The sequence below is a fragment of the Diadema antillarum genome, unplaced genomic scaffold (genome assembly GCF_040938485.1).
Source record: "Diadema antillarum isolate AM-2024a unplaced genomic scaffold, OU_Dant_1.0 seq00000491_RagTag, whole genome shotgun sequence".
Lineage (NCBI taxonomy): Eukaryota > Metazoa > Echinodermata > Echinoidea > Diadematoida > Diadematidae > Diadema > Diadema antillarum.
In genome coordinates this window covers 836,980-962,401 of record NW_027271452.1, presented here as the reverse complement: position 1 = coordinate 962,401, position 125,422 = coordinate 836,980, and the positions used below count along the sequence as shown (strand labels likewise).

The window sequence follows — 125,422 nt, the reverse complement described above, 5'->3', positions numbered from 1 at the left end:
GGATTTCATCTAAAACTATTTTCTTAGTTCATCTCAGTTTCAGTCGGAGAAGAAAAAGGTTTTCAGTAGATGGAAACATCGCATAATTACGGTCGGAAGTCTCTACAAACTTGTCGTTTCGCAGCAGAGCACGTCGCTACAAAGCGCTACACGCCATGATTGTGCCTGCTGGATAGTTTGATGAGGTGCGTAGCATATCGTAGCCAAGGTATAGTCTTCTTCTTCTAGACGCTGAATAATACGGAACCGCTACCACTGATTTATGTGTCGAAATAAAGTGGCCGTTGGGGGCGGTCTTCAATATCCCGTCGCTCGTTGCAAATGGAAAATGGAAAAACGAATATCGAACCGATATCCTGTTTTTCATTTCCTATTTTTTGAAATGTTCAGAAAATAGGATTTTGAGTCATTTTTTGACATTTCATTATAATGAAACGCGAAAAACAGAATTTGAGAGCAAATCCATTATCCTGTGTTCCATTTTCAGTTGAAAATAGGATATTGATATTTTATTCATTTTTCCGTTGGAATAGGCGACGGGCGACAGGATTTTCACGCAATATTCTATTTTTCGACACCAGTTTTCGACCGGTCACTGAATGGTACTTTAATACCCTGATTCGTTTGGTCTCTGCTGCCAGTGCACAACGAAACACCATTTGTATAATCTCACTCTTGAGGGCAATGTTATAGTTTTGTCGCCAAGAAACAAATGATTCTGTATGCAACCAAGAAGTTGATAAAGAAGCTGAAATCTTAAGTACGATTGTTGTCCCGCGGCGAGCACATATCATGCGAAATATGCTGACGTAAGAACGATTTCCCTTATACAAGGCAGATAAAGAGATTACATATCAGAAAAGATCAAGGAAGTTGTCTGCAGGAATATTATATTCCCCCTTTACAACGAACAAAATGAACACAACATTTGAAGAGAAACTCGGTAACGTACCCCAAACACAAACAAACATAAAAAACAAACAAACAAGCGTATGAGATGGGACTTTAGCGGGATAAACAGCAAAACTATATGCTTGGAGATTTATCCTCATAAAGCAGCATTAAGATAGTATAATTGCAGCACCGTTTTGTTATCAACCAAGCGTGCAAACCTTTTACCGCGACTCGTCCTCCCAGCGTGGGCCCAAAGTCTATTAATCCTAGCATTGAGATTGTCATGTCTTCAGAAATGAATCATCAACCAGAATTTTGAGAGGTGTGCTTCAAGAGGCAAAGATTTTTATGAGGATATAATCATACCTTTATTATGTCTAACAAAATAAGTATAGCTCCCCCAATCAAGATGACATTTTTTTTTTCTAACGAAAAATTTAATCAGTATAAAAAATAAAATTTGGCGTGGGTGTTTTTTACTTTTATTGACTACCTTCAATGTGAAAATGAGAATGATTTGTTGTGTCATGCATGAGTGAGCACACATTGAACACAAGATGATCATTTTTCAAATGTCACAAAAGCCATTTGGAGTCTGTGAAGCGAGTTACACGTTTAGTGCTAAAATGAACAAGTCGACAGTATATAAGGCAAATGATTTCATGCAATCTTGACAAAAGGCATACGGTTGGCATCTCTTGCTTCATATTTCAAAGAAACCAAAACTCAATTATAAATATTGGCATAGTGAAAGCAGCAACATTAGTAGAACAAATTAATTGAAAGATTTAGGAAAATTTTTTTTCGGTACCGTCATCGCTGGAAAAGAAGACTACTACAGTTCATTACGTCTATATATTGGACAACAATATAAAGAAAACATAATGAGTATTCCACAAAATTTTATTTTCATGAGAAGTACACATTCCATTGACTTGTTACTGACGTATGCTCAGGGTAATATTATTCCATCCTGCTTTCTGAAAGAGAGAAGTCAAGTGCTCTTTCGTGATGGTGGAAAAGTGAAAAAAAAATGTTCTTTATTTTCTTTACATTTTCTATAAATATTGTTGTCCACCCCCTTTTGACTTTTGAAAATGATCGTTTTGTCTGTAATGTTCATTCACTCATACATGGCTGAACATGTCAACCTCATTTCCACGAAGAAATTTGTCAATAGCTACTGACAAAACACCGCGAAGTTTTATTTCGAGAACTCTTCAATAAGTTTCTAAGAGTTTCAGTGCTCCTTTAGTTCTCAAAGATTGGGTCACTTGTGCGCATGAGCAACAGAGAAGAAAGCCACACCTCGCAGTCCTACAGCTAAGGATTGTGACGTAACAATGCGCACTCGTACATACCAATGAGCGCGCGCTTCGGAGGCGCCGCCCTGAAACAGGTGGTGGACTGGTCACGTGTCAAACTTCGTGAAGTTTCAGCTGCGAGCGTTCAGACAGCCCAAACTTCGAGAAGATCGACTGGCGGGGCGGGGGGTTCGGGAAATTTCCCTTGTTTGAGTGGGAAGTTTCGAGAGATGTTTCACGAGAAGTTCTCGGGAAATTTGAGGCCACACTGTCAAAACTCCCAGATCTTGAAAATTGTGAACTTAAACGTTGCAATGCTTTGTCATTGTGACCGCTGCTAATAAGTGTGTACACCTCTCTCGAATCATTTTGCTCAAAACCCTTTCGTGTTGAAAAGTTTGGCCTTTTCAGTGAGGGTGGGGGTACTGTTTGGATATACACTGTATATATATATATGTATATATATATATATATATATATATATATATATATATATATATATATATATGTATATATATATATATATATATATATATATATATATATGTAACGAAGAATAAACCGGTAATGCAATATTTCGCCAATATATAAGAAAGAATTAGTTTATTGAGCAACTCAAATTTTCGGTGGCTTCCTTCCCCCTTCTTCAGGAGTCTCGAGTTTATTCTTCCTTACATTGGAGCCAATTGGTGAATTCGCAACATGTTTATATATATATATATATATACATATATATTTGTTATATATATATATATATATATATTTGTTTCACGATTTGTTGTTCTTCTGAGTATGAATCAATTTGAAGGACTCATATTTCACGCGAAAAGGCTCCTAAAATCGTATCTTTAATAGAAGTGTTACGTTTGCATTTCGTATGAAACATAGAATAAAACATGAGTCTGTGTAAATATACGTGTGCATGTTTTGTATATATATATCCACGTTTACATGGTAGAAACCCCATTTTCTGTGGGTTACAGTTCGTTATCTAAAAGGTTATTCCGAAATTTCGTTATTCCAAAATAGACGGGTTCGTTATTCCGAAGATTCGTTATCTAATCCGAAAATGAAAAAAAAAAAATCGGAAGTTTTCTTAGCAAGCACTTTTTTTTTTCGGATAACATCTAGGTGTAGGGAATTAGTGTGTTTTGGAATAACGAACCTTCGGAATATCGAACCTTTGCCGTAATTAATTTTATTTTCGGATCAACAAGTCTTCGATATAACGAACATCACCCATTGTCCGCGTGGCAAGGACTAATGAATCTTATTTTATTTTCGGATTAACGAACCTTCGGAAAAACAAACCATATTGCATTTTCGGATTAAGGAACACCTAGGTATATAGGGAATTCGTGTGTTTCGGAATATTGAACCCTTGCCGATATCAATTTTGTTTTCGTAACAACGAGCCTTTGGAATAACAAATATCACCTATTGTTGACGTGCAAAGGAGGAGTAGCTTCAGAAGGGCCTATAGGTCTGAGCCTAAACACTATTTTGCCTTCACTCACCCTCGCCTCACCTTCACCCTACCCCCTCCAAAAAGCTAAAAAAAACACAAACAAACAAAAAAAAAAACCCCACACACAAACAAACATCAGGATCGACGCTCCTGATTTGCATAAAATGTCTGTTAATTGCATCACAATTACTATTGCATTTTTTGTTTATGTCATGTCCAATTAAAATGAAACATTAAAGTTTCGCTTGCTAAATTTTGTTCTATAATGTTTACTTGAAAGTAAAGTGTTGAAGAATTGCGGTTACATTTAAAAAAATGGAAATAGGGTGTGGAGAAAAATTCATAGAAAGAAAGACAGGGAGAGAGAGTGTGTGTGTGGGTGTGGGTGGGAGGGGGTGGGTGGGTGGAGTTTGTGTGTGTGTGTGTGTGTGTTGAGACTTGTGACCACGAACTAAAGATATAAAATCGCTAGATTATCAGAATTAATGTTTTCAAGATATCACTTAATTAATGCAAATAAATCATATGCCAGTGTGTGATCCTGATTTCTGATCTCTGACCCTTGATCTCAATATCAAGAATTCACGCGTTATATTTGAAAGGCTCATCTGTACTGCGACATATTCTGATATCTAATTGGGATAGTTCGCGCCATTAAAGGGAAATGTTTACGCATGAAATTGATGAATGGGTATTTCGACGAAGGGAACAACAAACCTACTTATGACATCACTGCATGTGGCAGAGTAATTAAAAGCAGATGTCAGTGATTCCATATAAGATTTAACTTGAGCTGGAGATGCGTGGCGCCAGTATTGAGGCGCCAAGTGTTACAACGCTATCCCAACTGTTATGCAAACATGGCTGCCTACTTTCTCGCTGTTACCTGGTGAGTATTTACTATATTGTCTTCAACAGTGAAGTCAGTCACGCAACGAGGGTGATAATATTAGCAACACGAGAGACCCAGTCGAGCGCTGGTCCGTTGCTCTGTATAGTGCTGGAGAATATGACGTCAGTCAAAACAGATTTTTTTTTCTTGCTTGTTTTTTTTTTCTGATGTAAGGATGCAATGTTTGCTTTTGAAATGCCGAACTTAACATTTTCATGCGCAATCTCTGAGAATGTGCGTTAATTATTCATTGACAAGATGTGAACGTCGTCTATCATCAACTTAAAATGATAAGATTTGTTCTGAAAGTCTGATGAGTACATGTTTGCTCCTCTGGTATTGATGCCATGTTATTATCTATTTCGTCTATTTAAATCAATACCATTGTAACGGATAGAAGGGGCAAGACTCTTGGGATCGCCAAGGTTATAAACTTTGCGAAATATACGTATCTATTCCAAGCGTTTATATACACGAATGTAAGTTGCTTCTAATATTTATGTCGTGTCTGCTTGAGAATGAAAAAAAAAAGCCTACAAAGAGCAAAATTTATTGGTATGTGTAGATCGTCAGAAAATCTATTGTTCAACATGTGAACATAATCTTATGTGCATTTTAGGGGGAAAAAGACATGAAAAAGGGCTATATACAATGTAACAACGTCAGATAATTTGAAATAAAGAAAAGTTCCTAATTTTCTGATTTCATATCCGGGAACTGATGAAACTGTTATTATTCTGTCTGTTTGATTTTACTATTGTAAGTAAAGCCAACGTGGGCATGAAATAGGATTGTCCTTTGACACTGTCATGTAAATAGACCACACATTATTCAAAATAAATGTTTGATTTCCACAGATGACATACATAAAGTAGCCGAAGTAACACTTAGGAGAAAAGTAATAGGACGATATGATATTGTAAAATAAAATTAAGTAGAGTAAAATAACGAAAAGATTCAGAGGAGGCAAATAAATCTACATTGTATATAACTTCAGAAAAATAAACACTTAATATGACCAGTACTGACTATTGTATACAATGACTTCCTCGTCGCTGCTTAAACCTAACTTAGGCCTACTCAAATACTTGCCCAAAGTTTTCTTACAGCTTTCCTGACTAATACCGACTTTCCTGATCAATCTACTTACATCTGATATTATCAAAACAGAATTAAAATGTAGAAGTCAAAGAAGTGAAACAAGTTCACAATGCAGTATGCAAGATGCTATATATATATAAAGTGAATAAGCTCATCATCAAAGCCATTCTTGAGTCTTGCTGTCAATCTTATTAGTTTCCATCTCTAACCCTGGCCTTTACCCGGACTCTACTGGTTCACCCTGATATTCACTTTGGTTCAAGGTTAATCGCCCTCGAGGCAAAAAGAATACGCTACCAATCGGCGTTCAGCTCCCAAAGCATTCGGATTTGGAGGGCGGCACGAGAAATCACGGCTGGCTGGTTGCGGGTGGATGAATAATTCAACAAGGTTTCGACATGGGCAGGGCATTCCATGGAACAAAACCAGTAACAAAACCAATTGACGAGTCTACACGATTGAGCCTGTCATTGACATTATAATGATCCTGTTTATGATATTATCACAGCCCTATAGTATAAGCTTCCGAAGAGAAGAAGTTCCCTGTCCGGGAGTCTGTGAATATTATGCCTAATAAACGCATGATCTTCTCACTGAATCCTACCGGATTTAGGGAGGGATCATCAAGAAGCGAATATGGGGCATCTGTCCCCCTTTCAAGGTGGGTTTGTGATACCCCACTTAACAATGGTCTAATTATGGATGACTGATAATCAGTGACGTAACTCGCTCACGTTCTCTTCCCCTCAACATCGTGTCTGTAGGATCAGAGATGAAAATAGAAAATAAAGAAGATGGAGGCTATAAATGTTGAAGGCACGATGCCAGAGATGTCCTCATCAGTTCTTCTGAGATCAGTGCAACTATGTTGACCTTTCTGAACTCTTTTTCTCTCATCCTCTCATTATACTTCTCTCTAATTTCCCTTTCTTATCCCTTCGCTGCTGATCTTCGCGTTACTAATTGTCCAGTAAAATGTGATTTTACTACTCGGTCCATTGACACTTGAATTCTAATTATCTGTAGTCTTTGTACAGCCTTTTCAAAACACAATCGTGGGTTATTACTGTTGTTGAAGTATCAGGCTGAAACTCAGTGCTAGATTTGATAATGACCGACATTATTTTAGTATACATGTATTTCCAGCACTGTGGTGGTGCAGTGGATAAGGCTGTATACTTTCAAACAGCAAGTCATGAGTTAGAATCCCGTCTTTTGCTTACATCCTTTGACCCGGTGTTTGACACGGGCGTTGTGATACTCCTCTCCAACCAGGTATATACCAAGGGGTAGCTATAGCGACGCGGTTACAGGTCGTTATTCCAAAGGTCTGTTAATCCGAAAATGAAACACTGTTCTTTATTGCGAAGGTTCGTTGATCCGAAATGAAAAAAAGGCTTGTTTTTCCGGCGGTCTGTTCATCCGGAAAAACAAAATAAGGTTTGTAATTCCGTATTCTTTTTTTTTTCAGATGAACGAACAATATTTTCTTTTCAGGATACCGCTTTACTTCATTTGGTAATAAAGCGTTGTCATTCATGAGAATATAACCACTGTATACCGTAGTGTATTTCTGGTCCGACAGTACACTTTCCGAGGTAAGCACTGCGCATGCGCATACTTATTATCTCCTATTATACGAGGAGAAGACAGGAAAAGTGTCAGGTCATGTGCAAAATGCACAGCAGCGCGGTGGATGTATTTTCGTGACACGATTCACACTCAAAAGCTCACATGCTTATTTCGCGCGAAGTTTGAAATACCACCGAAAATACCACGGCATTTCACTAGGTATCTTGCTGTGTTTTTGAGTTCACACTAAGAAATACCACGTGAAATACCACGGTATTTATTCGTTAGTGTACTTCTTGGGCTTTGTATATGATGGCAAAGTCAGGGCCATCAGTGCCTAAGCGCCTATACGGTGGACAGAAGACATTACGAACTTATACACCGATACTTTTCACTGAGAATTCAATTCAATATTTACTTCCAATAATGAAAATTTCGAAGGTAGGCCATATATTGGTGAGGGGGAGGGGGCGGGGCAGGGGAAGCGGGTTTACTTCTTTCAAGCCCCTCAAAATAACATCATGTATAAAAATAATGTAGAAATTGAACTTGGCCCCGAACTTGATCGCTGTGACTGGTACGTGACCCTGCGGAGTACTGCTGGTGACTCATTGTACCGCCATGTAGTGAAAGATTATAAGAGAGAGAGAGGGGGGGGGGGGGAGATTAAGCGTTTTATACCTATAGCCAATGCAGCAAGTCTTGTTTGTAATATCAACGCTGGCTCAGCAATGAACCAATCAAAGGCGAAATGTAAAGAATCACTCTTACATGATATCTTCATATCCATCTACCTATATCTAGGCCTATCTATCTATCTATCCATCTATCTATCTATCTATCTATCTATATATCTATCTATCTATCTATCTATCTATCTATCTATCTATTATTTATCTATTATATATTTGACATTCATCAAACCAGTTATACATTAATACTTATAACATACACACAAATACGTGTATATCCCTACATTATCATCTAATATAAAATTATATACATACGTTTATATCAACATTTATGTATCATATACGCACTTCTGATAATAACTACAATAAGTTCTTTAAGTATTCTCTCTTTTTTTCTCTCTCTCTCTCTTTCCCTGTCTCTCATATAATCTTCTGTCGATGATGTGCCCATTGTCATCATTCTAACCTTTTATAGGACCATGTTAAACTTGTGTTTCCTCTGACATCCGGGTCTTCTTGTGTCTCTGTGTCTCTGTCGGATTCTCCCCTCCCCGCCCCCTCCCTCCCGACTCTCTCCCCCTCTCTTTCTCTACACTTCGTTCAAAGTTTCGCGTGCTTGCGGTTTTCGATCCGTCAGAGACCAGTCAGAGTTTATCATCTCTGTCATTCGACATTATCTCAGAGTCCAAATACTTATTTCGTCATCTGGATCTGTCATCGCCGTGTCATGTCAGAGCTGAAACAAGCTCCGTAGATTGGACTATATACCGTGCCTGTCACCCCTTTCCTTTTGTTTTTCTTTATAATGTTTCCTCCTTTTTCTCACCTCCAGGCTCAATTCCTTTCCAGTCGCAGAGCTGCTGCCGCTGCTGATGGCATTAATGATTTATCTTTGTTTTGTCCTTGCCCTGGTCTTCGTTCCTATCCTTCTTTTTACAACGTTACTACTGCTTCTCATTTTCGTTCTCCTCCATAACCCACATTCTTATTTCTTAATCATTTCTGTTTATGTTCTCTTAATTGTAACTTCTTCGTCTTTCTTCACTCTTCGTCAAACCCAGTTATTTTTCTTACCCCATCTTTCTCTTCTTCTTGGCTCTTCACGCTCATCGCGCTCTACTTCAGTATTTTTCATTCCTGACCCTCTTCTGTCTATTGTTTATCATTATGCAACAATATGCGATAGCTTGGGACTTGATTGGCACTTGCATGCATGTTGTACACGTTTCTTCCCCCTTTCTTTCTGTTAAACTCACACACGCTCGCACACACACACACACACACAGACACACACACACAGACACACACACACATTCACACACACACACATTCACACACACACACACACACACTCTCTCTCTCTTCTCTGCATCAGGAGGTCGAACAGCAACAGTGACATCGCTTCATCTGCTTTGACATGTTGTTATTTCTGTTGACTTTTCTTTCTTGTAATAATCAGTTGTTGTTGTTTTTTTCAGGGCGTTGGCGTTGGCGTTCGAGTCACGTCTTCACTGTATGGTACGTCACACTCATTGCAATCGTGTTTGTGACATTACCAATGCGGTGAGAAGCGACTAGAAGCACGCTCGCGTGTGGGTTGCGGATATGAATTTAAAAGAGTTCCATTTAAAGGTAGCTGCTATTAATATTCCAACGGCGTTCCAGGCGGGAAGGGGATACCGTAAACAGCCTGGTTATGCATTAGATGTAATCTTAAACAGTTAAGTTAGAACATTTATCATTATACAATTCATGCTCATCTTGTATATCTATAAACTGCGGTTGACTTGGGAGGTTTTTTCCTTTAGCTTTATTATACTGTTGCATATTCATGCCAAATATTGCCTGTCGATGAAATAAAAAAACAAAAATGACTTACTATGAATGTTGATGAGTATATAGCTGCCTTGTTACCTAATTAGAGTGAGATGTCACTCAAACTAACAAGGATGGTCACCATATTATCACATATACAAAGCCAGTGGCGGCACTACTGCTTGCTCGTCCTATAGTATACGATTTTAAGAGGCGTGGAATTTGGCTTTAATTACCGGACATTCCGGGACTTCCTGAATGAGTGTTCTGATTCATACCACCTGTGCCGAGTGTGTGCTACCTTGCGGGGAAAGACGGGGCAGGTGCGATAATACAAGCATGGCCCTACGCCGAGAAAATTTCCGAATGGCCTCCCCGGTTTTATGCATTAAAGGAGAATTTGCCCTCCACAAAAAAAAAAAAAGACTTTGAAAGGAAGCTGGGAAGCAGAAATGATAAAAAATAAAACGGCATTAGGATGGATAACTTTAATATTAATGTGAGTAAACTGATCCGGTACCCCAAGAGCATCTCCTTAAACCACCATGGCGCCGCTTACCTGTTTTCCCAATGAAATGACTCTTATAGCGACATTTCATTTCATTTTTGTTTTGTTTTGGTAAAACGAAAAAAAAAATCTTCAAGAACTTACTGAAAAATATTGATATCAATGCTAACAGAAATTATGACATAAACATTATCAGAATCACGCTGAATGATAAGAACACCAATTATGATAAAAGTAATTTCATCGCTAACATAATGGTCTTATAATATAAAAGATTGTCATCATTGTAGTCTTCACACCGCTCTATGAGAGGGTCACTACTGTCGACCACGCATCGCTCTTATAAAAGCTTGCCATGTAGAACAAGTCTCTACCCTTCACTGGGATTGCAGAGAATTAGTCAAATTTCTCAATTTTGTAAATAAATGAAATGAATATGACGAAATATACGTCATTTATACTGTGATGTTTGATGATGTAAGAACACTCAAACTGCCACCTCTATACGATAAGCTGCTTCCAAGCGACGAAAAGTTGACTGTGTGCTTAAGCAATAGGAATTGCATGGCTTATTATATTCCATTTGGTCTGTACAAATTTGTGGGAATACCAAACGTTGAGCATAATTCAATATCATGTTTTGGTGAATACATAATGTGGACATTAATTAGATTACACACACTCACACACACACACACACACACACAAACACACACACACACACACACACACACATATATATATATATATATATATATATATATATATATATGTATATATGTATATGATTATACATATAATATACATTTACATATACGTATATTCTACTATAACAAAAAACCAAAATAATTATATCATGTGTAAACATGCCATACAAATGATAATTGCGCAATTGACCGTATCATTTTATTTCAAGTTGGTTTTTTTTACGTATTATATCGCACACTGTTACCAACATTTCTCAACTTATTAGATGAGTGGCATTTGCATGCATTTTTGCACCTATTTGGAATATTAATCTCGAAAATTTGCCCCATATAAAAATAAGTACAATGTGTGATTTATCTGAAAATCATGTGGAAATGTGGTGTTGTTTTACACATGTGCTATGGGTAAATATTCAGGTGTAAAAGGAACTTTTGACATAAACATGAAAATCAATTGGTGGATACAACAATAAATAGATAAATAAGTATATATATATATATATATATATATATATATATTAAAATTGAAATTCATAGAACGAATGGAAAAATTGTGATTAATCAACAAAGCAGCTTTGATTAATCAGCCTAGCTTGTACGCAGGATGAATAAGTAAAAATTTGAATTTTGATAAGTATCACGCGATTCAACAAATAATATAATCGTTAAGCCAGTAGTCTATATAGCTAATCTTTTCATTACTGCGAATTATTCTTTTTGATCAGCTGTCGTCAGCCTTTCCCAGGAATAAAGAAAAGCTAGCCTATATTTAGCGACGGAATCTAATTCATTCTCAATAACTTATTTCTATATTGCTAAAACTTTAAAAGAATGTGGTTTTCAGTGTTATATCGCTAATAAAATGTTTCCTAATGTACGCTTTCTAGACATTCTGAAAGCGCGGGTATTTTCCCTCGATGTTGTTGTTGTTGTTGTTTGCAGCTTTTGTTAGGGGTTAGAATATGGCCATAATAATATGTCAGGATTGTTGAGCATATCGCATGACAGACAGAGTAAATTTTATGCACTTTTTTCATTCTCTCCCTTTCCAGGTAGAGAAATACCTCATGCAGAATCAAGAACATTTCAATTACAGATAAGATTTTTATTTAAAAAATCCAGAAAATTAATGCAACCATGTGAAAACAAAATTAGAATTCTTGTGCAAACAACATTCGCTTGAGTTATGGAATAATGCGGAAAGGGAAAAACGTTTACGGTATAGTACAGTTAAAACAGTTTAATAAAGTAAATCACAGCACCGCCGCTTTGATTATGATTGTGAGGCCCTATAAGGAATGGGCAAAGAATCAGAAGAAAACGGGAAAAGGACACAACTGAAGCAAGGTTATAGAAAAGTTATACAAAGAAAAAAAAAAACAGAGCACGATTCACTGTGATCTCAGCGGTGACTCACTATACAATTCGTTGTCTTCAGGTTGGCTCCGAACTCCACAAACCTGGTAGCCAGTTTCAGTCAGACGTTTGGGTAGTTATAATGGTCTTCAAACCTTATAGCATGCTTTTTTTTTCTTTTCTTTTTTTAGCCTTTTGCTGTATAAAGAACCAAAACAGAAACTGTCCTCTTGTAAATAAGAGAATACGACAGCCATGTGTTGAGAATGTGTACAAAAGAAAAAAAAAAGACAGAGTGTTCTCGTGAGGCTATACTGATGGGTATTGGCGTCTACGATTCCTCTGGAGTGAACGTTTTTCTCTAAAACCACAACAACAACAACAACACGACGACGACGACGACGACAACAACAACAACACACACACAAACGAAGATAAACTCTATATAACCCCTCATGTGGATGGAATGAGTCTTGCTGCAATACAAGATGAGGAAAAATTTGAATATTCAGTTATAAGTTTTGCAAAGATAACAAAAAAAAAAGCTGGCAATGAACGATAGAATATGAGATGACACTAAAATTGATGCACAATGGAAAAAAAATTCTCTACATCTGCCTTTTGAACTTTGATACGAGCTTGTGGGCGATGTTCGTCCTTCCTATGATTCTTTAATCCGATAATGAAGTAGAGTTCCTTAGTAAATGTTCCAAGGTGCGTTATTGCGAAACACATAAAATCCAAAGAGGTGTTGGTTATTCTGATATTACAATAGGGTTCATTAAATTAATCCGAACATTTGTGGCGTTATTCAGAAGTATCGTCATTCCGAAAGGATAAGGTTCGTTATTATGACTAGGGATGTTGCTTAAGCTTTATTTCTAAATTGTTTTACAATCAAAGTGATCAATTGTAATTTAGTATTTTAAACGGTATAAAGAGGCCAATGTCTTCTTTCTCATATGACAATCAATGTTATCGACGCAATTATGGCAATATCATGGCATGGTCACTTGCAGAGATATTGGTGCTTGTTATTGTTTGTTTTTGTTTTTGTTTTTTGGTTTGGTTTGTTTTGTTTTTTTTTTGTTTTTATTTGTCAGTGGCGTTGTGACCACGGGAAGACGGTTATTTTCAAATCACTCATTGAAGATTATATTTAAGCGCTTCTTGCAACCATTACATTGTGCCATGACACCCCCTTTTGATTTTATCACACTGTTTGATAATATGCACCAATCGTTGTCTCTTTCATGTTGGTGGGAAATGAATTCAGTGAAACTTTAAGCAAGAATGCATTTTGAATGATCATAGAAAAAAATCTTTTTCATTCGTATAAGAAGTTGCCTATACGAAAAAATGTGAATGAGATCATACCAACAATAACAAACATGAGCAGAAAACAAAAAACAAATGGGATAATCGTCCGATGATATACATGTATTTCATTGACAAGATGAAATGAAACAATTAGTGAAAAGGGAAATGAAGAATAATATAACGGAATGCATGTACAAGCGGTAATGATCTGTAAATTGTAACATACATACTTGGAAATTTTTGATGAAATTCCAGGTTCCTGTTACTGTCTTGTGGTCAATCGTTAGATGACACTCATCAGACTGAAGAGGGTCTTATCTTCTCGTGGTGAAAGCAAAGCGCTTTGTCCAGTTTACAGTCTTGAAACAAAAGTTATTGATACAATAAATCGTGACAATGGCGCCGAGTATGCAATATCCATGGTCTTCCGTCAGATCGCGTGTGAAACAAGAGAGACCCTTTCTTGGTACCTGCCCTGTTACACTCAAAATACCTTCACTGATATTATTTTCGTTGTGTTTCGTGGTATGTGTACGCGGCTACCCCTTAACCTGGAGTACAATCGCCGCATTTCACTATGTCTAACATTTTCTGGACTTCATATCATAATTAACGTAAACCGGAAGCACGATTTGGCAGGTGTGAATACAAGGTCACGGTGCGTTTTTAGTGCTCGTGGATGACTTTTAAAGGATCTACGTACTAATATGATTAACCAAAAGACATTGATTGAATGCACCTTCCCCTATACTGAACATAACTTGTTTCCATTTTACTAATTTCATTAACAAAAGTGCATGGAAACATGTAGATAGGCCTATATAAAAACTCAGTCCAGGAGAAGGTGCATTCAAGTGTCCATTGTTAACCATATTAGCACTTTCGCAGTGATTGACAGATGATGTCATCGACAGAATCGTGGTTTGAAAGTTTGATCTTTTTTTTTTTAATGGACGAATCGAAGTAATCTGAAGGAAAAGAAAAGTAGAAAAATTATCGAGAAATATATATGGCACTATTCAGATATTTTTGTGACGACATAAATAGCGATCGGGGTATCATAATCCGGCATAAGTCAACACTTATTTGCATTGCACAGGTCCTTTAAGGGACTATATTGTCACGCTGCTGCTTTACGGCGTCACGACTCCCAAAGCAATCAACTCTGTTCCTCTCGTTCTCTTTTTGTTCCTCTCTTTCTCTTTTGTTTATCTTTGCAAAGAAAATTTCATTGAATTTTGGGGTGGGGGATGGCTAGATGTATGAGATGGCAGATGTAGGGCTGGAAGGGGTAGGAAGTTTATCTATTCTAAACTAGCATGAGGACACATTAGGGTTCACGGCAGGTGTGCTTCAGGACAAGTACAGGCGGGGGAAATGGTCAAACAACAGGTCTTGGTTATCTCTGCATCACATGGTCAAATACTGCAAAAATAAAACAATCGACTGTCTCGAAGATATTGATATAAGCATCAAATAATATAGAACATCCGCACTTTAGCACATCATCGCGCTGCCTGGGAATACACTATTATAGGCTCCCAATATAACGAAGTCCTCGGGACCGGTAGTTTTCTTTCGTTATATCGAAATTTCGTTATAACCGAACAAGTGAACAATATAAATACATAGAGTGGATAAAGTTGGGGCCTGAATTTTTACTTCGTTGTAACCGGAATTTCGTTATAACCGTGTTCGTTATAGCAGGAGTGCAAAGGACTGTATATCAACGGGAACAAGAGAGTTCATCAAACGTAACATATACCCTCATTTGACTTTCGTTTCTTTTTTTAAATTTGGTTCTTTTTTAATACTTTGAAATAAAAAGCTTTTTTACAAAATCAAATAAATTGGGACATAAAAAAACAACAACCCAAACAAGCCAGCCAACCAGCCAACCAACCAACCAACAAACAAACAAAACAAAATAATCAAATGTGTGTGTAAATTATTTGTTTCTGTATATTGTTTTGTTTTGTTGTTTTTTCCGTCTATTTTTCATTTATTTATTATGTATTTTCATCTAGGGAAGGGGAGAGTGATTTGTGGGTTGGTGCTTGATAACTGCATGCATTTCAGGTAAGCTGCTTCCCAGGGTAATTGCCAGGGTCGTCGCTTGTCTCCCCGGCCGAACTCGGTCACACACTCACATTAAAAAAAAAAAAAGATCTTAAAAAAAAAAGTTACTGTGGAGCCTGGATATAAATGAAACGTAAAATGACAATAAGACAACTTTAGACTGGTTTTCTATTCCCTTTATTCTACCCTAGTTCACTCTGTTGGGCTGTATCAATATCCTACAGTGTTGTAACCATTTTCTTTCAACATAAACTCCCCCGAAAGCCTGCTGCGTGACAACCCCTGGCAATGTCAGCAAAGAGGCCATGTCGGCCATACACCGCGGGCAATGTTACCCCGAATATGGGTGGAGTTGGCCTCACCATGTTAGGTTTATTTCAGGTGCAATGTGTCATAATGTACCGAATGATGTACAGGTCTACACAGCGTGAACGAAAACATAGGAACACCCCAACACTGTCTTGTCAGTTCCTGTAACATAAAAGTGAGACAACAGACTAAGCGTTCTGGAAACTTGTGGCTCTCCATTGATATAATAATGTAATTTATTACGTGTATTTCTTTTGGATTCTTCCATCACTTGTTTATTTTCAACATACACATCCTCCTAATACACGGATTATGAAAAGACAGTTTTGTAGCATCAGATACCAATGTCATATTGCACATGACCCAGTTTGGATAGAGATAGGCCTAACCGCAAAAAAAAAAAAAAAAAAAAAAAAAAAAAACACACACACAAAAATAAATCAACTCTTTATTGGTATTTGCATATTCTGTATATTACATGTCAGGTGATGCTGGTATAAACTTTTTTTTTTGTCCAAATATCTTTTTTTTTTCTTGCACTTGAGGAGAAACCTTTTTTTCACGCCTGAACGAATTGATATTCATAATTGTTATCTTTCTGACTTAAACTGTAAAATGTGATTTAGGCTCTTCATGTGCGTGACGGGGCAACGTATAATAATATTACCGCGGTATATAATCGTCAGAGTGCGAAGTCCATAAGGGAAAGAACAGTAATCCTGCATTTCGAATATTATACACCTTTTCATAGATTAATATGTTATACAAAATCTTCTAAAATATAATAGTCTTCGTGAGATAATGCATTGTTCATAATTATTACAACATTTTGAAAACCTGCCATTCATTAGCTAATTATTCATACACGATGGAATGATAGCTATTTGATATCAGTTTTTCACGAGAACACGGAAATTTACTGCACAATGCAGTGAAAGCCGGACATATCATAAACATTCACTCACTTCAGCCATTTCATAAATCCAAAATCATGACTGTTCGAGGTTGTTTAGATCCATACAGATAAAAAAGCTGCTACATACGACATAATTTGTATAACCATCAGCAGTACTCTAGCAACGTAAGGTTCCATAAAACTGCGTCACTTGAATCACCTGCCGCGAAGCAAATGATTTCGCGATTTCAAAGGAAACTGGTGAAAATTTGTGTGTACGTCAATGGAAAACTGTGATGATATTTCATCCTCACCTACTCAGGGGCGGATCCAGGAATTCCGTAAAGAGGGGGCGCGTTTACAAAATTAAATGGGGGGGCGCACGCACCCCCCGCCCCCATTTTTTTTCTTCTTTTGTTTCAACAAAAAATAAGGGGGGGGGGGGGGCGTGCGCCGGTTGCGGTCCTCCCTGGATCCGCCCCTGCCTACTTGTCCTATCAATATGTGGTGAGGGACAATATCATCAATATTTTGTGAAAACATGGAAAGCTCAGATTCAAAATGTTCTTTTATACTCGACTTTAAAGACCGCCATACATAAAAAATGCCAGACTCTACAGTCGATTTCAACATGGACGGGCCTATGGCAATAAATATTTGTGTCGTTGTATAAGTGCAAAAACGACAAAGAGTAAATACTGGTACTTTGATGTAAAATGTATGTGTTCATTTGCAAGGAAAAAAAATATGCGAGTGTCAGTTGATGGCAACCACTATAAAGCCGAATTTCACCAAAGGACTTACAGCAAGAAACTGTCAAATTCAAAATAGAAATCCGTAGCAGTGGCGGATCCAGACGGGGGGGCGCAATCGGCGCACGCCCCCCCTTATTTTTTCGTTTAAAAACAAAAGAAATAAAGAGAAAATAAATGAATGAAATCCGGAAGTGGCACCAGAAATATTAGTTGCGCCCCCCCCCCCCTTTAAAGAATTCCTGGATCCGCCCCTACTTAGGGTACCTATGTGAATTACAAAATAAAGATAAGTAAAGAAATACGGGTCACTTGCTCGCGGACCGATGTCCCGCATAATGTTGTTCGAAGTAGGAAGCTATCAATAGGACCTACTAGAAAAAAAAAAGAAAAAAAAGAAATGGTTCTTTCGCAGACCCATGCATCCATAGCGGTTTTTCATGGAAATGGGGCTCATTTTTTTAGATCATAATTATAGGTTTCCCCAGTCAATATACTTTTCTCATCCAAGTTCCTATTACGAGCATTCAGTTTCACTCATTCCACGCTCGCAGCACTAAATCAGCAATGAAATTCAAAAATCCGGTCATTCGAATTCACTATCGGAGCATTCACATTTAAAGGCCGTGTCACACCTTTCCGGGCAAGCCTTGCGTGCGACTTGCGAAGAACAATTTTTACTCCCCGGAGGTCCCCGCAGATGACCCGCACATGACAGTACCTATATAGCACGGGATTTGGGCGAGTTTTGTATGTGTCTTACTTGCTGGACGCATTCTACTTAAATTCTACTTGCGGGTAATCTGTGTGACCTGCGTGCCAGGCGCATGGGGGCTGACAACTTCAGAGAAGGAATTCCTCTAAAGGAATGGCAGAAGTCCCACAGAATATCACTATCTTGGCCGCATACGTGGACTGCGAAGTACCTGCGTGAGAGTTGCCTGCGAGATGCTGCTGCTAAGGGCCTCCTACTGACGTTCTGCGTGGACCTCTGCGGGCAATCCCAGCGACTCACTCACAAAAAGTTTTGGTCATGCTCAAAATTTGGCTGCGGGTAAATCGGACTTGCGTGCGCACCTCCGGCGGGCAACTACGGGCAAGATACGCGCTAGGTATTGTCAGGTGCAGACCAACTGCGGAGAGCTCCGTGAAAGCAAATGTATTTCCTCACAAGTCAAAACGCAAAACTTCCGCAGATACGGTATGACAAGGCCTTGAGCATGCTCAAAACTTGTTCCGAGCGAGTCGTGGGGGTTCGCCCGTAGAGAACACCAGTAGGAGACTCTTAGCGGCAACATCTCGCAGGCAACTCCCACGCATGTACTTCGCAGTCCCCGTATGCGGCCAAGATAATGATATTCGTTGGGACTTCTTCTCGTAACAGAAAACGGATCGGTTTCAAAGCTCTCACGCAGGTCACACGGAATACACGCAAGTAGAAGGTAAGTAGCACGCGTCTAGCAGGTAAGACACAAGTGCGAAACTCGCGAACATTCTTGTCCGCCCGCAGAAAATTCTCCTGCGTGCTGGAAAATCCCTACTCGCAGCAAGCCCGCGTAGCTTGCCAGCTGCCCGGAAAATTTTCATCTCAAGCTGGCGAAGGAATCTCGTCGGTCATTCAAATTCGTGAATAGGAAACCATGTCACAAATAACTGCATTCAATTCAAAAGTCCTGAATTTACTTAGTTTGGGGCCGCGTATGTGTGTCTTTTCCATTTACCTTTGAACATATTGGGATTTATGATGAAGATTATTTCTTTTGCAGTATAGGTCAACCTGTTCATTCTAAAATTTGAACTCGGGTTTCACGAGAAGGAATATACAGGAACATTAGGCACTGTATAGGCCTACAGACGAGCATAAGCAGAGAAGGTTGAATGACATCTTCGGGAAAAAAAAAATCGACTACTAGTACATTGAAACTGATAACATGAACATTGTATACGTCTCGTTTGTTGTTTATTGCTATCTTATTGGTTTACTTTCATGGGACTATGTGAAATCACTGTGTGCCCGTTTGTCTTTAAATTGATGCATTGTCACTGTGTGGTTAGTGTTGAGGCGTTGTCAGCGTGCAGTATCATCAAGGAATATGATTAGTTTGTCGTTGTGTTGTTTGGATGCACTGCTGATTGGACCTTACAATTCAAAATGTATTGAAATGAAAAACAAAGAATACATGACCATAAAACATAGTCCAAGAGCATTAGTTTTAACCTGGATATTTTTGGTAACAAGCTGATTTTTTTTCAGGATAGGTCCAGAAAAATGTCTAGAATAACATACTAAAAGTCCTCATAAATCCTCGTAGTTATAAGAATTTCATAAAATGGCGGCCATTTTGGACGCCATCTTGGATTACCGTACTTGCGTGCATCAACATCTCTTAATATGTGTTTTATTGAGTTCTTCATGCTTAAAAACATATATTTAGACATCTAAATTTTGTATTTTGGTTCTCTGGTTGAAAAGTTATAAGAATGTCTGGATATGGCGGCCATTTTGGACGCCATCTTGGATTGCGGAAAACTCTCAAAGAGGATTTATGAGGACTTTTAGTATGTTATTCTAGACATTTTTCTGGACCTATCCTGAAAAAATCAGCTGGATACCAAAAATGTCCAGGTTTAAGCCTTTTTTGACCTAATGCTCTTGGACTAACAATGAAGAACCTTTAAACAATCATAATTACACCCATATGGAAACCTTCATGGGTTGTGTATGCCCTTTCTCCTTTCTTGAAAAGACTACTGAGTACTCCATTTCCCTCGTTAGATTGATTGCACGAAGTAGGAACTTGATCGCCTGAAAATGAAATTGAACGAGCCAAACAATTTCATCGGGACTATCACATGACTATATCGCGTTAATTTAAATGCACGAGTAGTGAATTTGATTTAACGAAAATGACATAGAACTCCCATAAATGAAATTGATCGCTCGGATTCTGAATTTAAATGCCCGAATATTTTCGTGTGCGAGCGCTGTGTGAATTTGAATGCACATTCATGAAGTGAAATGAAAAAAAAGTATGAAATTGACCGGGAAAACCTATATTTTCGGCAAACTGTATGCAGAGGGGTCATTAAGTCGCATATTCGAAATCAATTATCCAGGGTACGCGATGCTCGTGTGTGTGTGTGTGTGTGTGTGTGTGTCTACATTACAATTATCATTACTCGATGTCAAATCAGCATTTTACACAATACTACACCCTCATCTACCCCACAATCTACAGCAGCCGACAAAACTATCCCGATGAGGTCTATTCTGCGAGAGAAATGTCCACATTTTCCTCTGTCCTTGAAGTCTTTCCCGTATTTTCTGCACATTTGAATGAGAGCAGCAGAAGTCTCTATTGTGAACAGATGAAAAACCGTTCCCTGGGCCTCAATATACTCCCCGCGACATAAAGTACATTCAGACAAAACCTCTGCGCCACACGAAATGTATAAAAACTGCGTACGAACATATCAAGGACCCTCGCGAAACATTAGCACATAGCGTCCTGACTAGCGGTGTTCCAACTTTCTGGCCCGTTTGGAAGCGCCGCATACGGACAGTTAAGTACGTTCCGTTTTTCTTGCTATTGCCGGCAAGATTGCCACTACTGTCATTTTAATTACCTTCATTATCATCATCATCGTCATCATCATCATCTCGGCATGATCTGGGTAAGACGAGTTAGCACATTTTGAATGCATATTTGGTTGCGATTACAAAGACTTCCTTATTCATTCTTCGCATATCTGCAGATATCCAGTACAATCCGATCTTGGTTTGACGATTTTGGCTCAAGTCGTATCGTGCTTTCTTTTAAAACCATCAGAAAGAAGTAGCACAATATTTGTTGGCTGTATTGACATGTGGGGGCACTGTGACTTTGTTTATAAGACTCCGGACTTTGAGGAGGTCCCGAGTTCGAACCACATGAGGCGCCTACGTCCTTCGACAAGCCCTGTGTTTTTACCCCTCATGTCCCTCTCAACCCAACACGATAATGACAGGGTCTTCTAGTGAAACAATGGCAACACTGAAGAGGCTACCCTGGATAAGAAGACCACATTGTCGTCATTATTATTGTTATTGTTATTAGTATTACTATTATTATTATTATTATTATCATTATTATTAATATTATTAATTGTCATCATCATCATCATCAAGTGAAACGGTTGCTCTGGAATTGTTGATTGTATAGACCTACACCGATACAAAGGAACTTTTTGCAGCCATCACTTGATTATGATGTCATTTCAAGGCCGATGTCTTGGAGGGAAAACATAGATTTCTACGTTCCCATAGGACCTAAAAGTGTAATTGAGGCATGCTTCCCGCTATGCCACTCGGTCTGCGTTCGTGAACATTATTCTAAACCTCGCGCAAATTTATCAATGCATGCTCTAGAAGAGCTTTCAGTTGTCAGCACCCGTGCGTGATATTCAAGTCGTTGGTTGATGTCGCCACTGCTTTTGTCCTTTTTCATTGTTTCGTGTTTAATACGCATACGTAGTTGGTCATGTGACTGATTTGATATTGACCTTTGACCCATGCTCTCTACACAAAGGAAATTACATGTATTTCCAATTCGATTTCCGGCCAGTATCACAGAAACACATTTTACTCTTGGACTTTTCTCTTGTGTATGGAAACTATAGCGGGAGTATAGTAGCATTTGTAGCTAAATTTAAATGATGACCTCTGGCTTCATCTTTGACCTTTCACCCTCACCATTCAGTCATACATTTCACATTTAATTCTATCCATTGAACCAGTCAATACATGTATCACAACAATATTTTGAACATTCCCCAGCTGAAGCAATGGCTGGAAAATGAAATTTTTAATAGAAATGCATTAACCTTTGACCTTACAATATAACTTCTCACCTCTGTCATGTTTATGCTCATATTTGTCAACAAACTGAGATTACCACTGGATAGTCCAATAGCTGAAGTTATATGCAACCTTTGACCTTTACTGTCAGCACTATTTTCCAGGTAAATAATTGTTCATTCATATTTACTTTCCCATAGATGTCAAGTTCAAAAAATGTTTATGAGTGAGATTTTCATGTCTAGGCGTCTTGGCGCGCACGCATATGTCCGTGAGCGAGGGAGCAAAGCGAATCAGGGAAGGGAATGTGTTGGAGGGAGGTGTTTGCCCTCCCACCCTCCCACGGTAGGGAGCTTTTTCAATTTTTAGCTCTTAATGGTGCAAGCTGGTGCATACTTAAGTGACTATTTTTTACTTATTTTGAAAGACAAAAGGGAAATATGCCTTCAATTGCAACTCTCACTTTAATCCTTTAAGCTATGCTCCCGATGCTTGAGAAAAATGGGTGCCATGCGTGAGATCGTGAGACGGACCCTAAATGCTTAAGTCTCACGCAGAATGCGTGAGACTTGCAGAGCTACCAAGTCTCATGCATTCTGCGTGAGACTCAAGCATTTAGGGCCTGTCTCATGATCTCACGCGAGGCACCCATTTTTCTCACGCATCGGGTGAAGTCTGCAATTTGCGCCAAAAATAAGGAGCATAGCTCAAAGGATTCAAGTGATAGTTGCATTTGAAGGTATATTGCCCTTTTGTCTTTCAAAATGAGTAAAAAATAGTCACTTAAGTATGCACCAGATCGCATCATTAAGAGCTAATAATTCAAAAAAGCTCCCTACCATGGGAGGGGCGACACCCTCCTCGTTCGCGTGTGCATGCGCGCGAGCGCCGAAACGCCGAGTCATGAAAATCTCACTCATAAAAGTTTTTTGAACTTGGCATCTCTGGACTTGGTAGCTCTGCTTTCCCTACAATTTCTAGCTTTTTTTTTTTTTTTTTTAAGCCAAAATTCAGTGACCACACTAATCATTGCACTTACATCTCACACAGCACATCAAGGCCAGGTACAAACATAAGCACGAACAATCTCCTGTATAAACTTCACACGTTGTGATAACCACATCATTCTGCGAGGGACAATGGAAAGGCATAATAATGCTTCTGGCCATCTCCATGGAGGTGCAATAACGGTTCTAGGGCAATTACCCCCCGACCCTAACCCAAATCAGAATCCTGAACCAAATTCTAACCCTAACTCAAATACTCTAACCCTAAACCTAACCCTAATCTTTACTCTGACCTTATCACTGACCAGTATTTACGGGGGGAGGGGTGTAATTGCCCTGATACGGACAAAAAATGGGCTGTGGATCCACTTGCTGTGCATTATTTTTGTATGATGCCTACCACATGGCCAGCTGCTACCATTATGCAGGGCTGCACAATAACCCATTTTCGCTACTGGTCCGACCTGTCTGTCGGACCAGTAGGTATCCAGTTTTTCCATTTTTTAATGGTCCATTCCTAAATAAAGTTACTGGTCCACCAATGATTTTTACTGGTCTTGGACCGTCGGACCAGTGCCAGTGTGCAGCGTTGCATTATGGACAGTCAATTTTCACTGCCTCACTGCATTGTTTTCCCTTCATATATGCCCAAGTGTTGATGGGACTACAAGTCTGGCCCTCTCTTTCACTATCCACACACTGTCACCTGCATGACATTAAATAAGAACATCAACTGCACTTCTTCATGGAGTTTCTATAAAATCTATAATATATGATTCCTCTTCTTTGGCAAAAAAAAGAAGAAACCATCATCCACAGGTCTATGGGGCACTGTACATGCATGATACAAAAAGAAGGGCTATGAAATAAATAAATTAAAGTTCAAACAACATGATAGATTTACCCATGCTTTATAAATTGACGTAATTCTAGCTTACACAGAATTCTATATCGAGATCCTTCCTATCATTCAAGGTTATACATGTCACATTTACTTGTCAAATTATGACAAAGATGAAAAACATAAATGAACCATTACAAAATTGAGTATAAAATCTCTCTACACATGCATAACTGTAAAATTGATGGAGAAAGTAGTTCCAGAGAAACATTTCAAAACAAATGTAATAATATCACAAATATATATTCTAGAATCATTGTTCTGTTCCCAGCACTATTTGCTAATTTGGCGTTAGGAGATAGTCCACGGAACCTTCCTTATGAACCAGCTACAATACAAGAAGCTACTGTATTTTTGTGTACAAATTCAATATATCTGCAGGACTAAGTCACGAGAGATTGCTATTGCAAAGCAGCAAAATTTTACAAGAAATATAAGATTATGAACATTGACGTGAAGCTGCTCATTTTCTGCTATGTTTGTCCTTTATAATATTCCACAGTGAGGACAGAGTTGAAATGTTAAAACAATTTGGGCCACACTAGGATACTGCAGCTTCCAAGTTCTTCATGCATGTATCTCCTCCTTACACATCAAAAACATTCAACTTTAAGTTACTATGAATAGTGGCTTAATCTTCTAATTTAATGTGATTGCATAAAGTTGTTGAATCTATTTGTGACCTGATGGAGAACGAAGTGTCTGTACAGTAAAAACAATTTCAGTGAAGTTCCAACACAATGCTAATTTCATATTACTCTCTACATGTAACATGTTCATTAGTCTCTGCAGGGATAATTTTAGGGTTATGGCGTTCAAACAAGTTTCGTTGAAGTACAGCAAATTACGAGTGTTCAAAACAAAATATGCAGCTTAGGAGAAAACTATCCAGGTAGAATACATATTTTTGTCAACCAGTGTGACAGAGAATTCTAGAGGGGGTTGGTTTTTATCTAAAGCTTGCAAGTGTAGATACTATACCCACGAATTTACCACAGCTCACAGTTCCTTCTCTTCATCTGGTATATGATACTTTCTAATCTTGAACCATAGGGAGGTCGGGAGAAAGGAGATTAAACGGAATCCCTGGTTGCCATTACATTACATGAAACCATGGGATTCTCAACAATGAATGTCAACACACACATGAAGAACATAACAACTTACTATTTTTCTGTCCCTGCCCTTAACCAAGCATCCTTGCCATAAGCCATAACCCACGCAAACCATTTCAACATGTGGATGACTAGAAACTTAATCATTTTCAGGTCATTCTAACAGTACTTCAGTACACTAAAAAATCCCACTGTAACTGGAAGCACTTACATGTATGTGTACATGTTTTAAAGTGAGCTTGACAAGACTGCACTGTGTATGCAAGGTCAACCTGATATGCCAAACTGTCCTGTTGCAAACATGAAAAGCGGTTTGCACATAATTATGTGACAGTTTTGTGGGCATTCATTCAAAAAGCTTCATTGAACGAGGGAGGTGTTAGAAAAGGAGAGACAACTCTTCGTAATTCATGCAAACACATGTTTTGGTTCAAAGCGTTACAATGGGATGTCTAGCATTCCACTATACGCTTTGAAGTCATGCGCTGCACCGCTTTAGTCGCAAGGCGAAGTTCGGAGACGAAGAACGCATTTCACCTTTTGTTGAATTACAACTTTATTTCCCCGTAAAATTTGAAATGAAATACTCGAATTGATTAAGAGAAGTTTAGGAAAGAATTCTATATCATAAACATGTATTTCTAGTTTCTTCGTAATGCGCAAATTGAAATGAAATGAAAATTGGGCCATCTTAAAAACCTAATATTTTTCTATAATGCGCACATTTCAGCATGTTAGTTTTCTATCCTTTAATCTGGGATATTTTGATCTTTCAAATAAAGTACTCCGCTAAAGCGTGCACCAGCGTGCTTTTAAACTATTTGCTGTTAAAATTGTCAGTTTTACACTGCATTTTGATTTGCTGCTCAATTCAGGTACACAAATTCATTGTTGCCATCACATTGAAAGAGAGAGAGCGAAATGCAGTAGGGGCAAGCATTTCTATATGTGAGAACGCTAGTCCCGATTATTAATGCTCTCTTTTGTCAAAGCACCTGATTTCCACTTGTAGTTAAGCGCATAACTTCTCGGCGGTGCCGCGCATGACTTCAAAGGAGAGCAGGAGTTGTCTCTCCTTTTCTAACACCTCCCTGATTGAACATAGATGGCACACGTATATGAACATGTGTAACCACTCCCCTCAATCTTTGATATTGCCATTAAAAAAAAGTATACCTGTTGAGTAATTATTCTTCTCCTTATCCGATATCATTAAAAAAAAATAATCGGTTAACTGAGGGAAAAGTGGCATACTAAGCATCCCAACATTAACAGAAGACAGCAAACAAATAAAAAAAAAGTCAAACAATGCAAAATGATTAATCAATACTAAACTCTTACCCCATCCAGATCCATTCTGTGGAATGAGGACAGAAACTGCATTTTTCCTACAATTTTGAACTCATATGTGTGAACACATTGTCTCATTCTCTCATTGTGTATCCTACAGCATTGTATATAGCTCCTCGTTTTTCTAAAAATGCTTTTACTCAACATCGTATCAGCACTTGGTGTAATATTGTTACTCTAAATCTTCCTTTTTTTAAAACCGATGTTAACATAGGAAAGTTTATTTCATATACATCAATCTCTTGTTTGTATTTCTTTGTTTCAATCATGCATACTTCAACAAAACCTCAAAACGATTATCTAGGTTTTAGTGATCTTTCCAGCACACTTGCTGTTAATCAATTAATTCTGCATACCATTAAATAAAGCATATTAACAGAAGGCTGGTTCTTTGACAATTTCATGTCAAGTTAAATACATTTCAGAGTCAACTAGAAAGTTTCTTGACATGTGATGTTGCCACGGCTCTCTAGCAGTGAAAACAAACCAAACAAAAATAAAATTACAAAACAAAGTATGAAATAAACTTAACTAATGATCTGAGACATTAAACCATTGAGAAGTCAACTGTAGCACCATACTGAAAACGACAAATAAGAGGATGTTAATGTATGAAAACACATAGTCTATAGTAGAACCTATTTACTGTCTACCATTTGATAGATCTACCACCTTAATTCAAGTAGACAACATAGAATATGCTTTCATGCAATCAATCAATTTCAAAGCTAGCTAGGTAGTGACTTCCTATAATTATTGACTAAAAAAATAATGTGGGGAAACCAAGTCATATACAACATTTAATATACATATACTCAGTCATATCTGGGACCTCACGGATAAGTGCTTGTGTTTGCAGTGGAGAAATGGAGCACCTGTTCAGGCTGAAAGTTGAAAGTTAGAGATAGTGCTGGGTATTTGCCCAAATTTCATGACAACAAAATAAACAATGATATCTGCGATACCTCTTGATGAACAGACATCAATATACCTGGTACAGACAGTCTAGTCGTGCGACTTCCATTTTGCAATTCTTGATGTTTGCCTGCTGTCGCTTTTGTGAGATCACTATTCTGGGACCAGGACCTCAGTGAGGAATAAAGCAAAACACATCAAATCTTATCATTGGTATATAAATAGCTTTGTACTTGAATTCAAAGGAAGCACAAGTTTATTGAAGCTGGCAGCTGTGTCATGGTTACACATAACTACACAAAATGCATACAATATTTCTCCACTCCAAACACACGAATTAATCAAAGTTTTGCTACATTTCAATCATGATGTATATTTTTCAGTTATTGTGTTAAAAAAAAGAATAATCCTCATGAAAATAAGTTAACCAGAAAATAAATATACCAAAATACAGAAGGACAAAGTAGAGACTGGGAAAGAGAGAAGGTGGAAGAGGAGGTAAAATACATCCATCAGGAAGTACAATGAGTGCAAAGATTGCGAAGCACTATAGTAACCTGCTTTGGGTTCAGTAACTGATTGGCAAATGTTGATTTGTAGAAAGAGACAAGTAATGGCAAGAATAAATCAATACTCCTCATCTCAGATGGGTTAGCCCCCCAGAGCAGGAATCTGGAAGCAGAGCCTCATCTTGCAGGATACATCATGGAAAGTCATCTCTCTTTCACAGACTGAAAAGTTCAGTGCAATTATGAGATAAATCCTCTATAAACCCCAATGGCACACAGTGCCATGGATTCTATAATGCTTCCGTGAACAAACAAGGTAATGGTGCCCACAGAAGCAGCTTGCTCTGTTCATAGGGCAAATAAATCCATTAAACTAATATGAATTGATGTATAGAATCAAAGAATAGAATAAAATCAACAGAATTTCAAACATAAGAGTAAATACATCACACAGAAATTGAGTATAAACTTAATAGCATTGCAGCCAGTTGGATGTTTCGCCTTCTTCCTTCAAATCCTGTACCTTCTTGGGTCAAGACCTTTAAAGTACCTGCACTCCGGCAACACAACAAATGATTTCTCATGTAATAACTGAGTTTCAAAGGTAGTTCAGATCGAAGCAATGATTTCAAACATGACACTTCTTTAAGCTTAATCTCTGTTGGGAATTTGGGCCATGGTCTAGGATCTGAAGTGATGACCAACATTTCAGGACATGCATCATTTCTTGAGTGCGAACAACGCGCAAATTTTGTGGATTTACAAATTATTGCATGCCAACAACAGCAGACCGGAAATGGTGACATTTGCTACCTTGTGTTGGCATGTTTTGATGGTAATTGAGCCATCTGACCAGTCCCCACTCAGTGGTGATGATATTTTCTAGCCTGGCAGAATGAGATACGACATGCAGCTTGAAATAGAAGGCATTGCAGAAAGACAAGGGCAAGTTTTGTTGTTTTCTCGTCAAGAAGAACCTATGAAATAAGGTGTCTAGAATGTGTCATCAACCTCCAGCTCAAAACATATTGGGGGCTCTGTTAACCTTTCCTATTATTGTGGAATAACTCACAAAATCAAGTGATCTGGAAACTTCAGTATACACGCTGGCATTCTGGAAACTTTGTTTTCAATAGACAAAAAAATTGGTAATGTTACATAATGAATTGCATTTACAGACCAATTTTTTTTTTGTTATACCACGAAAAATGAGGTGTATCTCTGGTGAGGATGAGTGCATGACTTCTTACGACGATGAGAAGACAGCAATGTCGCTGACTTCCACAGGTTTTAGGTGCTGGGCTTTCCACGAATTTCATGGCCAATTATTCCTTCGGGCTTGTCACCGAGATAAAAAGTGTCCAAAGTCACAAATGGCAGGCCACTGATGTCATTGATGACTCTATGTCACATTCTTGTACTTGGTGAAGATGTTGTACAATACTCGCAGTGTTGATTTCAGATCCAAATTGACCACATCTGAAAGGGGGAGGACACACAAACACACCAAAATATAAAGTCAATATTTGTAATCATGATAGGCTACTAATATCTCTAGCAATCTATATTACGATGTCTTGCTTATGGAAGCAAAAAGAGCATCAAATTCTTTCATTTACATCCAGAAAAATCTACGATTTGTTTTTGTTTTTCACTGCATGCCTTATATCAAGAACTTTTGAATTTCTTCAAATATTTTCATCTCTGTAAAATGTCTTGCAATCATTTGGGAACTTGGAAATCATGCATATACAAAAAAAAAAAAAAAAAAAAAAAAACTTGCTTAATAATTATGTGCAATGTTTTGAAGTGCGATACAGTTTTTTTAAAACCACGACATTACGAAATTTATTTTTGCAATATCTGTGCAACATGCGCAGAAACATAGACATTAGGCAAGTCAAAACAACACAAGCTCCAAAAACGTCTGAAAATGTAAATCTCACTGCAGTCTCAATAATCAATCATTCATCTAAAACTAATGTTTTCACATAAATGTGAACTGTGGATGCAAGCATTCCATTTGATGTTGGTAGCAGATTGGATCGTCAATCACAAAGTAGCTTGGAAACATGAACAATTGGTCTGACAAACATCACTTCTGTTGAAGTCGTTGAACAATGGCAGCTGAAGGTTCTTAAGAGGTAGAACCATGTGAGATAAATGCAGAGGAATAATTAGTGATCATTCTTTCTAGCTATCTTGTCCGCAACTGTCCTTCTGGACTAGCAATCGTACACTCGACAAAGTGCATTGCATGTGGGTGAGTAGGCAATATTACAGTAATTGTGGGAAGTTCATGGAGAAGGGTACATTAATCATAGTTGTTAAAGAGATGATGTCACATTGGGTAACTAGATCACCATATCACTATCAGGGCCAAGGTTGGACATTAACTGGAAAAGCAAATGGTTTTCACTTGTTCCAAAATGAAATCATGGGCACGGGAGACAATTGGGGCAATTTGAAGTGTATGCCTCTGAGGAAGAAATGAACAAAAGTACCTCTTGCTATAATGACATGCTAATATAATATCATATGGATGTGAAGAAATAATGTTCAAGAGGGGTTTGCATGGACACCATGTGTATGTAGTCCTTGAAGGGACTGTTGGTCGACCCCCCCCCCCCCCCAAAAAAAAAAGACCCTAGAAAGAGCAAGCAACACATATAGAAATAATGTTATGTTGCTAAAGACTTCACAGAAGAAAAATAAGAAATTTCAGAAACCCTGAAATACGATATTTTTGTAATTCCTCCTTTTACTTTACAAATCATCTTGAAGATATAATTTTTAGACAGTATGAAAACTTTGATTCAAGACCACCATTTACTGCTTTAGTACTTACATTTTGAACTATATTATGAAGTGTACTGAAACTATCTTGTCTTGTCACTGAGATCACAGCAAATGGCAACAACTAGTAGTTTTGTGTTAGCAGTTTGCTCATTTTTAGTTGGCCCAGCATTTCTTCCAAAAGTGTGATTTCACTCAGACAATCAGAATGGTAGAAGTTTTGTCAAAATCAACCACAAAATAAGAACTTAATGGAAATTCAAATTTTCAAATGCATTCATGAAACAGTGAAGCTAGCAGCAATGCCCATATGAAATACAGACAAAGTGATGACGACCTTGCCTTCGAAAGTCATACTAATCTTCAAATTCTTTCCATTATTGAACTAGTATCAAAAAAGAAAAAATAGTTGTATCTGTTAGATTAGATTACAATTTACATCATGATAACAATGGAATTACTTTCAGGGGTAAGATATCTTAGTTGGTAGACAACTAACCAAGGACATGATATATTGTTGTGTACAAACAAGCATGGGAGTTGTGAGGTGACATCTTTAGCTCATCTAATTTGCATATTATGTGCCCACGAACAGTATCACGGTTTGGTAGAAACAGGATTTTTGCTTTTTAACTTCAATGCTTATCATTTACGGCCACTTTGATAAAATATCCACCTCTGTGACAGTTTGATTTGATTTTGTGCAAGCCAACTTGACCACGAGGTGGAATTGCACTTGAACACGCAGGGGTTTTCACTACCTGTATATTCATTCATTCATCTAAGAGGAGACTAGACATATTTTCTAAGATTATGATTGCTGTAAAATAAAAATAGTTCATTGGTGCCTCAACAACACAACATGCATGGTGCAAATAAGTTCCGATATCTACAACTTGTCAGGAGCTTTATATCAGTCAATAACACATACACACACAACACACATGCACACACACATGAATACGTCTCCAACACTTCTCCTTGGCTGCCATATTGCTCCACAAGAAGCCTTGCACTGCTAACACATCATGCATGTGGGGGGAGGTAAAAAGAGTTATAGACTTTCTTGGACACAACAATTGAGGCTCTGTCTGCAAACGACGACACACAAATGACATCAGACTCAAGACGATGGACGGGACTACAGTACATGCTTCATCTCCTTGGCAGAATCCTACGGTGCTGATGAACTTAGCAATCACAATACAGCACATATCAAGGGCTCGACAATAGCACTGGCCCAGGGGCCCAGGGCCACTAAAAACTGGTGTCGGGCCATCGACTTTATTTTTTGGTGGCCAGCTTGATGGGGCAACTAAAATTCCAAATGGATTGTTACCTTAGCTTTTATTTCTCTTTCAGGCTAACAAAATTTCAAATTTAAAGATTTTAGTGCCCCGAACAGGCCACCAGACGAAAAAGTTAGTGTCGAGCCCTGACATATCATTATGATGATGACACAAAAATTTCAAGGGAAAGTTTACAGTATCACAAGGTCATTCTGTATCATGTTAGTACAGACCTACATTTAACCCGTTGAGGACGAGTCCTGAGTATACTCGGGCAAGTGTCTACGGGAAATGCGTGTTGTAGCAAAATCAAACCGTCCTCAACGGGTTAACGGCACTGACATATATTGCTTGCAATGCCCTTCCAATATTCATCATGTAGAAGTACAGGAGTTATGCTATCGTCACTCATTGGCACTTATCTGTTTTAAGGACGAACAAAAGTCTTGTTTTAGGTAGCACAGAGCTACTGGTAATGAATTCCTATCAAATGAGATAACATATCATCCGGGAAGGGACAAACAATGATACTGGCAAAAAATTCATCCCTTGATGAAAGAAACATAAGCTCTCTGGCTAGAGGATCAGGGAGGACAGGCAATATGAGTGGGCCGTGCAGATCTTCAATATTGACAAGATCCTCTTGGTTTTGTCCTTATTGTAGGAAGGAACAGTGAGCATAACATATTCCTGTTTGCTCCCAAAGATGACAGTGTACGCAATGTTAGTAGATGATTATGAAAGTAGTTTACTATGGTCGGTATGGAGAGCAAATCGCCAACGTCCATCAATTACAAACATGCTTCATTATTAGCTAAACCCAGTACTACACAAGGCTGTGCACTTTCTTCATTCCACGTGGGACATTCTCTAACAACTGACACTTTAAACAGATAGCGGGAATTCTGCAATATATTGACTTCTGCCACATCACAATCTGCCCCCAGTAATTGCCATCAGATGAGCTGAACACTTGGCTCATCCTGGTAACAGTGGGATTTTTAGACCAGACATCTGGCCTCCTGTGCCTGTACAGCCTGAGGGCATTCTGATGCAGCCCACATGATCTGCAAATATGCCTATAGATATTATTGTCAGAATATCCCTCACGTAAGCTGTAGATGCAGAGACGTCATAGTATTTGAAGGTGGAAAAGACCGGACTAGGTTGGTATGCTTCACAGAATGAAGTGAAAGCCCAGACCAATTTCTGAAGTCAAGTTTTAGAAATGGTTATGTTGAGACGTCTTCTGGCTTACTCCACAAAGAGGTAATCGGCATGCGTGACTGAACACCTGTGGTGGCAAATGTCAAAGAACGCACTCTTTTGAAAACACATTGCAAATTAGGGTTAGTTACAGGACAGAAATTTCTGAAATGTATCAGTAGGTTAGAGATGCTGGGTCTGGTATAGTGTTATGAGGCTTAAAAGTCTGAGGCACTCAGGGCAGATAAGTTTTACTAGTGGTGTTAGAATAGTCAACAGATGAAGACAACACATCAAGATGATTGAAAGCTTTGTGAGCCAGTACCCAATGAAGACGACAGAAACAAAGAGATAGTTGTGGGAGTGAGCGACGAGGTAATTATATGTGGAGATCATTCTGCTTATATTTCAGAAAGAGATTGTAGATGAGGCGCAGGACAGACTTAAGATGAAGCTGTGCCACGTCTGTGAAGAAAAATCAGAAAGATTTAGTGATGGACTGATAAAAGGTTGGACAAACCATACCAGCAAAACTCACTTTCCACTTGAATACAAGTAAATACAGTACAAAAAAAGCTTAATAAAATCCCTATATTCCATGAAAAGGAAAATATTGTCTGTAATATGTTTGAGATGCATGCATCAAAATTTTTTTCTAAAGTCTAAAATTCTGCATGAAATAAAAAAAATTGCATTTTCTGAAGATAAAATGAGAGTGGTAAGTGGAGAATTGGGGGAAAACAATGCGGTCCTTCCTGGTGGAGGCATTCAGAAATTCCAAAACTACTACTCCTACCTGTAAATGCTTTCTCTTCAAGCTTATATGCTACACATAAAATGAAATATCGTGGCTATCACGCACCACCTGATGAGATCGAGAAAGTGATTTTCACTGCAGAACCCTTCACATTTGCTAGTCATTCTGCTTTTGTTTTAAAGGGTGGGCAGTTCTGCAGCTACCGCACCATGGAGTGTAACATCGTTTTCCCATGAGGGCACAGGGCCAAACCAAACACTGAAATTTTCACACTGCATGTGAAGGCTGTTGCAATAACTCTAAGCCTTGTAAACTGGCAGATGCAAACATGATTCACGGGAATGTATAACAAATGTTGGGACTTGATCATCATTCATACAGTGTTTTCTAATCCCCAACCCCCCTCCCCATCCTCTTGTTTTTTAGAAAGTCCTGTACAGAGACCTGCAAAAAGTGCAAGTTGGCAGAACAGTAGCGAAGATTCATCGGAACATTTTTCAATTCATACTACTAGAACATTTTTCAATTCATACTACTAGAACATTTCTTTTTAGTGTCTTTGGGACTTGTGGATCATTATCAAATGTGGTAGACATACATATTTTTTTTGTATGTCTATCCCATCTGTAATGCAGTGTAGTTCCAAGCAACCTCACATCTGTGACTACTTATCTATGTGATAAAAAAAAAAGCGGATGTGAATTATGAAAATATATCACATATTAACATGATGTTGGAAAGGAAATTCATTTTATTGTGTACCTCTAAAGTTCCCTTTTTAAGTGAGGAAAAGTATTCAAAAACTTGTCTTAATGATATCCAATGTGAGTGAGTCTGCATGATACTCTAGACACTTCCGACACATCTCCACATGATCATACATTCCTTAAGATGATCTCAGATTTCAATATCCAGTTGGTCTACTTGTGCTCATTTTTAACCTGTGCTATAATTGTGCAAATGTGTTTATTGTCTTTAAATGCAAGAAGTATGCTCACATTGTAGTTTAATCCTTTTCACATTTCATATGAATTTCTCCATGGTGCATTTAACAAGTCGGTGAGCCTCACGAAGAAAACAAAACAGTTAGTCATTCAGAAATGCTCATCCGCTTAGTCCTCTTATCTTTCTTACTCCTGGAGATGGACAGTTTTTTTTTCTCCTCGCCTTGTTGTGCTCCTGCAGATGTGTGTATATATCAAATGGTTATAATTCACAAACATTCTGATCAATAACTTGAATCATGATGGGTAGTTGGAAAGCTAGAGATCATCACATCACCATTGTGTGAGAAGTGATTATCACCATTTCAAAAAGAAAATGTTATTCTTCGAAAATATTAATCGCTCTGAAAAAAAAAAAATGGGCTCGTATTCTGATTTGTTGACAATTGAAAAGAAAGTTCATGTCTCACTTTCATTAATATCTTTCAGCAGTCAAAGGTGCAGGGCTTGGTTTCTGCTATTGCTGTCACTCATTTACCTGTCTACTGTGTCTTATTTTGTGCTAAATCATCTCATGTAGACCAGCACAAGGTCAAATGTCATCTTCTTGTTACCCGATTTATAACGAGATTATAAAAAAAAAACCCACAAGTTTTGCTCTGCTGTTTTTGCTGAATTTTGACCCACTGTTCTATGCCCTTTAAACTGCATTTAAAGCAATGAGTTATCATCTTCAGATGCCCTATTTTACAGGAAGAAACTTCATCATCGAAACACAAGGTGAGTCTTCAGTGTTCCCTTTAAAAAAGGTCTCAGTGTTCCCTTTAAAAAAGGTCTCAGTGGGAGATGTAATCGACGGACGTGCGTGTAAGCGGTGTCTGTAAGCTTCTACCCTGGGAGCTGCCAAACAGATGCCTGCAACAAGTGTATATTTATGTCGTTGGCTCCTGCAAAGTGTGAAACAGCGATAAATTCAGGGTAAAAGAATGAGCACACTCACCCTCAGCCCTGGCCTTGGCCTTGGGCAGCCCCGCATCATCCATCAGATCCAGGGCTAAGTTGACATTGTGGACCTGGTACCAAACAAAGACAAACAGACCATTGGCCAAGTGCAAAACCACTCGCATCACGCTATCTATTCTTGTAGATGATATTATCCTACACAAGACCGCAACCTTCAACCTATTTTTACTTTTTCTTTCTCAACCAACTTCTTTCATAACTGTGATTTGTAAAGATAGAAGCGCCATCCTAAAATTCCTCCAACTTATTTATTAAATTTCATCGGAAAAAGACATTAGCACTCTATTAACATGACCTAACTTTCATGTTAAATTCTCTCATGGCTTCAAAAAAAAAGAAATGACTGTTCCTTGAACTACTATTTATATTTGCTGTATAAACACAGCATCTCCCGGTGCAGCTACAACATTCTCTGTAATGCAAATATGTGGCACATTGCCATATTTCTGTGCGAAACTTCATACATATTTTGCTAGTGTGTGCTTTGTAACTAAATATGTTCATAGGAACCTCACGATCAGCCGCACATGAACCACAAACCACGGCTTCTCATCACTCTGGTGTCTTCTCACTTATTTTGCTATGCTTCCTCACAATCTTAACAATTCATGAGGGCATCATACCCTATATACTGTAAAACACTACAAAATTATGTCGCTAACAAAGAAAAACATCACATCATTAACCATTACGACAACACTAGAAACGGGTATTACTGATTCATAACTATTATTTGTTGCAAATTTCAGATTTCCCACCTACTCTCAAAATGCTACCCTCGGCTGTACAGTCTCATGATTAATAATCTACCGAGTACTCCATATTAAACGCAAAGTTACTATGCAGTTCCACAGCTAACTTCTCAGACCATATGCCACCTGCTTATCATCCTCTATCTTTAATACTCAAATCATTTCCTTTGCAAGTTGGCATTTGTTTGCTTAACCTATCAACTATGGACTCTCTTAATGAATGCATGATCCTCTTAATCATGTTATTTGCAATTTTTTTATCTATCATATTACGTTTCGTGTGATGTGATACTTCATAAGCTTCATTGGTCTGTCCCCTGATGAATTAGCTTCCTTTTTAACTCTTTATGTGCCACTGTGTAAACCCCCCCCCCCCCCACCCCCTGTGTGCCACATTATTCTGAGAGGGCAACTTAGGCATGCTTTGGGAAAGCATTCTGTTTTCAAAATCTTGTGCAACCTTTTATAGGTTTTTGTTATGCTGGACATGTAATGAGCAAAGCTGTAGTGGAAATGCCTGGCTTTGCTTTGATGTAAACCTTATAACAAAGCTATGATTATATTTCTTTTAAATGACCAGTAGCTACATTATTGTCTAGGCATGACTTTTGCACACAACCAGTGACAGAAACTTAGAATTCACTCGCAGGCAACACCACTTGATATTCAATCACGACATAATGCGAGCTACATGCGACAGGAATGGAATCGTGAACAGCCAATTTATTGCACAGTGGCATTTGCCGATTTATCAGTCAGTTTGGTCAGGTTTGTGCATTTGAGAAAAATATACAAACTTGGCGCGACGTTGACAGAGTCTGGCATACGAATGTGGCACATAAAGAGTTAACAATGGAAATATTGACCACTTGACCTACAAATATGCTTCCCACCAAATTACATACACAAAAGCAGATATCTATTATTTCAGCGATTTCTTGGGACTTATAGCTCATTATTTTCTCCTGTTTGTTTCCAACACACGAAACGATTTTCAGTTTGGGTGTCCTATCAATGTTTCCCTTCACAGTTGTCAATACTATGGCACATAAGTTCTTGCTCATAATTCTGCTTGAAAATGCCTACACCTAAAACGAAGGAAACAACATTGCACGTACATTGCAGGATAGAATCAGCATTTTATCTAGGCAGTGTGCCAACAGCCAGACAAGAAATCCGCACATCCCCATAGATGCCAAGCTCAAAAAATTTTTATGAGTGAGATTTTCATGACTTGGCATCTTGGCGCGCCCGCATGTGCATGAGCGAGGGAGCGAAGCGACTGTGCGAGGGGAGGATGTGGGAGGGGGGTGTTCGCCCTCCCACGGTAGGGAGCTTTTTCAATTTTCAGCTCTTAATGGTGCAAGCTGGTGCATACTTAAGTGACTATTTTTTACTTATTTTGAAAGACAAAAGGGAAATATGCCTTCAATTGCAACTCTCACTTTAATCCTTTAAGCTATGCTCCCAATGCGTGAGAAAAATGGGTGTCAAGCGTGATATCGTGAGACAGACCATAAATGCTTGAGTCTCACTCACAATGCGTGAGACTTGGTAGCTCTGCATCCCGACCTCTTGACTGTGTTTTTCTGGCGCTCCTCAACTCACCTTTTCGTCGAAGGTGGTCGGTGTCATGTGATAACAATGGAGCGGCACGTAGTACCCTTCAAGAAGGCCCATCAGGAGAATAAAGAAGACACCATCATGGAACTGGGAATGATGGGGCAGAAATAGAAGAAAAGATGCAAATCGAAAAACATCAGTGTCAAACATAACACCTTTTAACAAAGCACATTGGACTAGATGTAGGCCAACTGGGGGGTGTTTCATCAACGTTTGTCAGCGCTGACAATTTCAGCAAAATCCTTGGTTTTGATTGGATGAGATGCTCTGGTCACTGACTATTACTATGGTGACTGTCAGCGCTGACAACTTGGCAGCGCTGACAAATGTTGATGAAACACCCCCCTGGACTGATTTCCTCAAAAGAATGTGGTATCATTACAGGAGAATTTGCTTTAACAAAATACTGGCTGAATACAAACACAAGTCAGATAATCATGTCAGGAAAAAAAGGTGAAACAGATCTCTTAATTGATAGAGAAATGCTAAATATATTTTCATGCATGTCAGTTGGTCATCTCACGTGGAACGCTACTGGTAATTCACTCTTGTGTTTCAGATGCATCTTTAATTGAATGCTGTGCTGTTTCCCCAGATTTGTCAAATATCTATCTGATCCTAACTGCTCCGTTTCTTTGATTTAGCCAGTTCTGTTCAAAGAGCACCATTGTTTGTGGTTAAATCTTACCTGAGGGCTCAAGCACAATCTTCTAAGCAATTCATATATATTGTGTTCAAATTAATACCTAGACCCTTTTCAAAATCAGTACTAATGCATTACACTTGGGCTTCAACATAGTAGGGGATCCATTTGACCAGTTACAAGTATGAGAAAGACAAAAATGAATACAAATTACCAAAAATTATGATCATAAAAGCTTTAGACATGTTTACAAGTATGAGGTCGATATGTTGTGAAAGAGGTTTACACGATAACTATACTTTGTTATCTTGAATAAGGGTCATAGCATACACACCGCTATGACACAACTGGGAAATGATGTACCTCCTGGCACTATTTTCTTGGTGACTACCCAAAACCACACTAGAGCTTTCAGCTACAGCACTCTTTCGATAGCAGTTGCACCTTCCCATCTTGAAAGTGATGGACCGCAAGAGGTTGAGGTCACGGATACCACATTCCTTGTGACAAGCAGGTCACAGAGCTACCTTGTGAGCAACGCTTGACATTTGACATCTTCACTGCCTCAAAGTGATATCCAAGAACAAACATTACCTTGAGAAATGACAGACCTAAAGGCCTGGTTGTAAAGAGATTTTGGAGCTGAAGAAACCGGTTTTAACAGGATGAGCAAGAAATCACAGGAAACCAAAAAAACTTTGGCATCGCACATAAATGATGGATGCGTCCGCCTGTCTTTCTCTATTTCAAGCTATTCGTGACTTTGACATGTGTCGTTGCTTGCCAGCTATCAAGAGCACATCGATTTCCTGCTACTTTTAAAGCTGCTAAACGGATGTTTAATCCACCAGCAAGTACACACTCTTGGCACCAAAGTCATATACCTACAAAAATAAACAAAATGCAGATCAGACTATCTTTCAGATGACTGCACCACAGATAAATAGATTTCTTTTCAATTTTTGTTTATTTGTCCAGAATACATCTCATGATTTCAAGGAATGAAATGTGACAAAAAAAGGGACTGCACAGCATTTTTTCAGTTGGCCTTTGATAATGATGCTGAATCATACAAAAGAAATCTGTTTTTGCAATATTCAGCATAGTTCCATGCATGTATTTAGTGAAAAGAGGAAAAGGTCACGTTTGAGGCATGTTGTGACATTTTTGACACAAAAATAATAAATATTAATGAAAATAAGCTAATATGGATTGACATAAAGTCATTGCAGAGCACTACAAACTGGGGCCTATGCCTACATTTACATCATACGATTGTATTCTGGTAGCCACTGCATTCACAATTCAGGCCACTGTGGACGAAAAGGGATGGACACGAGACAACCCGAGGGACGGAATGAGCAAACATGGCAGGCTTGATTGCCATGGATGCCATTTCAGATTTTTAAAAACTGTCAACAATTTGCCATGGCAGTCATGGTACCGATGAGAAACCTAATCCAGTTCGACCTCGATTATCCCGCCTCTTTTTATCCGGAAATCTCTGTTATCCGGACGCGTTCATGCAGTGAAGGACTTTTTTTCTTTTAATCCAAATATTGAGAAAAAACAGTGATTTTAAAATCTTTTCATGGATCTATTTCACTAATTTCATAAGATGTGCATGATACGTTTCTCAATATCTAACGAGGTAAAACACGTATGATTTTCACATAAAGATATACTTTATTTTTGTGAAGAAGGGACTACAATTTTGCACAGGCTAGCATAGTACATCACAGTTGCGGGGTACGCTACCTGCCTAGCTGCCAGTGCACTGGGACGGAAGCTTGGAGGGCAGCTATATACTTTAACATTGTGTCTCCCATATCAGGCCAATTCGCTTATCCGGATGAGCGCCGGTCCTGACATGGCCGGATAATTGAGGTCGAACTGTAGGCCACAGTAAACCGGGATGATCAGAACAAAACCTGAAAGCATGTAACAGGAATCTACTCATTTCGCATGTGCCCTGATGGCAAATTACTTGATGCACTTTCTTTTGGCTCACATTAAATGCATACCTGAGTGTCCAAATCCATGACTTCAAGGTTCAGTTTGTTGAGATGTTTGTTGGCAAAGGATATCAGTGACTGAAAGAGGAAAATGACAACCAGAAATGAAAAAAAAAAGAAGCATGTACATTTGTTATTGCTGTATTTGAACTTCCATCCAGCAGTGATGGAAATACACGTTCGGGCAACTTCCAATATAATGAAGTCCTCACAACTGGCAATTTTCTTTCATTATATCAAAATTTTGTCATCACTGAACAAATATTTTATATAAAGGTATATGGAAAATAACATTGGGAGACGAATGTTTAATTTGTTGGAACAAATTTACATCATAAATGCATTTATTAAAACAGGAGTGCACTGTAGCATGCTTGTTCAAGTAAAATGTCAAGTGAATGAACATGTAACAACACCCCCCCCCCCCATCTGCTTATTCCCAAGACCCAGGATGTATTGATATTTTAAGCCTTACTGGATCAAAAATGTGACATATTCTTGTCACAACAATTCCAATGTTAAAAGCATATGTCTGAATCACCTAGAGTAGATACACTTGGAATGTGGAAAGGGCAAGATTCTATGAAACCTGCAAATATACATTGCATAACCTTTTGTCCACAGACAATGCTGTTCACTGGACAAGTATTTACAAAGTTTATCACAAAAAAAATCAACAAACAAACAAAATTGATGCACAATATTTGTTAACTTTCTATGATATTATATATTCCTTCTTCTCCACACTCTTCTCCCTAAATAGAAAACAAGCTCTTGTTTTCTTTTGCTCTGAATATACACACTGAGTTTAAGAACTTTCATGAGTCTTTTAATCTGTCAAAATATTAGGATTCTTTTATCAATTTGTAATATGGATATGCTTTAACACACTTAAAGGGTGTGTACAGTTTTGTTCGAGGTGTAGATTTAGCTTTTAACATTTTGCGAGATATTCAGAAACCACTCTGAGATGTCAAAGAGCATGCAGTTCTAAGGGGTATCAAAAGTTTATTAGATGAAAATCGGTTTTGAAATGGCTGAGATATCCAATAACAAGGTAAAACAAAGAGATCCTAATAAAGTTGTGGCATGTCGCCTTTTATTATTAGCACTTTTTTGGACATCTCGGCCATTTGAAAACCAATTTTCATCAAATAAATGTTAAATCCTTCTTAAAATTACATGCTCTTTCATATTTCATAAGAGGCTTTTCATTATCTCACTTAGGAATGTTCAAAACATGAATCCCTACCTCAAGCAGTACTGTACAGTCCCTTTAACTTTCTTTGGCAAGAAAATGAGGAATCAGGACAAGCAAACGAGAGAGTGAAAAGGTTGAAAGAAATCTATGATTTATTGGTTCTGGAATTACTGTTTAACCAGAAACATTCTCGGCATGAAACTTTCACAAATTGGAGCCGACGACCGTTTTTGCAGCATGGAACTTTTGCAAATTGCCACTGGCATTCAATGCATTGTGACCCCAAAACTTTAGTGTGCATTCTACTTTTGCGAATCTTGGCTCTTCAGGAAATTCACAAAAGTTTCACGGACATGAAAATTTCTGGTTTAAGAGTAATAAATCTGAAATCAATGTCCTTTCCTAGTTTTGATACCCACTATCAAACTGGCTACTGATTTGTGCAGAAGCTCTTTGGAGCTTTCACTTACCTTCTTGACCACATTAAGCTTGTCAGGGGCGTGGTCAAACAGGGTGTCAAAGGCGTCCCTCTCTGCGTGGAAAAGAGACTACTGTTATCAATCTTGTCTTTCTTTGACAGAAATCTTTGAGTGTGTCTACCATGCATATTAGACAAAAACATCACAGATTTACACTTACACGAAAAGCCATTTCATGTTTATGTGAACTGTAATAAATGGAATAAAATAAAATGTAATAAGACCATAGTTTCACTTCTTTCAGATGTGAAACTGAAAGTGATGAAATGTTCAAGTTTCACGTGTACTCACAAAGCAGTAATATCGGTCACTATCCATATGCAAACTAACTACATGAAGTTATGATGTCAGAATAGACAAAAAATACACGTCATATAAGTTTTTCTGCAATTCTCAAATGTATGACGGCGTAATTTTGAATAGTTTATCAAATTAAGTGTTGGCCATGTGCACATCGGTGAAGCTTTCATTGGACTAGAAAAAAAGAACATGAATATAAAATTCTACTTGATATCAAGAAAATTTAATAAGGAACAATATTTTCAAGAACTTACCGAAACGTCCACCAATGGCCCTGGATGTGAAAGGTATGGATAGATATAAATGCGAGGGTAGGGAGGAGAGATAGGGGTGGGGAACATGGGGAAAAAGGAAAACAATAAATATTTAAAACGATTCCTTGATAACAGGAGTCTCCTTTAATACATGTATGGATGCTAATGCTATCTCTTATTCAAAAATACCCTAATTTTCTTTGGATGGTAATTTTTAAATCTGATACTATCTTCATGAATGTTGTATGTGAACTTAGCAGCAGTCTAAGGAAAGTTTGTGGGCACTGTCTTGTTTTGATTTGGAAACAAAACAGTTGTTTGACCTTAAAATAAGAAGACCAAAACCGACAAATCAATTCCATGCTGTTAACCATTCCAAAGAGGATGTCAAAATTTGACCAAGTTTAACTTTCACATCTTCTGCATCAACTTTTTCCAATTATTTCCTATTTTTTGTTTTTGTATTGTTTCATCAGAAATCATCGAAAACTTATTCAAGCAGCATACTCCGTTAACCAACTCTATACAAATCATATGCTCATCAGAGGCTTGATTACAAGAACAGAACATGGGAGTAACTACTAGTGATGCTGCTTACCACTGGCATCACACAAATATTCCTGAAAATAAACAACTAAACACATATTTCACTGACATTAACATTCACTATCATTATTTAAACTTCAGCCAAGTTCTTACTATTTTGGAAGTAAATATATATCAGTAGTAAATGACTCCCCTTCTCATCCCCCCCCCCCTCCCCCCAAAAAAGGAAGAAAACTAGGAAGATTATGACATGAACAGATATTACCCATACTGTTGTGGACGAACATATATGCAGCTGAATGTACGCAAAAGGCTCAAAGTTATATCAGTTCACTTGTTAGGCAGCATGCATACGTGGGAATGATGGCTATATATACAATTGTGGCATTGTGTTTACAAATCAATGTGTTTGCTAGCATCAGATGGTGCAAAACTCATATAAATCCCACAAGAGCAAAGTATAGGTACGCGGGCATCCGTATTAACAGTCATGAATTGCTCGACAATAGATTTCCCACCTTTGAATGCAACCTAGAAAATGAAATCATAGGGCTTGTAGTGTTAAACTCAGTGTGGCTTTTCTTGTGGAATAAGCACAGGCAATCATGACCACCTGCTACATGTACTAATATTGCATGAAATATTACCCCTTGAAGAAACAGCATCCCCCCCCCCCCTCCACACACACACACACAAATGAAGTGTACTCCCCTTATAACAAACATGGTCATAATGAAATTCTCATCACCATGATTTAAAAATTCAGGTCTCAAAATTATCATACATCTTTATAACCTTTATTATATCCCTCACAAAATGCATCTCGTCCTCTGATTGGCCGAGAGCACTGTAAACAACAAAACATAATTCTACCATACAAGTGCGCGAAAAAGACTATACTCCCTAGGGAAATGGTAAAAACTATACCACGCTGGTGATTTTCGCGCCTTTTTTGCTTCGCGTCGCGACGCGAAATATTTCACGTGTAAATGAATGGGTATCGCAGCACCTTCGCTTCGCGAGAGATTTCATGTACAAATGAATGGGTATCGCGGCGCCTTAGATCACTGCACTTCGCGAGAACCACAAGGCACGCATACACTCAATGCGACACGGGTTACGTTAGAGAGACTCAGACTCAGCTCATTCTACGTTACAACAGAGTAGGCGATATCGTAGATCTATAAATTAGACAACAATAAGCAAGCTAGGGTTCTTCGACGTACCGTAGGCCTTTGGGGAGTTCATGCTTCGCCGTTCGAAAGTTGGTCTCGCAGTTCACTATTAAACTTGAGCGACCCACCCAAAAGATGTTGACAAACGAAACTGCAGTAGATAGTAGGCCTGCTCTAACGTTAGCGCTAGTTGAGCCTAACGTTAGTTCTACCTGTCTAACAGCAGGCCCTATTTCCCGTAATCTCATTCCTAATAATCATTTTTTAGAGTGTCTAACGAGTAAGTTAAAGTCTAACTTGCTCACTGTTTACGTTAGAACACCGTACGAATCACACGAATTTACAGTGGCACTCGATGCTTTAACTGCTAGAATTTTTCCAGTGCCTAATCTAACCTTATACGCTGTTACTGAATGCTACCCAAATTTACAATGTATACTTCCATTTTAACAGGAAATGATAGTCCATATTCATGTACAGACATGACAGCTAGGTAGAAAGACGACAGAAAACACAATCAACTGCAGCTCACAGTCACATCGTTGATCAGCTCGAGCACGCACATCACCGCACTGGCAACCGAACGTACTTGTTGACAGATCGGATAGGCGCATTGCATGTATGAAGCGCGTAGTGAGTTTGCAGTTTGCGAATGTTTACCAGTACGTTGTACAGCAATGCACCGAGTACACTTCAGCGGCTGAGCGCGCAGTTGTCTCTTCATAGTACGCGTACGCGCTGCCCTCCTGCTTTCCCGAGCGTGAATGACTAGTCAATCTTCTTGAAAAGTAAAGCAAGATGCCCTTAAAAAAAGAGGTAAATTACAGAATACCAGCAGTCGAATACTCTTAAATTCATTGGGAGGGATATAAAACAAATATACCAGGCCAATTTTTCGAGGCACCGGTTGAAACTATGTGCCTTCGGTGACTTCAGTAGCACTATTTTCTTCGGGGCGCACTTCAGTAGCACTATTTTCTGAGGGGCGCAGCCCCGAAGAAAATAGTGCTAAGTCACCTCATGTGCATAGTTTCAACCAGTCATGTGCATAGTTTCAACCAGAGCCTCTCAGGCCTGGTATATTTGTATACTATCTGGTTATCACCTAAGAAACCTGCCAGTCCCAAGGACTTTGTTATAATGGGAGTCCACTGTACAATTGTGCACAACAGCTCTACCTGGTGCTAGCAATGTCCTTAAGTGTTTCCTATAAAGATTGTTCTACTTGATGAAACAGAAATGCACTATGATTTTTTTTTTCTTTATGAGGTGCTCTGTCTACGGTTTGGACAAACTGTTTGTGCATAACGCGCATGTGTAATGTGTTGTTGTTTGCAATTGAATCCAACTTCAACATAAGTAATGCCAATTTTTCCCTACTCTCATATGCTTGACTGCTTAAGATTTTACGTTTTCTCAAAATTCACCAATGTGTTCTTCCAAACTGCATTCACTTTATTCACATACATTTACCCATTATGGTTTCATTCCCTTACAAGTTCGCATTTATTTGAATGTAACCTTGTTGATGGAAAAAAATCCTAAAACAACATAAAAATATTACAAATAAACATATGACAGTGGGGTAAATCTTGGATTTTGCACGACCAGACCAATAATCTTTGATATGTATAATTGAAAAAGGAAGAGAGAAAAAAAAAAAAAAGAATGTCTTTTGACTTATTTCCAACAACAACATTAAAAAAATGATACAAGTGTAATACAGTGACTGTTATAGTACTAAATAACCTAAAATCTACTGAATTGGCATTTACAACATCCAAATACTGTAACTTAGCGTTAACTAAGAAAACATAATGGAGATGTTGTGAAGATGTCTCAAAGACTAGCTGGAGACCAGAAAAGTCTCCCCCCCCCCCAAAAAAAAAAGAAAAAAGAAAAAAAAAATATATTTGATTCTCTCACAACACCCTGAAGACCATGCTAGTCTCCAGGAGACGGCACGGAGACATCGCAGAGACGTCTCCACAACCAATGAGACTCAAGTCACCACCAGGTTGCCAACTAGTTTACAAACCAATGAGGTACCCACTTTAATATTATCAACTTTGTTTAACACCCATATGGATCAATTGTTGCATTCCAACACCAATCACAGAGACTCCAACTCTCCCGTTTTTGACGGGAGATCTCCCGCCGAAAGCCCATTTTTGCACAATCTCCCGTTCTCCCGTTTGAGATTTGATTTCTCCCGCCCTGGCTATGTGTCTCCCGGTGGAAAGGATTTCTTACTTATTTCTATCATATGCTGAAAAAATAAGCCTTAGATAGCACCAGAGAACATCTAGATATAGGAACTTCGCGCATCGCACACATCAACTTGGAGTCTCCCGTTTGCTAGGAGTTTCGGGCGGGAGAACCTCCAGATCAGAAGGTGCTTGGGGTTGGAGTCTCTGCAATCACGAACTCTCTGAGACCATGATTTCACCAGTACAAGTTGCCCCATCACAATATCATGTGTTTTGAATATTATGCAGATAAAAATAATAAGCGTAAACATGCTAATCAGTTAATATTTGAAAAGAAACATTGCGAAAAATGTGTGCATTTACCCAAAAAAAAAAAAAAAGTATGACATATTTTTATATGGACAAATGCCAGATTCCACCCACTGTAAACCTTTGTTCACATGATAAATTTGAATCTTATGGATATTTTTTCTGTTTGTTCTTCAAAACTAAAGAAAAGAATAAAGTGTACAACATAATGGCAAATGGAAAAACAAAGAAAGAAACAAACGAACAGAAAAACTTATTTCCAGAAAACAAAACAAAAACAATGCATTGCCTCGTTGTGTTTTACATGTGCCCCATAAGAAATCATATGTGATGGCTTATTAGTTGTACAATTGATGCAAGCTGGATGTTAATCTGGCTATATATGTGGCAAGAGACAGAAGCGAATCGTTGCTGTCATTCAGCAAAGCTTTTCGTCGGTACCTGGCCTGCTCAACATGAAACCATTCCATGGACCTGTGCACAAACAATGCAGTCTCTATTGGTTATTTAAAGAGCTTCCTCCAAGAGGCATGCCAAAAACACAAAGAGACAAGAAAAAACAGAAAGAATACATACATTCACAGTCTACATGTACATGGACTAAAATAGGTTTTTCTATCAATGCTCTATGTCAGCACTAAATGCTATTCTGCTATGATATAATTGATAACATTTCAGTGAGAAAAAACAAAGAAATGAATGACATGAAGACGATGTCTGGAACCTGAAAGAGAAATGACCAAAGTTGCTCGACCCTTTTCCACGGATATCAAAAGAATGATGTGAAGCTACTTTCACTTCTGTTATCAAGAGTCATAATTACCAAATGCCCTATGCAGTCCAGTTTAAAAGGGATATTTCTATCAGGCTATAGAACATTATCTACAAAAATGCCACATATGTACAAAAGTATAGCTGTACCACTGTGATTCATTCCCGTAGTAACTTTCATTAATCTGATGATGGAAAGTTCTTTATATCACCATTTCCTCTAAAAAGTTGCCAAAAGTAGTCTGCTACTGAGAGAAATCCATGCAGCAAATTTTCCTTTATATTTACGTGCAGAAAATTATCATCATACTACACTGGGTATGCCACAGCTATATGACCATTTTGGACAGTCCATGGAATATCAAGTCACATGAAATATGGGCATTACAATTGGATGCAACTTTCTTGTTAGGAGTACTCTTCTGACTCTGCTGGAATTCAGTGGGGTATGCCCCATGAAAATGATTGCCCACAGTGGAAACAGCTTCCACACCAGAGTAAATTCTCCTTCAGACAGTGCATAATTTTTCATTTCTATCTTTATTTATTTATTTTTTATTCTTTATTCATTTTATTTATTTATTTTTTTGCAATCACGCAAGCTGCTCTAATGAAGGCAAAGACTGTAAGGGCAAAAATACCTTCATGTCGATCCAAAGTACTGAAACACTTGGCAACCTGATGATAGATAATTCTGATGAGCTACATGTTGATGATGCAAATGTTACGTTTTTCATACTCTGGGCAATGAGCATCAAGGACAAACTTGGCATGATGGTATTTCAGGCAGAGGGTACATTGAAAATGTCAGCACAAACAGCAAACAACTATCTACTTTTCTCCCTCTGACTACTTCTTTTGACATTCACATGCATATATCTGGAAGCAGAACAGGCAATGTATGTACCATATTCACCAGTGATAAGGTAACACTACTTTTAACAGATATATGAAGAAGTACATGTAAATTTAGGGTGCAGTCTTTACGTCACCATGACCAAATCTAGGTATTTCCAACACAGCAACTTTTTTTTTTTTTAATTTCTTTTGAGTCACTGAAATTGGGATGAGGCTTATTCGGCACTGCAGCCGTATCACTGGCAAACAGGATCATAATGCATCATAATGAAAGACATGGTAGGTATATATCTCTTTGAAGCAATTTGAATTGTTCTTGACATCACATTGCAGAATGCGGTAAGAATGAAATGAAATGCTTACATGTAGTGAGGCACAACATATTCATGAGTTTAGATATAAAAGATAGAAACTAAAGTGACTCCAACATATGCCTCATTCAAAACATAATTTGGTGATTGGCTACCCACTCCATATACTATCTGTTTTCCCCTTATTACAGTAGACGTAATATTCTGTCAAAATTTGGCACCATTTATGGTATGATATTTTCATGCTGCAAATTTAGATCACAACATTGGAGGCCATATTTACTCTTTACATGTGTAAATCCAAATAACAAAACAACAACATTTATTGAACTATTTAATTATGTGTCTCTGAAATCCAGCCCAATTATCAATATGTGTACACTGCGTCAAGCGTAGCAGCAGTGCATGTAAGTGTGACAGGAATTACAAACTTCACCTCGGTTCCTGGCTCACAAGCAAATGTCAGTCAAAATTTTGCCTTCACTTGACATGGTGTACATACCCACTATCAAATGACATGCTCCTCAGTCTGTGGCTCATGCTCACTACTGTGACACAAGATGGCAGCAAACACAGTTTGGAATGGTAGCAATTGCCTGGATGGGCAGCTCAGGAGAGCACTGTCATTTCAAAATGCACCGACTCAATTGCTCCCTCCCCCTTCTGATTAAGCACACCTCTATCCTTCATATCCCTTAAATTTAAAAACAATGCATATCAAAACACTACTGACAACAAAAGTATACATGTACACTTAACTGCTGTTGCCAACTTGACAGAAAAGGGTATAAGCAAATTCTCCTGAACACATTCATACTCACTCGTTGGTGGCAGTAATTTCCTCTTCTACTCTTGTAGTCTGGAGCACACCATCTTTTTTCTGGAGACAAAAAAAAAAGAAAAAAGAAAAGAAAAAATGAGTTGAGAGTTAGTATGAGCACATCTCACTGGCTACCACATTAGTCATACAAATTCAAACATAGTCATGAGGAGACAAGGACACACTCGCATCTTCCTACCTGTATGTACTGTCAACATATTCAACTATCTTTGTCGAACTGCCCTACCTAAAAACAAGCTGTATCATACCTTTTTAAATTCCCTAGTACAAGGTGCATGTTCCTTTAATATATCTTTAATGTTACATTGGTAAACATCCAGGTTATTCTTGTTGGAAGGGTCGAACTAACAAAGTGTGTCACTCTTTACATATAGAAGATGGAAATAAAAGCAGTGTTCTCATATCTTGTCCCCCTTACTTGGCTTAAAAAAACGGCAAGTGGTACAGGCACAGGTGTTACATTGAGGTTAAGAATACTTCTATACATAGTAGCAAGAATCTAAAATTACTCATCATCTACAACAGATGTACAGTTACTTAAGACTAACAAACCAAGCATACATTTACTTTCTAATGCAGTCCTGTCACACATACATTGATTTTCTTATGCAGTTCTGTCACGAATAAATTTTAAAAATGGCTCAATTAGAACAATTACACTGATATGTGAGACTCGGAGTGACTGAATGCTAGGGGAGAAATAAAAATCTGTCTGGTGACAAAACTTTCTGCCCACTGTCTCCAGTCCACTAACCTGTACTACAACCACCTTGATCACCACATACTGGGGGATCATGATGGGTGCCTTGAAGTGGAAGGCGAGGGCGACCAGCAAGTGAAGGATGGCAACCAGGTTACGGGAGTGAATCGCTGGAGGACAGAGTATTATGCAAATCAGAAAATAGAGACGAATAGTGAGACTGAACTCGTGGATTCTGCTGACTAGAGTCAAATAAGGCAATGCGTCCATCCTACTGCTTCATGATTGCTTTCAAGATGGCTTAGGAAGGCTGGAGGATGGGTACCCGTAGTTATCATCAATCAATCATGCAAAGCAAACATTGAAATTTCAGAATGTGACCATGAATTCTTATGCCTGATCTTCATCAGAGCTTTTCCATGGTCGTGCCATGGAATTGTTTTGTTCAGACATGAACAAGATGCAAAGTCTAACTGAAATTCACAAACCTCTACACTTAAAGCATGAAAACTAAATTCAAGGTATTAATCTTCACCTTTGACCTTGGCAGCTCATCTCTAAAGTCAATTTTTCCAAACACATTCTTTTGGCTGACCTTGATTTCAAGCATAAGCCATCATTTAATGATGCAAAGAGTTAACTTGATTTCAGACAACATTACCATGCAACTGATCAATTGCCCTACATCAACGAGGAATTTCATGAATTTAATCATTAACATGTTCTCTATCTGTCTTTGTTTTTGGATATCTCAGTAATTTCAAAATTGATTTTCATCAAATAAACTTCTAATTCCTCTTAGAATTGTACGGTCTTCAATATTTCATATGTGACCGTGCATCACAAAACGAACAAAAAGTCGCACACTGATTTTGTGTGGGGACTGAAAATAGGTGAAATGGGTCAACCTAGCCAATCTGGACTTTTTCATATTTTCTGAAAGAGCAAGTCTTCATCTACATTATGCTAAAATTTGGGATCATAAAACGGGCAGGAAAGTGTGTTTTTAGCAGTTTATCTCGAACATTTTTTGGTAGAATAATGTGATTAGGTGTGTCTTTAGAGTCCAATTTTCATTTCTTAACAACCTTGTACACACTCTTCACTTTCAACTATAATAACTTTTGAAAGGATGATGCTACTGCTTTGAAAGTTGGTATCAATTATGGACAGAATGTGTTGATAAGGCCTGCTCACTTCCAGATTAATCTGATAATCCCTTCATTGTGTTACTCTGGTGGTTTACATACTATTTTTTGTCACATTCATCGCACAGCCAGCACGGCTTGGTAAAAATTTAGCGCTTGAATAGACACTGTAATTCAGAGCCTCTTTTCTCAGTTCACTCTCTTCCCGAGTGTGTGCTTTCTTTCCAATATTTAGATAGGTTAGGAGAGTCCATTTGATTTGAGTTATACATCATTTTAAAGCTTATGGTCTGCTCTTTCAGAATATGCTCTTAACTAAAAAATTTCATGTCTGGCGACTTTGTGTTCGTTTTGTGATGCAGGGTCACATATGAATGGTTTCTGATTATCTCACAAAAAGTTAAAACCTAAATCCTCATCTCAACCAAAACTATGCCATCTCTTGAGCAGCAGAGGAAAAGTGGCTATTGAATTGGAATGAAAGCAGCTGACTGGTCACTGGCAGCTACAAACCATTGTACAGGCTCTAATGCTCTGCCTTACCGTCGACACTCCACTTGTCCTTGTTCCATCGGGGGAGGTTCAGGAGCTTGTTGACATAGTCCAGGATGGACTTCAGCTTCTGCTTCTGGAAGATTTCTGACTGCATCACCTCGCGCACCTCAAACTTGATTCCCGCCAGTTTTTCTGTTCAATGGCATGGAAGGTATTCAAGCGTGATGAAGCCCACCTCCTCTCACTTCTAAATTACTTTGGTACCTAATTCTGCATATCAAACTCTCAATCAATTTCAGAGACTAATCTAAGCTGCTGAACTATGAACCAATCTGTAAGCCAGCAACTGACTATGACAGAACGGTTGGAGGTAATTGTGCTGATTTATTGAAGAGTGATCCTAGTTTTTCATACCAGACAGTAATGAGGTTACTTTGTTTTCTTTTGTGCACAGCAGTCACACAGATAGTTGTAACTAGAAATGTGCTCTGAAAGCGCAGATCTCCGCCAAGCAGCTATTTTGCACTCACACACACTTATTGAAAATCGTCCAATTTCCCAATACAGAAGACTTTTGTTTATGTCATCAACTTCCAACTGCATGGCACCTCGTCCAAGCACAGCATGTACTTTAGAGCACATATTCAAACCTCAAATATGTGCAGCTTGAACTCCTAGACTCATTGACCCTATTTTTAAAAAGATAAAATATCCTTCAAATATCCATAAAAATTCCTGGATCGCTACCAAAACTTTATAATCTGCTCCTTGTGTCATTATCAACTTTTCCTGCAAAGTTCCATCCAAATCCATCCAGAACTTTTTGAGTTATTTAGCACACAGGCAAACAAACAAACAAACCCACGCCGATGAAAACATTACTTCCTTCCTTGGTGGAGGTAATCAGATTTTCATGGAAGGGACAGAGATGCTGGGGGATACTGACCGACAAGGTTGCCCAGAATCTGACCATCATAGAGGTCCTCTTCCAGGTCTCTGACAATTATTCGCTTGTCCTTCAGCTCTTCGTTGATCCACTTCTTTAGCACCTGAGATGATGAGAAGCAGGCAGAGGGTACACTGTTTTAATCAACATTATCTGATGACTGTATTTTCATAAGAAATAGAAACTCATTTGAATTGCAGTAAAGGTACCACTTGTTGACAGTAACAGTGGCTGAAGTTAACATAACGGCTAGCTCTGTGCTCTTTTGAAGGACAAAATAAACAAAATGCAAACCATACTTGATGAATTTTTAGATAGCTTACTCAAAATTGACATAGTTATTGTGCAGTTAGAACTTTACATGACATGTGCCTTACTGTCATTTTCGGAACACATACCCCATTGTTAAAAGCATGCAAAAACAGGAAGAGACATTAAATGTAATGTTTTGCCAATACTATGTAGAAGTAGCACTGTGTGTACTGAAAGAAAGAGAAATACACTACATGACAAAATTTCTTGCCCTATTTACTCTTCTTTGACTTTGCTCTCAATCATAATACACGACAAATCTAACAAAAGCTGACCATAGAGTGCTTAGTGATACTGTCGGTTGGTTCTTTGCCGTCATCTTTTCCACGGCTAGAGTTTCAATGAAAACTATCAATACTACCTCTTCTAGTAGTATGAAATCATACTGTTTTGTCAGAATTTAGACAAGGACATGAACAGGGAATATCATTCCATAAACCCGACATAATGACCTTGAATAATGCCATTCTCCATATGTGTCCATAATGACCTCGAACAATGCCATTCTCCATACATGTCATAAGACTGGTAACACTTGGAAAACATGTCGAGATAAGAGCCTACCTCAATCAGCTCCTTTAACTTGATACTCTCCCTGGAATCTGGTTCAATCATAGAGCGCTCCTCTCCTTCCTCTGGTAGAATTCAAGAAAAGAAGGACACAGTAAACAGAACTTGGGTCTAGGTCAAAATTCAAGTCACTATCAAACTTTTTTGTATTGAAACTTCGTGGGTGGGTTCATCTTTCACTCAAAAACAGGAAATTGTTGATACCAGATACTGACTTCCTACATGTGGTACCATGGTATAAATCCTAAATCATTATTCTAAGAGCTCTGTGGCAATGCACACTACGGTCCATCCTAAGGTCAAACTATGTAGTAATTCAGGTTTCATGCTATACTTTAGTAGATGTACACATAACTTCTGCTCATTAAAACAATTCTCTTTTTTAGGTCACTGTGCTGGTAACATACTTATTATTTTTTATTGAATATCTATGATTTTAGCATAGAAGCAAACAGATTTAGTCTGCACAAATTTTCCAGTTTTCATAGATATCTGCTGTAGGTAGCGTTTGGCATCGGTCTACGACAAGCTTCCTTTCAGTCATTTACTATCCATACAAGGAATGAAAGGGCTTTTAAACCTCTTCCAATATAACATTAATTCAACTGCAAGAAAGCAAAAAAAAAAAAAAATTATGTCCCATTCAACTTCAAACTCTAGTAATAACATAAATCCAAATACTGTAAAAGTGGATTTTTTTTGCTCAACTAATTTTTCAAACTTGGCCGGGTGAGAAGAGTTTCGCGTGTTTTTAATTCGGCAGATTCAAGACACCAACTACTGGAACATATGGCACACAAAAATATTTGTGGGCTTTTACTTTTGCGCTAGCTTCTGGTTGCGCAAAATGTGCGAAAATTTCAACACGGCAAAAATTTCCACTTTGACAGCAATGATAATGCTCATGATGGAATTACAATATGTGATAAAAGCTTAAAAGCACTATTAAAATACAAGTGTACATGGATATTAATCTTCATTACTCTTGGGGATTCAAATTCAAAATGCATAAGATTTGATTCTGACAGAAAAATTTTTGTGCTGTACTGTCTACGTGAGGACACTCACCCATGATGAAGCTTTCTGGGTTGAATTCAGTAGGACTGCCTGGAGACTCCAGGGCATTCTTCCCAACATCATTGATATCATCTATGTACAGAGAGAGAGAGAGAGAGGGGGGGGGGGGGGAATATTGTCATGTTTTTTTTTTCCAGATTCTAATCATCAGGGAATCAGAACACCTTGTTCCCTTCATATTAAAAATCATTTTGGGGCAAGTGGTATTAGAACTTCAAGTTTTCCACAAATCTGTTTACATGATGAGTATGATATTGTACATCAAAGCAAGCCATCAGGTAATCATTCAAATACAATACAATGTAATGGGAAGAGATAAGGAAAGAGAGACATAAAAGAAGCAGTATTAGACAGAAAGCACATATCAATGGATCTCTGACTTTTCATAACTTTTCAAAAGTTTCAAACAGTGAAACTTGTACTCTATAAACATAATAGCATAACTGAAGAGCAGTCTCTGTTTTGGTGGTTTTGCTCAGACTTACTCCAAATCCATTTCCATCTAGTATTCAAAGTAAGCCAAGTGCTTTACTACAAATACTACAAATATAGCCTATAAGACAATCAATACTTCATACTTACAACTTCTCTGCATTGACAAAAGTGGCCATTCTTGGTACCTAATCGTGATTGGCAACACGTCAAACAGTTGTAATATCACACAATGCCCTCCATTCCCCTATCATGTGGACAACCTCTAAATAAGGGCATTTCTTTCAAAACTAGAGAAGCACTCTGAGAGTGCAGACCTCCGCCAAGCATGCAGCTCATTTCCATCACTGATCTTGTTCTTCCATAGAGATATCAGTGATTTCCACCCATACGTACAGTACTTACACTTCATGCTGAAGGTCTCCCAATTTCCCAATTAGAAGCCTTTGTTACGTCATAAACCCTCAGCTACACACATAGTGCGCCTAGCCCCAGCAGAAACTAGAGCACACACTTTAGTGCGCGCATGCAAACCTCAAATATGCGCAGCCTGAACTCCCAAGTTTATTGACCCTACCTGCCAAAATATCAAAAATCCTTCATAAATTCCCAAAAAATTCTCGGATCACTACCAAAAGTTAATCGTTTGTTACTTGTACCATTCTAAACCTTTCCTGCAAGTTTCATCCCATCCGTTCACTACTTTTTGAGTTATTTTGCACATGGACAAACGAACGAACGAACAAACCAACGGTAATGAAAACATAACCTCCTCCCTTGGCGTAGGTAATAATGGATTATAACCTATAACAATGCATCCTTGTTTAGTGCAGGACAAGAATTACATTTTGGGCATCAACAAACGAGTGGGAGGTTTATTTGCATGCTCTTTTTTTTTTCAATCTTAAGCTAATTATAATGTACAATGGAAAGCTTCTGTCAAAGTTGCCTTATATACTTAAAGTACGTAAATGCAACCACAACATTAACAAATCATGGATATCAGAGTGATAATGCTACATACTGTAAGAGTGTGTTACACACTTTATTACAGGAGAGGAGTCTTCTAATATGCACAAGTTAACTTCAATTTTGAGAGTGGTACGAAAATAATAATACAGACAGCTAATTCATATATTTAGAGAATACGAATCAATAAAAACTTCTACGTAATAGTGGTCTAATACACAGTTTACTGGTAGTATTCATATTCTGCCTCAGAAAATATAGAAAAGTCAATGCAAATCTAGTAAGTCCAAGTATTATAAGGGGGCTACCTGAAAAAGAGAGCTCAAGACAGTACTGTATACAAGTTATTAATAGGTTTCAGTGTGTAAGAAGGTTAAAGTACCTCTGAATTAATTGTTTGAACCCACTGGCACAAGGTTAGCTGTGCTAGTTTGGATACTTCGGAGGTAGATTTTACTGTGAGTTATCTAATATCTGTTTGTATGGAAAGGGTCATAATCCTTAAAATATGGCAAAACTGTGTGCTGACTGTATTTTGCCAGATTCATGGAAAAACTATGCGTCCTGTGGGCCTACTTATCTGATGCATGGTTATGGGAAATGCAAATGGCATGTCTGGAAAGGAAAATATGCATTTGGTGAGTGAGAATAGAAGTTTAGAACATGGACCATGGTCTGACTCTGACGTCTGGCTACTCAGATACAGATCGATCTTTCGCTCAGTTCCCATAAGAGTATATAAAAAAATTTATCAAGAAAAATGGGATTAGGAAACACCTATAGATCAGGTCCTAAGTTAGAACTGAAACAAGAGCCAAGCCCAAGAAAATAATTTCTCTTGATTCAGTAATCTCGTTTGACACACGCATGAATGACTTAGATAATATATTGTTTGTCTAAGGCCAAGTAAAAAAAGATAGTAGTTTCTCGTCCGGGTTTTTTGAGCAAGGCGATGAGGGAGGTCCTTACTATTTGATATCTTACTATTTTTTTCGAGGATTGTCAAAATGAAAGTAATATGTGTTTCTCGTCCGGTAATTCTGAGAAAGGTAACAAGAGAGGGCTTTACTATTTTCTATATCCAATTTACGAAATGAAATATCACTCTGGTAGCTGCGTTATAATTTTATGAGAGACCAGGTCCCAAGTGTATGTCTTGCCTGCACTCTGTGCATCTTCAAACAAATAGATGTATGTACCATACTTGAAATGAAACTTCATGCATGCAGAAATTGCTTTTCTTTCCACTACAGATGTCGAAGGGAAAATGGCCATCTTAATACTGGTATTTAGTGTTGTAACGGCATTTCTGATACCAGTGTACTTGCAATTCTGATGTATTGTGCTGTTAATTGAAACAGGTATAAAACATGTCTTTCAACAAATGTACGACTGAAATAAGTTCCATGATATTCAAAATACTGCTTTATTTATCATTTGTGTTTGTGACTTTTTGTGTAGCTGGTATGTATCTGCATTTCTTCACAGTACAATAAATTATTGTAGCACATTCAACTGGAAACTGGCTTGTACAATAATTGCAGATGGATGTCAAAATGATACTGATATGGCATTATAGCATTAAACATTTAAAGATGTTTCTTCATGTTCTAAAAAGACATTTGATAATCACTCATCATTTGGATGATGAATGATTGTATACCAAAACTACATAATGTTGTAAAACATGTACCTGTGAAGGTAAGTCACATTCTCCCTTCATTTCTTCCATGGCCATCATTACAGTGCTACCAAGAAGCAGCACTGAGCAGTTATATAAACCACTTTTGAGTGATGCACAATTTAATACCAAATCTGCGTATATTGCTGTTTATGCATGACAAGTATACCAACTACACTGTGACTGTATTCATTCAGTCATATCAAGGGTATGGAAAAAAATTAACATAAATTATACACATTTATGCATCACTTGCTGAACCTATGAATCCAACCATTATCTCTGGAAATGCATAGCATTATTATTGCCTTTCAACACAACACAAACTTACTGAGTTAGATCTTTTCTCATCTGTAAACTTATTCGCTCAAGGATTTAAAATGCCGCAGACAATACTGCCAATTGTCAACCCTGTGAAACAACCACCTGATTTCCTTTTTACTGAAAGACAGAATACAAACCAGTTGACTACTATATTCACTATTTAAAGCCGTTCGCTGTGTACACGTGCGCTTGAGATCGGTTCTCTCCGTCACTCCACGATTTTTTTTTCCAGCTCCAGAACGCCTGCTATGCTGTCTGGCTGGTCTCCTCTACTACGGTGAAACCCCGTTAAAACGAGTTCGGTTATAACGAGGAACCGCTTATAACGAGGTGATCGCGTCGGTCCCGTTTTCCTTTGCGTGTAATGGCAGAAGGAATCGGTTATAACGTGTTCGGTTATAACGAGATTCCGGTTATAACAAGGACAATTTCGGTAAATCATGATAAAGATAAACATAAGCAATTTGATCGGATATAACGAGGTTCTATTTCTTGACCAAATTGCCGCTTTGAAACACGCGACAAATGAAACATTGGAAACCGAAATCTCGCTATCCACGTCTTTTCCCGTTTTGCAGAGAACCGTTCCTTCCATGTTTTCTTCTTAATCACGCGATAAGACACAGGAACACCTTCCGATGTTCCTACTAAATTATTAAACATAATCATTAGATTTTCTTTTTCGCGAGAAACGCGTGCGTGATATGAGGTCAGACCACAGCGCAACGACAAAAAAAAAAAATAGATAACGCATTCAAAAACTTTTCATGTAGCGACAATAAAATTGTGACCAAAATGGACAATTGGAATGCGTGTGCAACTCATCATTATATCCTTTCCAATTTTAGTTCCGACTTCCAGTTCTTTTGCTGGTTTTGAGCAAATATGAGATTGGATGATCAAAGCCGAAATGATAAAATCATCGCCCCGATCCCGCCGAGTGACAGTAGCGTTAAAATAGTTGAGTACCACGGTAACGCATGTTAACCTATACTTAATCAGTGTTCAGAAAAAGAAGCAAACGCATTTATTAGTTTCAATAGATCTGGATTTGTTCATTTTAACAAATGATAATTTGAATATGAGTGTGTATGATCAAAGCAGAAATAATTAGTGAAATCATCGCGATCCTGCCAGGTGACAGTAAAGAGTAAAAATAGTTGAATAACGCATGTTAACCTACTTAATCGGTGCTCGGAAAAAGAAACAAACGCATGTATTAGTTTGAATAGAGCTGGATTTGTTCATTATCATTTAACGAATGATAATTTAAATATGAGTATGTATAATATGATTAAAGCCGAACTAATTAATTAAATCATCGCGATCTCGCCGGATGACAGTAGCGTAAAAATTGTTGAATAACGCATGTTAGTAACCTACTTCTTAATCGGTGCCCGGAAATAGAAACAAACGCATTCAACAGTTCAAAAAACGATGTACAAAACGCGAAGAGATTTTCGGAAGAAAATAAAGAACGCATTTTTTATCCCTTCGAGCGCAACGATCATACATTGTATAAAATTACAGCCAAGTAATGATTCATGAAATTATCGAATTCCCGCTGGGCACCAACAGCGTAAAATACCTCGCAAGTTAGCGGTAAACAACGCACGTATGTTACTCTGAAATCATCGCGATCTCGCCCGGTGACAGTAGCGTAAAAAAAGTTGAATGACGCATGTTAACCTAAATCAGAAAAAGAAACAAACGTATTTATTAGTTTGAATAGGTCTGGGTTTGTTCATTATCACAATTTTAACACTGCATTTCACAATGAAGATTTTTCTTTCTTTCAGAATGGTCCACGAGGTACAGATTTGCGTAAACAGGATGACAACCTCCCACATTCAATCCTGTCACATTATTTTCAAGAACGGTCGTACAAAACGCGAAGAGATTTTCGGAAGAAAATAAAGAACGCACTTTTAATCCATTTGGGCGCAACGATCATACATTGTACATGACATTGTGTACAAGATTACAGCCGAAATGATTCATGAAATCATCGCATTCCCGCTGGGCACGAACAGCGTAAAAATACCTAGCAAGTTAATTACGGTAAACAAGGCCTGTATGTTACTCTATATATTTGCCCCCATATTTGCGCTGGTGTTTAGAAAAAGCTGAACAAACAAGAATTACAATAAAGAATTAACTTTCAGCCTCTATTTCTTCGTCTAATTCACAAATAATCTCCCTTTATACTCTCAATAATAACGCTCAATAATTGTGTAATAACAACGCAAAGGATATTGATGGGTATATGACGTCATGCTTATGTTTTTCTTTGTTTTTTTTTATGAGTATAATTATCACGAGGTACCGGTTACAACGAGGTAATAGGGAGCTTTAGATTTTAGACGCGCGGACGTTCAAAGGAAAAAAACATGTTCTGAGCTTGCGCAGTAGCGCGCGTAAAGTCAATCTATTTTTAGCTTGCGTCGCCTGAGTTGTTTACTACGCGTACTGGGCTATTTTCACGTCCGCACAGTTTGCGACGTAGAGAGCTTCTTCATGCACTGATCATATGGGGGCGCGATTTTATTTTTTATACGTTGCGTCCCAGCGTAATCTAAAGCTACTTTTCCACACGACGCAGGGAGAGGAGAACGTCCAGCGCAAGCGTCGGCTCAAACGTCCGCGCGTCAAAATCTAAAGCTCCCTAATATCGCCGGTCCCACGGACCTCGTTATAACGGGGTTTGTGGTTACATTGCGCAATCAATCTAGCAGCACATGAATCGGGCAACAGCACGAGAGAAATGTACAGAAGGTGCTCAACGTCCTGTCTACATCACGACGTACCGAGTGCGCTGTACATCACAGCCCAGGCCCGCCCATCCAACTACATACTAGTACAGTTCAACTGCTTTGTGGGTCATTCCTTCTTGCCGAGCTCGCAGTATGAAATGCATGCGTTATTACATACGCACTGCAGAAGTTAGAGGACGCAAGGCGTAATTAGAAATAAGACATCACGATTGGTAGGTGAATTGTCGATTTTTTTGTTTTCCGGCGGCCGAAAAAATAGTAAATATCAAACAAGTCGATGCGGTAACTGAAAATCGATGCGGGCGGGGAGCGGGCTGGGACGAGAATTATGAATTTCTTGGTATTTTCAGCGCCATTTTGAAAATAGTAAATAGTAAAAAAATCGATGCGGCGGCCAAAATCGATGCGCGCGAGGACGAGAAACTGGTTTCTTTTTTTACTTGGCCTAATCACTTGTTTATTGTAATGTTTTGTCATCTGTATAGTCCAATGTACTCTGTAATGTTTTGTTCTGTGATACTACTGATAGTAATTAATAATTGTACCATTTTTAATTGTCAGGGATCAGCCTTTGAAAGGCCTTCATGGCCTATTGTTGATTCCCCCACATGTTATATATTTATTGCATTGCATCTTGCATGATGTAAGTTGCGCTCATGTAATGTTTGTATGTCTTTTTATCTACCCTGTGGAAATAAATGAAATGAAATGAAATGAAATGAAATGAAATGGTCAAAAGTCAGATTCTTTCTTCTAACTCAAAATGGTTGGGAGATCTGGAATGACCCAAATTCCATGACCAACTAACAACAAAAGAGGTTTTAAATACTTTGGCTCTAAAGTTCTATCTATGACGTTTTTACACAGGTCACAGATCATTAGATTTATTCCCCCGAACCAAAGTGTTGGTACAATTGTATACCGAACGACCAGAATTCTAATTTGATGGTAATAAGGGTCAGTTTGTATCACTGTGTCTCGAGTACGGAATGCCAAGCATATAAGTTATAACTCGTTGTACTTGGTAATAGATTTCTAGGACCTACCTATCATGGCAATGCCAGTGCCAATGGCTACTCACACGTAATGCACGTATTGACACGATTGGGCTGGTAGAGCGGGACGGTGTGCACTCGTCGGTGCCCGATCACTGCACCGACTGTTGCTGAGGCATGCTAAATATATGCGAAGAATGTGTGTGGGACACACCGAGTATTAGTCAGTAAAATCTCAATACTTCCATCCCTTTTACGCCACAAAATCTTAAATACACCAAAAATATGGCTGCCAGGCAACTTACCCTCTTTACCCTTCTTCTTTCTTCCTAATGTAGTCACTTTGTCGAGAAAGGACTCCTCCTTCTTATCTTTCTTCAGAGTAGCAGCAGTTTTCGCTGGGGAAGCCATTTCGCCTGCTTGTGTTGTGTGACTAGACTGAGTTGAAGTTAGTCGACCTTTTTTAGCGGCTTACGAGCCGGGTCGGGTTGACTGAAGTAATCGACCAGAAATGCTATACCACTCTTACTGGACTTTGGAGTCCAGCAGGAGGGCATTTCATGACGCGTTTTGTCTGACAAATTCACTCTCAGCCAATCAGATGCAAGAATTCCAGTTCCGTATAACAGTTTTTGAAGTGAAGTTTATTTAACACCCAAAAACAATTATGCATCAGCAATTACATAAATCATGAATTCTTAAAGATACATGCCTACACAAGATAGGCCCAAATGGCGTTCCATATAGGACCTCTTAAGAAGCCAGGCATGTGAGTGGTGTCCCGAGGCCCCTAGGCCTAATATATTTGCTAACATATCAATTGATTACTCGATGGAGGAGCTTTCTTTACCGTATAATTATATCATGGTATGAATCTATGAGAGAAAGGGAAATTTAATTGGCAAGATTGTGGAGAGGATTGGAGTTTAAAATCGAACTGCCAAATGGTACTAATTCATGCATGGTACTGTAGCAACCCTAACTGAAGAAATTGTGGTTTACTCGGCTGTCTGAAGTCTGACTTTGTGATACACTTAATCATTTTCTTTTGAATACCTTAAATTCATCAATATGAGTCTCAAAGTAAGTATTGTCCCATCAGTGCAACATTACAATTCGTCAGGTACGGAAAAACAAAGTGTACAGAGTTTTTGAAATTCTCACAGGCAAAATACATCTTTATCCATATAACTTTCATGCTTCGAGAATTTGATGGTGCGAACAGATTCTGACGGAGGTTTCCAATTAAGTCAACAGCTAATCAACAATAAATCCAAGGAAATTGAATATAACTTATCGCTACGAACAACGTTGTGTCCCCCAACATGTATAGTAACAATATCGTTCTGAGTAATTTTACCTCTATAGGTTAAAAAAAAATAGTACATGAATTCGTCTTTGGAACATTTAACAATAGTTTATTACAGCAAAGTTATGTTCAGTAATGTTGTGAACGTTTTATTTTAAGTATAGCTTTTAAACCATAATAACGTTAATAGTAGAGTTTATGCTCTCAAATGTCTTTTTCAAATCTACAATTAGGAAAATTCCAAAGCAAAACTTTTCATCATGAAATTATTTTGTTACAGAATTTAACAAGTTAAAAACACCCATGCTAGTAGAAAAATCATTCGGGAAACCAAACAGCTGCGAGATCAGAAAACCTCCATAAGAACCCGTAACGCTTGTAGACTAGTTTTCCTATAGATCTTCAGGAAAGACTGATGAAATCCAAAAAGCTATCGGTTCTGTAATTAATCAGATTTTTATCATCATCTCTTTTATCATACACAGGAACTACCTTGACTTCTTTGAACTTGTCAGGCACAATTCCTTTTGACAACGAATTATTGAAATTAAGACATATTCAGGGCTCATCAAAAAAAAATGAATACATTCCTTGACAACCCGAGGGGTGATATTTTCTTAACCAATTGAGTGTGACAACTGAAGCGATTTAAGGTACACATTTTGTGATTTCAATTACAGAGTACAGATGGACTAAAAAAACGAAGACGACGTATCACTTTGCTTTAAGTATTCATGAAAAGATTGTGGAAATGGCGGAATTTCACTACTTATTTTACCGGGTAGCCTATAAAATACTTGTTGAAAGCTTCAGCCTGTTTGCTTAACACCAAAAATGATCTCCCATGAAACATCTCAGAAGGGATTGAACACTTCTTACCCCTCCCCATATAAGATATCACTGATGTGTAACCATGTTGTTTTAATATAACTCTTTACAACCCATGGTAATAAATATTTTTCTAGACTGCATACTTCTTTTTTTAAGTATCAATATGCGTTTTGACAAATTGCTATAAAGCTTGTGTTTACGATTTATTGACTTCAATATACCAAAAGTAATCCGAGGTATCTTGGACTTTTCCTTATACTTGTCACTTGGAAAAACAGGGAAAAATAATTGATCATATAACTCAGTGAAAACCTGAATGACATAATCGCATGAATCGTGCATACGCACGTACATATTATGTATGTATTCAATTCAATTCAATTCAATTCAATTCATGTACGTATGCTGAGTATCAATGTATGTACGTATGCTGAGTATGCCCATGATTTCTTTTGTCACAGATACTACTAAAACACAGATCAATTCTCTCAGCTCCTATTTACGTCGATGTATACGGCAATTTGTTAATCATTTGCATCACTGCTTTCTTATTATGCAACCAGCTATTAAAAAAAGAAAAGAAAAGATTCGAAGCCTATCTAGATAAAGTTTTGTACCAGACAAATTCCAAATTATACAGTCCAATGTCTTGACATACAAGGCAACCTCCCCGAGAGCCTTGTCAGACCGACGTGCATGAACAAAAGAGTATCCTGATATCCCATATTTGGGATGAAGTAACGTCAGGTGTGGTTTTAACAAGGTTTCAGAGTTACCAATTACTGAAAAGTTTGTTTGAAGTAGGACAATAAAGAAACAAGCTCGTCATGATTTTTTATTTAAGCTTCCAGCATTTACATATAAAATATCAAAATTATAATCTATAATAAATTACCTTGAAAAAAAAAATCACAATCAATTAAGCGCATCCACTAACTTTTTTTTCCTTGTCAGCTGATAAAATCCTGAAGTGGCACAAGAAAATAAATATAAACTGCCCCCCCCCCCCCCTTTTAAAAACGTGGCGCCGGCCGTGAATTATTATCCATTTAACCATAAAGTATGCAGCTGAGAGTACATACATATTATTGATGCCACTCCACAGCAAAAGCATGTCATTATAACAATTGAACTAATTGCCTACGTGTTGACAATCCAGCCACACACATTAGCAGAACATACACATACACAAACCAGCCAATACAAGCTCACAAGTCATCACCAGCAACAGTTTGTGCAAACACACACATGACTCTGCCATATGTTACATTATGTGGCAGAATCAGCTTAAGTATCAGAGGAGAAAAAATATCTGACAAATCACTTCAAGAAATGCCCCCTGGTGTCGGTTTGTCGCGTAAATGGACAGATTGTTATCTTTTATTTTTCTACCTGTATATCATGACAAATCACAAGCAACAGCAACAATGAAATTGTGCAAAGTTTGTATACAAGAATACGTGAAAACCTCAAAGCAGAACGGTATACGACAGCTACATCAATAGACTTCAACGATATAATAATACACTTTTCTCAATCCAAGCACATGCACCCCACTGTAATCGGCTGTATCAGTATAACATAATTATTATGCAATATTATTATGCATTACTATGCAATGTGTAGGTATTTGATAATGGAAATGAGACGAATATTTAGTCTTGGCTTGGCTTGTGTGCGATCGAACAGAAGGCTTGTGATGCCATGATAATCGGCTCATTCAGTTTGCCAATAATAATAATAATGGTTATTCCATAATCGTCATCCTGTAAGTTTACGTACATTGAAGATGAAAATATTTCTGGGGTAAAAACCATATTCTCTACCTCATACTGATTATCAGCGAAAATGTTTAACCGCTTGAATTATTAAGTTCAATTCAACTAAATCAAATTCAATTTCTTTAATTCCTTCGAACAAAAAGCGATACATGTTAAAAAGTATGTACAGAAGCAATCCACACTGAGCAAAATTATACAGCAGCAACTTGATTGAATTGGATAATCCTACCGGATTTTTTTTTCATTTTGTCACTCAGGGATTCGCCATTTTTTAGTTATCCATGCCCCTGTCATACATTATATTTTAGATTTGTCTTAAAATGATTAAATCTTCCCATCCCGTTTCAAATTGTGATTCTGAGGGACAGAAGGACAATAGATGGAGAGAGACGGGAACGAGAGAACTACAGTGCATGATGTTTTTTATTATGCATTATTAATTTCTGTGTCACTGTGCAATTCGTTCCAATTCATCCATGATACTTGAATTAAACTTTAATACTGAAATTACGATTTACTTTCTACTAGTTTCAATCGAATCCTTTCGATGCTTCTCGCTATTTTATATACTGAGAAGCGTTGGTGTAGCTGCTTCTGACGTTGGCAGTGAACGGGAGCAAACTGCACTCCGTTCATTCCGTTGCATTTCATTCACACATGCAATGATGTCAAAATATAATAGGAGTATCATCTGAAGTTTTTCTTCTTCTCTCTCTCTCTCTCTCTCTCTCTCTCTCTCTCTCTTAGGAATAGTGAAATGGCATATCAGTATGACAATTCAATCGAATGTGAGTCATGTCAGGGACAAGACGAAGATAATGTGATAGAATACAAATATTACAGGAAATTAATTCCCCAATGAGGAAACCAGCATTAATAAAAAATCTAATGCATAATGGGGCGATGTGGCATAGTGCATAAGACTCTCGATCCCAAATCGGAGGACACGAGATCGATTCCCGCCCAGTGTTTACGTCCTTGGACAAGACGATTTCACCCACAATGTCTCTCGACACGACCCGGGTGTATAAATGGGTGCCTTCCAACGATAGGGGTAATAATAATGGCAGGGACCTCTGGTAGAGCACTGGTAACACTGAAGAGGCTACCAAGGGTGAATAAGGCCCTATCATTATCATTATTATTATTATTATTACTATTATTATTATTATTATTATTATTATTATTATTATCATTATTATTATTATCATTATTATTATCATTATGATTGTTATTATCAAAAAAGACACCGTAAAGATCCTTGAAATTATCTTCTTTGTTATATTTAATTCACAAAATAATGAAAATGTGAATGTAAGAAGACCAAACTACATTAGAGATCCGATGATTTTGACAAAATATAAAAAACAACAAATAAACAAACAAGCAAAAACGAGAAACAAAAAGAACATAATAACGACCTAGTATTTCCCATTGTTCAGTTTGTGGATATTGTAATGTATACAAATTGAAATATTAAAAGTCTATTTCTGTTATTTTAAGCTGGTCCATAATAAGAAAAATAAGAGAACTTAATTTTAAGATACTCCAAATAATCGCCAGTTGAAATGCTGAAACTATCCGTTTTGATCTTTTTGGTTTTGTTTTTTTTTATTATTATTATTATTGAGTGTTTTTTTCTTTCGATTCCAATTTGGGGGTCGGTGGGGTGGTAGCACGTATAATATTATCATAGTTATACGCCACTGCTGCCGACGTACCGGTATAGTGGATTTCTACCTAAATTATCTTTGCATGAATTAGGCTCGATATAGTTGTGATGCTTTTTGCGGTACCGGTAATGGAATTATTCATTTGTCGTTTGGATTATCAATTCCACAGCTTTACCTGCGGAAATCAATTAGGAGAACCTACGATTTGAATGCAGTTACAGTCAATTACTTTCACGGTTTTATGGCAGCGGTATTGTCCTGGCGTGGGACATCATTCCAGTCAATCAACGCTTGTGTGGAGTCTTGCGTGAGCCTATCGTAGTATAGTATCAGAAATTACAAATAGAACAGTGAAAATTGCGCCATGTTCTCTTCCAGACTGTGTTTACTCCTGTTGGCTTGTCAAATCTTATCCTGCGCACGACAGATTGAAGGTAATGTATTCTGCTTTTTTAATGGCACATAGTACGTGTATAGGTATAATATTTAGGTGACCCTCACATCGTCATAATTAATGTTTTTTGAATATTTTGTACACTACACGATATACATCACTGAAATTCTATGAAATTCTTCTCACATCAAGGAACAAGCCGAGGGAAATGCTCAAGATTTCAACGGAATCACAAGTCTAATTCCGTATAGGTATCGTTTTGAAACGCGACAGATGTCATGTAGTTGTGTGCAGAACGTAAACAATGTGTGCTTGGAACCGTGATGACACCTATAGGCAATAACACATTTCTCATAGAGTCTATAAATCAAAGGTGTTCAAGAAAAGCTGGCCTGTTTTCGCCTCAATTTCCTTGGTTGTGTATGGTAACCATGTGCAAGTTCCAAGCGTATACTGCACCAGGGAGGTCCCACCTCCCTTGGTATACTGCACACCGTCCCACTTACATGATTGTTCAGTGCGCTTGTAGGGTGGCTGTCTTTAAGCACAGCGCTTTACGGCTTAATCACGGCCAAAACACGTCAAAGTGGTCTCCCGTGAAGCAGACGATGCTGTTCGCGTTGATGTCAAGTTTAAGACGAGCTACGGTCGATTTATAGACGTGGCAGGACGCGGGGAAAAATCGGAACGGCGTCGGACGCGGTAAAAAGTTTTGAACTGCTCAAAATTTTATTCCGCGGACAACCACGGGCGACACACGTGGTAAAGACGTGCAACCTGCGTGCAACACACATGAAACACACGTGATAATCCGTGTTCCGGCAGTGATTAAAACTTCGGGAGACGCGGTAAGACGTGGGTAAGACGCGAAAGTTTAGCGGTCTGTCACGGGCAGAGCATGGTCATCTGACGCATGCTACGCGTTGGTATCACGGGAAATAGCGTGTGTTTAGCGGCTTATCACTGACAAAATAAATGGATTTTTCCGCGTACATACACGTGGCTGGACGTGGTTAGCCGTGCTTAGGCAGTGCTTCAGCAGTGGAACAGCCGCCAATTGCCATACCCAGTAGAAAAGCACGGCCAAACCAAAATTGGCCCAAAAATTACCACTTACGACCGCGTCCACCAGATTTTCATAACTTTTTGTACGTGATTTAGACGTGGAGTGCTGTGTGATGGGGGCTTAAGGTTTCATATCCCCTGGCAAGGCGCGGGTACCTCTATGATATTAGTTTACATACATGGCGACACGACATAAAGTATTATGCTCCGCCGACAATCACTTCGAAAACTGCGACAAATACTCCGCGACTATTATACTCCACGACATACTAATTAAGCTCTGCCGCCAAGTGCGGACACCAACTCTCCTGACGATTCAACTCTCAAGTAGGCCTACACTGAATATAATTGGTAGACCCATTTACACTGCCTAAATGCCATGTCACACCTTTCCGGGCAAGCTACGCGAGCTAGGTGTGAGTAGAGATTTTCCAGCACGCAGGAGAATTTTCCGCGGGCGGACAAGAATGTTAGCTGCGAGTTTCGCACTTGTGTCTTACCTGCTAGACGCGTGCTACTTACCTTCTACTTGCGTGTATTCCGTGTGACCTGTGTGAGAGCTGTGAAACCGATCCGTTCTCCGTTACGAGCGACTTACGGGTACTGCGAAGTACCTGCGTTGGAGTTCGAGGTGCTGCCGGTAAGGGTCTCCTATACTGGTGTTCTTCGTGTACCTCTGCCAGCGAACCCCCACGACTCACTCGGAACAAGTTTTGAGTATGCTCAAGGCCTTGTCATACCGTATCTGGGGAAGTTTTGCGGGTTGACTTGCTGGGAAACAAATTTGCTACTCGGAGCTCTCCACAGTTGTTCCGCACCTGACAGTACCTAGCGCATATCTCGCCCGTAGTTGCCCGGAGGTGCGCACGCAAGTCCGATTTACCAGCAGCCAAGTTTTGAGCTTGACCAAAACTTTTTCCGGGTGAGTCGGGATATTGCCCGCAGAGGTCCACGCAGAACGCCAGTAGGAGGCCCTTAGCGGCAGCACCTCGCAGGCAACTCCCACGCGGGTACTTCGCAGTCCCCGTATGCGACCAAGATAATGACATTCTTCGGGACTTCTGCCATTCCTTCAGAGGAATTCCTTCACTGAGTTGTCAGCCCCCACGCACCTGGCACACAGGTCACACAGTATACCCGCAAGTAGAACTTAAGTAGAACGCGTCCAGCAAGTAAGACACCTGCACTGACTCGCCCAAATCCTTGTCCGCCCTCAGAAATTGTCCGGTATGCTGGAAAATCCCCACAGCCAACAAGCCCGCGTAGCTTGCCCGGAAAGGTGTGACAGGGCCTAAACATGGTTGCGGGTAAAACGCTTCGCGTGCGCACTTCCGGGCGACTACGGGTGATTTACGTGCTAGGTACTGTCATGCGCGGGTAATCTGCGGGGATCTCCGGGTAGTAAAAATTGTTCTTCGCAAGTCGCACGCAAGGCTTGCCCGGAAAGGTGTGACATCGCGATGTTAGGTCCTCATGTTTACCCTAAAAAGAGTGACAGGCAGAAGGAGAAAAGGATAGGGGAAAACGCATGTTGAGCGAAACGTCTTTGAAAGTATTTTAGTAATTATCAATGCTATCCCTAATCAAAATAATCATTGCGTTAGTTACCAAGCATTCATCGCCACTGTCATCGTTCGAGCTAAACAAGTCGGCACACAAATCAAAAAGTCCAACACTCCAGTGGTTACTAGTCTTGACGCACACGTTAATAGCGCAATGCGAAATAGCAAAACTTCCTGATAGATACTGCAGCAAAACAGGAGAACTGCAGATACATTGTATATACAACAATTTAACAGACTCAATTCAGCGATTGAAAGGACGACTTTACTTCAAAATGTAAAGGGAACGGATGAAGGGAACCGACATGCGACCGACATGCTAATCTCCCAATACATCTACAGTACATCTTGACAATGTGAGACCACAGTTTCACATAAGTAGTCAAAAATTAGAATGACAGTCACGTTTGTCACAATGTGTTGAGTGTTTATTTTCTTTGAACTATAGGTTTCATTTGGATGGACGGCTAAATTGTTTAAAAAAGCAGGTCTAATTATGGGAAAATTGTGACATTTGAACATTTCTCTTGACCTTTGACCCATGGCCAAAATCTTTCCCTACGGAAGCATTGTGAAGTAATGTTTGTTTTAGTGTTGAGTAATCTCCAAGGTATGGAGAATAAGTTCAATTTCAGCATTAAATAGTAGAATTTGAGCAATTTAACCTGCCCTCTAATGCTTACCCTTGACCCCCATGAGAATTAATATCAAGAGATACATTCATACCTATGCACTAAGCTTCATGAAGATGTCTTGAGCCAGTTCCGAGATATTGAGAAAAAGTGAAATTTTGCATTTTCTCTTGATCTTTGATCTTTGACCAGACGGGGATGGCCCAAAATTACCCTAGAGAATCGTTATTATAGCTTTTCCCGGTCCATTTCACACATTTCTTACTCTCTAAAAAAAATCGAGTGAAAATTTTCACTCTAAAAAGAGTGAATACAAAAAAGAGTGAATTTCGAGTGAAATTGGAGTGAATTTTGAGTGAAAATGTTCATTTTCACTCATTTTGGAGTGACGTCAGGGATCACTCCAAAATCTTCGAGTGATCCCTGACGTCACTCCAAAATGAGTGAAAATGAGCATTTTCACTCAAAATTCACTCCAATTTCACTCGAAATTCACTCTTTTTTGTATTCACTCTTTTTAGAGTGAAAATTTTCACTCGATTTTTTTAGAGAGTACAGTGTCAAATTTCAGTTTGTGACTGTGCATACAAATTCACACATCGCAGTCACGCAAAAACATTCGGGCATTGAAATTCAGAATCCGAGCGATCAATTTCATGTTTGGGAGCTTTATTTCGTTTCCGTCAAGTCAAATTCACGCAGGTGCGTTCAATTTCCAAATGCGAGCGCTGCATTTCCTACTCTTGCATTGAAATTCACGTTATAGTCCCGATGAGCTTAATTGTTTGGGACATTCAATTTCATTTTCAGATGATCAATTTCCTACTTCGTGCAATCAATTTAATGAAGGAAATAGAATAGGTTTTTTTTTTTTTAATAGGGTGACAGGATGACGATATTGGGGCAGAGAGGGGCCAAAGTTTGTTATAAAACAAGCATAGAGGTATCCACAACCCTGGCTTATATGCATGTAACTATTGTTTAATGCTTCTGCATTGTTCTGTGTTCACACATTTTTTTTTTTCATTTGTAGACCAGTAGACCAGTAGAAGCTTGAAGAATATTCTTAACTGCCTTGACAGGCAGCCAGTGGAGTTGACGTATAGGAGACGTGGTTTTGTACATGTGTGGGGGTGTTTGCGAAAGCAAGTCATAGGGCTACCTATAATCAACTGTTATTCCGTCGATCTTGACCCTGAACAGCCCAGACACATGCACGGCAGACACCAACTTGGTGGAGTCGTCTAAAGAGGGATTTACTGGATGACGGATATGACACTATCGAACCACCGAATACAGCTAACCAAGATCCACTGCTTGTTACAGTTCACTTTACCGTCTCGGCCGTGGTGGAAATGGTAAGCCATGAAGAGATGGGTGCGCGGTTCTGCATAGGTAAAACTGTCCAAAGAGAACATTGTAACAGGGATATGAGAGACTCAGTAAAATGTCGAAAGAACAGTGTTATGTCAGAATAGCAACAAAACTTTAGGGTATCTATATACTTGGATGGTATACTTGATTAATTTGTACATAAATGTATATATTATATATATATATATATATATATATATATATATGTATATATATATATATATATATATATATATATATATTGTGTGTGTGTGTGTAAATATTCATGAGAGTGCTAATTTGATGCTATAATAAGTGAAAGACGATTGATACCATATTATGATGTTATCAAATGGCCATCATATTCAGCACTTTACAATTAACATGATGGTGTCTTTATCGTCATAAAGTATCCAAAAAAAAAAATCCTTAATTTTTCAGCAATCCTATACACATTTTGTGGCTTTCGTACTTATATAATCCATCTTATTTTCATGTAAGTGCCTATACGTTTTCGTCCGACTATTACCATCTGATGCACCCAACTAGACAACGGCTATAGATGGGCTTTGTATGGTCCCGACACTAAGACACTATTCAATAACCGTTTCAGTAGCCTATGCTTTAAAACGCAGATTTTGATTTTGACTCATCTTTATTATCTTACCTATCTTTGAGCGTGACGTTAGAAATTCCGAACATTCATTTTTCCGTAGGTTCGATATTCCGCAACACACAATTTCCCAAAGATTTGTTAATCCAAAATGAAGATGCATAATACACACAAACATTATATATAGGAATAACCAGTGAATTACGAGCCTTATTTCGCTCTTTTGGATTAACGAACCCTCAGAAACGTTTTTGTCGTTGTTTTTGGCATCCATTCGTCTCGAGAAACGATGGCGTAGCTCTAGGCAAGATTTTTGCACCGCCTTGAGTCATTGTGGCTGTATAGCCCCACTCTAGAATGACAATCTCTGGAGCACATGCAGCAGATAAAGTCCAATGAGGCTGAGGCTGCGGCTGTCCTTGCCTTCCTTCTGGCTCTCTTGTCGGTTGCTGTACGTGTCTTGCAGCTTCAGTCCTCTCGATGCTCTCCCTGACAGTGCCTGTCCACACACAGCTGACGACTGTCAGCTTTACCTTCCCGTGTGCTGGTGTTGATGTCAAATATCAGAAACGTACCTTCGGAATAACGAACCTTACTCATTTTGAGATAAACGAACTTTAGGAATAACGAACCTTATTAATTTTTGCATTAACGAACTTTCGGAATAACATTCCTTTCGAATAACGAACCCTATCACTTTTCAGATGAAGAAATCTTCTGGATAACGATTTGTAACCTTTTAATTTCATCTCATAATTTTAATGCTCGAAAAGTAGTTTGCAAATAGTATAATCAAAAAGATTCAATGCACAATGTCGAACAGAATCAATGAAAACTTTTATAACTGGACTTGTTTGACTTGACGCAAATGATCGACCCTTGCAAATATTGATTAGACACTCCGTTTAACCCCATAGTAGGCATACAGCGTTGACTGAGGACAAGTAAGATGGACCCGTATACAACGGTGGAATTCCGATACAATTAAAGACTTACACATGCTTGATAAATGCAACTCGTCCATCACAGACATTATAAAGGTCCAAAAATGTTATTGGTATATGAAACAGATTTTGTATTTGGCAAGGTGATTAAGGATAAATAAAAGTAAGAATGCCGCATCAAAGACATAATCGGAACATACGGAACAGTAACACACAATGTCGTCTCAATCCATTCGAACTCACTACTTATACTAAACCCTGTACTGTAAGGACTAGATACATTGTACACCTTGTATTTCTATTTGTTAGACGTGTTCTTGGTTTCAGCGGCTATTATATCTCATTGATATTCTTGTATTATGAAATATCTGTCAAATGAAACAAGCTTATAATGTCCTACATGATATCTGACGCATTATCCATAACTTTGTTTGCTCTTACAGAGTGAACGTCTACAAAACTTGCGAGGTTTATCCAGTGTCGGTCTTGTAAGTATAATTATCATGATCATAGCACATACCTGTAGGTTTTTTCATGGTAAATTTTTCACAAATCCTCGGTCCCTCGGCTTGAACGTATGAATGAAATAATGTTTTACAGTTCATTATGGCGCATCATCCAAACAGAATAAGTGGATCACATGAACGCATGTAAAGCAAAGTTGTATGTTTGTACAGCGTACAAATGTATTGAAAATGCCGAATGCGCATACATATTTTCACGGAACTATTATAGACCACTGAAGTTGCATAAAGATAAGATAGTCATTCAACTTTGGAATTGCATACCAAATGACAATTTCAAACCTGAAATGGGGTGTTTTTAAATGATTAAGCCATGGCTTCTGCACGTAGTATCAATTTGCAATGTCCAACCAAAATCTTATTATGAGCTGACAATTCTTAGCCCATTACCATAAACCCTCCACGACAAAACGACCAGTAAGTTGGAAATTTTTGTGTTTTAGATTCCAACACAATCAAAAAGCTGAAATTCTAAGCTTTCAAAAGATCCTTGTATGGACAAAGCGAACCCTTTGAAAATACAATGAAAAAGTGGGGATGTCAGACAGGATAATTACCAGAATAGTGGGGGAAACGGGCTCTAGAGAACTGTGACCATTCAGAAGCGAAGAACCGTGTCCTGTTGTCCGGGGGACAAAAGATTGGATCAAATCTCCCTATGGAATAGCAACCACTAGGAAGAACTAATCGGATTAGAATTAAACTTGGTACAGCTTTTAAAAAGACATACTCCTCAAAAAATCTAAAATCTCACGACCTGATATTGTATACTTTTTGAGTCATGCTTAGTTGTTTCAAAGCTTCAATGTGATCAAATCAAGCCTTTTTCGAATGGTTCACTTTGAAGTATGAGCTGGAGTGTATCAATGACAAGAACTATTTTGAGTATTTCTAGTAAACATTAAACCCTAAAATTTTGTCGGGTGGTAGATCGATAAATGGCCTTTCAGAAAATACCTAAAACAAAAAATGGACTTTTCCACCCCAACCCGGCTATATCAGCTGTTTACGTGAAAAGTCCCTTTGCGACTTATTGGCCGTTTTGTGGTGGTGGTTCACTAATTATGAGGTTTATTGGAAAAAAAAAACAGGCGAGAAAAGGAGCAGTTTTAAACATATGCCTTGATAAAGAACATTTTTTTTTTCCGTTTGATTTCAAACTTGTGATAGTTTTTTGTTTAGTTCACCCTTGTTCCTAAACTAGACATCTGATATATGTATGTATGTACCTCGCTAACAATATCCTTACGTTCTTTGTCATGGTCAAAGTCGTGGAGAGATGATCGCCTCACTTGGAATCCTGAGTACTACAATAACTTGTCCAGTTTGATTCTGCCCTGGACATCGATTTGGACACCGCCTATGTTCTTGCTGAACGCGTAAGCACGACCAAACCTCTTAGTTGTGAATCAAAATGTTTGGCTGAAGTGTGCTGTGTATGGGGTAGGCCTAATGACATATGGTGTGGAGCTATTTGCCAACATGCTTAACATTACTGGTTGCTTCAAGCATGTCAAGTGCTGTAAACTAAACTTCATCTTCCCTGAGTTATGACAAACTAAGAAGAGAAATTATGTACAGAGTTACTGATCAAGCTGAAATGTTTTTTACTGATTCTATGAATAAGCGATGAGTACTTTCTCCTCATGTTTGTGCAAAATCGAGTTTGTTTCTGTGGTCGTACGAATTGAAGTTGGTATTATTTTCTTTTTCTGTGTTCAGCATCGGTACAGACTCGTCAATTCCACATCATCCACAAAACACCAGAGTACGGATCAATAATCGAGGGGATGTGAACATGGAAACAATGTTCTACATTGATGCAACTTGTCCGTCAAACCTCAAAGAGTTCCCTTTCGACCACACTGATTGCTTCTTCTTTTTCTCCTCTATGAGTATTCCCAATGCGTCTATGAGCCTCGTCACCGGAAATGTGATCGCAGAGGTTCTAGCCCCGAGTCCGCAGTGGAATATCACAGTCTCCTCCAAGATATCAACCAGCCTCGAAACTTTGGGCGGTGACGACATGTTCTCCATGCTGGTTCTCATTGTCAGACTTGATCGGCTACCGTCTTTCTATATCTACACGATAGTACTGCCTCTCCTGCTTATCAACATCATCGGACTCATCACGTTCCTCGTCCCGCTCAAGAGCGGAGAGCGCATCTCGGCCAGTATCTCTGTGCTCTTGGGACTCACTGTCTTTCAGATAGTTCTCGGTGACATCATTCCCCAGACATCGCGAACCGAGCGGACTCCTATCATCCTGGTGTACGCGTCGAAGTCGTTTTTCGTGCTCGTCGCCATGTGCGCATCGTCTGTACTCATGGTCAACATTAGTTTCAGACCCTGCCGCGTCGACAACAGAGCCCTCCAATTCCTGCTTTTCAGAGTCCTAGCGATGCTTACTTTTATGAGACGCGAAGGTAAGTCGTAGATGCAAAATGCATAACATTTGAATTCAAAAGTTAACCGCAAAAACGGGTAACATCAAGAGATTATTCAAAGTACAGGTTTCGTTGGTCTGTAGTACACCCCTTTCTCGGGAAATTTCGTACGACAACCAATGACATAATATATTATAACCGACATAATGCTATAGTATAATATGAGATTGGTGCAAAAAAGACATAAATGCTTAACACTGTAAACCATACCTTGGTAACATAAAACAGTAATGAAACTACACCATAATATTCGACACAAAGCAACTGACATGACTTGGGTTTTTTTTTTTTTTTTTTTTTAAATACCGTGAATGCTGTCTACTGTGACTTTAGGAGCGAGGCGAATTCATCAAGCAAGAGGACGGTCTGATACGCGTGACGAGTCATCAGATGACCATAACAGTGGTTCAGCAGTGACAGACAACAAGTCCGCCCACGAGGTATTCTTTTCTTGGTCTTGAGATTCATGTACTTTTAGAATTTAAGCTACTCCATATTGTTGGCATAAAATGTCTCACGATGAAATAGCGGGAAAGCAATGCCACGAGGGTTTTTATCTAACCTTGGGAAATCGCAATAACTACATGGACCTTCTTTACAATGGAGCTTACTAATACTTACTCCATAAACCCCTCAAAAAAGTTTGGAAATCTGAGTTTGATCAATCATTTCTCATATTTCCTTAGAAATAATTTATTTGTGCTTAGTACCACACAAAGATTGTTTAATTCTGTTTAGAATGATACCATACTTGTTATGATTATCGTATACATGGAGGTGCAGTGCTTAATACGAGGTAAAGTCAGAATACGTTATTTAAAAGCTGCAAAATGACCCAATTTTTGACATCCCTAATGGAGATTCCTCGTTATGAGTGAGTTCCCCATTGTTTCTTTGGTGTTTATTTACTGTAACATCAGCATTTTTATGGAGTGAAACGTGTATGCGTTCAACCAAACAGATAAACAAACACAAACACACACACACACACACACACACACAAACACAAACGAATGTGACTCAAACCATTTTATCTCACAGAACCTCGCCACATTAACTACAACAAAGACATAAAGAAGTGAAATGGCATGGTCTTGGTTTTATTGGAGTTTCATCTTTATTTTGTCTTCATTTTGTCGTTTGTCGTTTGTCTTTACTTTATGTTTACTTTGTCTTTATAATTGTCAATGAACACAATCGGGGCCCAGTATCTCGTGGACGACCAAAGTGCTTGCACCACCGCCTGACACCGTGTCCTCAGGCTGTTGATTAGCTTCTGAGGGATGGCGTTCAACTCGTCAACCAGTATCTGACAGAGTCCTGCCAATGTCGTTGCATTTGTGACCCTCTCCCCCACAGCTCGGCCAAGTTGATCCCAAAGATGTTCTATGGGGTTGAGTTCGGGGCTGCATGCAGGCCAGTCCATTCTAGTCATGCCCTCTCTCTCGAGAAAGTTGCGCACAAGTCTCGCTCTATGTGGTCTTGCGTTGTCATCATTCTTTTTGAAGCATCTCAGCTTCAATTTGCCCTATGGCGCGGGCTTTTTGAACATTGCTTACACGTGGCATGATGTACAACCGTGAAACTTGATGATATATCAATAATGCCTGGCATGGCACCACTGAAAACTTGAATGTGAAGTTAAGATGTCACCTGAAATTTGCCTTCGTGGCTGACCAGTCGAGAACAAAAGACAAAACACAAAAGAACATGTTTTCTATTTATTCTTCACGACCATCGATTCTCATTCATAAGGATCGTTCTTGTTCATTTTGCAGCTTTTCAATGCAGACCTTATCAGACGCTTTTGAGTACAGCCCTTTACTCGATAGCAGAATCATAATGAATAGGATATCATTTCAAAGGAAATTTAATAATCTTTCCATTGATATCAAGCATGTATTGAATAGTGCTTACAAACTGGAGAAATTTTCAACTGAAGTCAGATTTCCAAACTTTTTTTTGAGGAGTTTAGATTTGCGCATAATCATCTGCACTATTTTCTTTTTTCATTCAAATGCAGGATGGCATCTACACCAGTAATGAACTCGTGGCTAACATGTTGGACCGGATTTTGTTCTTCGTTTTCGCAGTCTCTCACGTCGCCATGGCAATCAATTCGTCACGGATATTCAAACGTGTCATCACGCAAGAATGGAAATGAATGGTGGAATGTATATAATGTAGACTACAGTCAAACCTGCCTTAGCGGCCACCTGTCTATAGTGGCCACTGAAAAATCCCCCCCCCCCCCTCGAGAAAAGCCCTCTTAAAGACCCTGTGTATAGTGGCCACCTGTATAAGGCAGCCAGCGGCCACAAATTTTGTTTCCCACGGTAGATTTTAACCTGTCTATAGCGGCCACAGACCCGATGGAGCCGTAGTCGAGTCAGTATTTCAGCATGTTTTTCTGCTTTGTAGTCGTGCCAGTCATTCCTGGGCAACGTGCAGTGATCGCCACTGCTGCATTCATCACTCATTCAGTCATAATAGTTCACTAGTGTTAAACTTTCTTCACGACTGTACACATGCAACTGTGCAACAATTTCATAAACACCGGTGTATTGTTCAATGCATGAAACACACGTGTGCGCACGTACACACATACATGTACATATAAGTACTTATAGATGTATACAACGATGATACATGTACATGGAGGCAATGCACACAAAGTTGGATAACCTGTCTATAGCGGCCACCTGTCTATAACGGCCACTTTTTCGTCTCCCTTGGGTGGCCGCTATAGACAGGTTTGACTGTATGTATACTGCAGTATCCAGTAGGCTTGTGTTATAGTTGTTGTTGTTGTTGTTGTTGTTGTTGTTTCAACTCAATAGTGTGTGCGTATGAAGATATAAAGTCGTTCATGGAAGTCATTTCTGCCAGCATTGGTTGGCTTGTTCGATTGTCTGCCAGCAAGTTAATGCAAAACGTTGAGAACGGAATGGAGCAAATTGCGAGCAAAGTCAGAAATGGGGCCAACAAAGAACTGATAAGCTTTGCTGTTGAACCGACTCACCTTCTGGAATCAGATATGAATAATTTTAAAGAATTAATTTCCAGTACATTTCGAACAGTTGTCTTCATATATTAAGTTCATAATCATTAAGAAGAATGTGAATAATATATCAATATGGAACCCATGCCTTGCAACAGGAATAGTTTACCTGCATCATGTAGGAGTTTATGTTCTTGCTGACAATTATTATTTGTCTGCTTGTTTCTCAGCAACTAAATTCACACAGTTCTGAATAGGTGTAGACGATGTAAACTTTCAGAGGAAGTCAGAAATAAGCCAAGAAAGTTTTGGCTATACATCTGTAGTTTTTGGCCGTGTTGCTGTGGCATACCGTCATATCCATGAGCAATATATATATATGTTTGATGAGGTTCCGTTAAGCGAAACTTCTTCTTTTCTTCTATATCATTACAAAAGTTCTTCATTTTGCTATATTCGTAACTTTTCATAGATTGTCAATGATTCTTGGTGGAAAGGAGCACTAATTGCAATCCCATACCCGGATGTTTTCCAGTAGGGCAGACTGAGTTATTTTTTAAGAAAAGGTGACTTTGAGGGAAAAGCTGGCTCGTATAATTGCACAACATTTTGGGAGAGTTACAGGTCTACCTACAATACTGAGTATTATATACGTGACTTTTCACATGAATGTGAGATGACTATTGTAATTGTTGCATATAATGAATAGATTGTTCGTGTTACATTATAGTTGCATCAGTTATTTTCTATCCAGTAATTCCGAAACCATTATAGGATCTCCCTTTTTTAGTTTTGTTTTAATGGTTTTGTTTGATACCGGTAAATAGTAAGCAAATAATCAACGTTGGTGAAGGTGATGGGACAAACTATCACTTCCGAGGCGATCTGGATGTAGCTATCTTTCCGAAGCGCAGCTGAGGAAAGATAGCGTACACATTCATATCGCCGAGGAAGTGATAGTTTGTCTCATTGCCTGAAACTAAAAGTTGATTATTTGCTTTATATTCCACATCTAGGGTCCGAGATATTACCATTTTATTCCACATCTGAAACTGTTTTAGCTGTGTTATGGTATCCTCAGGGCATAGGTTACGTAGTTTACTTTAGACGTAGGCGCATGATGACAAAACAATGAATTTGCTCCGCGCGCCCCACGCCTGGCACCGAAATAAAAGTGTGTTGCACTGTGGTCTATCACTTGACCCAGGTCAAATGATAGACCACAGTGCAACGCACTGCAACGCACTTTCATTTCGCGCGTACTCAAAAGTTTTATCATAGGACTGTGTGGACTAAGAGATCAGCGAAACAAAATGACTATCATCATAGAGTGTAACGAACTTTTCTTCCCAGGTGATGTGATGGGCAAAACTACGCTTTATCACGTGATCACCTCTTGACCAATCCTATAGCAAGATTCTTAGTATGTGGAATATAATTGCATATGTAGCTATGAAATAATATGTCGTGGTGGCCACAAGGACTGCCACCGGCTTGGGCATGTATCCTTGTCAATGTAAATCCATCGTTAAAGGTAACAAGTAACAATCAGCAATGAAAATCAGTTAAAAAAATGAAACAAGTGTTATGGCCATTTTGAAACAATGGTCGGTCACCCTCTATACACACCTTACGAAGAAGAAATGAAGCGTGTAGAGTGTATGTTTGCTATTTATGAAATCATGCATTACATTCGCGTTTGTCATGATTAAGAAAAAAAACACTTATCATTGTGAATGTGACATTATGATGAGCTATACATGGATGATTTTGGTTATTTCGAAGGCTTTTTATTCCGAAGGTCCGTTAATCCGAAGATGAAAAGAAGATGCGTTAAAAGGAGGATCCAAGGAATTACGAATCTTATATTGTTTTCTGATTAAGGGATTACCTCCGGAGTAACGAACGTATTTCCATACATGTATTCGGATTGAATGGGAAGTCTAGATGATTTTCATTACAAATGTATTTCACGTCATGCGTAGTCCTACATAAATCGACAGCGGGTCCGTGTATAGATTTGTGGAATTTATTGTGGTCTTTAAACAGAGAAATCAATACTCTGAATATCCCAAAACAAATTATACTGAACAAGGATAATGTAATGGGAGGCTTATATACCGGGTATTTCAGAAATGTATCAATGCAATGCCATTACAATACATTTTGCTTCACAAATTCACCGTCACAGAATGAATTTGTGCTTTCTTTTGTTCTGCTTTCTTGTGCCAATTAGACACTCGTACATTCTTTTGGCAAAGCTGCCATGTCACCATCCTCGTTTACTGTGATTCGTTGCAAATTGTGAAAATGTTCTTATTTCTCATCCCAATCACTGTATATTCTAAAACTCCATGTACCCATTATAACCAATAGTTGTGGTTGTTCAAAAATAATATAAAAGTCTGAAAATCATCCATCAGGGTTCTCCTTCAAGGTACCTTCAGAATATACCCACAATACACACGTAAAAGAAGAGTTAACATGACATCAATAAGCAGTTTAGTGAATCGTGTTCTAGTCTGATATATTTACATACATGCATTTGTTATCTTCATGTCATCAACATTTAATGAAACAAAGCTTAAAGACAAAACTGTCCGTACAAAGACATACATGTACATCGAGATTCGTCATTAGCGGTACCGCTTTTATTTAATGATTATATAGGGCCCGACAACGCGCACTTGACATGCTTGAACTGATGGGTATTTACACAACTACAATCATCGGAAGATGGGGATTATTACGGCTGAATTTATAAACGTCTGTGATAATTCTCGTTTAGGTAATTTATGAATGGCAGCCATCATAAGAAGAGAAAAATCAGTAAAACAAACAAATATAAAACTTGATGGTAAATGCTGATCACAATGACGGCACACACATAGTAAAACATTAATGTGCACAAACACGTTATAATAGGTAAATATAATATGCGCATATGATATTATCGTCTGAAAGTTAAACATTATGATGTATGATTCGATTATGTAGGTAGGTAGGTACAATGTGTACATTTATGAATATCGTAGGAATATCATGTGCACGAAGCATATTGTGCTAAGTCGAACATAATAATATTGGATTCATTCATCCGACAAGTTTTTAATCTCAAATAATTATCGAAGGGGTGTACCGTGTATGTATAGAGACGAAAAGTTACGGTGATAGTCGAGAGGATTAGTAAATGAACATTTATCATGTTGCATTCATTATTGAAACATTAAAATAAACATTTTCTCTCTGATAAGGTTATTTTATTTGTTTGTTGTGTTTGTGTGTTTTTTGGTTATTCAATTGTATAATTGTGGTACAGTTGAAAGGGATATTGTAAAGGTGCGGGGGAGGATAGAAAGCATACAAGAAATATTACTTCAGGCAGATCTAAGCTAAAATCATAATGTAGTGTAATATGCAGGTACAATGCGGTTTAAAGCATCTATAGGGATGTTTTAGCGAGTGACAAATTCAACAAAAATGAAAAAGACACATTCCTAGGAAATTCGATATAGATTAAGTTTTCCAAAAAGAAGCTGACCTATATCTTGAAATCACGTGGCAATTTTAAGACTATTGAAGGTTCTGCAGTCACCTGGAATAGCACCTTCACATGGATTTTCACATCTCCAAAGATATTTTATATGTAATTTCTTCTATCCATCTATCTGTCTGTCTAGCCCTTTCTCCACTTTCACCGTGCTATGTTTTAACTGAGGTTTATTGGAAAACAAACTTACATTCTTCAATAATACAGGTCAGTTGTATCATCTACACTTCAAATCACCTTTTCTGAAGTTGGTGGTTGATATTTCTTCATTTCTTTTAAGGGATGGTCAGCAGGATAAACTGGTATTTTCCAGAAACCGTTATGGTGAAGAGACAAACTCATACTAAACGATATAATTGTATGTTGCATATGGATCTCCATAAAAAAATGTACTGTCTAGCTGTAGGCACTAGGATGAAGCGCCACCAATGTTCATCCACTGCCATTTTGTCTGATCATCAACTGCAAAATGCTCCGGACAATGTCAAAGGCTCCGATGTTGATCGAGAGGAAAGCGATCACAGCACCGACGAAACAAATGCGATCGAGGCAAGCAGCCAGGAACTCCATATCCATCATCTGTAAGTGAAAACACAAGAGTTGAAGCAGGTACTTCCGTTAGCTCTAAATGATGAAGAAGAAAAAACGAAATGTCTTCCCTTAGTAATCATCATCTGGCGGTGTTCAGTAAGAATTTACAAAATGCAGTCAAACGCCTTTTTCATAATTTCGTTAGGTTCATTTTACGGTATTATGGAAAAAAGTCATGACAGGATGACCCCCCCCCCCTCCCCCCCAAACAAAAAAAAAAAACAAACAAAAAAACAAACAAAAAACAGCAGCAACAACAACATTTACAGAGCAATCATGAACTAGACCTTCACTAACTGGTGTATCATTAGTATGCAATGTGTAGTTATTTGATAATGGAAATGGGACGGATATTTAGTCTTGGTTTGTGTGCGATCGAACAGAAGGCTTGTGATGCCATGATAATCGGCTCATTCAGTTTGCCAATAGTAATATGTGGTTATTCCATAATCGTCATCCTGTTAGTTTACCTACATTGCAGATGAAAATAGTTCTGGGGTAAATTATATTCTCTACCTTTACTGGTTATTAGGGAAAATGTTCAACCACTTGAATTATTCATTTCAATTCAGCTACATTGAATTCAATTTCTTTAATTCCTTCGAACAAAACGTAATAAAAAAAAGTATACAAACGCAAATGCACACTTAACTGAGCAAAGTTATACAGTAGCAACATGATTAACTTGTATATCTTGATTGGCGATACATGGTACAAAGTATAGTACACGCGTACTAACAAAACCCACAATGAGCAAAATTCCACAGCAGCAATTTGATTGAATTTATTGTATAATATCACCGGATTTTTTTTTTTCATTTTGTCACTCTGGGATTCCCCATTTTTTGTCATCCGTGCCCCTTTCATACATAATATTTTTGAATTGTTTAAATCTCATTATGTTTCCAATTGTGATTCTGGGGGACAACAACGGCTAGAGGGACTATAGACAGAGAGAGACGGGACCGAGTGAAGCCGGGAGACTTAAAATTCCATTCAGGCAACAGTACGTGATGCTTTTTTTTTTTTACTATACATTATTAATTTCTATGTCACTGTGTAATTCGTTCCAATTCATCCATGATACTTTAGTTAAACTTTAACACTGAAATTACGATTTACTTTCTACGAGTTTCAATCGAATCCTTTCGATGCTTCTCGCTATTTTATATACTAGTGAGAAGCGTTGGTATAGCTGCTTCTGACGTTGGCAGTGAACGGGAGCAAACTGCACCCCATTCATTCCGCTGCATTTCATTCACACCGTATGCAATGATGTCAAATGTCAGATGTCAAACGATGATGTCAAATGTCACGTATATAGTTATACGTCAGTGCTGTCGACGGAGTGGATTTCTGCCTAAATTCACTTTGCACGATCTATAGGCTCGATATAGTTATGATGCTTTTTGCGGCGATGGAATTATTCATTGTCGTTGGCATTATCGATTCCACAGCTTTACCTGCGGAAATCAATTAGGAGAACCTACAATTTGAATGCAATTACAGTCAATTACTTTCATGGTCTCACGACAGCGGTGTTGCCCTGGTGTGGGACATCACTAAATCAACGCTTGTGTAGAGTCTTGTCAGCCTATACCATAGTTGTAGGAAATCACGGATGGGACCGTGAAAATTGCGACATGTTCTCTTCCAGGCTGTGTTTACTCCTGTTGGCTTGCCAAATGTTATCCTGCCCCCAACAGATTGAAGGTAATGTGTTCTGCGTTATAGTAATAATATTTGGGTGACCCGCACATCTCCATAGTTGATGCATTTTTGATATTTTGTACATGATATACATCTCTGAAATTCTGTGAAATTCTTCTCACATTAAGGAAAAGCTGGGGAAAATGCTCCAGATGTATAGGTATCGTTTCGAAATGCGACCGATGTTATTTAGTTGTATAGGTAAAAAAAAAAAAGGGGGGGGGGGGGTCAGAATCTCTCCATCCGGCGAAGTGAGTATACGTAAAAGATGTGTGCCTGACGACACCTACAGGCAATAACACATTTCTAGTTCTTAGAGTCTATGAATTTAAGATGATCAAGAAAAACTGGCCTGTTTCGCCTCAATTTGCTTGGTTGTGGTAACTCTGTGCAAGTTCCAAGGGTATACTGCACCAGGGAAGTCCCAACTCCCTGACTGCACACAATCCCACTTACATGATCGTTCAGTGCGCTTGTAGGGTGGCTGTCCTAGGTTTTTACAGGGTCCCTGCAAGGTGCGGGTACCTCTATGATATTAGTTTACATAATTATGGCGACACGACAATCGCTTTGAAAACTGCGACAAAATACTGCGCGACAAATCATTTAGGGCCTATAGGCAATTGTTTGGTTTTTGTTTTTTTTTTAGCATTTTCATTTGATCTTTGACCCCAGGGGAAATGGCCCGAACTTACCCTATAGAATCGTTATTTTATAAAATGGGTTCAAGAATGTAACCAATTGGAACCGCTGAAATGAGTCACGTGTGCTTGTATTAATTTCTCACTAACATCCACGGCCGACGTCACAATGTTTGCACTAGCAGTGCGCACTCAATCAGTTGTTACAAGTGCGTCGCGCGCTACTATACGCGCTGTCAATCCTGTAAACAACTTCTAATTCGGGCTGCCGGCCGGCCTTTCTTGTGTGCATGATAATGACTATTGTGTGGCGTACGTATACTCTTATACGTACTGTATGGTAGCCCTACTACATATCGACCACCTTCTTTTAAACCGACCGCGTATAATTCGCGTACTGAACACTTAGTACGCACTTCTCTGCGCGCAAAGCACATAAAAATGGATTGGCTTTGAATGTAGATGAGGATGGTGTGGAAAAACGCGATAATTCACTGTTCATTAATGGTTTTAATCAAGGACAAAATTTCGAATGAACATTTTCACCGAATCGTAATGACAACACAATGTAATGTCTATGCAAGTTTCTAAAAGGCTTCTAAAAAGCTTCGTACAACACGGTGTTCAATACAACTCGGTTTGCGTGCATTGTCAATGCAAAAACAGCAGTCGATCCTAATAACGCGATTTACAGCGGGGAGCTGAAACGAGGCCACGCAAGTTCGTCGGCGATATTATTGCACTGAAACTTCGAATCGAAAAGGGAACAACGGCATTTGATAGAGCTGGATTTTCTCAATCACGTAGGTCAAGTTTTTTACGTGAATTTCAGTGTTAAATATTCTTATCAATCAAATAAACATTAGGCGGTCGATGAGTAGTAGGTCCAACCCTACTTATGTGCGGGATTTCCGAGTGCGACGTGCGTAAATATTTGGGACGAACATCTTCGGACATCTTGATCCACAAAAGTACGTGAAAAATGCTGTTAGTTTTCGACCCATTTTATAAAACAAATGATGCATAGGATTATTTCGTGGCGTTAGTGGAGATGCAGCTCACTCTCGGGTATTTACAATGTAGCGCATGTTTCACAATATACCCTCGAGTGCGCTACATCTCCACTAACGGACTCTATCCTGTGCATCATTTTGTATACTATAGGTTTCCCCGGTCTATTTCATACTTTCGTCATTCCAGTTCATAACTGTGCTTACAAATTCACACATCACACTCAGGCAAAATATTCGGGCATTCAAATTCAGAATCCGAGCGATCAATATAGAGAGCTCTATTTCGTTTTCGGCGTCAAGTCAAATTCACGATATGTGCGTTCAATTTCCAAATGCGAGTACAGCATTTCCTACTCTTGCATTTCAATTCACGGCATAGTCCCGATGAGCTTGTTTGGGACATTCAATTTTATTTGCAGATTATCAATTTCCCACTTCGTGCAATCAATTAAATGAAAGAAATTGCATAGATCTTTTTTAAAAATGGGTGATGGGTGAGGGTGGGGCAGAAAGGGGCGAAAGTTTGTTATAAAACAGGCAAAGAGGTATACACAAGCCAGGTTTATACGTTATATGCATCTAACGATGTATAATGCTTCTGCGTTATTCTTTATTCGTGTATTCTTGCTTTGTTTTGTTTTGTTTTTTATTTGTAGAACAGTATAGCAGTACGAGAAGCTTGAAGGATATTCTTGCCTTGACTGGCAGCCAGTGGAGTTGGCGTATAGAGATGTGGTTTTGTGCGTGTGTGGGGTGTTTGCGAAAGCAAATAACTGTTACTGTTATTCCGCCGAATTTGACCCTGAACAGCCCAGACACACGCACGGCAGACACCAACTTGGTGGGGTCGTCTAAAAAGGGATTTAATGGATGACGGATACGACACTATCGAACCACCGAACACATCAAACCAAGATCCACTGCTTGTCAGAGTTCACTTCACCGTCTTGACCGTGGTGGAAATGGTAAGACACTGATATGGGTTCTGCATGGGTAAAACTGTCCAAAGTGAATATTAAAGATAGTTTACCTTTGGGAGCAGTGATTTTAAAGATTTTCGAGTTATCACATTTGATGCATATGTGTAGGTCAGTTGTATCACAAAACATCCTACCATATAAAAATTTTGCAATAAAACCTCAAATATAGGGAGATATCACTGTTTTTCTTATCAAACCATAGCTGTAGACGGTTGATAAACAATATTGTTATAACTATTGTTCACATTTTGTATATCTAACAATACTTAACATTGAGTATCCTGATTAAAATTTGTACAATGATTGTTTCTATGTTTAAATCACATTTTAGAACTATTTTTAAGCACTAAACCTGGGTTTTTGTTTCGTCTGCAAATGGTAAATAATGCCTTTAGTAACAAGGATATGAGTGACCGAGGTAAAATGTCAGAAGAAGTGTTATGTCAGATTAAAACAGCTACAGAACTGCTAGTTTGTTGGAGATTTTTGTTTATTGTTAGATTCGTTGTTAGATTGCTATCCCGGTGCTCTACCGACTGAGCTATAGAAAGTCCTATAGTTCGTTGTTCGTCCCAGAAACCCTAAATTCTCAATGCTCGAATGGTCAGAAGCTATCTTAGTGTGTTTGTGTGTGACACACACGCACACACTTAAACCTGCATGGCATAAACCCGGAGGATAATCAACTTGGGGATAAATGCGAGGGTCGAGCACCGAAGTGGTGCAGCTTTTTGAGTATGTGACAAATGAAGACAGAATAAACTGACCAGAAAGAATATAATTCATTAGTGGAAAAATGAGCAAAGAAAATGGGATTCCATCGGGATGGTCCGTGTGGCTGCCTGGAACAATCGTGAAGGCGCCGTGAGTATCCTTGGCAGTCCGTACGTACTTTTTTTCACATCAATGACCGTCACGGATCATCAAGGCAGATACACGGACCAACCAGGGAGCACCTCCCTGGACCAACAAGGGCAGCCACACAGCAACTACACCAGTGGCGGATCCAGAGGAGGGCACACCAGGCGCGCGCCCCCTCTTTATTTATTTATTTTTTGTTAAAACAAAAGAAATAACAAGAAAAAATGGGGGGGGGGGAGCGTGCGCCCCCCCCTTTAATTTTGTAAAGGCGCATTTCCTTACGGAATTCCTGGATCCGCCCCTGTACACGGACTAGAAACTAAGGACTAAGGACTAGATATATTGTATTTCTGTTTGTTAAAAGTGTTCTTGGTTTCAGTGGCTATACCTCATTGATATTCTGGTATTATGAAATCTCTGTCCAATGAACCAAGCTTTCTCTGATGCAATATCCATGAACTTTGCTTCCTCTTACAGAGTGAACGTCTACAAAACTTTCGTGGTTTATCCAAAGTCGGTCTTGTAAGTATGGTCAGAGTCAATACCTGCAGGTTTTTATGGTCAATTTTCAGCAGATCCTCGGCCCATCGGCTTGAACTTATGGATGAAATAATGTGAACCATTAATTATGGCTCATCATCCGAAAGAATAAGTGGATTACAATGACTGCATGCGCTTGTAAAGCAAAGTTTGTGTGTTTGTACAGCGAATGACGTATCGAAAAATACCGAATGCGTATACATCCTTTAATGAAACGATTATAGACCTTTGAAGTTGCATAAAAATAAAATAGCCATTCCTCTTAGAAAATGTATACCTACCAAATGACAATTCCGAACCTGAAATGGAGTGTTTTTAGAAAGATTAGATCTCGAAAATAGTATCAATTTGCAATGTTCAACCGAACTCTTACTATGAGCTGACAATCCTTATCCCTTTACTTTGATCAAGAGGTTTGATTACAATATAGGCAAGGGGTAGTTTGAAACCTGGGCCTTGATAATGAATTTTCTGTTGGACTTCTGTTGAGAGTTTCGTGATTAGTTCACTCTTGTACTTAACTAGACATCTGCGGTAGGAAAAATTAGACTTTGCATAACATTATCCTATACGTTTTGTGTCATGGTCGAAGTCGTGGAGAGATGATCGCCTCACTTGGAATCCTGAGTACTACAATAACTTGTCCAGCTTGATTCTGCCGTGGACATCGATTTGGACACCGCCTATTTTCTTGCTGAACACGTAAGCACGACCAGACCTCTCAGTTGTATAAAGCAAAATGTCTGGCTGAAGTGTAATGTGTGTGGGGTAAAAATGGATGGAGCTATTATAATTTTGCCGACATACTTGACATGACCAGTTGCTTTAAGTGATGTTAACTAAACCTTCTCTTCGCTGAGTAACGACAAATCAAGAAGAGAAATTATGTACAAAGTTGCTGATCAAGCTAGTGTTTTTCTGCGATTCTATGAATTATAAGCAATGATTGCCTCCTCCCCATGTTTGTGCAAAATCGAGTTTGTTTCTGTGGTCGTATGAATTGAAGTTGGTATTATTTGTACTATTCTCTTTTTCTGTGTTCAGCATCGGTACAGACTCGTCAATTCCACATCATCCAGAAAACACCAGAGTGCGGATCAATAATCGAGGGGATGTGAACATGGAAACAATGTTCTACATTGATGCAACTTGTCCGTCAAACCTCAAAGAGTTTCCTTTCGACCACACTGATTGCTTCTTCTTTTTCTCCTCCATGAGTATTCCCAATGCGTTCATGGTCCTCGTCGCCGGAAATGTGATCGCAGAGGTTCTAGCCCCGAGTCCGCAGTGGAATATCACAGTCTCTTCCAAGATATCAACCAGCCTCGAAACTTTGGACGGTGACGATGTGTTCTCCACGCTGGTTCTCATTGTCAGACTTGATCGGCTACCGTCTTTCTATATCTACACGATAGTACTGCCTCTCCTGCTTATCAACATCATCGGACTCATCACGTTCCTCGTCCCGCTCAAGAGCGGAGAGCGCATCTCGGCCTGTATCTCTGTGCTCTTGGGACTCACTGTCTTTCAGATAGTTCTCGGTGACATCATTCCCCAGACGTCGCGAACCGATCGGACTCCGATCATCCTAGTGTACGGGTCAATGTCGTTTTTCGTGCTCGTCGCCATGTGCGTATCGTCCGTACTCTTGGTCAACATTAGTTTCAGACCCTGCCGCGTCGACAACAGAGCCCTCCAATTCCTGCTTTTCAGAGTCCTAGCGACGCTTACTTTTATGAGACGCGAAGGTAAGATGTAGATGCAAAATGCATAAGGCTTCAATTAAAAAGTTAACCGCGATAGCGGGTATACATCAAAAGATTATTCAAAGTACACGTTTCATTGGTCTGCAGTACACCCCTTTCTCGTGAAATTTCGTATACAACAACCAATAACATAATGCTAGTATAACATGAGATTGGAGCATTAATACCGACGAATGTCGTTACTCTCCCAAAATGACATAACCTGATAACAGCGCTATTAATCATAGCACATCATAAAGCAGTAATGAAACTACATGATAATATTTGACATACAAGTAAAGCAACTGACATGACTTAATTTTTTTTTTTGTATCTCTAATAGGAGCGACGCGAATTCATCAACCAAGAGGACGGTCTGATACGCGTGACGAGTCAACAGATGACCATAACAGTGGTTCAGCAGTGACAGACAACAAGTCCGCCCACGAGGTATTCTTTTCTTGGTCTTGAGATTCATGTACTTTTAGAAGCTCCTGCTGTGCTGTGCTGAAAATTCGGATTACACCTCTCCATATAAATTTGCACACAATCATCTGCAACATTTTCTCTCTTTTTTTTTTCATTCAAATACAGGATGACATTGACACCAGTAATGAGCTCGTGGCTAACATGTTGGACCGCATTTTGTTCTTCGTTTTCGCAGTCTGTCACGTCGCCATGGCAATCAATTCGTCACGGATATTCAATCGTGTCATCGCTCAAGAATGGAAATGAATGATGGAATGTATAGAATGTAAACTATGTACAATGCAGTTTTAAGCAGTGTCTAGTAGGCTTGTGTTACAGTTGTTGTTGTTGTTTCAACTTGTTACGGTGTGTGTATGAAGATATAAAGTCGATCATGGATCGAAGTCATTTTTGCCAGCGTTGGTTGACTTGTTTGATTGTTCGGTGTCTGCTAGCGAGTTAATGAGCACTAGATGAGATCTAGATTGAGCAAATTGCGAGCAAAATCACAAATGGAGCCAACATAGAACCGTTTTGCTTTGCTGTTGAACCGACTCACCTTCTGAAATCAGATATGAATGATTTTAAAGAAGTAATTTCCATTACATTTCAAACAGTTGTCTTCGTATGAAGTTCATACGAAGAAGAATGTTAATGATATATCAATATGGATTCCATGACTTGCAATAGGAATGGTTTACCTACTTCTGCAAGCCGTTTATGTTGTTGCTGACAATTATTATTTGTCTGCATGTTTCTCAGCAACTAAATTCACACAGTTCTGAGTAGGTGTAGACGATGTAATTTTCAGGGGAAGTAAGAAATAAGTCAAGAAAGCTTTGGGTAGTTTTTGGCGGTGTTGCTGTGGCATACCGTCATATCCATGAGCAATATTATGTTCGATGAGGTTCGGTTAAACGAAATTTCTTCTTCTTTTTCTTCTATCATTACAAAACTTCTTCATTTTGCTATATTGGTAACTTTTCATAGATTGTCAATGATTCTTGGTGGAAAGGAGTACTGATCGCAATCCCATACCCGGATGTTTTTTCAGTAGGGCAAAGTGAGTTATTTTTTAAGAAAAGGTGGCTTTGAAGAAAAAAAAAGGGCTTTTATAATTGCACAATATTTGGGGAGAGTTAGAGGTCTACCTACAATATACGTGGCTTTTCACATGCATGTGAGATGTAATTGTTGCGTATAATGAATAGATTGCTCGTGTTACTCTATAGTTGCATCAGTTATTTTGTATCCAGTAATTTCAAAACCGTTATAGGACCCCCTTTTAGTTTTGTTTCAATAGTTCTGTTTGATACCGGTATATATAGTTGCAGATATATATAGCTTTGAATATGTCATGGTGGTCACGAGGACTACCTCCCGCTTGGACATATATCCTTGTCAGGGTAACTCCAACATTTAAAGTAACAAGTAACAAGCAGCAATGAAAATCAGATATAAAATGGAACAAGTGTTCTGGCCACTTTAAAACAATGGTCGGTCATCCTCTGTACACACCTTACAAAGAAAAATAAAGCTCGTAGATTGTGTGTTTGTTATTGTTAGATTATACATGGCATCCCCGTTTCTTTCGATCATGAAAAAAATAAGCACTTGCCATAGTGGATTGGACGTTATGATGAGCAATACATGGATGATTGTCGTTATTTCGAAGGCTTGTTATTCCCAAGGTTCGTTAATCCGAAAATGAAAAGAAAAGGGCTCAAAGAACGATCCTACAGAATCACGTACCTTCGTTTTCTAATTAAGGAATTACCTTCGGAGTAACGAACATGTGTTCATACATACATTCGGATTGAATTGGAAGTCCAGATGCTTTTCATAATTTCACATCATTTAGAAGCCCACATAAATCGACAGTTCAACGTATTGATTTGTGGAATTTATTGTGGTCCTTGAGCTGAGAAACTAATACTCTGAAAACCCCAAAACAAATTACACTGAACAAGGATGATGACATAGGATGGTTACTAGTATATGCCGGGTATTACAACAATGTAATTCCATTACAATACCGCTTGCTTAACATATTCACATATTCTTTTGTTATGCTTTCTTGTGCCAACACTCGTGCATTCTTTTAGCGAAGCTGCCGTGTCACCATCCTTGTTCATTGTAATCCGCCACAAATTTTGAAAACTTTCTTATTCCTCATCCCGATCACTATAAATTCTGAAACTCTGTACCCATTATAACGAATAGACATAGTCGTTCAAATGTTAAAGTCTTATCATCCCGGGTTCTCCTTCAACGTATACCTTCCGAATATACCCATACACATGTAATAGAAGAGTACATGAAACAAGCAGTTTATTGTGTTTTAGTCTGATGTATACATGCACTTGTCATCTTCATATTATCAGCACGTAATAAAACAAAGCTTTAATATATATATATACATAAACATACATCTAAATAATTATGATATATTTTGTTGGCCCGAAAACGTCAACTTGAAATGATGGGTTTTCACACAACTACAATAAATCGGAACATGAAATTATCACGGGTGAATTTACAAAAATCTTTGATGATTCTCGTATCAGCAAATGAATGATGCAGCCATCTTAGAAAGAGAAAATTAGTAGAACAAACAAACGACAGTAAATGCTGATTACAATTACGATACACACACTGCAAAACATTAATGTGCACAAACACATTAGTTAAGGTAGTGTGTGAACAGTCTATGAAATATCATCGTATTAAATGTAAACATTATTGTATGATTCGATTATGTAGGAACATGCAATGTGTATGATATTATTGTAGAATATCGTAGGAATATCACACACGAAGCATAAAGTGCTATTTTATTGCATCCATGTATCCGACAAGTTTTTTAAATCTCACGTAAATATTCGAAGAGGTGTACAGTGTATGTATAAAGTTGAAAATTCATGGTGATAGTCGAGAGGGTATATACAAATGGGCAATTCCGCAGTTAGATGGACATGACATGGATAAAAGAAATGTGCCTCTATCTTACTCTTTAATTTAGGTATCAACTAATGCCATGGATGTTCACCAATCACTAAGGTCTTTCAAATTCAGTATTTTTCGTATTTATTGATTTTGCGAGATCTAAAACCATCATTTAAAATGAACATGTGGGACTGGGGATGCTGAAATTCACTTAAATGCAAATTACAGTGGGTTACTTTGAGTTTTTTTCCTCAAATTTTTGCTAAAAAGGTAAAAGATGAATACATTTAAATACTCTAGAAGTCATGTTAAATTTTTTCAATTACAAAAGGGTGAAATGACCTGCGGAATTACTCCGGACAAATGTAACGTTACTAACCGTAACGTTACTAACCATGCATTTGGGGGTCTAGCTAATAAATTATCGGTCGAACTGCTAAAACTATTTGCGTGAACATTTGTCATGATGCTATAATTGAAATTAGTGCAACACTTTGTTTCAAGTAACTTGAAATTTTGCACACTTTTTGTTACAAGACACTGATTTTTTTGTCATGTCCTTTTTTCGTAACGTTACTAACCAGCCCTTTTAGTTGCCATAGCAATTCTAATATTTATTGGATTGTGCTCATTCTTTTCTATATCATAGACCTGGGAAGGATGAACATGGTTTAACATGATTTTGACTTGAAATGAATAAATGGTGATTTAGTAGTAAAAATAAATATCTAAATTTCTTTAAATGTAACGTTACTAACCGCGGAATTGCCCAAATGAATATTTGTCATGTTGAATCTATGACTGAAGACATTAAAACGAAACATATTTTCTCTCTTTTTAAGGTTTGTTTGTTTGTTTGTTTGTTTGTTTGTCTTTCTTTGATCATTCAATTGTATAACTGAGGTACGGTTGAAAAGGACATTGGAAAGTTGCGGGGGATGGAATGCATACAAGAAACATTACTTCGGGCAGATCTAAGCCAAAAGCATAAGATATATCACGCAGGTACAACACGGTTTAAAGCATCTTTAGGGATGTCTAAACGACTGACAAATTCAATAAAAATGAAAAAGATTCATCCATAGGACATTCGATGTAGATAATACATGTATTTTCTAAAAAGAAGTTGACCTTTGTCTTGCAATCACGTGACAATTTTTAGACTTGAAGGTTCTGCAGTCGCCTGCAATAGCACATTTACGGAGATTTTCACATCTGCGAAGGTATACAATGGGGCATCAGGATCCACCAAACATTTAATCTGTCATTTCATCTATCGATCTATCTGTCTATCCAGCCATTTATCCACTTTCACCGCGCTATGTTTTAACTGAGGTTTATTGGAATAATTATAATACATGTACAAACTTACATTCTTCTATTATATAGATTACTCGAAGTAGTTGCATCATTTACACTTCAAACTATCTTTTCTGGAGAAGGTGGTATCTCTCCCCCTTTTTAAAGGATAGACAGCAGGAAAAACTGGTATTTCTCAGAAACCCTCATGGCAAAGAGACAAAAATCATACTAGACAATACAATCATAATTATGATTAGAGTGATTATGATCTTGCATATGAATCTCCATGAAAAAAAAAAATAGATAAAGATTAAAAAAAAAAAGGATTGTCCAGCTGTGGGCACAAGGGCCTGCGAGTGAAGCGCCACCAATGTCAATGTTCAGCCACTGTCATTCTATCTGATCATTAATTGCAAACTGTTCCGGACAATGTCAAAGGCCCCGATATTGATGGAGAGAAAACCGATTACAGCGCCGACGAAACAAATGCGATCGAGACAAGCAGCCAGGAACTCCATGTCCGTCATCTGTATTAAAATGGAAACACAAGAGTTGGAGCTGTTATTTCCCTTAGCTCTAAATGATAAAAAAGATCAGAAAAAAATATCATGATCTTGCGTTGTCCAGTAAAAATTTACAAAATTCAATCAGCCTTTTTTATAATTTCATAAGGTTCATTTTACAGTATATCATGGAAAAAATCATGACAGGTTGAATTCCCTTCCCCAAGAAAACAACAACACATCACCAGCAATGAACTATAATAGACTGTTTAAATTTCTAATATCACTTTCTTCCGTCTGAACGTTTAATTATTCAAGTAACGGTTTATGTCCGTGATTAGCAGCCAAAGAGCAGAAATTTATCATATTTCAAATGTAAAAATACAATAAAACGGGATAAATGATAGCGTATAAAATTACATTGGGAGTAATATAATTATGCACCATTTATAAAAATTAGTAGATGCAAAGTACAAATACTAGTATTGAAGTGAAGTGAAATGAATGAATGAATGAATCATGAAAACAATGATAACCGCAAAGATAATGATAAAAATGATAATAAACACAAACCATCGTAGATGATGATTCACTGTCTGTGTCTGCTGAGACGATGTTGCTGTTTCCTTCTTCCTGATGGGATTGTTTGCATTCATCTGGGCTCATTTCCTTTACTAAGGTTGTTCCTGTTGTCCAAGATAAAAGGAAAATAACCAGCGATGTGCATACATAAACGCAAAAACCAAACCAAACAAAACAAAACAGAGACATGACTTGTAATGGGATACTTCACGTTCTAAGCTACTCGTCATTAACGCATAGTACAATTCTCATCGCGTAAAATGAAATCATTACACATGTATTTCTCTTACGATAAAGGCCATGAGCATATAAATGTATAAACTGTGGTTTTACAAAATTTCCTGTCTATGATGTGTGTAATGAAATGTAAGTGCAACAGAATTACCAAGCAATGTTTGCTGTGACGGCTAAGATTATTAAAAAACAGCAGCAAATGGGGTGTATACTGATGAACATTACTAATATAATCATTCCTGATCATGCTGATCATTCACGTTTGTGTTAAAGAAAAGAATATCTGTTTTCAGATGACTGTGCTAATTTCACGGCGCTTAGATCAATGTCTTCTAGATTTAGACATTTCTTTTTTCGGGGGGGGGGGTTTCGTAGTAAACGCAATACACGAATATCAGAATTTACCTATCTTATCATTTTTACACGGTCTCTTCGGTGACTTTAGGAAAGTAACTGCGGCAAGGATGTGGAAAACCACATATCTGACTTTGCGATTCCTAATTCGCCATGGTTGGAAACTAAGGTTCACTGTGAGAGTCGAAACTACTGTGATGCAAACTAAGTTCAGGAAAGACAGCAGGACAAAATTGATGAGGATCGGTTCCCGATCAGCCCTGGACGTCCTCGGTAGGATGTCGGCAATGATGATTTGAAAGACCGTCTGTCCGAGGACGAGGGAGAGGCATGAGGATACTCGCTCGCCGCTCTTTAGCGGGATGAAGAAAGCCATCAGAGCCAGTGTGTTCAGCTGCTGTATAGGCACGCCGATCATACGGAGGTAGAAGTCTGGCAGTCTTTTCAGTGTGAATCTGACGTTCAAGAAAGAGAAGGTTTCGTTGTGCAGTGGATCGGTTTCTTCGTACGTATCCAAGGCAAGAGTCGTCAGGAGCCATTGTGGGTTATTGTCACCCAGGGAGAAGAAATACCCTGGCTCAAACGCGAAGACGTCGTTTGGTAAACCCTGTGAGGTGAAGCTCAGGTTACACTCATGGGAGTCAAAGGGGAACTCCTTGAGATTGATATCACAGATGGTTGAGTGAAGAAGGGTCGTTTGGATTTGAATGAAGCCATCTTGGTATATTGCGACCTTCGAAGCGTCCGATTGGAGGGGACTCTCGGCAGAGTGAGACGCAACTCTGATAGAAATGGAGTGTGAAATATAAATGTGTTAAAACCCAAAAGTCTCTTTCAAACTATACTAGAACTAAAATCGCATATTGTTTTTTTGTATCATTTGACGACAATGAATACTCAAGTAAAAAAGTAGAATCCTGCACACCACAACTCCTTTATAGGAAATTAAAAGGTTCTTGATTTTGACATAATTATGGCACTTATGTTTGTTTTTAATTTTGAGCGATGGTGGTGGTGGTGGGGGGGGGGGTGCTGACAAAATTAATATGCAGTGATAAATTGTCAGAAATCCCCCCATATGATTCCAGTAGAAATGAGAGATGAGAGTAACACAAGGTATGTTTTTATCAACTCTCTATTTTCAGGATAGAGGAATGACATTGTTTTGTGGCCATTAAAAAAAAACCCCCAAGTCAAACTAAAAGAATCCGTTGCCGCGTATAAAGTAAGTGTATCCCTGGGTCGTTAAACTACAGGAGTCAAAAGCAGTACACCCGTTATACCACCATGGACCTTCATACCAAGGGGGGAATAAAAGGTCAACCTTAGTGTGGTCTGTAATGACTGTGTATAAACTTTGACTCTATACAAGACGGAACACTGAGAACAGCACCACCAAATACAACATTAATTTAGATTTGATCATAAAAATCATATGACCAAGTTCCAAATTTATGAAATGTTCGTCGCGAAACGCTGTTTAGAACTAGTATGGTTGTAAAATTGGAGACACTTACGAGTTGAATATCAGTATCGGCGGGGTCCATACGGATTCCATAGGGACATGTACCCGCCTGATGTTGTCATACTCCGTCGGATCCCAGGTAAGACGAGAATCATTCCAACTCTTTGTCCAAAAGGGCAACAAAAACACAAGTAAAACATAGATAAGGGAAAAGTCATTTAAACATTATAATGTGCAGAAGTATATCAGCTGTTCTTCCTATAATGTCGCGTGAGTAGGCGAGGAGTATGCCTAGATGTCTCAGCTTTGATTTTTGCGTACGATTTCATTTATAAAGTGGTACTTCAATACCTCTCTGTACAATACATTATACACTTTGTCATGTGTGTGTTCTTCGAGTTGCGAGCGTTGCCAATCAAAATAGTGGCTTAGCATTGTCGTCCCATATATTTGTTTGAAATAAAATTGGTCTCTGCTGATGGAAACACGTGACTGTGCTAATCACATTCAAGAAGAAAATCTGAAAGCACAGGAGTAGCAGTTTATTTCATATCATGTAAATGGTACAGTCTTTTAATGAGATTAGTACAGAAAGTTAAATAGTCCGGGAAATATTACCTGAATATACAGACAAAGTTCAGATATGTTCGTCAGTATTTTAGGGTTATTTACTCACCACTTTCAGCCACGAGGATCCATGGAAAACTTGATTTCTTTCATCCTAAACCAAATAACATAAAAACTACGTCATTTGGAAGCCAGGTTCAAAGATGTCATAAAATCATAATAGAAATGATTCATTTTTCTAAAAAGGGAAGTATAACATGACTTCACTGATACTGATCTGTATTGATGATATTCTACAGCATATTTAAAGAACAAAGTACATGTATATAAGTCATCCTACCACATAGGGTTACTAAAATCCACTGTGCTGTTTTGTGACATGACTTTGAGCAATCTTCGTGAACATTACTGTACCGATGTTGAATAGGATAATGATGACAGTGATGATATCAATTTATAAAGCGCTGAACCCATGCACATATATTTTTCTGAATACTAGTACACCCATAGAGCTTCTGATATGGTTACCAACAATATGAAGTTATATTCTGTAAATAAAAAAGAAAGGCTTTTAAACATTAAGATATCAGAATGACATATCGTGAAATCATAACAGCAGACAGCTCTGAATATTTCATTTAATTTGCTTCTTACCAAGTCGAGAATGGAGAACGGGTAAATGGTAATGCGAAGTTTCACCGGTTGTCCAATCACACTCGGTATCACTTTGACGTCATACCCGGTATTTATCAAGTGGTGTATCAGACGACCTTGGCTTGAATAATTTTGACCTAGACCGCAACAGAGAGATAAATATTGAAGGCACACACAATATAAGCAAAAACTTTCAATTCACATCTAAAGTAGATGTATATTACTTTGAAAATGAATATCGTATAGCGAGATTTAGATTATTTTGGCACAGATTGGTGTTAACGCATGAATTATCCACAGATTATCTCTCCGGTGTATTTTCAGCCATTTCACGCTTATCCAACCCAACAAGTTCAGTACCACACAGATCGACTTTAACATCATCCTGAACTTATGTACCGTTGTGTAGGGATTGGTTTATTTTAAGAGGTACACGTTTAACGAATGACTTCCGACACAGTTGAGTTTAAAGGGCCCCTGAAATCCAAATGATTTATGATACCTCCAACATCACTTTTGCGGTGAAACGAATATCTAGAAGCATTCCATATATTTTAATGACTGTTTTTTCTTCTATTTTTCTTCAGATTACCGGAGAATGCCCACAAAAAATCCTTCCAAACCAATATTCCTCAGATGACCTCATCTGTCAATCATTGCTAAAGTACTGAAATGTTTAACAAAAGACATTGGAATGCACCTTCCCCTCAACTCATGTTTTTGTGATATTAATGTGACTAACAAATGACATGGTGAAGGAACATGCAAGTTGTGCTGAGTCGAGGGGAAGGTGCATTCCAATGTCTTTTGTGTCTTTGTGTATAATTACACAACAGTACTGCCGTCAGAGCAAAACCGAGTAATGAGCATAACCGGTATGGTGCTACCGAGATAGGTGGGATAGTTTAAGAATTCTAATCTCTATCCATTTCGTACCTCTGAGCCCAATAAGCCAGTTCGTAACTAGCCCATGTACATCTTGGTACAAATGACCTTTCTTTTTTCTCAGTTGGTTAGGCTCTTCACTCGTTTTCAAAGCGGCATAATGCATAAGCTTCCCCGACATATCAATTTATGGAATTCGTGTTCAAACAGAGCATGAACTTGTATTTAGACCAGGTGACCAGAATAGCCCGTCACTTGACACTTTAGCAGGCATCTAATTCATTGTTTTATATGGAATGCAATAGCAACCTTTTCTTTTGATATTGCCGAATACCAGGCTTGCTATCAGGTGGATGTGCTGGCAAGCACTATTTAGACAAGGATCATATGAATAATCATCACACCACAGATGCTTATCTCATAGATGAATTAATAAACCAAAATGCCTGTTGGTACAATTTATGACATTTTTCTGCTCATGCGCAAAGTGGAATTAAGAACTGCTCTATTGTTATCTCAGAGGGATTAATTTGGAAATGGTAAATCCAGATTTGAGTCCGAAAAATCTGTTTAAGTTATCTGTCCGAGGAAATTCAAAACCCAAGAGATTAAGTACGAAGTTAAGTTGTTAGATACTTCTATCTCTTTGTTTTTATTTGAGTTTAGTTATATGAATATATGCATCTACTTGTTATTTGGTGTGCAAGTGTTATTTTTGATTTTCTCGGAATGTGATCTTTATTGGTAACTTGGTATGTATGCTTTGCTTCTACTGTTCTCGGTATGTGATCTACCCTTTTACGTACATCGAGCCCAAGTCATACCACAGGATTAATGTGTTTATCTCCTCAGTGACTTCTTACTTGTGGGGAAGAAGAACTTTGTGGTTAAAGCCCCCGTTCCACTATCACGATCTGGACCCCGATCTGTCCCGATCTAGCAGATCGGGAGAGAGCGGCAAAAGCGTACGAGGATCGGAAGCATCGTAGCAGCAGCGTGTGGAGGTCGGGGTTGCAGCGGGGATTTTTTCAGATCGGGAAGAAATTTTGAACCGGTTCAAAATTTCTTGCAGATATCCCCGATCAAAATTGACCTATTTCTAATCGTACGGCAAGCGGGGAGAGCGTAGTGACAACGTAAATGCAGCGGGGAGAGCGTAGTGACGGCGTAAACACAGCGGGATGAGCGTAACAAGGTCTTTCTGAGCGTAGTAACATCGGCACAAGAACGAGAAGTAATTTAAAGCCCCTGTTCCACTATGCCGTTCTCGCTACGATTTGACAATTTTCTCACATCGGGAAGGATCGGGTAAAACATGAGCCGATCTGAACACAGTACGATGTTAGAACGCTCTAAGTACGCTGCAGTTACGACTACCAAGTTCTTGCTACGCTCTTACTACGATGATCGGGAATGAGACATTACGATCTCTGCCGCTGCCGGTACGCTTTAGAACGATGTAGCTACGCTGTCAGTGCGATGTTGCCGATGTTATCCGATCGATGCACGCTGTATCTACGCTCTGAACGATCTATACGATCTTATAACGCTGTTACCCCGTTCAGAGAGCTGAAAAGTTCCCGATGTGCCCCGATGTACCCCGATTCGACTGTCGATCTGCAGTCAGTAAACTTATTAGCATGCCGAACCGAAGAAATATACTGCGGACCTCGAAGTGGCTCCTCAACTCACGGTTCTTTTGCAGCAATGCTTTGTATAAACAAAGACGTGCTGATTTTTCCAAGGCTTTTTCTTAATGTCCTTACTTTTATAGTCCGTCTTCCTCCAGTTGTACATGATTTCATATTTTTCAAAATTCTGCTATGTCCTCTTCCTCCTCTTTCAGCATTTCGTGCAGTCTCTCTTTCTTCGCCTTTTGGGTAGCTGCATGCTTAGCTGCTTTCTTCTCTAAATCGTCAGGAATTTTTTTTTCATTTCATTTCGTCTCATTGCCTTTCCAACACATTTTATTATAACATTCGAATTCACACAACACAATAATGCAATAAAAAACAAACTCTGAACAGTGATACAATTTTGTAAATTTCACGACAAATACCGAGAAAAGAAAAAAAAAAGAAATGGAGGAAACCGCTAAAAGCAGAGCTTGTATAGTTTGTAGTCCCCTATTAAAAAAATCTAGTTACAAAACTGTTAAAACAAGGCAAAGAAGTAAAGTGAGACAAAGACGAAGTACACATACACGGACACATAAACAAACACGAAACACCAGCTCTCTTGTTATTGAAGAAAGAGGAGAGGGAAATAAGCATGGGATTAATGACAGGAAGTTTAAAAGCGAAGAGGAGTCAATTAGCCTTACTGAGAAAATAGTTACTCGGACTATTGTGTCAGTATCATCACTCAGCGGCTGCTTAATTATCAATATAGCATTATAGCTCATACAGGATTCGGAAGAACACTTTCATTTACGCCTCGTCAGCAAATAGAATGAACGTAGCGTCAAGTCTTGGCTTTGTATACCAATGCCAAAGGTTGCTAATTAAAGTTAACATGGTGAATAGGACCTTTTTCTTCCCTGTAAACAAAGGAATACGAAAATCCTCCCCGCGGTTGCAGCCAGCGTGTATTAAGCGTTGTGATTATAGACAATTACCAACGTGGGCTATTCTTACTCGTTTCATAACATCTTAATTGAAATATCTGCTGTCAAGTATATGCAAATTCATTACACAATCATTATATGAGCAAACATTCTGGAGAGAAGTTCTAAGGCACGAGAAGGCTATTTCAAGTATTAATTCGACCTGCATTCCAACATATGATATACATCATCCATCTTCATTATGGGTTTAGTATGATGGAAAGGATAATAAAACACTGAATTGAAGTTCGAGGAAAAATGTTCAAGCTAATGTCATGAGCCATCATCCCACTATAGACACTGATGAAAACTGTAAACAGGGCGCCTCAGATGTAGAAATGTGAAAAAATGGACATATTAAACACATTTTTCTCATTAAAAGAGACAGCATATTGAATTATCAAAACTCAAAAACAAAATCACAGGTTTTGAATGAACTGCCTTTTTTCCCCCTCGGACTGTCAGTACTGACAGTCTCATCAGCCATTCTGCATTTTGTTAAATCCATTGCACATGACATGTTTTAGGAGACAAGTGTTTGTAATATCCAGCATTATTTCAAACTGAATCTCATTGTGACTCATTGGTAGCTGATTGATTTCTTTCAAATTTAAACTCCCATCATGATTTTTTTTTGCACTCAGTCACAGAAATTCCTAAAAGTGTGAATTATAGCTGTAATATAAACTACAAACATGAAACCATCAGGGATAATAAAAGAGAATTTTACTATATATTATAAAAGCTGACCTTTGGAAGGTTGATATGTTGGAGGTCATAAAATCAAACAAGAAAACAATTTATGTTTCGCAATTACGTTGAGTCGATTTTGAAAAATTACAGCACAGAATTATTCTTTCACTTTTTCTCTTCTTTTTTTTTCAAAAAAGGGTTGAGAACCAGACAAAAGCCTGTTTTGAGTGAAGACAATGTCAAGAAGTATGTGAAGAGAATAGCCTGATATTCAACAAAAAAAAATGGATCTAAAATTCTTTTGAGGTTTTTCTCATGAAGTTGCCATTGAAGAATCCTGCAAAAATACAATATTCTATATAAGCATATGGAATACAAATCTTACCACAGTGTAGTGCAACGTCATTAATCTGAATCTTAGCAAAATAAATATCAAAGTATGAGAAACGACATTATTTTGTCGGCACTTGTGTATAACGACTTACGCAAAGGGCCCTAAACACATTATGTCTTGAAATAAGGCCTACAGCATGGAATAAATTCTCATCTGAGTTAAGGTGTGTTAGCATATGAAAACTTATATGAAACCAAAACAAGTAATAAATGATCACCTGCGTTAAAAAAAAAATGAAAACTTACCGTTAATAGGATGGGTTAATAAAACCAGCACTGAGAAGCAAAAAGCCCCTGTTGATCGCATCATATCGACAGACGAAAGCATGAACTTGTACTACAGAATACATCAGATCTGTCACAACGCTCCAGCGAATGCTACCAGCAGAGGCAGAGGCGTTCACCCTTGTCGCATCGATGAAAATGACTGCGTGAGTGTGACGAGTTGCCAGGCCTGTATTTGTTAAGCCTTTGTCTTGAGTGGAAAGAAACCAGTGGTAACACTCAAATCTTATCTACTCCAAGGATGGGCATAATACTATAATACTGCGACAGACACAGCGTTAATCCTTCTATCTCATCTACATCTGGGTCTGTTTGCTCTTTCTACTTTCTTCTGTCCTTTGCCTGTCTTCGTTGCTTTCATCTTCATGTCCGAGAAGGGAAAGGTGTGAATGTTTGAGTAAAGCTTTAGGAGGATATTATGCAACGCCAGTTTTTGTCGCCCTTAGTGGTGTGACCGTCATGCAGAGTGTGAGAATAAAAACAAAACAAAACAAAACTACATGGTGATATAAATTTGACAATGAATGATAATGAGCGTTTATTATCTTGAAGGCCAGGGTATTGGCCAGTGTGAAGACACATTAATTACAATGAGTAGGCAGTATCATACCCAATCCATTCTTTGTCCGCTCTCAATAACTCTCCAAGACAAAAACCATTACATTTTCCAGAAAGAGCAAATGAGTTGTTGAATACATCGTTCTCCAAGAACGTTTATTACCACCAAAGTGATTATGAAACACCTCCATGGATTCCATCCTTTCATAACCAAAGTGTTATATTAAAGGTAGGGAATCCCATTTGCATGCCTGAAATGAAGAGTTGTATAAACACAGTGGTATGTTGAAGAGAGTATCATTTTAGAAACTCCCATAAAGTATTGAAAGCGGAAGGTAACATTTAGTACATTTTTATTGACCGTTAGATTTTGAATTGAATTCTTTTCGGGGCTCACCGTAAATTCCAGTACATTACTAGGCTATCTTTGCAGACCCATGCACTGCATGTGTGTCCATCATGTATATTTTGTGAATAAAGTTCATCAGAACTTACAAACATTTCTATATACATTCTTGCCACACACTCTATATGTTATTACATCAGCTCTTATACTTTTAGATTTGTGTTTATAGATAAAAAATACAGAAGACTGCAACAAAAGGGCTTAAGTGTGGCTGACACACAGAACTACTGAGTAGTTGAGTTTTGTGCATTATTCAAATTGTAGATAACTGTTGACTTTCAAATTTCTAAGCAGTGGCCTAAACAAGTCCCCTGAGGTTCATATTTAATGTTTTGCTGCATTTTGGGAGTTCTGTAAAAGGTATCCCCTACCTTTAAGAAATTGTGTCAATAACACTCTAGTATCTTTTGTCATTGAAATCATAGTCTCGCATAGGATTTGAAATGAGAGGTCACTCATGAAATGGTATAACGATGAGACTATCCTTTCGAATATTTCGATTACTTTTTATTTAGTCTCTTCTTAGACTCCACAGCCCAAACTCATTCTCTCCCTGTGACTCACTTGACAAAACAAATTATATTCTCTTCCACCTCCCTGCTTTGTTGAAATACATGTTTACCTTATCCTGTAAAATTACATTCGAGAGTACGCTACAGACATATTGAATGCACTGACATAATTTCGTAATGTGTCAGATCACATTGAGTGACCAATATTGCTATATGTATTTCATGAAGTTTTATGTCATACTTTATTTTTCCAATTTCTGGCCCAATTTTAATCAAGCCTTATCTGTTCTGTTTTGCTTCAGCAAACTCTACTCATCGAAGTCAACTTATACTCAATTTGATTTTTTTTTTGCTTTAAAAACTTGTGATATTCAACATTTCTTATATACACTGACATTTTTTCACGAAAGCGAAGAGTACAGAAGTGGGAATTGTATAAGTTCTGAAGGATTAAATGCATTACTGGGACACCGCCACATACTGCACCAAATTCTCTAGCCTGTTTCTTGTGTTTCCTCGTTATTGATTGCATCTTTGTGACAGGATGTATTATAACAGATTGAGCCTTTCTTAGGAGCCAAATCCCATTGTACAGACCTGTATTGTATCCTTGTTGAGGATAAGAACTAACATCCTCTCGCTCGCTTTTGTGGACGCGGGGAGAAGAAATTGCGCAAATAACTATGATTATTCGTTACATAATGTACCAGGTGAGTCTACACGTTGTGTATCAATGTGTTAATCTTATACTGTACCAGTGGTTATTCTTTGTACTTGTTTGTCTGCCTGTTTGTTTGTGTATTCGGGGATATTCTTAGGAAAAAAGGATGAAATATCATATAATATACCATATATATACATATATGTATACATATATGTATGTATATATATATATATATATATATATATAGTGAAAACTTTGAGCAAAGTTTTCACTATTTATTATTTGTTTCTGGTCAGTTTTCCCTTCCTTGTTTCAATAATATATATATATATATATATATATATATATATATATACCATATTTGTATCATCCATCTCGGCATGTATCTGTGTGCTCTTGGGACTCACTGTCTTTCAGATAGTTCTCGGTGACATTATTCCCTGACGTCATAAACCGATCGGACTCCGATCATCCTGGTGTACGCATCGATGTCGTTTTTCGTGCTCGTCGCCATGTGCGCATCGTCTGTACTCATGGTCAACATTAGTTTCAGACCCTGCCGCGTCGACAACAGAGCCCTCCAATTCCTGCTTTTCAGAGTCCTAGCGACGCTTACTTTTATGAGACTCGAAGGTGAGTCAAGATGTAAGAATTCAATTGAAAAGTTGATCGCGGCAGATTGCCATTCTTTACATCAATGACTTTCACAGGTCGTCGGACAAACTTCCACTCATTTTGCCTGCAAATGATTCTAACCTTTTTTTATTTTCATGCTGATCTCAATGTTTTGATAAAAAACAGTAACAACGACATTTGTAAAATTACTCCGTGTAATAAACATAGGTATAATTAATAGACTGAAATACTGTTTTCTTTCATCTACAATGGTGATACTATAATCAAGTTTGATGCTGCCATATTTGAATTATGGAATGTTAGTTTAAGGAAATACTTATCAGACACTATGAGATAAACTTTTATTAAAAAAAGAGTCTCGGAATTGTTAACTTTTATCCCCAATCATACAAAGATGTTTTAGATTTTTAACATATCATAAAATTTTACAAATGAAAGACTTGTCCACTTCATGTTTAATTATGACAATCATCAACCTCCTAAAGTATTTCATAATTTATTTCACCGAAATAGCTATGTGCATGATTACCCCATGCGACGATCTGATGGATTTCATCTTCTCTGGTTGTACACAAAATACATTTGTTTATACTGGCCTAAAACTTTGGAATAGTTTGGATGACAGTTGAGAAGAAAAAAAAATGCCTTACATCTATAAGTTTAGAAAATATTTGCTTTCGAGATGTAACGTTGTATAATTGAATAAATTAATAAAGTGATAACATTTCTGTTTTCACCTGCCCTGAACTATCATGACAGACCTTCTATTCCTCAGCTCTTTCTCCTCTCTTATGTCCTCTCTCTTCTTTATGTCAAGGTGCTCTCTTCCGATATGATGTCGTGTCCTTCGTGTATCATGACGGTGTGTGAATGTGTTTATTATACAGTGTATACATGAAACAAATTGATTGCTCTTTGTGTTAAATTGAATGGCCAAGAGACAAGAAACGCATGGTATCATTGAATTTGAATTACCATTATACGGATTTGATTGGCAAGACTTTGAAATTGACCGGAAAATTTTATTTCTTTGCTGACATGAAATATACGGTCTCATGACGAAAAAGAGGACAGCAATACGTTGTATACCACAACAAAAGTTTCATCTTACCTTGAGATATTGCAATAACTGGACCTACCTTACATTACAGCTATCTAATTCTAAACAGCAAATTAGATAGATAAATACATAGATAAATGAAACAATTACATTGAAACTGGACAGAGTGTAAGATTTGTTTCATATGATATCTTTGATATGAATCTAAATGCATAGTGTTCTGAAAATATGTAGACAAATCAATTTAATTTGTCAATCTAATTTATTTTCCACAAGTCTGATAAAAAATCACATCATTGAATTGTACATCAAAGCATAATATAATTTAGATATAATTATGAAAATGTACTAAACAAAGGCTTTAAGTAAAAGCGTATTTAAAAAAAAATGGAGGAATCAACAAAGGTTATGACTAGCCTTTCAAGTTTGATTCCGAAGAGCTGTATTTTCATTAATAATAATAATCAAAATATGACATAATACACATGACAAGATTTACCCAGATTTGTGGAATTCATTGTAATCCTTCAGCAGAGAAACCAATGAACAGAAAAACCCAAAAACAAATCACACTGAACAAGGGTGATAGCATACAGACTAACATATTTATAAATCATCATGTCTTGTCACCATCTTGTTCATTGTAATCTGTTATAAATTTTGAAATATTCATATTCCTCATTCCACTTACTGTAAATTCTCAAACTATACCAAATATAACCAATAATAATTGCTGTCAAAATGTTCAGGTCTGAAATTCGTCCCGAGCTCTCCGTTAACAAACCTTCGGAATAACGAACTGTTACCATAGTACACGTGACATCAAACAGTATTTGCATTTGTCATCTTTATATTATTCAGGGTTTTTTTTCCTCAAAATCAATTTTGTAAAGGCGCCCCCTCTTTATCCTGGAAATCCTGGATCCGCCCCTGTTATAGATGTTTCAATGAATAAGGCTTTAAGACTTTGATAACATGCATATCAAGGCCCGAAATCAGCGATGGCGCGATGGTCCGGGACCACCAGAAATGGATGTCTGGCCACCACTTGCATGTCTTATTGGCTGGACAAGGTGTACTTGAAAAGATGCATTTTCATGCAACTGCAATCGTCGGGTCAGCGTATATGGAGATTATCACGGGTGAATTTAGAAAACTCTTAAAGGATCAGCTAATGATGTTCGTTGTCAAACAATGGTCTCCTAAATCCATCATTAGGAAATCCAAACAAAGAAATGGTGATAAATGCCGGTTGCAATGACGATACGCACACAATGAAACCTATACGTACACAAAGATTTTCTGATTCGATTATGTATAGGTACATTATCGTATATAATATCATTCAGTCATTATAAGCATTATAGGAATGTTACTGAAGGAGATAGCGCTAGATCGAACATAATATCACAAATGTTTATCTCACTTCTATATCGAAGATGATGTGATAGTCGAGAGGGTATGCAAACGAGGTTTTCTCATGCTGAATTCCTGCATACAACATTAAAGAGAAGCACGCTTTCTATCTTATCAAGTGTGTGTGTGTGTGTGTCTTTTGTTATTCAATTGAAATAATTAAGGTATTGTTGAGAGGGACACATGGGGGATGGGATTTTACAAGACGCGTTCAGGCAGATCTTTGATAAAAGTGGGTATTATAAAGGGTTTTTTTTATCATGCAGGTATATACAGTTTAACGTGTCTATAGGGACGCCTCAGCAATTGATTTCAATTCAATCACAAAATGAAAGAGATTTATCAATAGGAAATTTGATACAGATTAAGTGTTCCAAAGAGAAGCGGACTTATCTGCACATCCACACATCCGCGAGGCTATACAATGGGGAACCAGCGTCCAGCAACCATTTTATATGTCATTCTCTCTATCGATCTATCTGTATAGCCCATTCTCCACTCTCACTGTGATATGTTTTTAACTGAGGTTAATTTGAATGGGAACTTGTTTTCTCCCATTCGTCTGGAGTATCATTTACATTTCAAACCATCTTTTCTTGAGTAGTTGGCAGACATTTCTTCCTTTTTTTAAAAGGCTGGTCAGCAGGTAAAACTGGTATATCCCAGAAAAACTCACGGTAAAGAAACAAACTCATATACTATGCGGTGTAATCATGAAATGATAAGAATAATCAAGATCTTGCATATGGATATCCATAAATGCACTGTCAAACTGTGGGCACAGGGGTCTGCGAGTGAAGCGCCACCAATGTTCAACCACTGCCATTCTATCTGACCGTTAACTGAAAACTGTTCCGGACAATGTCAAAGGCTCCGACGTTGATCGAAAAGAAAGTGATCAAAGCGAAGACGAAATAGAGGCGATCGAGGCAAGCAGCCAGGAACTCCATGTCCGTCATCTGTATGTGGAAACACATGAGTTGAAGCTCGTTAGCTCTGAATGATGTGGAAAAATTTAAATAATCATCATTTGGCGGTGTTCAGCAAGAATTTACAAAATACGATCAAACGCCTTTCTCTTAATGAAGTAACTTTCATTTCACAGTACTATGGAAGAATACTGAGATGTTGAATCCTCCCTAGCCCCCCCCCCCCGAAACAAAAAGACAAACCACCACCAATAATAACAAAGCAAGTATATTACACCATGGTTAGATCTTCAATAATTTTCTAATAAATTTTACTTTCCGTCTGAACTTGAAATGAACATAAACTTAGTTCTTGTACAATCTTATTGTGCCAATCCACTGGAAAAGCTGTAAAGTGACTTGCATGAATATTGTTCTTCAGTCCATTCTCTATATGATAGGGCCTGTGCTCATGTTCTGACAAACAAAAATTGCCTATTCCAGAGTGATGCTATTTTCTAGGCTGGAAAATGATAACGAGAGCAATAGTTAAAACAACGTTAAAAACAAGGTAAGTGCCAAAATGTGTCTCGCCCATTCGCGTAGAAGAAATTGATGTTTTTCTAACTCCCGGAAGTTCATTGACCCTGCCTATGACCTTTGACCTTGTGGTGACCTTCAACTTCCCAAGGGACATTTACCAGCCAAGTTTGGTCATAGACGGACATATGGATCAAAAGTTATGAGCCATAATCCAAACGCGCCGTAAAAACTTAACATTGGGCGCTAAAAGTTCGTTGACCCCTGTCTGTGACCTTTGACCTTATGGTTACCTTCAACTCCCCAAGGAACATCTACCATCCAAGTTTGGTCACAAACGGACATATACATCAAAAGTTGTGAGCCATAATCAAAATGCGCCATAAAAACTTAACATTGGGCCCTAAAAGTTCGTTGACCCCTGTCTGTGACCTTTGACCTTATGGTGACCAAAAACTCCTCAAGGGACATCTACCATCCAACTTTGGTCACAAATGGAGACATATACATCAAAAGTTATGAGCCATTATCGAAACGTGCCATAAAAACTTAACATTGGGCCCTAAAGTTCATTGACCCCTGCCTGTGACCTTTGACCTTGAGGTGACCTTCATGTTTGGTGAAATGTGTAACTTTGTATAAACACTCTTCCCTCCAAGTTTGATTGAAATTGAAGTCCTCAGTAGAGAGTTACTCATTTATTTTTTTGTAGCGTTACGGACGACGGATGGACAACGGACGGACGGACGACGGACGGACAGACGCCGCAGGCGATCCCTTAGTCACCCCGCACCCCCGGTGGGCTCGGCAAAAAACGATAAGGACTAATAGTGAAAAATGGTTAAATTGACACACACACAAAAAAAAAACATTACCATTGGCATTGATAATAATCAACACAATAACATTCGCAATGTTAATAACAATAATAAACACAAACCATCGTAGATGAAGATGGACTGTCTTTGTCTGCTGAGACAACATTGCTGTTTCCTTCTGGGCTCATCTCCGTTACTGGAGTTGTTCCTGTTGTCCGAGATGAAAGGAAAATAACAAGGGATGTACACACAAAATAGGGAAAAAACCCAAACAATTCTCCTATCCATAATGCAGGGCTCGACACTAACGGTGGCCCGGTGGCCCGGGGCCACCAAAAATGAAAGTCGGGCCACCAAAAATTTTTGAAAAGTATGTCAATAAATTCCTAACTTTTTGCGCCGGAAATTAGCAGTTAAATTTCTTTAAAGGATGGATGAAAAGGACTGAATGAGTGCCCGAGAGTGAGTGTTGCGATATGTCCAACTTCTAATTCTTACTATCATAAAACTTAAATATTTGACTCATTAAAAGCAAAGGACTTTTAATGTTTTTTTATTGTTTCTTTTTTCGGGACACCAAATATTTCTCTCGGGCCACCAAAAATTTGAAATTTAGGATTTTGGTGGCCCCATCGGGCCACCAAACAAAAAAGTTAGTGTCGAGCCATGCATAATGTGTGTAACATAATGTTTGTTTCACGAATTAAATCATACAGCACGGTCTCTGTAATGATACAAAAAAAAAAAAAAAACATGCTTGCTGTGAAGTCTATGATTATTAGAAATCATCCCCCCAAAAGTGTTTACTTGTGAAAACAACTAATGTTTTTCCTATCATTCACATTTGTGTTATAGGAAAATATATCTTTTCAATGTTTTGCAGATTTTGATTCTTTTTTTTTTTTTTTTTTTGCTTATTGGAAAATACATGAGTATCAAAATTTACCTGTCTTATTATTTGTACATGCACTCTTTGGTGACTTCATGAAGGTAACTGCGGCAAGGATGTGGAAGACCACATATCTGGCTGTTCGATTTCTAATTCGCCAAGGTTGAAAACTAAGGTTCACTGTGAGAGTCGACGCTACTGTGATGCAAACTAAGTTCAGGAAGGACATCAGGACATAGTTGATGAGGATCGGTTCCCGGTCAGCCCTGGACGTCCTCGGTAGGATGTCGGCAATGATGATTTGAAAGACCGTCTGTCCGAGGACGAGGGACAGGCATGAGGATACTCGCTCGCCGCTCTTTAGCGGGATGAAGAAAGCCATCAGAGCCAGTGTGTTTAGCTGCTGTATGGGCACGCCGATCATACGGAGGTAGAAGTCTGGTAGTCGTGTCAAGGTGAATCTGACGTTCAGAAAGGACAAGGTTTCGTTGTACACTGGCTCGGTTTCTTCGAACGTACCCAGAGCAAGAGCCGACAGGAGCCATTGCGGATTGTTGTTACCCTTCATGGAAAAGAAATGCCCTGGCTCAAACTCGAAGATGTCGTTTGGTAAACCCTGTGAGACGAAACTCAGGTTGCACTCATGCGAGTCAAAAGGGAACTCCTTGAGATTAATATCACAGATGGTTGAGTGAAGAAGGGTAGTTTGGATTTTAGCGGAGCCATTTTGGTATATTGCGACCTCCGAAGCGTCCGAACGGAGTGGATTCACGGCCGAATGCGAAGCAATTCTGAAAGATATAGAGCAGTTGTAGAGTGCTATGTATAAATGTGATTTAGCGTGATATATTTCTCACAAGCCACTTGATGGAAAATTGCATATTGGTTTTTATATGGTGAATTTAAGGAGAATACATATTCATCAAGATCATCAGTTTTATAACCATATATAAATCTTAATAATAGAAAATAAAGATCACGAGGGGTGTTCAACAGCACAGAGATCACCTACATGCTGTCCAACTCTACCATCCTATCTGACTCATAAAGCATCCATATTCAAACCCACAACAGATCATTAAATGTAATACCCTGCCTGAGCTAATCTATCCTACCAATGTGCAACCAGGTCCACACTCCTTCACTCTTCAGAAATACCCTCGATTCCAAGAGAAGTGATGTGCAGCGCAAAGGAAGTACAGTGTGTACAGTCATGCTTCGTGGCCCTTAACAAGTCAAACTAGACTTGGAATTTGTCAAGACTGACAAATTAGGTGATCCGATTTTTTTTTAATCAATGATTCGAGTCCTGATCGCAATAGGCATGACCATATAGGTTTCATCTGTGTTTAGAGACATTGGACGTGTGATATTTGGATTCTCATTTAGAAAAGAGAGTCAGGTCTGCTATCTTTGTTACCAAATTCGGTATACACTATAACGAAGATACAGAATGAAGTATATTTGACCATTGACCCAACTTTGCACAGCCAAGATGGCATCTGAGCAAAAAGTGGTTATTTTGTGAAATGATTCTTGTAAAATGGCCTTTGCGAGTGCAAAATATGGGAAAGATAGGACATGTATTCACCAAGATACAGGTTAAAACATTTATGACCTTTGACCCTAATTTACATACCCAAGATGGTGTCTGATCAAGTAGTTGTTGTTTTGTGAAATAATGTACGTGACATAAACTAAACATGTGCAAAATATGGGGATGATAGGGGCTGTTTTTCTTGAGTTATTGCAAAGAAAGTTGCAGAGAGAAAGAAATATCTCAATACATCGAAGATAAGTTTGATGTCAACCAAGTTTTTTGACGTGATCTCGGCGTCGTATGAAAAAATGGAGAATCACTGATGATAGCCCAAAGTCTCAGCTACAACATATCAAAATCTGGGAGAAATTTACTGAAGAGTAAGTGAGGTAGTGCTCGATAAAGACCGTCATGTCAATTTTCATTTCCAGAAAAATTCCCTCCCATAGAGATAACACGTAAACTGGTTAAATTTGACAAGGTTACATTATATCCATTTTCACGTGGTGAAGACATCATCCGATTAAAACTTTGATTAACAAAATTTAAAGAGTATTACATTGGCTACAACATACTAAAATCTGGAAGAAATTCACCGCAGGGTAATTGAGCTAGTCGTCGATAAAGACAATCATGTCAATTTTCACATCTAGAAAAATTCCCTCCCATAGAGATAACACGTCATAATGAAGATAAAGAAAGAAGTACATATGACCTTTGACCCTACTTTGCACAGACAAGATGGCGTCTGAGCAAAAAGTGGTTATTTTGTGAAATGATTCTTGTAACATGGTCTTTACGTATGCAAAATATGGGAAAGATAAGACATGTATTCACCAAGATACAGGATGAAACATTTTTGACCTTTGACCCTAATTTACATACCCAAGAAGGTGCCCGATCAAGTAGTTGTTATTTTATGAAATAATGTACGTGACATAAACTAAACATGTGCAAAATATTGGGCTGATAGAGCTTGTTTTTCTTGAGTTATTGCAAAGAAAGTTGCAGAAAGAAAGGAATATGAAAATACATGGAAGATAAGCTTTAATTTCAACCAAGTTTTTGGGCATGATGCCGACTCCGTATGAAAAAACGAAGAGCACACATACGATAGCCCAAAGTCTCAGCTACAATATACTAAAATATGGGAGAAATTCACCGAAGCATAAGTGAGCTAGTGCTCGATAAAGATAGTCATGTCAGTTTTCATTTCCAGAAAAACTGCACTCCCATAGAGATAACACGTAAACTGGTCAAATTTAACAATGTTACTTTTAATCCCTTTTTACGAGGTGATGCCGTCATCCAATCAAATTGTTGTTATTATATATCTGAAAGACCATTTAATAAGCTACAACATATTGAAATTTGGACGAAAATCAACTAAAGAATAAGTAAGATATGCTTGAATGAACTTGAAATTTGATGACGTCATTTTGAAAATTTACTTTTTTAACTTTATTAAGAAATTTGATATATTTTAATCATTTTTCCAGCATTGCCAACCCATGAAATGACATGTACAACTCATCAGCTTTCAGAATTTGTAAAGAAAATGGGGGGTCACCGTCCATCCTGACGAGTAAAATCGGATTTAAAATTGGCAGTTTTTTGGCATTGTTGCACTGTATATCGCCATTGACGCGCGCGCGGAATTTCAACTTTGACGGGCCCGTATGACGTCATATTGAGTGGGATTGACTTGAAACTTGGTAGAAATATTCCTTGACATTTTAGGCATCCGATCCGTGTGAAAAAATTGAAAATTTCTTTTTCATATTAGCTGTGCGTGCGAATATGTGCGCGCGCGTACGCGTCCGTCCAATTTTTTCAATTTTTCAAAAAATGCTCCAAATGGTCTGAAACGTGTGCAAAAAAAATTTGAGCTCGATTAGAGCATACAAATATTTCAACGCGCGCGTACGCGCGCGTTTTGAAATAAAAATGAATTTTGAAAATATGAGTAAAATTCGCTTGACTTGAAATATATGTGACGTAAATTTCATTGAAATATTCCATTCCATTAATGAGATATGCATGAAAATGTGTTTTCATATAATGACGTCATAGTGACGTCACGGTCGACTGATCACTATGATTTTACTTGCGCTGTCGTCTTTGCGACATGATACATATATGGTATAAGTTTGACATTGGTAGGCAATGCACTTTCTGAGCTAACCTCTGCACAACTTTTGTCCAGAAATAAAGAAAGAAAGAAAGAACTAGAGATTGTAATTTGTCATCACTGACAAATTAAGGTGATCCGATTTTTTTTTAATCAATGATTCGAGTCCTGATCGTAATAGGCATGACAATACAAGTTTCATCTGTGTTTAGAGACATTGGCCGTGTGAGGTTTGGATTCTCATTTAGAAAAGGGAGTCATATCTGCCATCTTTGGTACCAATTCTGTATACACTGAATAACGAAGATACAGCAACGAATACATATGACCTTTGACCCACCTTTACACTCCCAAGATGGCATCTGAGGAAAAAAGTGGTTATTTTGTGAAATGATTCTTGCGACATCGTCTATATTCGTGTGCAAAATATGGCAAAGATAGGACAGGTATTCACCAAGATGCAAAATGCAAAGTCTTAGGTACAACATAAAATCTGGGAGAAATTCACCGAAGGGTAAGTGAGAGCTAGTGCTCGATAAAGAAAAGCATGTCGATATTCACATTAAAAAAAAAATCCCTCCCATAGAGATAACACGTCATAACGAAAATACAGAAAGAAGTACATATGACCTTTGACCTCACTTTGCACACCCAAGATGGCGTCTGAGCAAAAAGTGGTTATTTTGTGAAATGATCCTTGTTACATGGTCTTTGTGTGTGCAAAATATGGGAAAGATAGGACATGTATTCACCAAGATACAGGATGAAACATTTATGACCTTTGACCCTAATTTACATACCCAAGATGGTGTCTGATCAAGTAGTTGTTATTTTATGAAATAATGTACGTGACATGAACTAAACATGTGCAAAATATGGGATTGATAGCCATTGTTGTTGTTCATCTATTGCACAGAAAGTAGTAGAAAGAAAGAAAAATAAAGAAAACTAGAGATTGTAATTTGTCATCACTGACAAATTAAGGTGATCCGATTTTTTTTATCAATGATTCGAGTCCTGATACTGCAAAGTCTCAGCTACAACATATCAAAATCTGAGAGAAATTCACCGAAGCATAAGTAAGATAGTGCTCGATAAAGAGAGTCATGTCAATTTTCACATCTAAAAAATTCCCTCCCATAGAGATAACACGTCATAGCGAACATAGAAAAAGAAGTACATATGACCTTTGACCCCACTTTGCACAGACAAGATGGCATCTGAGCAAAAAGTGGTTATTTTATGAAATGATCCCTGTAACATGGATTTTACGTGTGCAAAATATGGGAAAGATAGGTCATGTATTCACCAAGATACAGGATGAAACATTTATGACCTTTGACCCTAATTTACATACCCAAGATGGCGTCTGATCAAGTAGTTGTTATTTTATGAAATAATGTTCGTGACATGAACTAAACATGTGCAAAATATGGTGGTGATAGGGTATGTTTTTCTTGAGTTATTGCACATAAAGTTGCAAAAAGAAAGGAATATCTCAATACATCGAAGATAAACTTTAATTTCAACCAAGTTTTTTCACGTGATCCCGACAACGTATGAAAAAACAAAGGGCACACTTACGATAGCCCTACGTCTCAGCTACAACATATTAAAACCTTAGAGAAATTCACTAAAGCATAAGTGAGCTAGTGCTCGATAAAGATAGTCATGTCAATTTTCATTTCCATAAAAATTGCACTCCCATAGAGATTACACGTAAACTGGTCAAATTTGACAAGGTTACCTTCAATCCATTTTTTCGAGGTGATGTCGTCATCTAATGAAAATTGTGTATTTAATTTATGAAAGAGCATTTCATAAGCTACAACATATTGAAATTTGGGTGAAAATTGGCAAAGGATAAGTGAGATACGCTCGAGTAAACTTGAAATTTGATGACGTCATTTTGAAAATTTACTTTTTTTACTTTATTAAGAAATTTGATATCTTTTAATCATTTTTTCAGCATCGCCAACCCATGAAATGACATATACAACTCATCAGCTTTCAGAATATGTAAAGGAAATGGGGGGTCACCGTCCATCCTGACGAGTAAAATCGGATTTAAGATTTGCGGTTTTTTGGCATAGTTGCACTGTCTATCGCCATTGACGCGCGCGCGGAATTTCAACTTTGACGGGCCCGTATGACGTCATATTGAGTCGGATTGACTTGAAACTTGGTAGAAATATTCCTTCACATTTCAGACATCTGATCACAGTGAAAAAAATGGGAAATTTCGATTGCATATGAGCTGTGCGTGCGTATATGCGCGCGCGCGTACGCGTCCGTCCGATTTTTTCATTTTTTCAAAAAATGCTCTAAATGGTCTGAAACGTGTGCAAAAAAATTTTGGGCTTGATTGGAGCATACAAATATTTCAACGCGCGCGTACGCGCACGTTTTAAGAGAAAATATAAATTTTGACAATATGAATAGAATTCGCTTGACTTGAAATATATGTGACGTAAATTTCATTTAAAAATTCCATCCCATTAATGAGATATGATTGAGAATGTGTTTTCATATAATGACGTCATAGTGACGTCACGGTCAACTGATCACAATGATTTTACTTGATCTGTCGTCTTTGGGACACGATACATACATGGTATAAGTTTGAACTTGATAGGCATAGCACTTTCTGAGCTAACCTCTGCACAACTTTTGAGGAGAAATAAAGAAAGAAACAAAGAAAGAAGAACTAGAGATTGTAATTTGTCATCACTGACAAATTAAGGTGATCCGATTTTTTTTTTAATCAATGATTCGAGGTCTGATCGCAATAGGCAACACCATACAGGTTTCATCTGTATTTAGAGACATTGGTTGTGTGATGTTTGGATTCTCATTTAGAAAAGGCAGTCAAATCTGTCATCTTTGGTTCCAAATTCTGTATACACTAGATAACGAAGATACAGCAACAAATATATAATTTAGGCATGACCATACAGGTTTCATCTGTGTTTAGGGACATTCGCCGTGTGATATTCGGAATCTCATTTAGAAAAGCGAGTCAGATCTGCCATCTTTGGTACCATATTCCGTATAACACGTCATAATAAAGAGACAGAATGAAGTATATTTGACCACTGACCTCACTTTGCACAGCCAGGATGGCATCTAAGCAAAATGTGGTTATTTTGTAAAATGATTCTTGTAACATGGTCTTTGCGTGTGCAAAATATGGAAGAGACAGGACATGTATTCACTAAGATACAGAATGAAACATTTATGACCTTTGACCCTAATTTACATACCCAAGATGGTGTCTGATCAAGAAGTTGTTATTTTATGAAATAATGTACGTGACATGAACTAAACATGTGCACAATTTGAGGGTGATAGACGCTGTTTTTCTTGAGTTATTGCAAAGAAAGTTGCAGAAGAAAAGAAACATCTCAATACATTGAAGATAAGCTTTAAATTCAACCACGTTTTTTAACGTGATCCCGACATCGTATGAAAAAAACGAAGGGTAAAATACAATAGCCCAAAGTCTCAGCTACAACATATTAAGATCTGGGAGAAATTCACCGAAGCATAAGTGAGCTATTGCTCGAAAAAGATTGTCATAGCTTCATTCGCAGAAAAACTGCACTCCCATAGAGATAACACGTCATAATGAAGATACAGAAAGAAGAATATATGACCTTTGACCCCACTTTGCACAGACATGATGGCATCTGAGCAAAAAGTGTTTATTTTGTGAAATGATTCTTGTAACATGGTCTTTGCGTGTGCAAAATATGGGAGAGATAGGACATGTATTCACCAAGATACAGGATAAAACATTTATGACCTTTGACCCTAATTTACATACCCAAGATGGTGTCCGATCAAGTAATTGTTATTTTATGAAATAATGTACGTGACATGAACAAAACATGTGCAAAATATGGGATTAATAGCCATTGTTGTTGTTCATCTATTGCACAGAAAGTAGTAGAAAGAAAGAAAAATAAAGAAAAAATTATGTTATTTTTATAGAAATTTGAAGGAGAAGCATGAAAAAACCAGAAAAAGATAAAGTTAGGAAAGGAGATTAAGACTAACTACAGAAAAAAAAAGGAAAAAAAGTGTTCAAAAAAAAACAAACTGGCAGGGGTGAGCATCGAACCAGGGACCTTAGGATTACGAGTCGGATGCGCTATGCAATGACCTATTTCATGCTCCATAGGCCCTGTGTATTAAGCAAAATGACGCTGCATCGAAGCCACATGCAATTTTTCAACCAAGTTTTTCGATGTGATACCAACGTTGTATGAAAAAATGGAGGTCACACTTACGATAGCCCAAAGTCTCAGCTACAACATACTAAAATCTGGGAGAAATTCACCGAAGCATAGGTGAGCTAGTGCTCGAAAAAGAGAGTCATGTCAATTTTCACTGCCAGAAAAACTGCTCTCCCATAGAGATAACACGTAAACTGGTCAAATTTTACAAGGATACTTTCAATCCATTTTTACGAGGTGATGACGTTATTCAATCAAAATGTTGTTATTACATTGATGAAAGAACATTTCATAAGCTACAACATACTGAAATCTGGGTGAAAATTGGCGAAATTTAAGTGAGATACGCTCGAGTGAATTTGAAATTTGATGACGTCATTTGGAAAATTTACTTTGTTTACTTTATTAAGAAATTTGATATCTTTTAATCATTTTTTCAGTATCGCCAACCCATGAAATGACATGTACAACTCATCAGCTTTCAGAATATGTCAAGAAAATGGGGGATCACCGTCCATCCTGACGAGTAAAATCCGATTTAAAATTGGCGGTTTTTTGGCATAGTTGCACAGTGTATCCCCATTGACGCACGCGCGGAATTTTGAATTTGACGGGCCCGTATGACGTCATATTGAGTCGGATCGACTTGAAACTTGATAGAAATATTCCTTGACATTGTGGACATCCGATCCGTGTGAAAAAACTGAAAATTTCTATTGCATATGAGCTGTGCGTGCGTATATGCGCGCGCGCGTACGCGTCCGTCCGATTTTATCAATTTTTCAAAAAATGCTCCAAATGGTCTGAAACGTGTGCAAAAAAAATTTGAGCTCGATTTGAGCATACAAATATTTCAACGCGCGCGTACGCGCACGTACCAAGAGAAAATGTGAATTTTGAGAATATGAGTAGAATGCGCATAACTTGAAATATATGCGACGTGAATTTCATTGAAAAACTTCATTCCATTAATGAGATATGATTGAGAATGTGTTTTCATATAATGACGTCATAGTGACGTCACGGTCGACTGATCACTTTGATTTTAGTTCGATTGCCGTCTTTGGGACACGATACATACATGGTATAAGTTTGAACTTGATAGGCAGAGTACTTTCTGAGCTAACCTCTGCACAACTTTTGGGGAGAAATAAAGAAAGAAGAAGAAGAAGAAGAAGAAGAAAGAATCCGTACAGATACAATAGGTGATCCGAGAGGATACTCGGATCACCTAATAAAGAATCAGTACAGATACAGAAGGTGATCCGAGAGGATACTCGGATCACCTAAAAATATGTTATTTTATAGAAATTTGAAGGAGAAGCATAAAAAAATCAGAAAAAGATAAAGTTAGGAAGGGAGATTAAGACTGACTAAAGAAAAAGAAGAAAACAAGTGTTTAAAAAAATGAAAAAAAAATATTGGCAGGGGTGAGCCTCGAACCAGGGACCTTAGGATTACGAGTCGGATGCGCTATGCAATGACCTATTTCATGCTCCATAGGCCCTGTGTATTAAGCAAAATGACGCTGCATCGAAGCCACGTGCCATTTTCAACCAAGTTTTTCGACGTGATGCCGACGTCGTATGAAAAAATGAAGGGCACACTTACGATAGCCCAAAGTCTCAGCTACAACATACTAAAATCTGGGAAAAATTCACCGAAGCAAAAGTGAGCTAGTGCTCGAAAAAGAGAGTCATGTCAATTTTCACTGCCAGAAAAACTGCTCTCCCATAGAGATAACACGTAAACTGGTCAAATTCTACAAGGATACATTCAATCCATTTTTAGGAGGCGATGACGTCATCCAATCAAAATGTTGTTTTTACATTAATGAAAGAACATTTCATAAGCTACAACATACTGAAATATGGGAGAAAATTGGCAGAGGATAAGTGAGATACGCTCGAGTAAACTTGTAATTTGATGACGTCATTTTGAAAATTTACTTTTTTTACTTTATTAAGAAATTTGATATCTTTTAATCATTTTGTCAGCATTGCCTACCCATGAAATGACATGTACAACTCATCAGCTTTCAATATATGTAAAGAAAATGGGGGGTCACCGTCCATCCTGACGAGTAAAATCGGATTTAAAATTGGCAGTTTTTTGGCATAGTTACACTGTATATCGCCATTGACGCGCGCGCGGAATTTCAACTTTGACGGCCCCGTATGACGTCATATTGAGTCGGATTGACTTGAAACGTGGTATAAATATTCCTTGACATTTCAGACATGCGATCAAAGTGAAAAAACTGGAAATTTCAATTGCATATGAGCTGTGCGTGCGTATATGCGCGCGCGCGTACGCGTCCGTCCGATTTTTTCAATTTTTCAAAAAATGCTCCAAATGGTCTGAAACGTGTGCAAAAAAAATTTGA

General features: G+C 38.2%; 3 protein-coding genes across 3 annotated transcripts; 1 reads left to right on the top strand and 2 right to left on the bottom strand.

Annotated features, from left to right (window-relative positions):
- Positions 1-27,490: 27,490 nt before the first annotated feature.
- On the bottom strand, positions 27,491-63,443 carry LOC139733802 (beta-parvin-like). Its single transcript, XM_071644608.1, has 14 exons — positions 63,330-63,443; positions 55,841-55,921; positions 54,767-54,837; positions 53,891-53,993; positions 52,993-53,136; positions 51,356-51,471; positions 50,582-50,640; positions 48,262-48,294; positions 43,581-43,600; positions 43,018-43,079; positions 41,356-41,424; positions 38,674-38,775; positions 36,291-36,363; positions 27,491-29,777 (listed from the first exon to the last, which is right to left on the bottom strand). Exons 1-14 carry the CDS (start codon positions 63,433-63,435, stop codon positions 29,701-29,703), a joined length of 1,116 nt encoding a protein of 371 aa, XP_071500709.1. The 5' UTR covers positions 63,436-63,443; the 3' UTR covers positions 27,491-29,700.
- An 11,170-nt stretch (positions 63,444-74,613) lies between these two features.
- On the top strand, positions 74,614-93,211 carry LOC139733798 (uncharacterized). The gene is made up of 6 exons (XM_071644603.1): positions 74,614-74,688; positions 76,975-77,084; positions 77,428-78,131; positions 85,104-85,284; positions 92,084-92,672; positions 93,128-93,211. The coding sequence occupies exons 1-6, from the start codon at positions 74,614-74,616 to the stop codon at positions 93,209-93,211; spliced, it is 1,743 nt and encodes a 580-aa protein (XP_071500704.1).
- Positions 93,212-97,895: 4,684 nt separating this feature from the next.
- LOC139733797 (uncharacterized) lies at positions 97,896-116,159 on the bottom strand. The gene is made up of 8 exons (XM_071644602.1): positions 116,140-116,159; positions 115,185-115,918; positions 114,361-114,446; positions 112,809-112,931; positions 100,691-100,800; positions 99,225-99,955; positions 98,577-98,689; positions 97,896-98,027 (listed from the first exon to the last, which is right to left on the bottom strand). Exons 1-8 carry the CDS (start codon positions 116,157-116,159, stop codon positions 97,896-97,898), a joined length of 2,049 nt encoding a protein of 682 aa, XP_071500703.1.
- Positions 116,160-125,422: the final 9,263 nt, after the last annotated feature.

What these genes read in the sequence shown, in the direction of transcription:
- LOC139733802 (XM_071644608.1), bottom strand. Translation starts at nt 63,435, where the DNA reads ATGGCTTCCCCAGCGAAAACTGCTGCTACTCTGAAGAAAGATAAGAAG. An exon ending in GATTCTGGGCAACCTTGTCG is followed by an intron (nt 53,137 to 53,890) that starts GTCAGTATCCCC and finishes GCCATTGAACAG; the next exon opens with AAAAACTGGCGGGAATCAAG. An exon ending in GGACAAGTGGAGTGTCGACG is followed by an intron (nt 51,472 to 52,992) that starts GTAAGGCAGAGC and finishes TCTGTCCTCCAG; the next exon opens with CGATTCACTCCCGTAACCTG.
- LOC139733798 (XM_071644603.1), top strand. Translation starts at nt 74,614, where the DNA reads ATGCAGCAGATAAAGTCCAATGAGGCTGAGGCTGCGGCTGTCCTTGCC. An exon ending in TGGCTCTCTTGTCGGTTGCT is followed by an intron (nt 74,689 to 76,974) that starts GTACGTGTCTTG and finishes TCATGGTCAAAG; the next exon opens with TCGTGGAGAGATGATCGCCT. An exon ending in GAACTCCATATCCATCATCT is followed by an intron (nt 85,285 to 92,083) that starts GTAAGTGAAAAC and finishes TTCTGTGTTCAG; the next exon opens with CATCGGTACAGACTCGTCAA.
- LOC139733797 (XM_071644602.1), bottom strand. Translation starts at nt 116,159, where the DNA reads ATGGTAGAGTTGGACAGCAT. An exon ending in ATGTACAAATAATAAGACAG is followed by an intron (nt 114,447 to 115,184) that starts GTAAATTTTGAT and finishes CTCGGACAACAG; the next exon opens with GAACAACTCCAGTAACGGAG. An exon ending in GTGTAAAAATGATAAGATAG is followed by an intron (nt 98,690 to 99,224) that starts GTAAATTCTGAT and finishes CTTGGACAACAG; the next exon opens with GAACAACCTTAGTAAAGGAA.